General features: G+C 42.4%; 1 protein-coding gene across 1 annotated transcript; it reads left to right on the top strand.

Moving 5' to 3' along the window:
• The first annotated feature begins 21,602 nt into the window (after positions 1-21,602).
• LOC141172986 (B-cell receptor CD22-like) lies at positions 21,603-70,792 on the top strand. The gene is made up of 11 exons (XM_073657597.1): positions 21,603-21,676; positions 37,187-37,265; positions 37,341-37,697; positions 39,315-39,602; positions 44,425-44,688; positions 46,402-46,644; positions 49,798-49,894; positions 51,810-51,876; positions 53,482-53,561; positions 69,220-69,274; positions 70,079-70,792. Exons 2-11 carry the CDS (start codon positions 37,223-37,225, stop codon positions 70,202-70,204), a joined length of 1,620 nt encoding a protein of 539 aa, XP_073513698.1. The 5' UTR covers positions 21,603-21,676; positions 37,187-37,222; the 3' UTR covers positions 70,205-70,792.
• Positions 70,793-127,483: the final 56,691 nt, after the last annotated feature.

Raw genomic sequence — 127,483 nt, 5'->3', positions numbered from 1 at the left:
TCTTGGTAAACTTGGCGCCAGTTTCCCTGACCCTATGTGGTGCCTTCCTAGCGGGTGTAGCGAGGGGCTGCGCCACATAAAATGTCAGAGCCTCCGGTTTCTAGCTGAGGGTCGTTTCCTGCCTCCACTAGTTTCGGGGACCGGTCTCCCCCTTTGGCCTGACCCCCCCACGCAGGTGGATTCGGGCGTGCGGTGGCGACTCGCACGTCTGCACCCCTGGGATCCCTTCATTCCTCGTTCCTGGAGCCTTCTCCGCTCCTCTTCCTTCCTTCTCCCTCTTCCAGGCCTGGGCCTCTGTTACTAGGCCTCCGGAGCAGAGCTCATGCAGAGCCCCTGCTCCCTGCCACTTCTGCTCAGACTTCTCTGCACTGAACTAAGATGCTGCCCATCTTTTATACTCCCTTCTCAATGCACCCAGGAACCGCTTCCTCCCTGCTCCTGCACTACAGGGTTCCCCTTCCTCAGTGTTCCCTCCCCCCACTCCATCCAGGGACAGGGACTGTTTTGCCCATCTCAGAGGCATATTGGTCGCCCTGCCCCACGGCAATGTGGTGTAATGCATGCAGGTGTCGGGTCCTGATCCACACTTCATCCTTACCTGAGAGTGAGATATCACACCTCTGGGTGAGGTGCAATACCTCTGTAGCAACCGAGCCCTCAGGGTGCTACAGTTCCATTTATCTTCAGTCTAGGCGACGTATTGTGATACAGGGCCGTGATTTTGGCTATAAAAGGGTCCCCTAGACCCCTACCCCAAGCTTTTTAAGAGAATCATATATGGCGTGCCAGGAGACTCTATGGAATGCTTTCTCAGCATCCAACGAGAGTATCTAATTACAAATTTTTAACTGCATCTAGCCCAGGAAATACTTTGTGCCTAGTAGCAGTGTCTGCTAGTCAGCGGATTATCCCGGCTGTTAAGCAAGCTACACCACCTGTAGTTTGGACACTTAATTTTTTCAAAGGAAATGCTTCGGGACCATGGGATACTCAGTGAAGAGCATCAGGAGGCACCCCAAGACATAGGGGCTGGGACTGGCAGTAGGATGCCTTGCGGTGGACAGCCGAGCTCGATCCTTATAAAAGCTTTTTAACTGCAGCAGCTTTAGTGGACGCTACTGGAGCTGGAATTACGCGGCTGCTGGCATGAGACTTGCCCTCCATTAGATCCTTGTAAATGGATTTAAAGTGTATTCATTCAAATTAGAGAGACAATTTAAAATAAAAAGCTTAGAGCTGCCTCCACCACAGGGGGGCTCGCTCGACCCACCAGCGGACAGGCACCAGTATTGGAAGAGGGGGGCTGGCCGTCAGGGTTCACCACGGCTCTGGCACAAACCCGGCGACACGGAGGTGGCACGGGCAGGAGCGGACTGAACGTGTCGGCTTCTCACTTTTTGGATTTTAGAAGGGCATGACATGCCTATATTTGTGTCTGCCCCTCCTTTTACTCCTCCACCTCTTTTCTTTTCGCATGACTATATGTACTTGTCACTTTTCCATGTGTTAGTTGTGTCTTCTGAGCAGTTTGCCAGCTTTTGGACACCTTTGAAGGTGTTTTCTATGTGTTTCTATGTGTTTTTGTTTGCCTGCCATTGGTTTTAACGGTGTTCGAAGGTGTTCGACGAACAGTTCGATGAACAGTTCGGCGAACACACGGGTGTTCGACGAACCGAACCGAACTCGAACACTACGGGGGTGGCTCAACACTAATGCTGAGTGCGCATTCTAAAAGGCATAGGTGAATGTGACAGAAGATATGCATGGAATATTAATGTGATTAGCAGGGTTACTGAATGTAACAGGGAAAGAGTTAGTGTTATTATTACTGGAGGGTCCTGGATTAGGAGAAATATCACCTGCGACTAAGAGAAGGAATATACAGAGTGTTATGTTCTGCTACCAAAGCTAAGGAAAGAGAGGAGATCTGTCCCTACTATAAGACTCAGCTGAATCCCTACGATGTAACAGGGAACCTGATCCTGCGATCAGACCTGCTAAAGTCCTAATCTAGTCTGTACGGAGACCTATAGATTTGGGGAGGGAATCCCTACAAGTACTAAGGACTGGGAGGAATATGGGACACCTCCTAACAGAAATAGTAGCAGACAGACGAACAAACAAAATAGATAGAACCTAGAGGTCCGTAGACCAAGCAAACTAACAGAGTTAGATACAGAGCACAGGCTAGCTAGAAAGTAGATATACAATGAAGTCCAGCAAAGCCAGAAGGGCGGAGCAGGATTAAATAGGCCAACAAGGTCATGTGACCAGCAAAGGAAAAAAAACCTAACAGCAAGGTTCTAACAGTACCCCCCATTCTAAGAGGATCCTCCGGATCCCCTAGGACCAGGCTTATCAGGAAATCTCCTGTGAAACGCTCTGATAAGTCTGGACGCGGAAACATCATCTGACCTCACCCAAGAGTTATCCTCGGGTCCGAAACCTTTCCAGGCCACAAGATACTGCAAACTACCTCTATACCGTCTAGAGTCAAGGATGCGAGAAATTTCATATTCCCCGTCCTCCACCACCGGAGGAACAGAGGCAGAGGCGTCACCATCCGACACAACAGCTTTTTTTAACAGAGAGACATGAAAGACCGGATTAATTCTCCAGGAGGTAGGAACCGCCAACCTAACAGCAGATTGGTTGACAACCTGAAGCACCTTAAAGGGCCCTACAAACTTGGGACCCAATTTCTTAGAAGGAATCCTCAACCGCAGATTCCTAGAGGACAACCAAACCATGTCACCAACAGCGAACAAAACCTCCTGTCGTTTCCTATCAAAGTAGTCTTTAGATTTTCTGTTGGCCTCCTGAAGATTACCACGCACATCCGTCCAAACTCTTTCCAAATCACCGGAAAAATTCTCCTCCTCAGGCACGGCAGATCCCAACTTGGAGAACGACCCAAACGACGGATGTCTCCCAGAACAACAAAAAAAAGGCGAACAACCAGCAGAAGAAGATGTATGATTGTTCAGAGCAAATTCGGCAAGTGGCAGAAACTCAGACCACCCCTCTTGATTGTCTGCCACAAAACAACGCAAGAACTGCTCAACATCCTGGTTTTTCCTTTCTGTCTGGCCATTAGATTCAGGATGATATCCGGACGAAAACGACAAATGAATTCCCAACCTGTCACAAAAGGCACGCCAAAAACGAGCCACGAACTGAGGACCCCTATCAGAAACAATGTCAGTAGGAACGCCATGAAGTCTGACAATTTCCTTGACAAAGGCCTTAGCGAGAGTTTTAGCGCAGGGCAGTTTGACGAAGGGAACCAAGTGACACATCTTGCTAAAACGGTCCACGACCACCCAGATGACAGTAAAACCCTCAGAGGGGGGAAGGTCAGTTATAAAGTCCATAGCCAAATGTGTCCAAGGAGCACTGGGGACCTCCAAAGGACAAAGCAACCCCGCAGCAGGAGTATGTGAGGACTTAGATCTAGCACATATAGTACATTGGCGCACCCACTTAATGACTTCCTTCTGCCATCCAGGCCACCAAAAACTGCGACCCACCAGTCTCTTGGTCTCAGAGATTCCGGGATGACCTGCCAACCGAGATTCGTGACACTCAACAAACAAATCTCTCCTAAAGGTCCCAGGCACAAACAATCTCCCATGAGGAGTGTTAGATGGGGCATTCTCCTGAGCTTTAAGAATCTCATCTTCCAAAACGGAGTCTAAAGCAGCTATCACAACACCTTCTTGTAAAATGTTTTCCTCTTTCTCAGCACCGACTATGGGAGAAAAACTGCGAGACAAGGCATCCGCCTTAACATTCTTAGTACCAGGGATGTAAGTAACGGAGAAATTAAACCGCGAGAAAAACAGTGCCCACCTAGCCTGACGGGCATTCAGGCGCTTGGCAGCGTCAAGATATATCAGATTTTTATGATCCGTAAGAACCTGAACGGGAAATTCCGCACCTTCCAAGAAGTGGCGCCAGTGTTCAAATGCGAGTTTAATAGCCAATAATTCCCGATTACCAATATCGTAATTCAATTCAGTCTCCGAAAATTTTTTTGAAAAAAATGCACAGGGATGTAATCCATCCCCGTTATCCTGAGACAATACTGCGCCAACCCCCACAGAGGAAGCATCAACCTCAACCAAAAACGGCCTAGTAACATCAGGCTGCATAAGGATGGGAGCAGAGGTGAACCTCTCCTTGAGATACACAAAAGCTTCAATGGCCTCAGAAGACCACTGAACCGCATCAGCACCTTTCCTGGTGAGATCAGTCAGAGGTTTGACAATACTAGAAAAATTTTTTATGAATTTTCTATAGTAATTGGCGAAACCCAAAAACCTCTGTATTGATTTCAAACCAATAGGCCTAGGCCATTCCTGCACAGCCTGAACCTTAACCGGATCCATCTCAAAACCTTTGCTGGAGATAATGTAGCCCAAAAAACTAATTCTCTGTACAGCGAACTCACATTTCTCCAGCTTAGCAAAAAGCGAATTGTCCATTAATAACTGTAATACCTCACGCACGCTCCGCCAATGAGACTCCAGATCTGGCGAATAAATCAAAATGTCATCCAAATACACAACCACATTTTTACCGATCAAAGGTCTAAGGATGTCATTAATCAGATTCTGAAAAAATGCAGGAGCATTAGTAAGACCAAAAGGCATAACCAGATTCTCAAAATGACCCACAGGAGTGTTAAAAGCAGTCTTCCATTCATCACCCTCCTTCATGCGCAACAGATTGTATGCCCCCTTAAGGTCAATTTTAGAGAACCACTTGGCCCCCAATAACTGGTTAAACAGATCAGGAATCAATGGCAGTGGGTAAGGATTGCGTACCGTAATTTTGTTAATCTCACGAAAATCCAGACAAGGACGTAAACCGCCGTCCTTTTTTTTTACAAAAAAAAATCCAACCGCCACAGGAGACTTAGAGGGCCTAATGTGACCGGCGGCCAAACTTGTCTGTATGTATTCCTCCAAAGCCTTCCTCTCAGGAATAGTAAGGTTAAATAAACGACTTTTAGGAAGAGTCGCTCCAGGGACAAATTCAATAGAACAATCATAGTCTCTATGGGGAGGCAAAACCTGCGATTCCTTCTCAGAAAAAACTCTCCAAAAATCCTGAATAGGAACAGGCAATTCTCCCCTATCCAAAGCTGCAATACGCCCGTTACAACACTTGTCATAACATTTATGGCTCCAGGATTTAATTTCACTGGTAGACCAATCCAGTACAGGATTGTGAAATTTTAACCAGGGCAAACCCAATATTACTGGAGAAGGCAAGTTATTCAACACTACCAAATCCAATTTCTCATGGTGAACACCATTAATAGTGAGAGGAAATTCACTGACCTTGAGAGTAATATTCTTCAAAGGGGAACCATCCACAGAAACCACAGCAATGGGGGATGATAAAGGTTCAGGTTTTAAATTGAGTTTTTCCACGAATCCCCCATCAATAACATTCAGTGTAGACCCGCAATCAACAAACACCCGAAATTCCATTAATTTTTCCTGAGCAATCGTGGAAGCAGCTAAAAATATACCCTTGGAATTTAAACAGGCAATACGGGCGTGACTGACCATTTTTTTTTCTTTCTTCATACGAAGCTCACAGCCTTTAATCAAATGACCAGATTTCCCGCAATAGAAACACAAGCCTTCTGAAAAACGACGGTGTTTTTCTTGAGAGCGAGGTGCCACCGATCCAATCTCCATCGGTTCACCACTGTTAGTACACACATTATCATAACCAGAAACTGACATAGCAGAGGATTTGCTCTCATTAACCCTAGCACGCAGTCTTCTGTCCACCCGTATAGCTAATTGCATAGCCTGTTGCAAATCCTCAGGTGTAGGATAAGCAATTAGCAGGTCTTTAACCTTTTCACTGAGCCCAGCAAGAAATAGACTTTTCAGAGCAGAATCGTTCCACCCTGTTTGAGTAGACCAACGACGAAAATGTGTACAATATTTTTCCATATTACCTGATCCTTGTTTTAAACGTCTCAACTCAGTCTCAGCTGATGCCACACGGTCAGGATCATCATATAATAGTCCTAAAGCAGAAAAAAAACTATCCACTGATCTGAAGCATGTATCACTAGGTTGCAAAGAAAAGGCCCACTCCTGAGGCTCTTTGCGCAAAAGTGACATTATGAACCCTACGCGCTGGGATTCATCCCCAGAGGACTTGGGTCTCAAACGAAAATACAATAAGCAAGCATTTTTAAATGAAAAAAATTCTCGATGTTCACCAAAAAATAAATCCGGCAAACATACCTTAGGCTCCAAGAAATATGCTCCAGGACAGTTACTCACGTGCTGACGGAGCTCGGCCACTTCCAGAGAGAGTCCCTGCAGGTGTTTAGCCAAATCCTGAACCGACACCATGATGGAACAAAAAAAAAAATCTTTCCTTAGAGAATTTACAGGCTGGACTTACTGTTATGTTCTGCTACCAAAGCTAAGGAAAGAGAGGAGATCTGTCCCTACTATAAGACTCAGCTGAATCCCTACGATGTAACAGGGAACCTGATCCTGCGATCAGACCTGCTAAAGTCCTAATCTAGTCTGTACGGAGACCTATAGATTTGGGGAGGGAATCCCTACAAGTACTAAGGACTGGGAGGAATATGGGACACCTCCTAACAGAAATAGTAGCAGACAGACGAACAAACAAAATAGATAGAACCTAGAGGTCCGTAGACCAAGCAAACTAACAGAGTTAGATACAGAGCACAGGCTAGCTAGAAAGTAGATATACAATGAAGTCCAGCAAAGCCAGAAGGGCGGAGCAGGATTAAATAGGCCAACAAGGTCATGTGACCAGCAAAGGAAAAAAAACCTAACAGCAAGGTTCTAACACAGAGAGTGAGCAGATGGTTGAGTGATTTGTGAGAGCGCTTGGTGTGTTGTATGGTGGGAATGAATGGATCTGTGTGGTATGCATGGTACCCCGCATTCCTATCCTGGTATGTATGGTACCCCTCATCCCTATTCTGGTATGCATGGCACTACTCATCCCTATCCAGGTATGCATGGGTATGCATGGGCCCTTCATCCTCAATCCTGGTATACATGGTACCCCTCATCCCCAATCCTGGTATACATGGTACTCCTCATCCCTATCCTGGTATGTATGGTACCCCTCATCCCTATCCTGGTATGTATGGTACCCCTCATTCATATTCTACTATGTATGGTACCCCTCATCCTGGAATGCATGGCACCCAATCCATCATCCTGGCATGCATGGCACCCCATCCCTCAGCCTGGTATGCATGGTACCCCGCATTCCTATCCTGGTATGTATGGTACCCCTCATTCCTATTCTGGTATGCATGGAACCCCGCATTCCTACTTTGGTATGTATGGTACCCCTCATCCCAATTCTGGTATGCATGAAAACCCTCATCCCCAATCCCGGTATGCATGGCACCCCTCATCCCCAATCTCGGTATGCATGGCACCCCTCAACCCCAATCCCAGTATGCACGGCACCCCTCATCTCCAATCCCGGTATGCACGGCACCCCTCATCCCCAATCCCGGTATGCATGGCACCCCTCATCCCCAATCCCGGTATGCATGGCACCCCTCATCCCCAATCCTGGTATGCATGGCAACCCTCATCCCCAATCCTGATATGCACGGCACCCCTCATCCCCAATCCTGGTATGCATGGTACCCCTCATCCATCCCCAATCCTGGTATGCATGGCTCCGTCATCCCCAATCCTGGTATGCATGGCACTCCTCATCCCTATCCTGGTATGCATTGGCCCCTCATCCCCAATCCTGGTATACATGGTACCCCTCATCCCTATCCTGGTATGTATGGTACCCCTCATCCCTATCCTGGTATGTATGGTACCCTGCATTCCTATCCTGGTATGCATGGCACCCCTCATCCCCAATCCTGGTATGCATGGCAACCCTCATCCCCAATCCTGATATGCACGGCACCCCTCATCCCCAATCCTGGTATGCATAGTACCCCTCATCCATCCCCTATCCTGGTAAGCATGGCTCCGTCATCCCCAATCCTGGTATGCATGACACTCCTCATCCCTATCCTGGTATGCATTGGCCCCTCATCCCCAATCCGGGTATACATGGTACCCCTCATCCCTATCCTGGTATGTATGGTACCCCTCATCCCTATCCTGGTATGTATGGTACCCCTCATCCCTATTCTAGCATGTATGGTACCCCTCAGCCTGGAATGAATAGCACCCAATCCCCAATCCTGGTATGCATGGTGCTCCTCATCCCTATCCTGGTATGCATTGGCCCCTCATCCCCAATCCTGGTATACATGGTACCCCTCATCCCTATCCTGGTATGTATGGTACCCCTCATCCCTATTCTGGTATGCATGGCATTCCTCATCCCTATACTGGTATGCATGGTACCCCTCATCCCTATCCTGTTATGTATGGTAGCCCTCATCCCTATTCTAGTATGTATGGTACCCCTCAGCCTGGAATGCATGGCACTCAATCCCTCATCCTGGTATGCATGGCACCCCATCCCTCATCCTGGTTTGCATGGTACCCCGCATTCCTACCCTGGTATGTATGCTATCCCTCATCCCTTTTCTGGTATGCATGGCACACCTCAACCCTGTCCTGGTATGCATGGGCCCCTCATCCCCAATCCTGGTACACATGGTCCAAGCATCCCAAAATAATGGTATGTGTGGTACCCCTCATACCCCAATCCTGGTAAGCATGATCCCCTCACCCCACAATCCTGGTAAGCATGATCCCCTCACCCCACAATCCTGGTATGCATGGTACCCTCACCCCCCAATCCTGGTATGCATGATCCCCTCACCCCCCAATCCTGGTATGCATGATCCCCTCACCCCACAATCCTGGTATGCATGGTCCCCTCACTCCCCAATCGTGATATGCATGGTCCCCTCACTCCTCAATCCTGGTATGCATGGTCCCCTCCTCCCCAATCCTGGTATGCATGGTCCCCTCACCCCACAATCCTGATATGTGTAGTCCCCTCACCCCACAATCCTGGTATGTGTGGCCTCCTCATCCCTTTCATGCTGTACACACATACAAAAAAATAAACAGTTATGCTCACCTTTCTTGTCTGTGCTCCAGCGCTTCTGCATCCTGTTCTGCCGGAGGCCAGGGGAGAAGTGTGGCGCCGGAGCACCACGCTGTCCGGCGCCTTTTTGCTGAAGACACGCTGCAAATGTGTCTTCAGTAAAATGGCGCCAGATAGCGCTATGCGCATGCGCCGATCCGATGCCTCACTCCTGCCCCTGTCTCCAGCGAAGAGAGAGGCGCCACGGCAACGCTCCTCCCGGTCAGGTAAGTAAGTAAGTATGGCGTCGGAGATCGCGGCATGCGTTCAGTGTCTACACATACCGTGATCTCCGGCGCCATACACTCCTCTTACCTGTAACGTCTGGGTGCGGTCTTTTGTCTGTAGCCAGAATGCGCGTCACTTATGCGCAGTCTATAAAGGCTTCAGACAGAGACACGCTTAGCCGATTATATTATAGATTGGTTGACTGGGGAACATATTTCAGAAACTACAAAATTTGTTTTTGTGAAAGCTAAAAGTTTGGGACATATGATAGACACCAGCATTAAAAGAGATTACATCCTCAAATTGATAAAAAAAAAAAAAAAAATACCACAAACACCAATAATAGATATGACTGGATATTTTGAAATTCAACTTCACCAGGTTTGAGTAATTTTTCCCAAAAAATTCAGTTAGCAACAAATTGATTTGCTGGAAATTTGAATATTGCAAAGCTTCCGATTGCCTTAAAAAGACATGTGCAACACTCTGAGATATCTTTGGACTGTGCCCAACCATTTTCAAGCACTTTAAAACAAAGTCTTAGTTAAGTCAAAATGACCTCAACAAAGAAACAGATGGCAATGTGGCATTCCCAAATTTTACGTTTTTTTTATAAAGTAACAAACAGTCCAAAAATTATCCCTCTTAGTCATGTGTGATAGGGCAGACCATTCTTCACAGAAAAATGTGGAATATATGGCAGATCACTTGTCTCCATCATAGCAGGATAATGTTACCGCTGAAAGCGACTCTGGTTGTCAAAGGTAACATCATCCTGCTATGACGGAGACAAGTGTTTTTCTTTTATTTTACACTACCACGTCCATTTCCCTTGCCACTTTTTCTTTTACCATACATTTTTTACAACACAATACCCTTTTACAATATTTTCATCCGTTATTATTTATCATTTTACAAAAAGGACGTTAAAATAACTACAAGGTAGGCAAGTACATGTACAGAAAGCAGAATTTGATAGCACGCAGTAGTATAGGTGTGGCATGTACGGTTGTCAAATTGGACTTGTATAACAGGTATGGAAAAATAGACATGGTCAATTAAATGACTCCTTTTTTTTCTATTTTTTAACAAAGTTCAACCCACTTCCCCCCAAAAAATGTGATAAGAATTTGCAGGCAGGTACATGACCAAAAATTCCACACCAGCAACAAAGCACTGTATTGCTGTGACATGTGAACATGTAAAATTTGATTAGTAAACTATGTGCAAAAAAAAAACAAGCACTTTTTTAAGCAATCAGTCACAGTTAAATGTCTTGATTTTGGGAATTTTCTTCCCCTTCACAAAAAGGATTATACAAGAAAATGAAAAGCTCGGTACAATCTACAATGACTAGCAAGTAAATGGCCTCTGCCTGACAGCTAATTTCAGATTTTTCTGCTTGTTTCTATATGCATTCAGAATGAAGAATAAAAATGTGTGATTTCCATTCAAATCCAGCAGGACAGATGCAAATACATCCTATCCCTGATCAATCACAACGAATCTGGAACTGCAGCTGGCACCGCTCTTATCTCTCTCTCTCTTCTTATCAATTGAATCTCATTATTATTCCTAGACTACTACGCTCATTTTCTTCACTGTTGCGGATATACAACACATTACCATTAGTGTTGAGCGAGCACTAAAATGCTCGGATGCTCGAAGCTCGGGTCGAGCTCGCCGTGATACTCGGGTGCTCGACCCGAGCAACGAGCCCAATGTTAGTCTATGGGAGACTCGAGCATTTTTGCGGTGGCACCCCCGGCAGTCTTTTAAAAGACTAACAAGTGCCCAAAACGATAGTGACAGTGCTCAAATGACATGGGGACAGCATGGGGATCGCCCCAGGAAGCATTTCTGACCCCCAGGTCACTGCTGTCAACAACGTGGTCAGAGTAATTAAGCCACTTTTACGGGCTCAAAATAAAACGTTCAAAAACGAAAGTGAAACTTTTTTCCTGTGAAATATGTTAAGGAACATCCTTTCCAGGGAAAAGACTTGTGTATAAGTTAAAATAAATGACCAAAAACAAAAATACTCCTCCACACCTTCGGCTATGTTCACAAGTAGCATTTTTTATGCGTTTTTGCACTTTTGTATTGCTTTCAACTATGACAAATGCATTCACCGGGAAATGTCATTTTAACATTTTACAACCTTATCTGGCCATGTGCTGTGTGACACATGCATAAAGTGCTGAAAAGACATGGGAGCAGCATGGGTAAGACCCCTTGAAGCATCTCTGACTTCCAGGTCACTGTCTAAAAGTGTGCCCATCATAAGTGATCCTTGCCGCATCAGAAGAAGCAGACTTGCAACTATCCCCATGCAAGTTCTAGTCCCAGGGCAGTGTTCAATTGTACCTCCCCCATTCCTTGCAATACAAGCGCAAGTATTCAGCTTGCCACCCACCCACCCCCCAGGCTGCAATACCATACTGCTTGCTTGCTTGAACTTGAAATTGGGCCTTTTAGGCATGTGGAGGCAGAATCTGGCCACCAAGTCATGGCTGTGTTGGCGGCCTGGAATCCATACTCAGTCCCCAGCCGCCCGGCGGCCGGGTGTCCATACTCTGTCCCCAGCTGCCCCGCGGCCGGGTGTCCACACACGGTCCCCAGCCGCAAGGGGGCAGCCTGGTGTCCATAAACGGTCCCCAGCCGCCCCTATTTCTCCTTGGAACATCCCCCCACACACTTTTCTTAGCCCGGCCTGCTTTAGGCAGCATTGAATGAGCCCACCAGAGAACCAGACTCCTCCGGTAGGCCCTGACTTCTCCATCGGTGGAGTTGAAAGTGCCAAGGTGAGGAGCATGATGATGATGACAGAAGTTAGCATCTGCTATGTTTTCTTTTAATGCAAGTGTAAGTGTGCAGCCTGCCACCCACCCACCCCCAGACTGCAATTCCATACTGCTAGCTTGCACTTGAAATGGGGCCTTTTAGTTTGGAGGAGGCCGAAGCTGGCCACTACCTCATGGCTGCTTCGGCAGCGAGGTATCCATACTCAGTCCCCAGCTGCCCCTGTTTGTCCTGGTGTGCCTTATACATAAGATTAAGCGCGTATACGAAAACATTACCTGTGCCCTCCCCAGTGCATTTAGTGGGAAGGAGAGCCTATTCCGCTGTAGTGTGTGCATGCCAAACCCCTGTTCATGGTACATGCAAAGATGCCTCCCACCTTGCACCTGTCGTTGCAGACTTGCAACTATCCCCATTCAAGTCCTTGTCCCAGGGCAGTGTTCAATTGTACCTCTCCCATTCCTTGCAATGCAAGCGCAAGTATGCAGCCTGCCACCCACCCACCCCCAGGCTGCAATACCATACTGCTTGCTTGCTTGCACTTTAAATTGGGCCTTTTAGGCATGTGGAGGCGGAATCTGGCCACCATGCCATGGCTGTGTCGGCGGCCTGGTATCCATACTCAGTCCCCAGCCGCCTGGTGGCCGTGTGTCCCCGCTTGCTCCCCAGCCTCCAGGGGGTGGCCGGGTGTCCATACTCGGTCCCCAGCCACCCCTATTTGTCCCGGTAACCTTTCCCACACTTTTCTTAGCCAGGCCTGCTTTAGGGCAGCATTGGCCGAGCCCACCGGACTATCAGACTCCTCCGGTGGGCTCTGGCTTCTCCATCAGGAGAGTTGAGAGTGCCAAGGAGAGGAGCATGATGAGGATGATAGAAGTTAGCATCTGCTTTGTTTTGTTCTAATGTAGTAGCGGCTAGGCCTGAGGTGGTCAGCGTTTTGGCGCATATCCTACCTCCTCCGAGGATTACTGGATGTTTTCCTGCTACTATCCAAGTTCTATGACTCCCATTAAAACAAAGCTTCTGGTGATAAATGATGGATGAGGTAGTGGCAAAGGAGAAAGAGCAGGAGGAACAGGGACCATTCACATAAATATCAGGCCAGTCAACCAGATATGTCTTGTAGGATATGTTTCTGTTACAAAAGGAGCGGTTCAGCTACACAGTTATAGGGCATACAGTGAGTGCAATGCCTACCAAAATTTTGAGGCACTCCAATGCCCCTTGGAAATGACATGGAGGTCAGAGGGCGTTAACTAAACCTTTTTTTCCATTTATAGCAACTGGGTCTCCGGTGCACTGTTGGCCTAAGCAGTGAATGGAAGGCTTTCCAAAAATTATGAGGAACTGCAATGCCCCTTACAAGAGCCATGTGTGGCACCCCAGGGGTCTGGTCACAACAGTAATAGAGATATTACGTCGGAGAGCAAGTGGGAGCTTTCCTGGTCAGGATCCCTTAAACATGCAACATCCTCCTGCCCCAGTCCTGGGAGGGGAGAATTCTGCCCTTCTAAACTGGATCTGGGGCGGGGTTGAGTGAGTCAGAGAACAGAGAACAGTCAGAGTCAGAGTGAGAGCAAGGGAAAGTAACAGCAAGGAGCTCTGTAGGAGCTAGGAGCTAAAGACCAGGGGCTGGAAGCTGAGCAGAGCTCGCCCTGGCAGAAGACAATAGGAACCGGACACAGGAGTCCGAGGCTGTGAGGACTTACATATCCAGCAGCAGAAACCAGCCGGCAGGGGATTTCAGGTCCTCTGGCCATAGAAGCCCGGAGGCTCAGTCAAAAGCAAGGGACCAGCACCGACGTCATGGAGTGGAGGCTAACAGAAGGCCCCAAGTCACCAGCCATACGGGTGAGCACTACCCGGTACACTCAGGGACATGGGCTACTTCTACCCGCTTACAGCAAGGTAGCCAGGAAGAGTGCAGACAGACGCGGAGGCCTACCACTCCACCTGGCCAGGGGAACTCCTGCTTGCTCACAGACTGACCAGGCCTCTTATGCTAGCCAGTACTCCCGGGAGGGTCTACCTTATAATCATCAGTAAAGACCCTGAACTGCACTGCAAAGACTCTGAGTCGTTCCTGCTGCGCTCGTGGACCATCACCCCCATCATCCACACTCACTGCCCTGAGGCTATACTCCTCCCGTGGGGAGTTATCCCATTCTCTGCTGCGCACACAACACCAGCCTCAGCGGTCTGCCTCGCAGCGGTGGTACTCCCTGACCGCAATCCACGGGTGGCGCAGTCGGACAATTAACCTCAAAACCTAAGAAAGACTGCCACTGGTTTGACCAGCCTGAGCCACGGGACCGGGTCACCACCACGGAGACTACAGACCCCAGAGACCCGGCACCGGGTATCCCACACACGTGTACACATGGCCCAGGGGGCGCGTCACATGCAGAACAGCATATTACAAACATAAGTCCCATTATTGGGGAGTGGGTCTCCCATAGTATTTGCTTTTGCCTTGCAAGCAAAAGCTGCCAAAAATTAGGACGGAGCAACTTGCAATGCCGCTTACAAGAGCCATGCAGTAGAGCATATTACAAACATAAGTCCCATTATTGGGGAGTGGGTCTCCCATAGTATTTGCTTATGCCTTGCAAGCAAAAGCTGCAAAAAATTAGGACGGAGCAACTTGCAATGCCCCTTACAAGAGCCATGCAGTACAGCATATTACAAACATAAGTCCCATTATTGGGGAGTGGGTCTCCCATAGTATTTGCTTATGCCTTGCAAGCAAAAGCTGCCAAAAATTAGGACGGAGCAACTTGCAATGCCCCTTACAAGAGCCATGCAGTACAGCATATTACAAACATAAGTCCCATTATTGGGGAGTGGGTCTCCCATAGTATTTGCTTATGCTTTGCAAGCAAAAGCTGCCAAAAATTAGGACGGAGCAACTTGCAATGCCCCTTACAAGAGCCATGCAGTACAGCATATTACAAACATAAGTCCCATTATTGGGGAGTGGGTCTCCCATAGTATTTGCTTATGCTTTCCAAACAAAAGCTGCCAAAAATTAGGATGGAGCAACTTGCAATGCCCCTTACAAGAGCCATGCAGTACAGCATATTACAAACATAAGTCCCATTATTGGGGAGTGGTTGTCCCATAGTATTTGCTTATGCTTTCCAAGCAAAAGCTGCCAAAAATTAGGACGGAGCAACTTGCAATGCCCCTTACAAGAGCCATGCAGTACAGCATATTACAAACATAAGTCCCATTATTGGGGAGTGGGTGTTCCATAGTATTTGTTTATGCCTTGCAAGCAAAAGCTGCCAAAAATTAGGACGGAGCAACTTGCAATGCCCCTTACAAGAGCCAGGCAGTACAGCATATTACAAACATAAGTTCCATTATTGGGAAGTGGGTCTCCCATAGTATTTGCTTATGCCTTGCAAGCAAAAGCTGCCAAAAATTAGGACGGAGCAACTTGCAATGCCCCTTACAAGAGCCATGCAGTACAGCATATTACAAACATAAGTCCCATTATTGGGGAGTGGGTGTCCCATAGTATTTGCTTATGGTTTGCAAGCAAAAGCTGCCAAAAATAAGGACGGAGGAACTTGCAATGCTGGCACCCTGGTGGTATAGTGGTGGTGGAGGCTGAGGATAAAGAGAAAAAGATGAAACAGCCGAAACGAGGAAGCGTATACCCATGTGTGGGTGTGAAGCGGTGCATGTGAATACACATCCCGAAATAACACAGTGGATTTGACTTTATGTTACTCTGCTGTCATTTGGTGGTGATGAGAAGTCTGGCCCAATCCAGCCCTTGTTCATTTTGATAAGAGTCAGCTTGTCAGCATTGTCAGTTGACAGGCGAGTGCACTTATCAGTTATAATTCCCCCAGCGGCAAAAAAAACATGCTCCGATAACACGCTAGTGGCAGGGCTGGCCAGGACCTCCAAGGCGTACAGAGCGAGTTCATTCCAAGTGTCCAGCTTGGATACCCAATAATTAAAAGGCACAGAGGAATCACGGAGGACGCTGGTACGGTCAGCAAGGTACTCCCTCACCATCTTTTAAAACTTTCCACTCCTTGTGAGAGTACCCCGCGCCTCAGGGCCTGTAAGCTGGGCGGGTGTCAGAAAACTGTCCCAGAATGTTGACAGTGTTCCCCTGCCTCTGCTGGATTGGAGTTGCATCTCTCTCGCCTGTACGCATTGGTTGGGCAACGAACTGTGACCTCTGCTGCTAGCGTGTTCAGATGGGAATTTTTTTAAGAGTTCTGCAGCAAGGGCCTTCTGGTACTGCCCCATTTTTGTAGACTTCTCCACCTCAGGAATAAGAGAGTGAAAGTTCTCCTTGTAGCGGGGGTCTACAAGTGTCACCAACCAGTAATGACTGTCACCCAACATTTTGACAACTCGAGGGTCACGGTTAAGGCAGCATAACATAAAGTCAGCCATGCGTGCCACACTGGTAACGGGCAAGATTTCCATGTCCTCACCAAGATGAAGACTGACCATGCTCTCCTCCTCCTCCTCCTCTTCCTCCTCCCCCCTGTCCTCAGGCCACCCACGCTGAACCGATGGTATGACACTTGTACAGGTACTACCATCTACAATGCATGATAGCAGCTCCTGTTCTTCCTCCTCCTCCTCCTCCTCCTCTCCCTCATTGTCCCCCAATGCACGTTGGGATGAGATGAGGCTGGACTGTGTGTAATCGCCCGCTACGGCTTCTTGATCCATCTCATCATACTCTGGCTGCAATGCCTCCTCTTTAATTCTCTGCAGAGAGCATTGCAAAAGACAGACAAGTGGGATGCTGACGCTAATGATGGCGTCATCGCCACTCACCATCTTGGTGGACTCCTCAAAGTTTGTCAGGATGGTACATATGTCAGACATCCAGGTCCACTCCTGAGGTCTTATGTGTGGAGTCTGACCTGAATATTGACGGCGTTGTTGCAGCTGGTACTCCACAACTGCTCTCTTCTGCTCACAAATCCTTTGCAACATGTGGAGGGTAGAGTTCCAACGTGTGGGGACATCACACACCAGTCGGTGTGCCGGAAGCTGCAAACGCTGCTGCAACACAGCAAGGGCGGCGGAAGCTGTAGCCGACATGCGAAAATGAGCTGACAGGCGGCGTACTTTCACGAGCAGATCTGGCAACTCGGGGTACGATTTAAGAAACCGCTGAACCACGAGGTTAAACACATGAGCCAGGCATGGTACGTGTGTGATCTCACCTCGCCTCAGAGCTGCCACCAGGTTACGGCCATTGTCACACACGACCATGCCGGGATGTAGGTTCAGCGGTCTCAGCCACAGATCTGCCTGCTCTTTCACAGCTGTCCACAACTCACAAGCAGTGTGAGGTTTATCACCTAAGCTTATGAGTTTCAGCACAGCCTGTTGCCGCTTTGCGGAGGCAATACTGCAATGCTTCCAGCTTGTAACTGATGTGGTGATATCTGAGATGGAGGATGAACATGAGGAGGAGGAGGAGGATGCGCAGGAGCTGTACACTGTGGGGCGCAACTCTGACTGACATAGGGCCCGCAATCCTCGGTGTGGGGAGGATGTGTTCCGTCCCAAGGTCCGACTGGGTCCCGGCTTCCACTATGTTTACCCAGTATGCGGTCAGAGAGATGTACCATCCCTGGCCACAAGCACTTGTCCATGTGTCCGTTGTCAGGTGGACTCTCCCAGTAACTGCGTTTTTGAGGGCACGGCAGATGCTTTGGGACACGTGCTTGTGTAGTGCGGGGATGGCACACAGGGCAAAATAGTGTTGGCTGAAGACCGAGTACCGAGGGACGGCCACCGCCATAAGATTGCGGAAGGATTCCGTCTCCACCAGCCTTAAAGGCAGCATTTCCAAAGCAAGCAGACGTGAAATGTGCGAATTTAGGACTGTGGCCTGTGGGGCGTTAGCTGCGAATTTCCGCTTTCGTTCAAAGGTCTGGGATATGGACATTTGAACGCTGCGGTGGGACGTGGACGTGGACGTTGATGCTGTTTCTTGAGAAACTGCCATAACAAGTGAAGACTGAGAGGAGGGGGCATCTTTACATGCAATATGGACAGGGGATTGCCTTGCACACACAACAGGGGGTTCTATTGCACGCACAACAGTGGAAGAAGCAGTGGTGATACCCGCTGACACTGGTCGTGGACCCTGGGTTTCGCCCCACAAAGTCGGGTGCTTTGCTGCCATGTGCCTGATCATGCTGGTGGTGGTCAGGCTGGTAGTTTTGTCACCCCTGCTGATGCTGGCATGGGAGGTGGAACATATGGCCTTTTTGGGGTTATCAGCAGAGTCTTTAAAAAAATTCCAGACTCTGGAAGACCTACCGCTTGTACTGGCAACGTCCCTGGTGTTGGTGTTACCGGGAACGGTTGCCTGCCTTCTGTCTGCAGCCACCACACTGCTTCTTCCTGCCTGTTGGGGTACTCTGCCTCCCTCCCCCTCTGTGCTGCTGGCCTCACTCTGCATGTCCTCCTTCCACGTTGGGTCATTTACTAGATCATCCACCACCTCCTCCGCTTCCACTTGCGCACCACGATCCTCCTCCTCACTTCCTGGCAATTGTGTCTCGTCATCGTCCACCTCTTGTAACAGATTGCCAACGTCGACTTCCTGTGGCCGTGGCTGTTCAAATATTTGGTCATCGCAACATGGGATTTCCTCTTCCACCACTTCAAGCGTATCAGGCGAGGTGCCCAAATATGGAAATGGACCAGTGAACAGCTCTTCAGAGTGTCCAAGTGTGGGATCACTTGCTGTCTGACGACACTCGGCATGGTGGGAGGAAGGAGCTTCAGGGTGAGGAGGAGTATGTGGTCGAGACTCACGGCTACTAAGAGTTGACCGTGTGGAAGACAGACCGGAGGTGGTGGTGCCCAGGTAACAGGAAGTATTATCTGCTATCCAATTAATAACCTGTTCACCCTAATCAGTTCTCAATACTGGTGTTGTTCTGTGCTTCCCTAGTAATTCGGTCAAGAAATGGGAGCGAGAAGATGTGGCTGTTGGTTGTGGCACATTTTCACCTTGGCCACGGCCCCGTCCTCTGCACGAACCATCACCAGAACGTCCACTTCCATGTCCCTTGCCACGCGCCTTGCCCATTGTAAATGAAGTAAAATAGCTTACACTTGCACTATCAATGGAAAAAGAGTAATAAAGAGTAGATTAGAACCGTGGAAGAGGAAAACCACAGTTATTGTTTACTGGGGTATACCACACTTTTTTAAATAGAGATATTTGCGGCTCAACAGTGAGTGACACACTCAAACTGCTTTTTTTTAGATACCAAAGGCCCAAAACTGGATAGTACAGCGATTTTACCCATGGAACTGCGAAACCACACTGGGATGTCGGGCCTACACAAGACTATTTTCAACAGATATATTTTTGTGTCACAACAGTCAGGAGACACTACTGTTTTTCTTTACGGAAAAAACTACCAAAAGCTGAATAATAGAGATTTTTTACCGTGGGATGGCAAAACCACAGTTATTGTTTACTGGGGTATACCACACTTTTTTAAATAGAGATATTTGCGGCTGAACAGTAAGCGACAGACTCAAACAGTTTTTTTTTTAGATACAAATGGCCCATAATGGATAATACAGAGGTTTGAACCGTGGAAGTGCAAAACAACACTTCTGTTTCTCTAGCCTACACCAGACTATTTTCAACAGTTATATTTATGTCTGAAAAACCAGAGACACGCTTTTTTTTTGGGGGGGGGGACACAATAAGACGGGTATTTGTACAGTGTGAAGGAGGAAAAAAAAGGAGGATTTAGATGAAAAAAAAGGATTTTTCCTGGCCCCCGACACCTGGTGCTAAGTCCAGCAATTTCAGCAACAGGAGTACACAGGACTGTAATGCAGCGTTTGCTGGTATAACCACTGTGTCTCCTATACAGCCTGCCTGTCTGGTATCTGGGATGGATATTAGTCCTGAAAAGGATTGTTTGTTTGCTCTGGCAGCCTTTACAGACCCTACACTAACTATTTCGCAGTTTATATCTCTCCCTAAATCAGCAGCGCTGTCCCTACACTGTCTAATCCGGAGCGACTGTGTCCAAGATGGCGGCACCCGGTTTTAAATACTCGAGGTGACGCTGTGCGGCCAGCCAATCACTGTAATGCCCACAACCAACATGGCTGCAGCATTACAGTGACTGGCTGGCAATCCCTGCATGTTCATTTGCTCTGTAAAGAGCGCCAAACATGCAGGGCGGAGACCCGAGCTCCCACCCGAGTAACCCGGAAATGCTCGGTGCTCGCCGAACATCCCGAGTAGCGTGATGCTCGGGCGAGTATCGAGCAGTGTCGAGCATGTTCGCTCAACACTAATTACCATCTAAAGTATTTGTCCAATGTTTAATGATTTTCTCTCCCTATCTATATTACTGAACTAGGAGCTTTTACATCCTCTCACTATCCTAAATCATCCTCAAATGGATGCTGCATTCCCTGCCTTGCCTTTTATTCAGACTATCACAGTCCCTCCTGATTGGCTGCACTATACTTTGTGATGCAATAGCAGCAAGGAATTTTGTGGGAACCCACAAGGTTTTGTCCGCATTCTGTTACTGAAGATATCTTCAGCAATATATAAAGAGGCTGCAGGCATTCCATTTGGCAATTTGTATAAATCTAATTTCATTTTTTTAAAATTCAATGGGACCTGTGAATTTCTTAAAACTAAACTTAAGTTTCATTGACATCGAATCTATTCGCTAATCTCTACCAACAACCATTGTCATGTGACAAAGATAACATAAGATCAGATGATAATTTGTAATTCTGCCTTTCTTATTGTTTTTACTCTGCTACTTGATGAAATTTAACTATTTCACAAACCACACAGACAGCTATTCTGGTGTAGTTAGGAAGGTTATTGTGCAGGAATAGGCACTGCACAGAAGCATAAGGCAAATATCACTCTTAGATTTGGTTGATTAAAACATATGTAAGGCTAGTCAGGAGCTCATGGAAGAGGGAGGGAAGGGATCTGCAGCACTGAGGAGAAGCAGGGTGTAGATAGGGAACGTAGTTTTAGCAGTAAAAGATTATGACCGACCACTCAGCTATGTGAAGCTGGATGAAGATAGTAGCAGCTAGAGACGAAAAAAACACAAACATACAAGAAAGAATCATTATGTTAGGCGGGTTGTCCGGTCTTCTGGTAAAAGTCTGCAGTCACATAATAACTGCAAACTTTAGTAGAAAACAACCTCTTTAATTATAAGTAAGCATTTACTGTACTCTGTGAAAAATAATGCAACTCTCGCATTAACCATTTAAGTTATTCAAGTGGAGATCCAATCACTCTAACTTCACCCTCAAAAGTAAAATAAAGAAACAATGTCTAGTTCCCACCTTTCTTTGGTCACCTTGTCTGTGAAAGCACAATAGCTTCTGTGTTAACGAAAAATAAATAATGGAATGATTTGCAAAATAGGATATTGCAACTTTCAGGAAATAAAGTAAATAACTTCCTCAACTATCAGATGCAGGCGACTGGGTTGTGTCTCATTCTACTCACAGGACTTGGCATGTAAGTAATTGTTAATTAATTTTAGTTATGGGCTGATGAACTATATATTAACTGCCAGATCTATAGGAAAAGTTCATTGTGGTATTTGGTACATCTGGAATATTTGCTCTATGTAATTTCTGCCCTCTAATATAGTGTAATTCCCAGGGTTCATACACTATGTGCCCCTTGTTACATACAGTCTTTGAATGAGACATTGTTCTGAAATTGTCCATAAAGTCTGAGGGTGAATAATTTGTCTTAAATTGCAGCTAAATTAAAATTGTCATAAAATAGCGTTAACCTCTTCCTGACATGGCTATTTTTTCTTTTTTTTGCTTTTGTTTCTTCTTCAACAGCCATAACTTTCTCATTTTTTCATCCACCTACAGTATAACTCAAAAGTGAGTACACCCCTCACATTTTTGTAAATATTTTATTATTTCTTCTCATGGGCCAACACTGAAGATATGACACTTTGATACAATGTGAAGTAGTCAGTGTAAATTTGGTGTCCTCTAAATAACTCAAGACTAGTGTTGAGAGAGCATGCTCGACACTGCTCGGTACTCGCCCGAGCATCACGCTACTCGGGATGTTCGGCGAGCACCGAGCATTTCCGGGTTACTCGGGCGGGAGCTCGGTCTCCGCTATGCATGTTTGGCGCTCTTTACAGAGCCAATGAACATGCAGGGATTGGCAGCCAGTCACTGTAATGCCACAGCCATGTTGTTTGTGGGCATTACAGTGATTGGCTGGCCGCACAGCGTCACCTAGAGTATTTAAAATCGGGCGCCACCATCTTTGACACAGTCGCTCCGGATTAGACAGTGTAGGGACAGCGCTGCTGAGCTAGGGAGAGATTTTTCCTGCAAAATAGTTAGTGTAGGGTCTGTAAAGGCTGCAGGAACAAACAAACAGTCCTTCTCAGGACTAATATCCATCCCAGATATCAGGCAGGCAGGCAGGCTGTATAGGAGACGCAGTGGTTATGCCAGCAAACGCTGCATTACAGTCCTGTGTGCTCCTGTTTCTGAAATTGCCGGACTTGACTCCCGGTCTCGGGGGCCGGTAAAAATCCTTTTTTTTTCATCTAAATCCTCTTTTATTTTTCCTCCTTCACACTGTACAAATACCCGTTTTATTTACCTATTGGTGTCCCCCCCCCTAAAAAAAAAAAAGTGTGTCTCTGATTTTTCAGACACAAATATATCTGTTGAAAAGAGTCTGGTATAGGCCACAGAAACAGAAGTGTGGTTTTGCAGTTCCACGGGTCAAATCTCTGTAGTATCCAGTTTTGGGCCTTTGGTATCTAAAAAAAAACTGTTTGAGTGTGTCGCTCACTGTTCAGCCGTAAATCTATATATTTCAAAAAGTCTGGTATACACCAGTAAATTAAAACTGTGGTTTTGCTGTTCCACGGTAAAAAATCTCTATTATCCTGCTTTTCACAATAGTGTCTCCTGACTGTTTTGACACAAAAATATATCTGTTGAAAATAGTCTGGGGTAGGCCCGACAAATCCTGGTGTGGTTTTGCAGTTCCACGGGTCAAATCTCTGTAGTATCCAGTTTTGGGCCTTTGGCATCTAAAAAAATCAGTTTGAGTGTGCCGCTAACTGTTCAGCTGCAAATCTATATATTTAAAAAAGTCTGGTATACACCAGTAAATTAACACTGTCGTTTTGCTGTTCCACGGTAAAAAATCTCTATTATCCTGCTTTTCGCATTTTTTGCAGCAAAAAAAAAACAGTAGTGTCTCCTGACTGTTGTGACACAAAAATATATCTGTTGAAAATAGTCTGGTGTAGGCCCAGCAAATCCCAGAGTGGTTTTGCAGTTCCACGTGTCAAATCTCTGTTGTATCCAGCTTTGGGCCTTTTGGATCTAAAAAAAAACTGTTTGAGTGTGTCACTCACTGTTCAGCCACAAATCTATATATTTAAAAAAGTCTGGTATACACCAGTAAATTAAAACTGTGGTTTTGCTGTTCCACGGTAAAAAATCTCTATTATCCTGTTTTTCGCTTTTTTTACCTTAAAAAAAAACAGTAGCATCTACTGACTGTTGTGACACAAAAATATATCTGTTGTAAATAGTCTGGTGTAGGCCCAAAAAATCCCAGTGTGGTTTTGCAGTTCTACGGGTAAAATCTCTGTAGCATCCAGTTTTGGGCCTTTGGTATCTAAAAAAAAACAGTTTGAGTGTGTCGCTCACTGTTCAGCCGCAAATCTATATTTTTAAAAAAGTCTGGTATACACCAGTAAACAATAACTGTGATTTTGCCATTCCACGGTAAAAAATCTCTTTTATTCAGGTTTTGGTATTTTTTCAGTAAAGAAAAACATTAATATTTTCTCCCTGATTGTTCTGATTGTTTAAAAGAGTCGGGTGTAGGCCAGAGAAATAGAACTGTGGATTTCCTCTTCCACAGTTGTAATCTACTTTTTATTACCCTTTTTCCATTGATAGTGAGAGTGTAAGCTATTTTACATCCTTTACAATGGGCAAGGCGCGTGGCAAGGGACGTGGAACTGGACGTTCTGGTGATGGTGCGTGCAGAGGAGGGGGCCGTGGCCAAGGTGAAAATGTGCCACAACCAACAGCCACATCTTCTCGCTCCCATTTTTTGACCGAATTACTAGGGAAGCACAGAACAACACCAGTATTGTGAACAGATCAGTGTGAACAGGTTATTAATTGGATAACAGATAATACTTCCAGTTACCTGCGCACCACCACCTCCGGTCTGTCTTCCACACGGTCAAGTGTTAGTAGCCGTGAGTCTCAACCGCATACTCCTCCTCACCCTGATGCTCCTTCCTCCCAGCATGCCGAGTGTCGTCAGACAGCAATTGATCCCACACTTGGATACTCTGACGAGCTGTTCACTGGTCCATTTCCATATTTGTGCCCCTCGCCTGCTACGCTTGAAGTGGTGGAAGAGGAGATCCCATGTAGCGATGCCCAATTATGTGAACAGCCACGGCCACAGGAAGTCAAAGCTGGAAATTTGCCACAAGAGGTGGACGATGACGAGACACAATTGCCAGGAAGTGAGGAGGAGGATCGTGGTGCGCAAGTGGAAGAGGAGGAGGTGGTGGATGATCTGGTAACTGACCCAATGTGGCAGGAGGACATGCAGAGTGAGGCCAGTAGCACACAGGGGCAGGGCAGCAGAGTACCCCAACAGGCAGGAAGAAGCAGTGTGGTGGCCGCAGACAGAAGGCGGGCAACCGTTCACCGTAACACCAACAAGAGGGACGTTGCCACTACAAGCGGTAGGTCTTCCAGAGTCTGGAATTTTTTAAAGACTCTGCTGATAACCCCAAAAAAGCCATTTGTACCACCTGCCATGCCAACATCAGCAGGGGTGACAAAACTATCACCCTGACCACCACCAGCATGATCAGGCACATGGCAGGAAAGCACCCGACTTTGTGGGGCGAAATCCAGGGTCCACGACCAGTGTCAGCGGGTGTCACCACTGCTTCTTCCGCTCTTGTGCATGCAGTAGAACCCCCTGTTGTGTGTGCAAGGCAATCCCCTGTCCATATTGCATGTAAAGATGCCCTCTCCTCTCAGTCTTCACTTGTTATGGCAGTTTCTCAAGAAACAGCATCAACGTCCACGTCCACGTCCCACCGCAGCGTTCAATTGTCAATATCCCAGACCTTTGAATGAAAGCGGAAATTCGCAGCTAACGCCCCACAGGCCACAGTCCTAAATACGCACATTTCATGACTGCTTGCATTGGAAATTCTGCCTTTTAGGCTGGTGGAGACGGAATCCTTCCGCAACCTTATGGCGGTGGCTGTCCCTCGGTACTCGGTCCCCAGCCGACACTATTTTGCCCGATGTGCCATCCCCGCACTACACAAGCACGCGTCCCAAAACATCTGCCGTGCCCTCAACAACGCAGTTTTTGGTCCATCTGACAACGGACATGTGGACAAGTGCTTGTGGTCAGGGACGGTACATCTCCCTGACGGCACACTGGGTAAACATAGTGGAAGCCGGGACCCAGTCGCACCTTGGGATGGAGCACATCCTCCCCACACCGAGGATTGCGGGCCCTATGTCAGTCCGAGTTGCCCCCACAGTGTACAGCTCCTGCGCATCATCCTCCCCCTCCTCCTCATATTCAGCCTGCATCTCAGATATCACCACATCAGTTACAAGCTGGAAGCACTGCAGTACTGCCTCCGCCAAGCGGCAACAGGCTGTGCTGAAACTCATAAGCTTAGGTGATAAACCTCACACTGCTTGTGAGTTGTGGACAGCTGTGAAAGAGCAGGCAGATCTGTGGCTGAGATAACTGAACCTACATACAGGCATGGTTGTGTGTGACAATGGCCGTAACCTGGTGGCGGCTTTGAGGCGAGGCAAGATCACACATGTACCATGCCTGGCTCATGTGCTTAACCTCGTGGTTCAGCGGTTTCTTAAATCGTACCCCGAGTTGCCAGTTCTGCTCCTGAAAGTGCGCCGCCTGTCAGCTCATTTTTGCAAGTCGGCTACAGATTCCGCCACCCTTGATGTGTTGCAGCAGCGTTTGCAGCTTCCGGCACACCGACTGGTGTGTGATGTCCCCACACATTGGAACTCTACCCTCCACATGTTGCAAAGGATTTGTGAGCAGAAGAGAGCAGTTGTGGAGTACCAGCTGCAACAAGGCCGTCGATATTCAGGTCAGACTCCACACATAAGACCTCAGGACTGGACCTGGATGTCTGACATATGTACCATCCTGACAAAATTTGAGGAGGCCACCAAGATGGTGAGTGGCGATGACGCTATCATTAGTGCCAGCATCCCACTTTTCAGTCTTTTGCAATGCTCTCTGCAGAGAATTAAAGAGGCATTGCAGCCAGAGTATGATGAGATGGATCAAGAAGCTGTAGCGGGCGATTACACACAGCCCAGCCTCATCTCATCCCAACGTCCATTGGGGAACAATGAGGTAGAGGAGGAAGAACAGGAGCTGGTATCATGCACTGTAGACGGTAGTACCTGTACAAGTGTCATACCGCCGGTTCAGCGTGGGTGGCCTGGGGACAGGGGGGAGGAGGAGGAGGGCATGGTCAGTTGTCATCTTGGTGAGTACACGGAAATCTTGCCCGTTACCAGTCTGGCACGCATGACTGACTTTCTGTTACACTGCCTTAACCGTGACCCTTGCGTTGTCAAAATGTTGGGTGACAGTCATTACTGGTTGGTGACACTTGTAGACCCCCGCTACAAGGAGAACTTTCACCCTCTTATTCCTGAGGTGGAAAGGTCTATAAAAATGGGGCAGTACCAGAAGGCCCTTGCTGCAGAACTGTTAAAAAAATTCCCATCTGAACACGCTAGCGGCAGAGGTCACAGTTCGTTGACCAACCAAAGTGTACAAGCGAGAGAGAGGCAACTCCAATCTAGCAGAGGCAGGGGAACACTGTCAACATTCTGGGACAGTTTTCTCAGACCCTCCCTTTGGACAGACCCTGAGGCGCGGGGTACTCTCACAAGGAGTGGAAAGTTTCAAAAGATGGTGAGGGAGTACCTTGCCGACCGTACCAGCGTCCTCCGTGATTCCTCTCTGCCTTTTAATTATTGGGTATCTAAGCTGGACACTTGGAATGAACTCGCTCTGTATGCCTTGTAGGTCCTGGCCTGCCCTGCCACTAGAGTGTTATCGGAGTGTGTTTTTAGTACTGCTGGGGGAATTTTGACTGATAATCGCACTCGCCTGTCAACTGACAATGCTGACAAGCTGACCCTTATCAAAATGAATAAGGGCTGGATTGGGCCAGACTTCTCATCACCACCAAATGACAGCAGAATAACATAAAGTGAAATCCACTGTGTTATTTCGGGAGGTGTATTCCCATGCACCGCTTCACACCCACACATGGGTATACGCTTCCTCATTTCGGCTGTTTTTTGTTCTTCTCCTTATCCTCAGCCTCCACCACCACTATACCACCAGGGTGACCGTGGTCCGTGTTGCCATTATTGAATGTTACTACATCCTTATTTTTGTCAGCTTTTGCTTGGAAGGCATAAGCAAAGACTGTGGGAGACCCACTCCCCAATAATCGAATAATATTTTTAAGATGCTGTACTGCATGGCTCTTGTAAGGGGCATTAAAAGCATCTTGTTATACCACTCTGACCTCCATGTCTCTTTTGAGGGGCATTAAAACCGTCTTATTATACCACTCTGACCTCCACGTCTCTTGTAAGGGGCATTAAAACCGTCTTGCTATACCACTCTGACCTCCACGTCTCTTGTAAGGGGCATTAAAAGCATCTTGTTATACCACTCTGTCCTCCATGTCTCTTCTGAGGGGCATTAAAACTGTCTTGTTATACCACTCTGACCTCCACATCTCTTGTAAGGGGCATTAAAACCATCAAGTTATACCACTCTGACTTCCACGTCTCTTGTAAGGGGCATTAAAAGCATCTTGTTATACCACTCTGACCTATAGAATATGTGGTACTGCATGTCTCTTGTAAGGGGCATTGCAAGTTGCTCCTTCCTAATTTTTGTCAGCTTTTGCTTGGAAAGCATCAGCAAATGCTATGGGAGACCCACTCCCCAATAATGGGAATAATGTTTTTAAGATGCTGTACTGTATGGCTCTTGTAAGGGGCATTAAAAGCGTCTTGTTAAGCTACTGCGACCTCCACCAATTTTCCGAGGGGCATTAAAAGTGTCTAGTTAAGCTACTGTGACCTCCACCACTATTCCGAGGGGCATTAAAAGCATCTTGTTAAGCTTCTGGGACCTCCACGTCTCTTCAAAGGGGCATTAAAAGCGACTTCTTAAGCCACTTTGAACTCCACAGCTCTTCCAAGGGGCATTGAAATGTTGTTTTTAATTACCTCCAACCTCCACGACTCTTCCAACGGGCATTGCATTTCCTCCTAATTTTAGTCAGCTTTTGCTTTTCAAAGCAAAGGCGAAAACTAAGGGAGACCCACTCCCCAATAATGGGTAGAAGGTTTTTAGTATGCTTTAATCCACGCCTGTTTCAAGGGGCATTGCAGTTCCTCATAATTTTTGGAAAGCCTTCCAATCACTGCTTAGGCCAACAGTGCACTGGAGACCCAGTTGCTATAAATGGAAAAAAAGGTTTAGTTAAGGCCCTCTGACCTCCATGTCACTTCCAAGGGGCATTGGAGTGCCTCAAAATTTTTGGTAGGCAGTGCACTCACTGTATGCCCTTTAACTGTGTAGCCGAACAGCTCCTTTTGTTACAGAAACATATCCTACAAGACATATGTGGTTGACTGGCCTGATATTGATGTGAATGGTCCCTGTTCCTCCTGCTCTTTCTCTTTGCCACTACCTCATCCATCATTTATCACCTGAAGCTTTGTTTTAATGGGAGTCATAGAACTTGGATAGTAGCAGGAAAATATCCAGCAATCCTCGGAGGAGGTAGGATATGTGCCAAAATGCTGACCACCTCAGGCCTAGCCGCTACTATATACATGCACTTGCATTCCAACATAACAAAGCAGATGCTAACTTCTATCATCCTCATCATGCTCCTCACCGTGGCACTCTCAACTCCCCTGATTGAGAAGCCAGGGCCCACCGGAGCAGTCGGGTTCTCTGGTGGGCTTGTCCAATGCTGCCCTAAAGCAGGCCAGTCTAAGAAAAGTGTCTGGGGAATGGGGATGTTCCGCTGAGAAATCGGGGCGGCTTGGGACCGTTTATGGACACCCGGCCGACCCCAGGTGGCTGGGGACCATGTGTGGACACCGAGGGGCAGCTGGGGACCGAGTGTGGATACCCAGCCGCCCCCTGGTGGCTGGGGACCAAGCGTGGACACCCGGCCGCCGGGCAGCTGGGGTCTGAATATGGATACCTCGCTGCCCAAGCAGCCATGAGGTAGTGGCCAGCTTCTGCCTCCACATGCCTAAAAGGCAAAATATCAAGTGCAAGCAAGCTAGCAGTATGGTATTGCAGCCTGGGGGTGGGTGGGTGGTTGGCTGCATATTTGCACTTGCATTGCAAGGAATGGAGGTACAATTGAACAGTGCCCTGGGACAAGAACTTGCACAGGGATAGTTGCAAGTCTGCATCTTCTGAAGCGGCAAGGATGACTTCTGATGGGCACACTTTTAGGCAGTGACCTGGGAGTCAGAGATGCTTCCAGGGGTCTTCCCCATGCTGTCCCCATGTCTTTTCAGCACTATATGCATGTGTCACACAGCACATGGCCAGATAAGGTTGTAAAATGTTAAAATGACATTTCCCGGTGAATGCATTTGTCACGGTTGAAAGCAATACAAAAGTGCAAAAACGCATAAAAAATGCTACTTGTGAACATAGCCCAAGGTGTGGAGGAGTATTTTTGTTTTTGGTTATTTATTTTACCTTATACACAAGTCTTTACCCTGGAAAAGAAATTCCTTAACATATTTCACAGGAAAAAAGTTTCACTTTCGTTTTTGAACGTTTTATTATGAGCCTGTAAAAGTGGCTTAATACCTCTGAACACGTTGTTGACAACAGTGAACTGGGGGTCAGAAATGCTTCCTGGGGCGATCCCCATGCTGTCCCCATGTCATTTGAGCTCTGTCACTATCGTTTTGGGCACTTTTTAGGCTTTCTACAGACTGCCGGGGGTGCCGGCGCAAAAATGCTCGGGTCTCCCATAGACTAACATTGGGCTCGTTGCTCAGGGCAAGCACCCGAATATCACGGCGAGCTCGGGCCGAGCTTCAAGCACCCGAGCATTTTAGTGCTCGCTCAACACTACTCAAGACACAGCCGTTAATGTCTAAACCGTTGGGAGCAAAAATGAGTACACCCTTAAGTCAAAATGGCCAAATTGGGCACAATTAGCCATTTTTCCTCCCCTGTGTCAAGTGACTCATTAGCGTTACAAGGACTCAGGTATGAATGGGGAGCAGGTGTGATAAATTTGGTGTTATCGCTCTCACACAATCTCATACTAGTCACTGGAAGTTCAACATGGCACATCATAGCAAAGAACTCTCTGAGGATCTGAAAAAAAGAATTGTTGCTCTACATGAAGATGGGCTTGGCTATAAGAAGATCACCAACATTCACAGAACGGTGGCCAAGACCATACAGAGGTTTAAAGAGACAGGTTCCAATCAGAACTGGCCTCATCATGGTAGACCAAAGAAGTTCAGTGCATGTCTTTTCAAAATAGATATATGAGTGCTGCCAGCAATGCTACAGGGGTGGGGTCAGTCTGTCAGTGATCCGACCATATGCCGCACACTGCATCAAATCGGTCTGCATGGCTGTCATCCCAGAAGTATGCCTCTTCAAAGATGATGCACAAGAAAGCTTGCAAACACTGTGCTGAAGACAAGAAGACTAAGGACATGGATTACTGGAACCATGTCCTATGATCTGATGAGACCAAGATAAACTTATTTGGTTCAGATGGTGAACAAAGTAGTGTCATAGGGTGTTCATTAATTATACAATTAATTACAGATCCGCCAGGAGTAAATCAATCAGGATCTAAACTATCCCTTAATGTCCCTTCTTTCTCTCCCTTCCTGTTAGCAGAGGTTGACACCCTAATTTGTACCGCGTTGTGTCCCCGCTCAACGTCGGTGTCCCGAGGGAGAGCAAGAAGGGACTTTAACTCCTTAATGACCGGAGTATTTTCTGTTTTTGCATTTTAGTTTTTTGTTCCCCTTCTTTCCGGAGCCAGAACTTTTTTATTTTTTGTTCAATATGGCCATGTGAGGGCTTATTTTTTGCGGGACGATTTGGACTTTTAAACGACTTCACTGTTTTTATCATATTGTGTACTGGAAAATGGGAGAACAATTCCAAGTGCGGTGAAATTGCAAAAGAAATACAATTCCACATTTGTTGCATTTTTTTTTTACCACATTCACTGAACGCTAAAACTGACCTGCCATCATTATTCTCCAGGTCATTATGACTTTGTAGACACCAAACATGTATAGGTTCTTTTTTTATTTAAGTCGTGAAAAAAAATTCCAAAGTTTGCTAAAAAAAAAAAGGCGCCCGTAGTGTCTCCATTTTTCAGGATCAGGGGCTGGGTGAGAGCTTATTTTTTGTGCGCCGGGCTGACATTTTTATTGATGCCATTTTGGGATAAATCTGATGTTTTGATCGCCCGTTATTGCATTTTATTGCAGTGTTGCAGCGACCAAAAAAAACGTAATTCAGGCGTTTGGAATTTTTTTATCGTTACGCCGTTTACCGATCGGATTAAATCTTTTTCTTATATTGATAGATCCGGCGATTCTGAACGCGGTGATACCAAATATGTGTATGTGGGGTTTATTTTTTACTATTTTATTTTGAATGGGGCAAAAGGGGGGTGATTTAAACTTTTATATTTTTCACCGATGGGCGGGGCCTAGGACGCGCTCCCCGGAAGTGCGAGTTAAATGCCGCTGTCAGAGATTGACAGCGGCATTTAACTGGTTAACAGCAGCGGGTGGATCGAGCTTCCACCCGCGGCTGTTGCGAGCACATGTCAGCTGTATAAAGCAGCTGACATGTGCCTGGTTCAGTGCCGGCTCAGCACCGGAGCCCGTGCTGAACAGGGGGTGCCGACAAGGTGCATAATATTACATACCATGTTAGAAAGGGGTTAAAAGACAGTTTATATCCTGATTGATTTACTCCTGGTTGATCTGTAATTAATTGTATAATGAATACCCTATGAAACTACTTTGCTTGTTATAAGTTTTGTGGTACTTTTAGTCCTGTACGTTTTGAGAACTATCTAATAAAAGGTATATTTTAGGGGTCTATTTTTTATGGTTGTTAAATTTATCTAGGCTCCGTTGATCTATTCATGCTCTGGTTTTGAAAAATTGGTTCAGATGGTGACAAGTGTGTGTTGCGGCAACCGGGTGAGGAGTACAAAGACAAATGTCTTGCCTACAGTCAGGCATGGTGGTGGGAGTGTCATGGTTTGGGTCTGCATGAGTGCTGCCAGCTGTGGAGAGCTACAGTTCATTGAGGGAACCATGAATGCCAACATGTACTGTAAGATACTGAAGCAGAGCATGATCTTCTCTTTTCAGTAACTGGGCGGTAGTGCAGTATTCCAACATGATAACGACCCCAAACACCTCCATGACAACCACTGCCTTGCTAAAGAAACAGAGAGTAAAGGTGCTGGACGGGCCAGGAATGTTCCAGACCTAAACCATATTGAGCATCTGTGGGCATCCTCAAATGGAAGGTGGAGAAGCGCAAAGTTTCTATCATTCACCAGCTCATTGATGTCATCATGAAGGAGTGCAAGAAGATTCCAGTGGCCACCTGTGAAGCTTTAGTGTACTCCATGCTCAATAGATTTAAGGCAATGCTTGAAAATAATGGTGGCCACACACATATTGGCACTTTGGGCACAATTTGGGCATTTTTACTTAGGAGTGTACTCACTTTTGTTGCCATCAGTTTTGGCATTAATGGCTATGTGTTGAGTTATTTAGAGGGCACACTAAATTTACACTGTTATACAAGCTGCACACTGACTACTGTACATTGTATGTAAGTGTCAAATCTTCAGTGTTGTCCCATGAAAAGCTATCATAAAATATTTAAAAAAAAATGTGAGGGTTGTACTCAATTTTGTAATATCCTGTGACCTTATGAGGGCTTGTTCTTCGTGTCACAAGTAGTACTTTTAAATTACACCATTCATTTTGTCATGGGATGAACTTGAAAGTGGTTAAACAAGTTCCAAGTTTGTTGAAATTGAAAAAAAATTAAAAAAGGGCAATTTCAACATTGTTTTGTTTTTTTATTTACGATTTTCATTTTAGAGTAAAACTGACTTTGCAATATGATTCTCCAGCACAGTATGATTACGCAGACACCAAATATCTATAGATTTTTTTAAATAAAAATTATTTAGGTTGCGAAAATAAATAGATTTTTTTTTAAAAATTTATCTTATGTCAGCATTTTCCGAGACCCATAAAGTTTTCAATTTTCGGGATATGGTGCTTTGTGAAGGCTTATATTTTGTGCCCTGAGATTAAATTTTTACTGATATTATCTTGGGGTAGATAAGATGTTTTGATCGCCTCATATTGCATTGAATTGCAATGTTGTGAAAGCCAATTCTTGCGTTTTGATTTTTTTTCTCATTACCCTGTTTATCGATCAGATTAATTTATTTTATATTTTGATAGATCAGACTTTTATGAATGCAGTGATACCAAATATCTGTGTGTTTTTTAATTGATTTATTTTTAATGGGGTAAATTTTGGGGTGGTAATTTCATAAAATAGGATATGTTATAATATATCCAATTTGTAAGAATTTATATTAGGATTGCATCATGATGTGCATCGATTGCATAATAATTTTTTGGAAGATACTAGTTGAAAGAAAACAGTAAATACAATAATTCACTAGTGACTACAAGATCTATCATATCACAATCTATCAATAGCAAAATGATGCATTAAAAAATATATATAGTGAAATAGGGGCTAAGGTATTGCATCAATGCAACTGGAGTTTGAATGAGTAAACTTACTAAAACTTTATTTTTGTAAATAATAAGCATAATTTGTAACTTAAAGGATACCCTTTACTGATCTTTTAAAATTGTGAGAAATTCTTCCAATTGTTGGTGCTCTACTGAATCTGGAGTAATTTTTCATTTATTTATGTGTCGCTCCATTCCAAAGTTATGCCCCCTTATAAATAAAGATACAAATTTTCCCTTACATCAACTGCTGAAATTCTCTGTTGATGTTCAATTTTTTTTCTCTGACACTGGCCAATCATATTTTTCTTCTCTGACACTGGCCAATCAAAACATGGCCGCACCCACAAAGTTGTTTTGTGGTACATGCCCAGTTTTTGAAGGGAAAATTCACACTTTTCTTATTGAGGAACAAAGAGGTGCAAAAGAAAAGGAAAAACTGTTCCAGAATCAGTGGAGCAACAGTGATATGAGGAGGTGCAAAGTTTCAATAAAAAAATTACAGTGAGAAGTAACCTTTATGACTTCAGTTAGTCAGGCATGAACGACTGCTGCGTAGAGTTATGGAAGAGTTGTAAAACTGAGTTGATTTGACTGCTAAGAAAGGTCGCCTGTTGACTTTAAAGCTGATTTGCTGTATAGTATCCCAACTAAATTATTACTCCATTCTGCATATTTTATCCATTTTGCCGACTCAAAGTTGGAGGTGGAGTGAAACTTGGGTTCTCCAATTAAGAAGATAAAGTTTTAGCTATTGAGATAATCTGGGAAATTAGGTTATCTCACTTCAGGCAAAAATAATTTCAGGGTGGCTAAAAAAATATCAATTGAATCATCAACAAAATATGTTGATCAATTGCTTTTCAGAAGAAGTTTATGATCCACCTTCAATAGTATTGAAGGTTTGAACTCCTCAACCAGATAGATATATTTCACAGTGTCAGTGAGGAAATCACGGCACTAACAACTCTTAAACTAAGCCACATTGAGTTTGTATTGAGGAGATAGTGTCTATTTCCATCTAGTAACTTAAAACAGCTATCCCGAAGTTCTTCTCAACTGACAAAACAGTGCCTTAGGTTTCCCATACAAATGAGACAACTGTTTAGTTGACAGCTATCTCAACAAAATTTTGAACGTATAATGGGACAGCATGCTGTCCATGTGCATCATAGACTCCATACAGAGAGCACACAGACCCATTATATCTAGTCTGCCAATGTACACGACTAAATATCTACAAGGAACGATGGTGTTGATGGAAAAATTTGCTACATGTACTGTTCTGGTCTATTTTATGGACCAGAAAAATATATACAAGCTCTAGAACTCATCGACAAATTAGACATGCACACATGAAGCAGGTGACGTCAACAATTTGTAGATGCGACTGACCCATTTTTCAATGCAGTCATCTTAACTTGTCTGTAAAGTAATCAGGCACGCCATATTAGGAGCCTCATAAAAATATATAACTCCCTTAAGATATCATATGTTTTGCTGACAGAAGAGTTGGTGGCTTTTTTATTCTCTTGATCGAAGGAGATATCAGTGTACAGTATTTCCTGAGATGAGAAGATCGTATATCTTCATCTGGCTTTTGGGAAACTACAAAAAACTCTACTGCAACCTATACTGCTCGAGCTCCTCCATATGATCCTTGGTGTCTTAATGCTAATGCTTGCTGAAGCTCTGGACACCTTCACGGTAGGCGTGAACTTTTGCTGATTTTGCAAGAAGCAAAATTACCAAAAAATCTGTATTTTGGAGTATATCAATTTTTGTTAAATTTCAGTCGATTTCAATTCAACTTAAATAAAAGTGCCCATCTCTAGCTGTCACTATGGAACATATGCTGTATATTATCTTTTCTAAGAGGTCCATAAGCAAGGGCATAGACCCAAATGATTATTCATGAGGAATCATTTGTATTTGTATTGTGATATATGGGTTATAATAACCCCAAAGAATATATTTAATAAAGCATATTTAGGTAATCAAAGATGAAAAAATCCATCAGAAAATAATCAAAGTGGTATAGAATTTTTCAAAATTTGTGGCTTCTGGAATCTGAATTTTTGGCTGTTCACTTCTGGAAAATCAAGCAAAATGGTGCGTGAAAGGTTCTGAAAAAAATAAAAAATTGCAATGACCTACCCAGTTGCACGGACATTCTTTGTTTCAATCTGGTCTTCAAGCATGTGCTCTGGTCTCTTCTGCTGCTTTCAGCATCTTTGGGCCTCTCCATTCTTCTCTAAGCCTCATGACATCACTATGTTGAGCTGTACCGTCATGTTTAACTACTAGGGATGAACGGACCCATGGAAGTTTGTGTTTTGGTACCCGACCCAAACTTTATTCCAAAGTTCATTTTGGGTACCAGAATTGTACCCGACCTTGAGCAAGAACCCCGTTGAAAACAATGGTGACCCGGACTTTTGCGCTCAAAAATCTCTCTCCCCCTGTCTCCCCGAAGCTCCGAACATTGTAACAGACTTTCAGGAGAAGTTTGTGTTCAGGGATTAGCACCGGACACTAACTTTCTGGTACAAACCCCGAAGTTTTAAGTTCCGGTTCGCTCATCTCTACTCACAAGTCAATGTTATAAAGTCACATGAGGCCTTGTCAGTGACTAGGTCTCCAAATGTCACAATGTCCACAATGTCATGCTGTCACATCATGACATTGTCTGGAGCCCAGTTATGATGTTTTTAGGCCTAGTGAAGTGAGGATGGGCCAAAGATCCTGGGATGTGGAATATTGAACTGTAGAGGACATCTGAAGACTGCACCAGAGAAGAGAGAAGCTGCACAGCAGAAGAGCTGAGAGTCTTGCGAGGTGAGCATATTTTTTTTCCCTCTGTTTAATGGCCTGGAGAGATCTCATAATGGAGCATACTTGATTTCCAGCAAATTAATTCAATGAATTTCCAGCCAAATCCGAGCACATCTGATGAATTGAATTTTACTAGAATTCCTCATCACTAGTCAATACATACAAATAGAACATTTTAATGACAGTAACACATTGTTGTATCTGTTTTACATCTTCTAAGTGTCTATGACCGGTTTCTAGAAAAATCGAATCCAAAATGGATCCTATGAAGCAGATTTACCTTCTCCTCATCTGTCAAGGTAAATATTCTCAAGAATAATCCGATATAATGAGATTCTGTGACTCTGGCCTCAAGTTCTACTCATTGTTTCCAGGCTTCTATCTGGGTTCTGTATGTCAGCGGTGGACATTCCCTGAGAGAATTACTGCTCTCATTGGATCCTGTCTGGAGATTCCTTGTACATATCATCCTGCCGGGAGATCAGGAGCGTCCAGCCCTGTATGGTACTTATATGATTCATGGAGATATCCAGAGATCCTAAACACCAAGGATTCATCTTCAGTAAAGGAGGAATATAAAGATCGGACCTCAATGGTACCTGGAAATGACAGCTGCACCCTGCGGATAGATCCCGTGAAGAGAGAAGGCAAATATTATCCAGGGATCACAGAAGATAAAAAAATAAATTCATTTAAACTACATTCAAAAACTATTAATGTTGATCTCACAGGTAAATATAAAAAGAACTAAAACCTGGAACCACAGGAAAACCTTTCACATATATTGAATCATTATATCTATTTATTCCTGTGATACTACTGTATGTAGCATACATCTAAGTATTTAGATGGAAGTGTATAAATATGCCAATATTAGGTTAGGCTACAAATGAAAGAACATATACAATCGCAGCCAGGTAACTAGGGCAGAATTCCATAAAAGGAGCAGAGTAAGAACAATGGGCTGCACCAATGTTGTCAGGGGGTTATGGCTTCCTTCAAACACCAGTGTCTTTGGTACATGTGATGACAGCTTTCATATGTACTGGAGACACTTACACCCACACACCCATTATAATCTATGGGGCTGCACACATGTACATGTGTTTACATGGACCCACACGTAGACATGTCCATTTTTTCTGGTATCACAGATTTCAATGCATCCCGCATATGTGCACACAAATGAAATAACTGTGACATCCAGGTGCCATCCAAGTGACATGTACCGCAATAGAATGCATTATAGAAATTACAGATGTTTAGGCATTAAAGATGTGCAAAGATAGATGATAGACAAATAGATAGATATGGGGCAGATAGCTAGCTATATAGATATCTGTGAGATATATAATTAGTGATTTGCATGTGTAATATACTGTACAAGCTAATAAATAAATACATTTAGAATATGACATGGGGTCCCCTCTATTTTTGATAACCAGCCTAGGTAAAGCAGACAGCTGCGGGCTTATATTATCAGGGTAGGAAGGTCCAGGGATACTGGCCCCTTCCCAGCCTAAAAATACCATCCCACAGTCACCCCAGAATTGGCTCATTCAATAGAGGCGTCAATTCTGGAGCTTTGTTTGGCTCTTCCCGATTGCCCTAGTGCATTGGCAATCAGTGTAATGGTAGTTGGGGATTATGTCAGCTGTGATTTGTCAAAAATCACAGCTGGCATCAAGCCCTGGGGTTAGTAATGGAGAGGTGTCTAACAGACACCCTGATTACTAACCCAGTAATCAAAAAAAACCTTTATTTGAATATAGACTCCCCCACACTATCCACCAAGGTATTGGAAAAAAAAAATCCCACACAGGTTCATTGTAATCCACCGACTTTGATGTAGTCCAGAAATGAAAACTTGAAAAACATAAAAAGAAAGAAATAAACTCAAGACTCTGTCCCTCGTTCACCAATTTATTAGCAAAAGTGTTCCTACTCAGGTTTCATGCAGTCCATAGACCCCCCCCCACGAATATGGGTTCAGCATCTCTGAATATCAGTAAAGTTCCTGCTATTCACAGGCACAGGATACTGAGGACAATGCTAGAATAGCCGCTATACATACATTAATTACTTTGTAACATTTTGATCCAAATTGGGCAAGATTGGGTAGCACAAAACACCTCTCCATATGTTTCAACACTTCCTATGTTTTATCAGGAGAATCAGAATGGATGGCCATGCTATGCCCTGACCATAAGAGAACTCCAAGGACCTCAGCATTGTACATGCTCTTTTGGCTAGGGAACGTTACTGAAAATTCTTAATTGAGTTTTGAAAATAATCTCTGTTGATGGATTAGAATGAGTAATGATGTTTGACAAAACAAAATTTCACAGATAGAGCAAATATTCAGCTTCATAAGTTGACACTCATGACTGAAGGAGAAGCCACCATCATACAATGTACAGTAGTACATACGTGCCGATCCAGTCCTCCTTTTCTAAAATGGAACAAACCCGGTCAAGCTCAAAATCAGTCCGTGGAAATTTCTGAAGGATCCTGGAGAGAAGAATCAAACCTTACTTATATTCCTTCATATGTGGATGATGGAACTCCTGTACGGTGCACGGCTACATATCTTAATAGACTAAGAACTGAGAGATCAGGAATGCTGACCATCAACTGTACGTATTATAAGTGACAAGGTAACATAAATTCTACACTCTACATTCACTTCGATGGTTCGAATCCAAACACTGGGACTCTCAGTGAATCTGAAAACAGGGTTTTGGATCCTGAGACCCAGGCTCTGCCTTGCTCAATCTTGAATGGTGTGGAGATACACATGCTCATCTTCCCTTCTATATATTCGACCCCAAGGCTGTAGGTCTGGTGGGCGGAGAAACAAAAAACAGGCGCAGATCTAAGTGTAGATGTATATATATATATAGAAACAGAAGAAAAATGAACTGCTCACCTTTAGCAGATCTTGTACCAAGGCTTATCGACCAATTCTGGTCTAATGTGGATAGCTGGTCCACTGTTATGCAGCTTCTATCTGAATTAAACGGATCTCCCAGCTGGAGTCCCTAAGAATAAGGTTCAGAGTATGTATCCAGCCAATTGAGCGCTCCCAGGGTCACAAGGAATGATTATCCAAAAAAAGGATTTACTTCGTCAGAAGATTTATTCAAGTTAATAAATAGATAAAACAACGCGTTTCGGCTATTAAAATTAAAGATATATAGCCTTCCTCAGGTCTAATGTAAGAGAGTCAATAGTGGTGGTTATATAGTCACTATAAAAACCAACCTAGTGAAATAATTATCCTAATCACATGTAAATTGGTTTGAGTTGGAACGCCCAAATCCCATTCTATAGAGACTCAGCTTTCTCAGAGTTAGGATTTTCCAACTTTTTCCTCTGATTGTAGAATAAACAAATTATATATAAATTGTAGAACAGCTAAACTTGTCATAATAAAATTTTGGTAACAAAGATATTATACTTTCTCCTTCTCTTTCTTTCCTTTCTTTTTCTATCCCTTTAAGAGGAGAAAATAAGTGCATTGGTAGAAGAATCTATACCATGAACTTGGATTTAAGAAGATTTTCATTCAATAGGTATATCAATAAAATTCAGATAAGGGGAGTTTAATTCACATGGATATATGCTAAAGGTAGTGAAACGGAGAGAAAGAGAAAAAAAAAAACGCATAAAAACGCATCAAAAAACGCAAGAAAAAAAAAAAGGAGAGAGGTTATTATTATACATATTGAATTAAACATTAATTGTGGAGATATCTCCGTGAACTCTATATATTCTCCAATTTATCATTGAGGCCATCAGGATACAAACAACGTAGTCTATATATCCAGAAGGCCTCCTTCTTGTTAAGTTGTTGGATCCTGTCTGGAATATCAGCCGGGATCTGCTCCACCGGTGTAAGTCTCACTTTAAATTTTTTGTTATGGGTAGTAAGAAGATGTCTGGAGAGGCTGTGTGTTAATAAGCCATTTTTGGCATTGTATCTGTGGGCATTGAGTCGGGATCTCACCATTTATGTGGTGCTACCCACGTACTGGAGACCGCAATCACATGTAATAACATAGATTACATAGTCACTAGTACAGGTCAGGTGATCCTTGATATTAAAAGTCTCTCCTGTGCTATTCGATGTAATGGAATGGGACCCATGAGTAATTATATGACAGCACTGACAATTTTTCTGAGAGCACCTATAAGTGCCATTCTGTGTGAGTCTATTTGTACTAATCAAGGGACAAATGTTTTTAGATTGAGAGAACACTGGATGGCCTCCTGGTTTCCGTTTTTTTAAACGACTAGGTGCGAGGAGGTTTCTTAGAGTTTTTCCTCTCCTAAATGTAATGCCAGTTATTTTTGGCAATATATCTCATAGGAGAGGATCTTGTTTCAAGATATGCCAATGCTTTTGCAAAATATTCCTAATCAATTGGTTCCCCTTATTATAAGAGGTGATAAAATAATGATTTCATTTATTCATATTCCTAGTGTCACTATCCCTGGATTCCTTATGGGGCAATTCATCCCCATTCCCCAAACAATCAGTTTGGGTTTTAGTCAAATTTATACGGTATGCCTCATCGATAATTTGCTTGGGGTACTTTTTCTCTTTAAATCTCTTCTTGAGTATATCCGATTGTCGGATGTAATCCGAATCCATAGTATTATTTTTTCTGATTCGATGAAATTGACTAAAAGGGATGTTATTTTTCCATTTGATGTAATGGGCACTTTGATAATCCAAGTAGCCATTCACATCAACAGATTTGAAATGGGTTTTCGTTATTATTTTTTTTTCTTCATGTGAAATTTCTAAATCAAGAAAAACAGCTATTTTTGGTTTGATTCTAGAAGAAAAAGTAATACCCCAGGTGTTCTCATTCAATTCATTGACTAGAGACTGAGCATCCTCTCTACTGCCCCTCCATATCACAAATAGATCATCTATATAGGGCTTGTACAGTACTATATTGTTGCTATATTTAGGGGAGCATGAGGGCTATTCGAGTCCCAGTCGCCCCTATGCTCACCTAAATATAGCAACAATATAGTACTGTACAAGCGCTATATAGATGATCTATTCGTGATATGGAGGGGCAGTAGAGAGGATGCTCAGTCTCTAGTCAAAGAATTGAATGAGAACACCTGGGGTATTACTTTTTCTTCTAGTATCGAACCAAAAATAGCTGTTTTTCTTGATTTTGAAATTTCACATGAAGAAAAAAAAATAATAACGAAAAACCATTTCAAATCTGTTGATGTGAATGGCTACTTGGATTATCAAAGTGCCCATTACATCAAATGGAAAAATAACATCCCTTTTAGTCAATTTCATCGAATCAGAAAAAATAATACTAAGGATTCGGATTACATCCGACAATCGGATATACTCAAGAAGAGATTTAAAGAGAAAAAGTACCCCAAGCAAATTATCGATGAGGCATACCATATAAATTCGACTAAAACCCAAACTGATTGTTTGGGGAATGGGGATGAATTGCCCCATAAGGAATCCAGGGATAGTGACACTAGGAATATGAATAAATGGAATCATAATTTTATCACCTCTTATAATAAGGGGAACCAATTGATTAGGAATATTTTGCAAAAGCATTGGCATATCTTGAAACAAGATCCTCTCCTACGAGATATATTGCCAAAAATACCTGGCATTACATTTAGGAGAGGAAAGACTCTAATTAACCTCCTCGCACCTAGTCGTTTAAAAAAACGGAAACCAGGAGGCCAACCAGTGTTCTCTCAATCTAAAAACATTTGTCCCTTGATTAGTACAAATAGACTCACACAGAATGGCACTTATAGGTGCTCTCAGAAAAAGTGTCAGTGCTGTCATATGTCAGTGATGTCCATTACATCGAATAGCACAGGAGAGACTTTTAATAACAAGGATCACCTGACCTGTACTAGTGACTATGTAATCTATGTTATTACATGTGATTGCGGTCTCCAGTACGTGGGTAGGACCACACAAATGGTGAGATCCCGACTCAGTGCCCACAGATACAATGCCAAAAATGGCTTATTAACACACAGCCTCTCCAGACATCTTCTTACTACCCATAACAAAAAATTTAAAGTGAGACTTACACCGGTGGAGCAGATCCCGGCTGATATTCCTGACAGGATCCAACAACTTAACAAGAAGGAGGCCTTCTGGATATATAGACTACGTTGTTTGTATCCTGATGGCCTCAATGATAAATTGGAGAATATATAGAGTTCACGGAGATATCTCCACAATTAATGTTTCATTCACTATGTATAATAATAACCTCTCTCCTTTTTTTTCTTGCGTTTTTTGATGCGTTTCTATGCGTTTTTTTTTTTTTCTTTCTCTCCGTTTCACTACCTTTAGCATATATCCATGTGAATTAAACTCCCCTTATCTGAATTTTATTGATATACCTATTGAATGAAAATCTTCTTAAATCCAGGTTCATGGTATAGATTCTTCTACCAATGCACTTATTTTCTCCTCTTAAAGGGATAGAAAAAGAAAGGAAAGAAAGAGAAGGAGAAAGTATAATATCTTCATTACCAAAATTTTATTATGACAAGTTAAGCTGTTCTACAATTTATATATAATTTGTTTATTCTACAATCAGAGGAAAAAGTTGGAAAATCCTAACTCTGAGAAAGCTGAGTCTCTATAGAATGGGATTTGGGCGTTCCAACTCAAACCAATTTACATGTGATTAGGATAATTATTTCACTAGGTAGGTTTTTATAGTGACTATATGACCACCACTATTGACTCTCTTACATTAGACCTGAGGAAGGCTATATATCTTTAATTTTAATAGCCGAAACGCGTTGTTTTATTTATAAGTTTAATCTATTTATTAACTTGAATAAATCTTCTGAAGAAGTAAATCCTTTTTTTGGATAATCATTCCTTGTGACCCTGGGAGCGCTCAATTTGCTGGATACATACTCTGAACCAACTTCCCTTCTAATTATTTCTATGGGATGGCTCAAGAAGGCCTAGAACACCATTCACATATTTTCCAGAAGTCCAATTGGAGGTATTTTACATTTAGCCCAAGTTGAACGTTGAGGGTGTCCAGAGTGGAACCCTCACAGATCTTATATTGAAAACCTATCCTTAGCATAAGAAACCAATATATACAAGTCCTAAGCAACCTACTAATTCTCCTTTTTTAATACTTTTTATTTCAGTCATGTTGGACCATATTCTCCAGACATACCTTGTAATGGAGCTTGGGCATCATTGAACACTAGTGTCTTACACATATGACCTGTGACCTTAATAAAGCCTACATGTCCAGCATACACTACATTTCTCAAAACTCTTTGTTTGCATATTTAATGTTGGTGTGCAATGACATTTATTACCCAACAATTAATCATTTTGCAAAGCACTAATGTTTGCAATCATTTGTAAGATCAATAAACCATAATGATGTTTTCCATCCACAGATGCCCCAAAAAATGTGACTGTCATTGTCATTTTGAATGATGAATTAATAGAAGGAAGCGATGTGACTTTACAATGTAGAAGCTACTCCAAGCTTGATGTAAATGAGTATGATTGGTACAAAGGAAAAAACAAAACCAAATTACCAGACAGAGAATGGGAGATCACAGTGAGGAATGTGACCCGGGACATGGAGCCATACTCCTGTGCTGCAATAAATGATGTAGGAAGAGGAGAATCTGCCCCGACAGAGATACCTGTACTATGTAAGTATGCAACCTGAAATAATGATTGATCCATGTATATTTTAAAAATTTGCTAATTAAGAGAGATCAGTGGATAAATTTGAGTGGAATTGAACCATGCTCGAATTTTACAAAAATTAGCATTTTTTAAAATCTGCTTCAGCTCAGATTCAGCAAAATAGGAACTTCTCAATGCCATTTTTCTAAACCATAAGAGGCCATCAAAATGTAAAAAAAAAAATATATGAAAATATTAAAAATTGAGAGTCCTCAGTGGCTGATACCAAATAATGGCTAACTGAAAAGATGGTAACAAATAGCAAGCTTTCGAGACTACTCATGTCTCTTCATCAGACATAGGCTTACTATTACCATCTTTTCAGTTAACCACATATGTAATTATTCTCCAGGTGGTATGAGCTCCCAGAGCACAGTAGGTAGGATGCGAAGATATATTAAATAGCCAACTTTTATTAGCATACAACGCGCTTAGACTCTGTATGAGCCTTCTTCAGGTATTACTTAACTTAAAGAAGGCTCCAATAGAGTCAAAACGAGTTGTATGCTAATAAAATTTGGTTATTTAGTATATCTTTGCATTCTACCTACTGTGTTCTGTGAGCGCATACCGCCTGGAGAATAATTACATATGTGGTTTCCTATTGAAACACCTCGAGTGCTTTCACAAGTGTCCAGGATTGTGCTGCAAACCGTGAACAGGAGCAACCTACAACTAACCCACCCAGTGGAATTACAGACACGTTTATAATGACATCAAAAAGGTGAGTGCAATCAGCACTTATTTAATATATATTTGAATCCTGTTACTGCACTTAGATTCTGCGCTCTCTCCCCTCTCTCCATTTTTCTTAATTTATATTCATCTTTTCAGTTAGCTATTAAAAGGCATCAACACTGAGGACTCTCAAATTTTAATATTTTTCTATCTACTGGCTAACATGTTACAAAGATATATATTTTTTCTGTACCAAATTTTTTTGGAAAAAAACTTATATTTACCTTATTGTTCATCTGTCCAGTCCTTCCACTACTCACCATCACCCGTCCAGTCATCTCCATATCTTATATTCACTGCCACTCACCCTGAAATCCTTGGGCATCTCTTAGCGAGCTAGGACTTTTGTATATAATAGTGTTAAATCTTGGCACATGTCGTGACATCATGATGCCGTGACGTTTCACAAGCTTGCCCAAAATCCATCATTCAACACATGTACATGTACTCATTCAGCACATATATGGATGGCCTATCTTTCTATAGGTCCTCAATATCAGATTGATGTGAGTGTGACACTCCCCCACTGATCAGCTGTTCCCGGTGCCGTAAAACTACACAGCTTTGTCAACCTCATTTTGGCGGATACTGCACAATCGCCCATATTAATTTGAATGTGTGTGGATCTGCAGTACCTGGCCACAGCCACTATACAGCTGACAGAGTTGTGTAGCTCTACTACACAACTGATCATATCTATCTGCCGATGGGACAGAGAAAAGCTGATTGTCAGGGGTGCCATGTATTGTACGCGCACTGTTTTGATATTAAAGACCCATCTATAAAAAGTATCCCTAAATGGGGAGAGTTACCTAATGTTTAACCTAATATTTCACATGGGTTTAATTTTATACCTTCTTTTGGATCATTGATGGTGTCACAGATTCTGTGTGCTACCTATCGTCATTATGGATATTTGAGTTTCTCAACTTCTGTAGATCCAGCAACTGAGGTCCACATCATCATAAAGAATGAAGGTGAATTTACTGAATTGATCTGTGACTTCCAAAGCAGCCGACCTGTTGTAACTCACTATACCTGGATGAAGGAAGGATCTATACTACAGAGAGAGACAGGGAAGACTCTGACCTTATACAACAAAGAAGAAAGCCCCGGGCAATATTCATGTATTGCTCACAACAGTGCCGGAAATTCATCCTCTGCAGTGATCCTCAACAATGGTAAGGATTCTGAAACCAGAAATTGCTTAAAATTAATTTCCGCACATGTTTCATCAATTCTATTTATTTCATATAGACAGATATTGTTAGAACTCTCCTGTTAGTTATTTTTCTATTTTGTTGGTCACATGACTATCTGCCTATATATCCAGCTCCGCCCTTTTGGCCTTGCTGGACTTCAGTGTTACATTTACTCTTAAGCTAGCCAGGTGCCTTTTACCTTACTCTGTAGTTTGCTTGGTCTTTTGACCACCAGTACATTTTGTTTGTTTGTCTTTTCTCTGCTACAATTTCGGCTAGGAGGTGTCCAACTATATCCCAGTCCTTAGTTCTTGAAGAGACCCCTCCCTTATATCTATAGGTCTGCGTTCAGACTAGCCGAGGACTTAGGTGGGTCTGTTCACAAGGAACAGGTCCCCGGCTGCATCGTAGGGAATCAGCTTAGTCCTATTGTAGGGACAGTTTTCCTATCTTTCCTTAGTGCTTGTAGCAGTTCATAACAGTTAAAGCATGCTTGTCATTTCATGTGCCTTTTCAGAATAAGTTTCATATACAGTATGCGTGCATATTTTTTACATCATGCAACTTGTAACTTGCATTTTTCACCATGTTTCCTCTCTTTAGGTTCTGTTTTTAATTTTTAGTTGTCTCTGATCTAGTAAAAGGAGACTAAATACTATGATGACTCCCATATACTGCATACAAAGTCATGAGGATAGACTATCTATATGTAGCAGATGTTCAGAGGAAGCAGTAGACATTATGCTGCATTACTGAGCAGTGTAAGTGTGAATCCAACTCTAGGATGAAGTAACACAGTTACTGGAAAGCTGCAGTAATATCTGCGTCTATATATGCCTCTCTCTGACTCAAATCCTTGTCCTCCCCTTTCCATAATCTCTAATAAAGAACAGCAATTTGATCCCTCACTGAGCTGGCTGACCACCTTCTTTTTGCGGCGACACGGTGGCTCAGTGGTTAGCACGGCAGCCTTGCAGCGCTGGGTTCAAATCCCAACAAGGACGACATCTGCAAGGAGCTTGTATGTTTTCCCCGTGTTTGTTTTTCCTCCCACACTCCAAAGACACACAGATAGGGACTGTAGATTGTGAGCCCCAATGGGGACAGTGACGATAAATTGTCTGAATTGTAAAGCGCTGCAGAATATGTTGGCGCTATATAAATAAAAATACTATTATTATTATTATTATTATTACCAAGATGGATTTTAACAGTTTTTTTAAAGTGAATGTTCAGTTCATGATGGACCTGTTTCCTTTTTGCAAAAACCAAACAATCAGAATATTGCTAATTTACAAGATGGAGAATATTAGAAAAAGAAAATAGCATTTGTAATGTTGAGCAGTTCTTAGCAAGGCACTGGTAATTAAAATGAAATATACTGGTTGATGGAACATGTTAAATACCAGGGAAAAAGCTAAGCAACAGTTACATTTCTGCTACACTTCTTATTGTTAGAAAAAAAAGTATTAGGAATATGGAAGATGTAATATGACAAACAGTTTTTCTCTTATTCTCTGGATTGCTTATCTATTTTGATCATAAAAGCATAAAATCCATCCCTCCATGACAAGGTGTACCCAATCAGGATGGTCCTGTCCTATCTGTAGTATTAAAACCTTACCTTGTGTCAGTCGACCTCAATGTAGATAAGGGTAGAGCAGGATACAGGCCTGACTGTTCAGATACCTGCCCATGGGAAGCTATATAGATGAAATACCTAGTTCAAAAGGGGGAGCCTTGCCCCTGTTTGTATGGAGCACAAGAAATTACGGCAAAACCAAATAAATGAGCTGGAGCAGAAGTTGATATACATGTAATGTGTAGAAGCACATTCACACTGTGGCCATTTGTGGCCTCCAAAGATTACAGTTAGCAGCATGAACCAGAAGCTATGGTGCAGTGGAATGGGTCTTAATGGACAGCACATGAATTATTAAGGACCAAAACAGTATGCAAGACAACAAACAGACAATTGGACAAATAAACACTAAATGAAGCAAAGTAAGGTGTGTGGTTACACTTGGGGTCAGTAGATTTATGATAAGTCTGGTAACTTGATTTCAGAGATTGTGGATAAACATGGTAATAGTAGATATTTGTGCAAACAGGATCTTGCAGCAGGCATATGGTTAACTGTAAAGTACCAGTGATGAACTGGCAAACTTAATTACTAGAATGAAAAATGCATTTAAATAGCAGAAATTTATTGGTAACTTGCTTGCAGAGATGCAGTGCACAGTAGAAGAAACATATTGGTAAATTGTAACTTTCTCACAGAGGTGTTATCTTGATAGCAGGGACTAAGGTGGGAGAAAAACTAATAAGTTGATAAGCTGGAAACTTGTTTGAAGAATGGTAGGTTTGGACAAAACCTATATAGCTAGAATTAGCTTGGAAATACATTAAATGCTGGTGATAGAATAGAAGTCTGGAGTAGCAGAGGAGATAATTAGACACTTGGCTGAAGCTGAGTCAAGTGGAAAAATAAGCAAACTCCTAACAAACTTTTAGAGGCAAAGTACAATGGTTACTAAATATTCAGGCAACTGCCATCTACCTGAGCTGACTTGAAAAGCTTAGGATGAATTGTTTGGTAGGTTATTAGAATAACACATTATGGACTGGTACAGAGGGTGAAGGTGGTAGCATAAGAAAGTGAGGCCAGTGTTGGAGCTGGTAAAGGTGATTAACAGTTGATATCAGTAAGTAAACTAAAATATTTAACGTTTAAATACATTTAGAAGGGCCTGTAATTATATGATATTAAAGAGATTGTTAACTTTTTTTCAATAGCATCAAAGTTTTGAAAAATGTAAACAAATCTATACTTACCTCTTGAATAAGCGCCACTCCATTGCTCCGAGCCCTGTATTCCCCTTGAGTTTACTAATAAACAATGCAACATGACCTTCACATTTTTGTCCAAGTTGAAGAACAGTGCTTCTTCTATTCAGATGATCATTCATACAACGTTATTTCTACCAGTGGGTGCACAGGGCTGAGAGTAGAGCTAGTTTGGGAGGCAAGTATAGATTATTTTATTTTACTTTAAGTATCACCCTTGGTCCATTGATAAGCAGTTGATGTTTCCCTTCTTAGACCCACTTTATGTTTTCTTCTTTCATACAGGTGAAACATCAAATTCCCTTCTACCTCTGATTTTGGGGTCAGTTGCAGCAGGTTTCCTTCTTCTTTTTTTAATTCTGATAATCTATTTTTGCCTAAGGTGAGAAAAATAAATATTAAGAGCATAATTATCACTGTGTAAATCCGTAATCAATGAATGTTTGTTCGCCTTGTTGCTTTCTACCAGGGAATGCCTAGAAATTTTCATAAACACCCTCTTTAATGCAAAATTTGCACAAACTTCACTTCTTTTTGTGGTATGGCTTGCAGAGCAATCACAAAAATAAATGATTAGATGATAAATCTGGTAGAGAGTTTTATTTCCCCCTTTTAACACTATAAAGACTAAAACTTTTATTTTTGTTAAAAGTTTTTCATCTTTCAATATGCAATTTAAACACTATATTCTTTATATTTTGTAAATTGTTTACGAAAAGGAAAATTTCAACTTCTAAAGTTTTCAGTGTTTTACTGCTTTTGCCTTATTCTGACATGGTTTATTCGGTACCATTTTGGGTTAAACATGATTTTTTTGGTTCTTTCATTTTCATTTATTTATATTTTTTAAGTGTTCAACATGCTGTATAGATGATATTAAACTTTATTCTGTGTTTAATTTTATTTGTGAAACTTTTTGGAGGATACACAATATTTTTTAACTACTTCCAAACCACCCATAGATGATTAATGGCTAAGTGGTCCACATTTTACTCTGCATTGACATTGAAAAATGTCACTACAGAGCAGCTGCTCAAGATGATGCAACTGTGAGTGCATAGAACCAGCTGTCAGACACAGCCACACTCCCAATTAAAAAGGTACAGATTTATAATGATTTCCATTAAATATTACCATCTGTGTCTTGAACTATATACGTAGTGCTAAACAAGTGCTTTGCATACAACATTTATGAAGTGCTGTCAGCTCATCCTCTTTGGACCCAGCTGTTATGTGATTGCTGTGTGCATGGAGGAAGCAAGAGCTGTTGGGTTTTAGGAGACTCAGTCAGCTCTGCTATGCAGTCAGGAAGCTGAATTTCTCTGTAACTGGGTCTAATATTACAGCCCCGGTTACAGGTTAAACCAGGGAAAATAATAAGTATTTAAAAGTTTAAATGCCCCCCAAAGGTCATTTATGATGTTATGAAAAACAAATAAATACATATATAAATAAATTAAATAAATAAAAATCAGGAAAAACATAAATGAAAAGAAAGCTTCAATCAATCAAAATTGCTGCTACTTGTCCTATCACATTAAAAAAAATTGGTATTGAAAGAGGAACAAAATTTAGTATGTATTTCAGTGGTCATTTGTGGTAATTTAAAAAATGTTAAAAACAGTTACATATTTAATTTATTTTCTCACTGATATTAACAGATGTTGCCAAAAAAAAAGAAAAGAAGAGAGTATGAACATAACATAGAAATCATGCACCATGTATCATGAAATAAACATGCAAGAATATCCGAATCAGAAAAAATGTTAGTTTTTCAACTGCATGTATGAAAAAAATGTTCATGTCCATGGGTTAAATTACCTGATCTTGAAATGGTTAAAGGGAATATCAGGGACTTTGTAAAAAAAAAAATGTGTATGAGCACTAACAGGCAGGTTGTTGCTACCTACCTGCCTGTTGTGCCTAACATCGTCCTTTGCCACTAGAAGCGGTTTCAGACCACTTTTGCCGGTGACCCAGCGGCCTCTGCTGATCTCACGTTGACAGAGCAGATGGGAAAAAAGCCAATCAGTTGAATATTGCGATAGATACCTGTATTGTTGTAAAAAAAAATTGACATTTTGAGCCATTTCAATGCACTAGTTTTAGGCACCTTGAAAGATTTATAAATGGATATTGTGTATAAAATGATTATTTTAGAATGAAGGGCAGGAAAATTTCTTGTTAATTAAACATACATTTTAAAGTTTTTACTTTTTTACTGATTGCTTTCTATGTTTGCTGGACATATAAAATCTCCTGATTCTAAATTTTAAATATTATTATTATTTGAATAGAACAAAAAAAAAGCCTTATGCTCCAACCTCCCCAATTAATGAGACATCCACCAGGATTTCCTTTAAGGTGAGTGTTTTTGACTGGTCAATGATTACTTACCTATATTACTTTTACTCCATATGTCACTGTCAATAAAAGAAGCTCACCTCCCATTGAAATGTTTATCCTCTTATTATATTGCAGTCTCCATATTATATAGCATTGTGTACTTACAGTAGTATGTAAATGTTTGGTCACCCCTGGTCAAACTTATTGTTATTGTGAACAGTAAAGCAAGTTTATGATTAAATGATCTCTAAAAGGGCTAACATTAAAGATTACACATTTCCTTTGTATTTTAAGCAATAAATATATATATTTTTCTTCTTTTACATTTTAAAAATTACAAAAGGGAAAATGTGCTGATGCAAAAGTTTGCGTGGTTAGTACCTAGTAGCGCCCCCTTTTGGAAGTATCACAGCTTGTAAACACTTTTTATAGCCAGACAAGAGTCTTTCTATTCTTGTTTGAGGGATTTTCATCCATTCTTCCTTGGAGAATTCCTCCAGTTCTGTGAGATTCCTGGGTTATCTTGCATGCACTGATATTTTGAGATCTAGCCACAGATTTTCAATGATTTTCAGATCAGGGGACTGTGAGGGCCATTGCAATAGCTTCAGATTGTGCCTTTTGAGGTCATCTATTGTGGATTTTGATGTGTTTAGGATCATTATCCATTTGTAGAAGCCATCCTTTTTTCAACTTCAGCTTTTTACAGATGGTATTATGTTTGCATCAAAATTTTGTTGAAATCTCCTTGAATCCATTCTTCCCTCTACCAGTGAAATGTTCCCTGTGCTATTGGCTGCAACACAACCTCAAAGCTTGATTTATCCTCCACCATGCTTAATGGTTGGCGAAATGTTCTTTTCCTGAAATTCTGTGCCCTTTTTTCTCCACATATTCCTTTGATCATTGTGGCCAAAGAGTTTTATTTTAACCTCATCAGTCCACAGGTCTGGGTGGGCACACAGCCAACGGGCATCAGCACAGAAGATAAGAGAGGCACACGGGACATGGACAGCCAAGAGACAGGAGATCACAGGCAGGTAGGTGGAATGTGGCAGACCCTAGGAAGGCAGAGGACATCAGGAAACCACAGGAAGGCAGAGTGCAGGTACCCGCAGGCAGGTAAAGGATCTCAGGAAGCTGCAGGCAGGTGTTGGAAGATATCAGGAAACTGTATGTAGGCAGGTGAAGTGTAGGAAACCACAGGCAGGCGGAGGACATCCAGAACCAACACGGGCTCCCTGCAAATCCCGAAGTGAAAGAGAAGGGATTGGAGTATTGGGAGCTCCTGAAATTTAGGGTCTTTCACCAAAAGTTGCACAGCAGAGTTCACCAAACCAGGGAGAGGGAAGGAAAGCGTGGATCTAGGACGGGTGCATAACAGCATGGACATACAGCAGAGAAAAGAGAACAAGTAACTGGGTAGAAAGGCAAAATGAGCAATTGTAAGTACACAGTGCTGTATAATATGTTGATTGCAATACACAATACATTAAGAGGATAAAAACTTTAATCGGAGTGGTTCTTTAATTGTCTATAAGCTTTAAGTTAAGTATTCAATATCCTTCATTTCCAACATTTTTTCAAACATTAATCCTCTAATGTTACAATGCTTTCTCTTAGAACATTATGGCTGGTGACGATAATGATTATGGAAATATCCAGAGTAATCACAATGCTCATTTATCTTCAGTGAGATCACAGTGAGTTAATCCAAACCTTCCTAATATTGGACCAATAAAAATACTAAATATATAAAGAAAGGCTCATGCCGAAACGCGCTTGGGGGTGACTTGCACAGCATGGGAGTCCTGGAAGTGGTCGATAGACATAGGTATTGTACACAGGGCTCACAATAGTAACAGAGATATACAGTTATCTGCACATGTTATCTACACATGTTATCTACACATGCATGTTAACTCTGAGCCTCATTAGCTGGTGGACCACTTTCCAAATTTCTGAATTATATATATTACTTAATAATAATAATGATCGTCATTTTATGGCTGCTTAACCCCCACTCTAAATATATAAAGGTTATGTTGGTGTGCTGCCAATAACATTATCGAGAATGCAGTAATTAAAATAAGAATCTTATATTTAGGATGAAAAACACAAACCGGACCGGAGCCTTCATCAGGTGTTGTGTACAGGAGCTGAAAATTAGTTTGTGATTTTGATCTTAAATAAAAGATATTATTTTAATTACTGCATCCTCACTAATGTCATTGGCACCAACATAACTTTTAGATATTTTTTATCTTTACCAGTTCCCTTTTTGGTGCACCATGGATACTATCTGGTGCTGTGCCTCTCTGCCTACACTCCAAGTGCTACAACTAGTGATGAGCGAGCATGCTCGTTACTCCAGATTTGTGAGCATGCTCGGGTGTTTTCTGAGTATCTTCAGCGTGCTTGGGTGCTATGTTTGAGTAACTCATTTGCATGATTTGCAACTGTTTGACAGCTTTATTACATGTGAGGAAAGCTTGTTTCTTAGGCATTCCTCATATGTATTAAAGCTGTCAAATCATGGACACGCAGTGACTAAAACATAACACCCGAGCATGGTGAAGATGCTCGGTGAGCACCCAAGCATGCTCGCTGAAAAGGTTAACAGAACATACTCGCTTATCACTAGCTTCAACCCCGCACCACTGGAAGTAACAAGCCATTTTAGAGCCACCATTCCCACCTAATTTAAACAAAAATACAAGATCCACGGTATATTTTTGCAGATCTGATCCACCTTCATTCGTGCTCGTTTGTTTGGTATTTCAGTCAAAAGAAATCTATCGGTACCTGTGTTCTTATTATCTGTATCAGTCCCACCAGATGGGTCATCACATATCATACATTGCAGACAGTGACATAACTAGAGTCCCTTGGGCGCTGGTGCAAAATTTAGACCTGAGTCACCTGCATGTTAGTCAGGTATATTGGCCCTTGTAATCTTCTATATCCTAAGGATATGCATTAGTGATGAGCGAGCATGCTCGCCACTGCTCAGTGCTCATCCAAGCATCTCAGTACTCGTGATGCTCAGAGTTCGCCGAGTACTTTCGAGATGCTCGGGCGGGAGCTCGGTACCCCGTCTTGCATGTTTGGCGCTATTTAGAGCACCAATCATGCAGGGATTGTCTGCCACTCACTGTAATGTCACAGCCATGGTGGTTGTGGCATTACAGTGATTGCCCAAATCGATGGGAACAGTGCTCACAGTAAAACATGAAAAGCCAGCAATTCAGCAGCGGCATACACCGGTACCCGACAATTTAGAACAGAAAGAATAGAGCATCACACATAGATTAGATAGATAGAAACATGTCAGTCACATATATACTAAGTACAGTGACAGTGTTGGTTACTGTACTTGTTATGTAGTGTTAAAATAAAGGATTTATTAGAAAAAAAAATAATAGTGTGTTTGTCTCTTTAAAAAAGCTGGCCGGCAATTCAACAGCGGCATACACCGCTACCCAACAATTTAGAACAGAAAGAATAGATCATCACACATAGATTAGATAGATAGAAACATGTCAGTCACATAAGTACAGTGACAATGTTGGTTACTGTACTTGTCATTTAGTGTTAAAATGAAGGATTTATTTAAAAAAAAATTGGCGTGGGGTTCCCCGTAATTTTAGTCTCTAGCGGAGGTTAAGCAGAAGTCTGGGGCAGATGTTTGAAGGCTGGGAAGGGGGTAATACCCACGGAGCTTCCCAGGCTACTAATATCAGCCCCCAGCAGAATACCTAGCCTTTACTAGCTGTTAAAATGGGGGGCCCAAAAAAATGATGCGGAGTCCCCCCTATTTTAATATTTAGCGAAGGCTAGGCAGACAGCTGGGGGGCTGATAATAATAGCCCAGGAAGGGGGACATGCATATTGGCCCCCTCCCAGGCTAGAAACACCAGCCCTCAGCTGCCCCAGAAATGGCGCATCCATAGGATGTGCCAATTCTGGCACTTAGCCTCTCTCTTCCCACTGCCCTGTAGTGGTAGCAGTGGGGTAATAGGGCTGGGGTTGATGTCAGCTTATAATGCCAGCTGACATTAAGCCCAGGTTAGTAATGGAGAGGCGTCTATAAGACACCAACATTACTAACCCCATAGTGAAAGTGAAATGTAACATAAAGACACCCACACCCAGAATAAAATCCTTTAATTGAAATAAAGACGCAATACTTTAATGTTCTAAACTAAACCATACTTACCGTCACGCCCATACCAGCTGAAGCCAATGATCTCCTGCAATAAAAGTGAAATAATAAACCAACCTCATCCTTACCTTTCCATGGTTCCCAGGACAGCTTCAGCTCTGCTACATTGACATGACAGGCTGGACCGCAGCAGAACGCTGCCATCCAGCTTGCCATGCCACAGACACTGAGAAGCTCCTCAGGGAAGCTCCTCAGTGTCTCGCTGTGACGGCATCCAGATGAGCCGAGTTCATGTCCAATAAACTCAGCTCACCTCATGCACGTCACTGACAGCGTGGGAGAATTCTCCTGCACTTGCGGTGACGTCATTTGCCGGCACGGCACGCACAGGAGAATTCTCCCATGCTGTCAGTGACGTGCATGAGGTGAGCTGAGTCAGTGACAGGGTGGGAGAATTCTCTGACGCTATCAGTGACGTGCATGAGTTGAGCTGAGTTCATTGGACATGAACTCGGCTCATCTGGCTGCCGTCACAGCCAGACACTAAGGAGCTTCCCTGAGGAGCTTCTCAGTCACTGCGGCATGGCAAGCTGGATGGCAGCTTTCTGCTACGATCCAGCCGGTCATGTCAAGGATGAGGTTGGTTTATTATTTTACTTATATTGCAGAAGACATTGGCTTTAGCTGGAATGGGTGTGACGGTAAGTAGGGTTTAATTTAGAACATTTAGAATATTAATTTAGAACATTAAAGTATTGTGTCTTTATTTCAATTAAAGGACTTTATTCTGGGTGTTTTTGTTTTACATTTTACTTACACTATGGAGTTAGTAATGGGGGTGTCTTATAGACGCTTCTCCGTTACTAACCTGGGCTTGATGTCAGCTGGCATTATAAGCTGACATCAACAGCAGCCCTATTACCCCACTGCCACGACTACAGGGCAGTGGGAAGAGCAAGGCTAAGTGTCAGAATTGGCGCATCCTATGGATGCGCCATTTCTGGGGCAGCTGAGGGCTGGTGTTTCTAGCCTGGGATGGGGGCCAATATTCATGGCACCCTTCCTGGGCTATTAATATCAGCCCCCAACTGTCTGCCTAGCCTTTGCTAGCTATTAAAATAGGGAGGAGCCCACGTCATTTTTTTTTGGGTCCCCCATTTTAAAAGCTAGTAAAGGCTAGATATTCAGCTGGGGGCTGATATTAGTAGCCTGGGAAGCTCCGTGGGTATTACCCTCTTCCCAGGCTTCAAACATCTGCCCCAGCTTCCTGCTTAACCTCCACTAGAGACTAAAATTACGGGGAACCCCACGCCAATTTTTTTTAAATAAATCCTTTATTTTAACACTAAACGACAAGTACAGGAACCAACACTGTCATTGTACTTATTATATATGTGACTGACATGTTTCTATCTATCTAATCTATGTGTGATGCTCTATTCTTTCTGTTCTAAATTGTCAGGCACCGATGTATGCTGCTGTTGAATTGCCGGCCGGCTTTTTTAAAGAGACAAACACACTTTTTTTTTTTTTTTTTAATAAATCATTTATTTTAACACTAAATGACAAGTACAGGAACCAACACCGTCACTGTACTTCATATATATGTGACTGACATGTTTCTATCTATCTAATCTATGTGTGATGCTCTATTCTTTCTGTTCTATATTGTCGGGTACCGGTGTATGCCGCTGCTGAATTGCCGGCCGGCTTTTTTAAAGAGACGGGTGAATGAAAATCGGAGGGCACTAGTGTGTTCCAAGTGCCCTGCTATGTTTTTCATGCACCCTCCTATATACCCTGCCTGCCTGTCTGCCTATATATACTGCCTGACTGACGTTTAATTGAGCACTGTTCCCATCGATTTGGGCAATTTTTGACCTTCTGCAGACCGCCGGGGGGACCGCCAGAAAAATGCTCGAGTTTCCCATAGACTTACATTGGGCTCGTTGCTCGGGTCGAGCACACGAGTATTCCACTGTGCTCGACCAGAGCTTCGAGCACCCGAGCATTTTAGTGCTCGCTCATTACTAGAGATGAGCGTTGTTCTACTCGAACTGTTCGCCAATCTCAAATTCGAGCTGTTTTGGGCGGTGTTCGAGCCGGTCGGCGAACATGAACAATTTGAGAAAAATTCGGCTGTTCGAGGTTATGTTCGATAACTGTTCGTGCACCAAAATCATAACTGGATTTTTTCTCAGTAATGATGAAAATGAATGTTAATACGCAGTTTGAGTGTACAGCGGGGCGGGGGGGGGGGGGCAGGGAATGGATCTCTGCAGGAACAATGAAGATCTCCATTTTTTTTTCTCTTTCCCGCATTTGCAGTGGGGAGGTGCAATCTGTCAGCCTATCAGCAGCGCACACACGGAGCGAAGTGCTTTTTTTCACACAAGCAAGGGCATGTGTGATTGGCAGTGTATGTCACATGTCCTTGCCCTGTAAGACCAAGCCATTTTCCCCGTCGCCACCATTTTCTCACTGCTGCAGCTGCGTGTTAGACGGCACCGCTGTTGCTGTGTGCGCTATACCTTGTTAATTTCAAGCCAATTTTCGCACAAATCTACAGATAGCTTGGGAGTAGGGAATAGTTGTGATTGCAGTCCTTTTAAGGACTAGGTTACAGCATTTCCTACGACTTTTATCAAGCAGGTCTGTGCTCTTAATTAGATAGATTGTGGGAGTAAAGACTAATTGTAATTGGAGTCCTTTTCAGGACTAGGTTACATCAGTTCCTATCAGTTTTTGCCAGGCAGGTCTGTGCCAGTGCTGTGCAAGTTTTTTTCACAGCATTTGGCTGAATCTAGCAAAGCTAATCCTTTTTGGCCTATTGCAGAGTGTGTTAGTCAGTGGAGTAGCCTATCTGTGTTGCAAGATATACCACCTGTGTATAGAATACCATTTTTTTTACTGCACCTAGTGAAGTAAAATCTTTTGGGCATAGCATCATTCCATCTATACTGACCTCCATCAGGTTGCAAACTGAATATAATTTTTTTCTGCATCTAGCTCTGAAAAAATATTTGGGCTTCTAGCAGTGAGTGGGACTTGGTCTATTAGTCCATCTATACTGACCTCCATCAGGTTGCAAATTAAAAATAATTTTTTTCTTCATTTATCTCTGAAAAAATATTTGGGCTTCTAGCAGCGTGTGGGACTTGTTCTATTAGTCCATCTATACTGACCTCCATCAGGTTGCAAATTAAAAATAATTTTTTTCTGCATCTAGCTCTGAAAAAATATTTGGGCTTCTAGCAGTGTGTGGGACTTGGTCTATTAGTCCATCTATACTGACCTCCATCAGGTTGCAAATTAAAAATATTTTTTTTCTGCATCTAGCTCTGAAAAAATATTTGGGCTTCTAGCAGTGTGTGGGACTTGGTCTATTAGTCCATCTATACTGACCTCCATCAGGTTGCAAATTGAATAAAAAAATTTTCTGCATCTAGCTCTGAAAAAATATTTGGGCTTCTAGCGGTGTGTGGGACTTGGTCTATTAGTCCATCTATACTGACCTCCATCAGGTTGCAAATTAAAAATAATTTTTTTCTGCATCTAGCTCTGAAAAAATATTTGGGCTTCTAGCAGTGTGTGGGACTTGGTCTATTAGTCCATCTACCATCTATACTGACCTCCATCAGGTTGCAAATTAAAAATAATTTTTTTCTGCATCTAGCTCTGATAAAATATTTGGGCTTCTAGCAGTGTGTGGGACTTGGTCTATTAGTCCATCTATACTGACCTCCATCAGGTTGCAAATTGAATAAAAAAAATTTCTGCATCTAGCTCTGAAAAAATATTTGGGCTTCTAGCAGTGTGTGGGACTTGGTCTATTAGTCCATCTATACTGACCTCCATCAGGTTGCAAATTAAAAATAATTTTTTTCTGCATCTAACCCAGCCAATAGTTTTGGCCTAATACCACAATTTGGCCACTCAGCTCTGCTCGGTTACCATCCATTGTTTTTTTGTGCAAACAACTCCAGAGTTGTGAATTAGTTAACCACCAAAATGAGTGGAAAAAGGCCTGCTGCTGGTGGAAAGGGGAATAGGCGTGATGGGAAGGGGAAAAAAGGTTGTGTCCGTGGGGTAGGTGCATCTTCCAGCCAAACTAAAATGTCTACTTCTTTTAGCGGACAATGTGATAACATCCCTTTCTTACGGCCACGCCAATCGCTACAAATTCCAGATGAGGCACAAAAACAGCAGGTGCTTCAACGGATATCAAGTGCTCCTTTAAGTGGGCTCTCCTCCACATCAACTTCAACATCACAAATACTCCAGTCCTCAAAGGTGTCACCCAAATCGCACTTGCTTCCTCACAGCTCCCAAATCTCCAGCTGCCCGTCTGAGTATGAGGTAGAACAGATGGTTGAGTCTGCAGAGCTGTTTACTCATACTATAGCCTGGGAATCACAGGTCGACTCCAGCGCTTCTGTGAATCCAGACGAGGAAATGATCTGCACTGATGCCCAGAATCTTTATGAGTCGGATCCAGGACCAGACGCAGAAGGTTCTGACCATAATGTAGACCCTCATTCCCAAACTGTAACTCCTGTTGGTGGAGACAATGAGGAAGACGATGATAAGACTCAAATACCTGATTGGAGCGACAACTTTAGTTTTTTGTCAGGGCAGGAACAGGTTGGCTCTGAGGACGACGGGTGTGATAACGCACAGGGTGATGATGATGAGGTCGGAGATCCCACTTACTGTCAACCCACAGTCAGCCAAGAGATGAGGTCAGCAGAGGAGGTGGAGGAAGATGCTAGTGACGACGAGGTCAGGTTGCGCCTTCCTGGACAGAGACGTAGTACTGGAAGCACGTCAACAACTGCATCCTCAAACACAACTCTGCCTCTCACCACAAGTCGTGGTGGCTCTTCAGGTTGCATGGGTGCTAAGCCTTGCATAGCCTGGGCATTTTTTCAGATCGATAAAGATGACCCAACTCGTGTTATCTGTAACATTTGTCAGCAAAAGCTAAGTAGAGGCCAAAAAATACATAGTTTGAGTACTTCATGCATGAACCGGCACATGGACATGAAGCATAAGTTGCAGTGGGAAGCTCAGTGTGCTATAATGCGGCCTAGCCGGCCGGGCCGACCACCGTCTGCCATATCTTGTGCATCCGCGGCCTCTTCATCCTCTGTGACTGGGGGGACAGCAGTCACACCTGTTTTGGGGCGCAGACCTGCCACCTCTTTACCCGCAACAGCCAGCGTGATTGGCAGGTCATCATTTTCTTTGGAGGTGGTAACACCAGCTGGTCTTGAGCGCTGTCCGACATCGATAGCACCACCTTTGGATCAAGGCAACCTAACATGTCCGCCTGCATCTTCCTCACAGACCGGCAGTTTGCCGGGGACATCCTTATCAACCCCGTCTAAGCACAATAGCCAGCCCTCGGTCCCTCAGATGTGGACAAGTAAAAGACCATTTCCTCCTAGCCATGAGAAAGCTAAGAGGTTGAATTTCACCATCTGCAAGCTCTTGGCTACAGAAATGCTGCCTTTCCGCCTGGTGGACACAGAGGATTTTCGAGACCTTATGTCCGTCGCAGTGCCCCAGTACCAGATGCCCAGTCGGCACTACTTCTCAAAGAAAGGTGTGCCTGCGCTCCACCAGCATGTCGCACACAACATCACCGCTTCTTTGAGAAACTCTGTGTGTGACAGGGTGCATTTCACCACAGACACTTGGACGAGTAGGCATGGACAGGGGCGTTACATGTCGCTGACTGGGCACTGGGTAACTATGGTGACAGCAGGACAAGGGGCTGCTGTCCAAGTCTTGCCGTCCCCACGAGTTGTGCGTCAATCCTCTTTATGTCAAAGTTCCTCCACTGCTTCTGCCTCCTCAACCTCCTCTCGGTCTTCCACCTGCACCCAAAGCCTGTCTGGTCATGCCACAAGCTTTCTAACTGCGCAGAAGGGATCCTGCACACCTCCTTACTATGCTGGCAGTAGGGCTCAACGTCATCAGGCGGTTTTTACATTGAAATGTCTGGGAAATGTGAGTCACACAGCTGAGGAGTTGTGGTCAGCTCTGGAGAACCAATTTCATGAATGGTTGTCTCCACTGGACCTGAAATCAGGGAAGGCCGTGTGCGACAATGCTGCAAACCTGGGTGCGGCCCTTCGCCGGGGCAATGTCACACACGTGCCTTGTATGGCTCACGTGTTGAACATGGTTGTCCAGCAATTTTTGCCCACTATTCCAGACTAGATGGCCTTCTGCAGAGGGCACGGTCGCTGTGTGCTCACTTCCGCCGTTCGCATCCCGCAGCTCAGCGACTTACATCTCTACAGAAGTCGTTGGGCCTGCCACTTCACCGGCTAAAATGCGATGTGCCTACCCGGTGGAATTCAACTCTGCACATGTTGCAGCGACTGTGGCAGCACCGACAAGCCCTGGTACAATACGTTCTGACGTATAGCCTGGGCCAACGAGATTCAGAGGTGGGGCAAATCACGCTGGAGGAGTGGTCTCAGATCAGGGACCTATGCACCCTTCTGCACAGTTTTGAAATGGCGACGAAGATGTTTAGTGCTGACGATGCCATTATCAGCATGACTATTCTGGTGATTTACATGCTGGAGCACATGTTAAACAGAATTCGGAGTCAGGTGGTGGCACAAGAGGAGGTGGAGGAAGTAGAGGAGGAGGAGTTGTATGCGGAAGGGCTAACATCTGCAAGGTCCAGACGGTCGGCAGCACCAAGGCGGCAGGCATGTGAGGGTGTGGGAGATGATTTTACCAGGGCGCATGGTAGCAGCCAAACTAGTGAGGAAGGTGCAGGAGCCCAGGAAGAAGTGGAGGACGAACTGATGGAAGACTCATCAGATGAGGGAGACCTTGATCACATTTCTGTTGTGCGAGGTTGGGGGGAGAGGACAGAGGAAGGAAGCATGATTGTTACCTCGCCACCAACACAACAGGGACTTGGTGCTCCTGGATGCGCAACACACATGAGTGCCTTCTTGCTGCACTACCTGCAACATGACCCTCGAATTGTGAGAATTAGAAATAATCCTGACTACTCGGTTGCCACACTGTTAGATCCCCGGTACAAAAGTAAATTTGCAGAAATTATTCCTGCCATAGAAAGGGATGCACGCATGCAGGAGTATCAGCAGAGACTGTTGCAGAATCTTACATGTGCTTTTCCACAAAATACCAGTGGTGCACGTAGTGAATCTCACAGTTCCAACTTGCCAACCGTGGGACCGTCAAGTGTTCAGCACTCAAACCGTAACAGAACCACAGTATCTGCTGGTAACATCAATTTTGCGGAATCATTTCACCACTTTTTTAGCCCATCCTTTGCAAGGCCACAGGAGACAAGAAGTCTGACACATAGTCAACGCCTAGAGACGATGGTACAGGAGTATCTCCAAGTAAACATTGAAGCCACGACTGTGTCACTGGACCCTTGCTCTTTTTGGGCTTCCAATCTGGATAAATGGCCGGAGCTAGCCACTTACGCCTTGGAGATCTTGTCATGCCCCGCAGCCAGCGTTCTGTCTGAACGTGTGTTCAGCGCTGCTGGTGGTGTGCTGACAGATAAGCGCACGCGGCTCTCCACTGATAATGTAGACAGACTCACGTTCATAAAGATGAACAAATCATGGATCCGAAACGACTTTTCTACCCTTGTGTCATCCTGGGGAGAGTAAAAGCTTGATGATTGGTTAAAATCACCCTACCAACCGTTTTAAGCTTTCAAATTACTAATCATGTTTATCTGTATCTTGACTGGAAAATAATTTGGGCTTTGTAGCAGTGTGCAGCACTGATCCTATTAGGCCATCTATAATAAGCTTCACCAGATTTAAAATTAAAAATATTTTTTAGCTGCATCTAGCCCGGAAAATAATTTTGGGGCTCCGAGATGCGCAAGACACATAAGTGCCTTCTTGCTGCACTACCTGCAGCATGACCCTCATATTGTCAGAATTCGAAGTAATCATGACTACTGGGTTGCCACACTTTTAGATCCCCCAAACTTTTCGATCAACCTTTTCATTTTAATAAAGACCAAAAAAATGGTCATTTTTGAAATTATAAGCATTAGCAGGTTGTTAGAAACTGAAATCAAACAGTTTTCAACTCAAAACTTTATTCTAGGTGATGTTACATTTTCACATAGGACCCCTTGTTCGAAAGGAGCTTCTGAACTCTCTCGTCCATTGAATTTGTCAGGTTTTGGATGGTTTCTGCTTCAATTGTTTTGCATGAGGACAGAATACCCTCCCAGAGCTGTTGCTTAGATGTGAACTGCCTCCCGCCATCATAGACACTCCTTTTAATGATGCTCCAAAGGTTCTGAATGGGGTAGAGGTCAGGGGAGCATGGGGGTCACACCATAAGTTTGTCCCCTTTTATGCCCATATCAGCCAGAGATGCAGATGTTTTATGTGCAGCATGAGATGGTGCATTATCATGCAGAAAAATGATCTTGCTGTGAAATACACGCTTCTTCTTCTTGAACCATGGCAGGAAGTGCTGTTTGAGAAAATCCACATACATTATGGAGTTCATCTTTAGCGCCTTCAGGGATCCTAAAGGGGCCGACAATCTCTCTCCCCATGATTCCAGCCCAAAACATTACTCCACCTCCTCCTTGTTGGCGCTGTAGCCGTGTTTGCGTGGGGTGTCCATCAACCAGCCATCCTCCACTCCATTCATCTGGACCATCGAGCGCTGCATGGCACTCATCCGTGAACAAAACAGTTTTGAAATCAGTCTTCATGTAATGTTTGGCCCACTGGAGCCTTTTCGCTTGTGTGAAGTGGATAGAGGAGGTCGACAGGATGGCGTATGCACAGCTGCAAACCTCTGAAGGACCCTGCATCTTGTTGTTCGGGGGACGTTGGAGGCACAAGCAGCTTCAAAAACTTGTCTGCTGCTATGACAAGGCTTTTTTGCCGCTGCTCTTTCAACCTGACGTAATTGCCTGTAGGAAAGAGTCCTCAATTTGCCCTTATCAGCACGCACACGTGTGTACTGTGAATCAGCTACATACTTCTTGATTGCCAAGACACTTCATCCTGATCATCGCACAATGTTGATTGTAGTCATGCCTTGACCTAAACACTCCACAATTTGTTGCTTCTCAGCAGCCGACACATCCTTTTTCTTTCCCATTTTGGCAGAAAATGTAGGCTGCTTAATAATGTGAGAGAGCCTTCTTAAGTAGTCTTGCCTTTCATTGGACACACCTGCCAAACTAATTAGCACAGGTGTCTGCAATTGCTTACAGTGATATAAAGAGCCCTGACACACATCACCATCAATGAGTTTAACTGACAAACAAACAAATTCTTCGCTTATCACTCCTAAACACTTTTTGCATAATAATTTGGAACGCGGTGTACATGTGCTTTTCCACAAAACACCAGTGGTTCACGTAGTGAATCTTACAGTTCTAACGTGCCAACCGTGGTCTGTATGGAATTGTTCAATAAAGGGCCCAAAATTAAGATAACATAGATGGGAGAGGTCTCTATGAATAGGAATTCCTAAGTATTTGATACCCTGTGAGGGCCAGGCAAAGGGAAAGTTGGACTGGATGGAATCCTATATGGATTTAGGGAGGGAGACATCGAGGGCCTCAGACTTCGCTGCATTGATTTTAAAATTTTACCATGTAACAAAGTGATCTATTTCAGCCATAACAGCAGGGATGGATATATGTGATTGAGTGATATATACTAGGACATCATCAGCAAATAGAGAGCACTTGTACTCGGTGCCTCCCACCTCAATCCACCTAATATTGGGTTTATGGCGAATTGATGAGAGCAGGTGCTCCGTCACTAGGATGTATAAGAGAGGGGACAGAGGACATCCCTGCCTTGTCCCATTGATGATTGTGAAAGGTGATGAAAATGTTCTGATGCACCCCCTGGGCCTTGGGACACCCGGAGCCGGACCCTTTTTGGTGGATGCTGGTGGTTGTAGTCTTCGTGGCGGCGATCCGGTTCCGTGGCTCAGGGCGGTCAAACCAGTGGCGGAACTATTTATGTGGTTTTGATGTTTAAATGTCCGACTACGCCACCCGTGGATTGCGGTCAGAGTGAACCGCCGCTACAGGGCAGACCGCTAAGGCTGGTGTTGTGGGTGCAGCAGAGCGTAGCATAACTCCCCACGGGAGGAGTATAGCCTCAGGGCAGTGTATGCGGAGGATGGGGGTGATGGTGCAGGGCAGCAGCAGTAACGACACGGAGTCAGTGATGCAGTTCAGGGCCTTTACTCACAGTTCTTATTATCCAGACCACGTCTGCAGGTAACGGCTGCCCACGTCGTACTGTGCTCACCAGGTGAGGGGCTCAGACAACTCCCAGATAACTTTGGAGCGCTTCACAGGACCCCCTTTGTGTGTCCTTTGTCTGGCCTTTCTTACCAACACTTCTGTCCGGCTGCCTCAGGCCTCCTCTTGGTAAACTTGGCGCCAGTTTCCCTGATCCTATGTGGTGCCTTCCTAGCGGGTGGAGCAAGGGGCTGCACCACATAAAATGTCAGAGCCTCCGGTTTCTAGCTGAGGGTCGTTTCCTGCCTCCACTAGTTCGGGGACCGGTCTCCCCCTTTGGCCTGACCCCTCCACGCAGGTGGATTCGGGCGTGCGGTGGAGACTCGCCCGTCCGCACCCCTGGGATCCCTTCATTCCTCGTTCCTGGAGCCTTCTCCGCTCCTCTTCCTTCCTTCTCCCTCTTGCAGGCCTGGGCCTCTGTTACTAGGCCCGCCTCCGGAGCAGAGCTCATGCAGAGCCCCTGCTCCCTGCCACTTCTGCTCAGACTTCTCTGCACTGAACTAAGATGGTACCCACCTTTTATACTCCCTTCTCAATGCACCCAGGAACTGCTTCCTCCCTGCTCCTGCACTGCAGGGTTCCCCTTCCTCAGTGTTCCCTCCCTCCACTCCAGCCAGGGACAGGGACTGTCGTGCCCATCTCAGGGGCATATTGGTCGCCCTGCCCCATGGCAATGTGGTGTAATGCATGCAGGTGTCGGGTCCTGATCCACACTCCATCCTTATCTGAGAGTGAGATATCACACCTCTGGGTGAGGTGCAATACGTCTGTAGCAACCGAGCCCTCGGTGCTACAGTTCCATTTATCTTCAGCCTAGGTGACGTATTGTGATACAGGGCCGTGATTTTGGCTATAAAAGGGTCCCCTAGACCCCTACCCCAAGCTTTTTAAGAGAATCATATATGGCGTGCCAGGAGACTCTATGGAATGCTTTCTCAGCATCCAACGAGAGTATCTACTTACAAATTTTTAACTGCATCTAGCCCAGGAAATACTTTGTGCCTAGTAGCAGTGTCTGCTAGTCAGCGGATTATCCCGGCTGTTAAGCAAGCTACACCACATGTAGTTTGGACACTTAATTTTTTCAAAGGAAATGCTTCGGGACCACGGGATACTCAGTGAAGAGCATCAGGAGGCACCCCAAGGCATAGGGGCTGGGACTGGCACTAGGATGCCTTGCGGTGGACAGCCGAGCTCGATCCTTATAAAAGCTTTTTAACTGCAGCAGCTTTAGTGGACGCTACTGGAGCTGGAATTACGCGGCTGCTGGCATGAGACTTGCCCTCCAATAGATCCTTGTAAATGGATTTAAAGTGTATTCATTCAAATTAGAGGGACAATTTAAATTAAAAAGCTTAGAGCTGCCTCCACCACAGGGGGGCTCTCTCGACCCACCAGCGGACAGGCACCAGTATTGGGAGAGGGGGGCTGGCCGTCAGGGTTCACCGCGGCTCTGGCACAAACCCGGCGACACGGAGGTGGCACGGGCAGGAGCGGACTGGCCGTCTCGGCTTCTCACTTTTTGGATTTTAGAAGGGCATGACATGCCTATATCTGTGTCTCCCCCTCCTTTTACTCCTCCACCTCTTTTCTTTTCGCATGACTATATGTACTTGTCACTTTTCCATGTGTTAGTTGTGTCTTCTGAGCAGTTTGTCAGCTTTTGGACACCTTTGAAGGTGTTTTCTATGTGTTTCTATGTGTTTTTGTTTGCCTGCCATTGGTTTTAACGGTGTTCGAAGGTGTTCGACGAACAGTCCGACGAACAGTTCGGCGAACACACGGGTGTTCGACGAACCGAACCGAACTCGAACACTACGGGGGTGGCTCAACACTACTCATTACTAATGTGCATGTTTGCACGGAAACTCAGACATAGCAGACTGCGTTGGGGTGTATGTCTCCAGTAGGAGTAAACGCCTGAAAATGATGCATGACAGAGCGACATTCACTCTGTCTACACCATTATAGTCTATGGCCCTGTCAACACATACGCCTGAATCCCGTTGTTTGGGGGGGTTCGGATGTAAGCCCCGAAGGGACCAAGCAATGTGTGCCAAAACAGAATGTTAATGTCAATGAAGCTATGAGAGGGCTTATGTTTGTGAGCCAAGCTGTTGTTTTCATTTATATCATTTTGGAATACGTGAAATGATGTTTTGATCATTTTTTACTACATTTTTTGTGCGTTTATGCTGAGAAACAGCTATTCTATCATTGTTGTTATTTTTTTCTTTTTGGCCATTAAAACGGAGTTTAAATAAATTTAGATTTTGATAGTACAGACATTTATGGACAAGACAATACCAAATATGTTTGTTGTTTTTTTTTACTTTTGAGCTACAAAATAAGGGGTTATTCAATCTTTTTATAGTTATTTTTAATGCATATTTTTCTACTGTTAGTTTCTTTATAGAAGTCTTGAACCTGAGTTCATTTGATTGCATGTTCTATATATTGCAATATCAGCGTACTGCAGTATATAGTTACATCGAAGTTCTCTTACAAAGTTTAGTTAAAGGCCAAAATAGTATAGCAGATCCTTAGCCATCATGGTAACCAATGGATACTCGGCAACACTATCACTGGGGAGGTTGATGGGAGCAGCTGCACAAGTGCACCGGCCATTGGAGTGCTGCTCTCAGAAATTGACAGCAGCAATTAAATGGTTAATCACAGTGATCAGGGCAAACTCCAGTTTCTGTTGTTACAGGAAGGTGCCAGCTGTGCAGCTCCAGAGCTTACTTGCTTACTTACTTCAGGGTGCTCAAAGGGATTCAAATACAGAAAGCAACTTATTTATTATCTTCTCAAACTTTTCCATGCCAAGACACACGGGTTCAAATTAAGAGAAAATTATATTCTTTTTATTATATTTTAGGCCTTCAGTTAATGTGAACTTTGAAGAAAACCATGCGATTTATAGCAACAGTGATGTAAGTAACTCTAAGAAAGTTGAATTTCACTTAAAACAGCTCCCCAAGCTACTTTTCTGTATGTTTCAGAATGATGCCACTTTGATTGTTATCTTTTTTGAGCCTCTAAACCCCGAATTTTGGTCAAATGTTCCACCAGAATCCGAAATCTACATCTAAATGTCACCTATGTTTTCATGAAGTGAAATAATTAGATATTATATATATCATCAAACTAATTTAATGAGCTTGTTCAACTCAAGAAGGAAACCAAAATTCGCTTAGAACTTTATTTCTGCTTTTTTTTACTTACTTGTAGATCTAGATGCAACTTTTTGACACTTGTTGATGATACAGAAGGTTTAATATTTTTTTCTATATTATGTATTTTTAAAGTATTAACTTGTCTCATAAGTCTTCTATTTTTTTTAATATTTTCTTAAGGTTTTATATTCGATCTCATATCTTTCTATCTCATATCCAATATTTTTGAGAAAACTCTGAGATATGGGTAGTACACTCGGAAAGACATAATAGCTAATAAATATCATAACATGTTTGTGACAAGGAGGATGCTGATGGGAGTTTCCAGTGGGATCTACATTTGTTTGTAAATGGTATAAGAAACCTGTTTACGAGGGAATAAACAGAATTGTTTATGCAATTAAAGGTGTGCCTTTCTTTTTTCGGAACGTTGTTAATTGTGAGGGCCTATTTCCACAATTTGGCCTAATTGGTGACTCCGTAATTTGACTTTGGATTGGAAACAAAAGAGCTGCAACATTGACATCTAATGTTTCAAACAATTATATCATTATTTTTCAGGTTATGCAGCCAACAAACGAAGTTGAGTATTCTGTTATCTCCCATGGACAGTACAATCGAACTCGACAAACCACTTCCAGAGCCAGACAGGAAGAAATTGTGGAATACGCAACATTGAAACACTAGAGATTTTTCTTTTCTTTGGAAAACAAACACATCCATTGGCCAGAGTGGTTATAAAAAGTTTATTTCTCCTTGAAGACACACCCATGCATTAAAGAGGTTTTCCCACAAATAAAAGTTCTTTTTAATCAATAGATCTTGGAATAATAATAACTTCCACAATTGGATGTGTTTAAATAAAATGTTCCTGTGCTGAGATAATCTTATAAATGTGCCCCTGCTGTGTACTGTGTAATGGCTGTGTCTGACCTTACTGAGACTTGGACATGACTTAAGATAAAAGCCAAATCAGAATCTCAACTTGCAGACACAGTGTTTATTCTAATTCATATGGCAAAGCTCATTAAAGAGTCAATATTGACTCTTAGGATTGCTGCTTCCAATAGGTGGCGCTAGAGCTCAAGTTCTCTTCCTTTCTGAAGAGATGATTTGCATGTTCAATAACAACTATGCAATTCTTCTTTTCACCTGTGATGGTGCTGCAGGGAAAGTTAACCCAAATGACAGCTGAACCCTGGGGTCTTAGCAGGATGATCAGTATATTTTCAATGGACTCATCAACTTGAAAGAGGTGTTTACTGCTAAATTCTTCAATTGTCATTATCATATTTGATGAGCTCACCATCTAAATAGATATATATATTTTTTTGTATAAGCTTAAAATATATATCATATTTTAACAAAATTTTACATTTAGTGACATACATTGGTGGTTACAAGTAAAATAAATACTTCAAATAAAAATGAAGCTGTTTATCTGTATGAGTCCTGTCTATTTCTTCATTGTGCTGTACCATGAATGAATGGAGAACATAGGAGGTACATTTATTCCTCAGTTATTAATTCATATCACCACAAGAGACCTACGAAAAGTAATGTCAAAATAAAAATGTTCTCTTTATTAAGATTCAGTGTTTAGTCAACAAAAAAAATTAATGAATCAAAAATATTTGTCTTCTCAGGATTTAGAATTAGAGTACTTATATTCTTTGTACATAGGAGCAGTATTATAGTAGTTATATTCTTGTACATAGGGGGCAGTATTATAGTAGTTGTATTCTTGTACATAGGAGCAGTATTATAGTAGTTATATTCTTGTACATAGGGGGCAGTATTATAGTAGTTATATTATTGTACATAGAAGGCAGTATTATAGTAGTTATATTCTTGTACATATGAGCAGTATTATAGTAGCTATATTCTTGTAAATAGCGGCAGTATTATAGTAGTTAAATTCTTGTACATAGGGGCAGTATAATAGTAGTTAAATTCTTGTACATAGGAGTAGTACTATAGTAGTTATATTCTTGTACATAGGAGCAGTATTATAGTAGTTATATTCTTGTACACAGGAGGCAGTATTATAGTAGTTATATTCCTGTACATAGAAGGCAGTATTATAGCAGCTATATTCTTGTACATAGGAGCAGTATTATAGTAGTTATATTCTTGTACATAGGAGCAGTATTATAGTAGCTATATTCTTGTAAATAGGGGCAGTATTATAGTAGTTAAATTCTTGTCCATAGGGGCAGTATAATAGTGGTTAAATTCTTGTACATAGGAGCAGTACTATAGTAGTTATATTCTTGTACATAGAAGCATTATTATAGTAGTTATAATCTTGTACATAGGAGTAGTATTAAAGTAGTTATATTCTTGTATATAGGAGCAGTATTATAGTAGTTATATACTTGTAAATAGGAGCAGTATTATAGTAGTTATATTCTTGTACATAGGAGCAGTATTATAGTAGTTATATTCTTGTACATAGGGGGCAGTATTAAAGTAGTTACATTCTTGTACATAGGGGGCAGTATTATAGTAGTTATATTCTTGTATATAGGAGCAGTACTATAGTAGTTATATTCTTGTACATAGAAGCAGTATTATAGTAGTTATAATCTTGTACATAGGAGTAGTATTAAAGTAGTTATATTCTTGTATATAGGAGCAGTATTATAGTAGTTATATACTTGTACATAGGAGCAGTATTATAGTAGTTATATTCTTGTACATAGGAGCAGTATTATAGTAGTTATATTCTTGTACATAGGGGGCAGTATTAAAGTAGTTACATTCTTGTACATAGGGGGCAGTATTATAGTAGTTATATTCTTGTACATAGGAGCAGTATTATAGTATTTATATTCTTGTACATAGGAGATGTATTCTAGTAGTCATATTCCTGTACATAGGGGGCAGTTTTATAGTAGTTATATTCATGTACATAGGAGCAGTATTATAGTAGTTATATTCCAGTACATAGGAGCAGTATTATAGTAATCATATTCTTGTACATAGGAGCAGTATTATAGTAGTTATATTCTTGTACATAGGAGCAGTATTATAGTAGTTATATTCTTGTACATAGGAGCAGTATTATAGTAGTTATATTCCAGTACATAGGAGCAGTATTATGCTAGATATATTATTGTACATAGGAGCAGTATTATAGTAGTTATATTCCTGTACATAGGAGCAGTATTTTAGCAGTTATATTCTTGTACATAAGAGCAGTATTATGGTAGTTAAATTCTTGTCCATAGGGGCAGTATAATAGTAGTTAAATTCTTGTACATAGGAGCAGTACTATAGTAGTTATATTCTTGTACATAGAAGCATTATTATAGTAGTTATAATCTTGTACATAGGAGTAGTATTAAAGTAGTTATATTCTTGTATATAGGAGCAGTATTATAGTAGTTATATACTTGTACATAGGACCAGTATTATAGTAGTTATATTCTTGTACATAGGAGCAGTATTATAGTAGTTATATTCTTGTACATAGGGGGCAGTATTAAAGTAGTTACATTCTTGTACATAGGGGGCAGTATTATAGTAGTTATATTCTTGTACATAGGAGCAGTACTATAGTAGTTATATTCTTGTACATAGAAGCAGTATTATAGTAGTTATAATCTTGTACATAGGAGTAGTATTAAAGTAGTTATATTCTTGTATATAGGAGCAGTATTATAGTAGTTATATACTTGTACATAGGAGCAGTATTATAGTAGTTATATTCTTGTACATAGGAGCAGTATTATAGTAGTTATATTCTTGTACATAGGGGGCAGTATTAAAGTAGTTACATTCTTGTACATAGGGGGCAGTATTATAGTAGTTATATTCTTGTACATAGGAGCAGTATTATAGTAGTTATATTCTTGTACACAGGAGGCAGTATTATAGTAGTTATATTCCTGTACATAGAAGGCAGTATTATAGCAGCTATATTCTTGTACATAGGAGCAGTATTATAGTAGTTATATTCTTGTACATAGGAGCAGTATTATAGTAGCTATATTCTTGTAAATAGGGTCAGTATTATAGTAGTTAAATTCTTGTCCATAGGGGCAGTATAATAGTGGTTAAATTCTTGTACATAGGAGCAGTACTATAGTAGTTATATTCTTGTACATAGAAGCATTATTATAGTAGTTATAATCTTGTACATAGGAGTAGTATTAAAGTAGTTATATTCTTGTATATAGGAGCAGTATTATAGTAGTTATATACTTGTAAATAGGAGCAGTATTATAGTAGTTATATTCTTGTACATAGGAGCAGTATTATAGTAGTTATATTCTTGTACATAGGGGGCAGTATTAAAGTAGTTACATTCTTGTACATAGGGGGCAGTATTATAGTAGTTATATTCTTGTATATAGGAGCAGTACTATAGTAGTTATATTCTTGTACATAGAAGCAGTATTATAGTAGTTATAATCTTGTACATAGGAGTAGTATTAAAGTAGTTATATTCTTGTATATAGGAGCAGTATTATAGTAGTTATATACTTGTACATAGGAGCAGTATTATAGTAGTTATATTCTTGTACATAGGAGCAGTATTATAGTAGTTATATTCTTGTACATAGGGGGCAGTATTAAAGTAGTTACATTCTTGTACATAGGGGGCAGTATTATAGTAGTTATATTCTTGTACATAGGAGCAGTATTATAGTATTTATATTCTTGTACATAGGAGATGTATTCTAGTAGTCATATTCCTGTACATAGGGGGCAGTTTTATAGTAGTTATATTCATGTACATAGGAGCAGTATTATAGTAGTTATATTCCAGTACATAGGAGCAGTATTATAGTAATCATATTCTTGTACATAGGAGCAGTATTATAGTAGTTATATTCTTGTACATAGGAGCAGTATTATAGTAGTTATATTCTTGTACATAGGAGCAGTATTATAGTAGTTATATTCCAGTACATAGGAGCAGTATTATGCTAGATATATTATTGTACATAGGAGCAGTATTATAGTAGTTATATTCCTGTACATAGGAGCAGTATTTTAGCAGTTATATTCTTGTACATAAGAGCAGTATTATGGTAGTTAAATTCTTGTCCATAGGGGCAGTATAATAGTAGTTAAATTCTTGTACATAGGAGCAGTACTATAGTAGTTATATTCTTGTACATAGAAGCATTATTATAGTAGTTATAATCTTGTACATAGGAGTAGTATTAAAGTAGTTATATTCTTGTATATAGGAGCAGTATTATAGTAGTTATATACTTGTACATAGGACCAGTATTATAGTAGTTATATTCTTGTACATAGGAGCAGTATTATAGTAGTTATATTCTTGTACATAGGGGGCAGTATTAAAGTAGTTACATTCTTGTACATAGGGGGCAGTATTATAGTAGTTATATTCTTGTACATAGGAGCAGTATTATAGTATTTATATTCTTGTACATAGGAGATGTATTCTAGTAGTTATATTCCTGTACATAGGGGGCAGTTTTATAGTAGTTATATTCATGTACATAGGAGCAGTATTATAGTAGTTATATTCCAGTACATAGGAGCAGTATTATAGTAATCATATTCTTGTACATAGGAGCAGTATTATAGTAGTTATATTCTTGTACATAGGAGCAGTATTATAGTAGTTATATTCTTGTACATAGGAGCAGTATTATAGTAGTTATATTCCAGTACATAGGAGCAGTATTATGCTAGATATATTATTGTACATAGGAGCAGTATTATAGTAGTTATATTCCTGTACATAGGAGCAGTATTATAGCAGTTATATTCTTGTACATAAGAGCAGTATTATGGTAGTTAAATTCTTGTACACAGGGCGCAGTATTATAGTATTTTCTTGTACATAGGAGCAGTATTGTAGTAGTTATATTCTTGTACATAGGAAGCAGTATTATAGTAGTTATATTCTTGTACATAGGAGCAGTATGATAGTAGTTATATTCTTGTACATAGGAGCAGTATTATAGTAGTTATATTAATGGACATAGAGGAAATATTATAGTAGTTATATTCTTGTACATAAAGAACAATGGTATGGTAGTTATATTCTTGTATGTAAAGAACAATAGTATGGTAGTTATATTCTTGTACATATGGGCAGTATTATAGTAGTTATTTTCTTGTACATAGGAGCAGTATTATAGTAGTTATATTCTTGTACATAAGGGCAGTATTATACTAGTTTTATTCTTGTACATAGGGGCATTATTATAGTAGTTATATTCTTGTACATAGGGGCAGTGTTATAGTAATTATATTCTTGTACATAGGGAGCAGTATTATAGTAGTTGTATTCTTGCACATAGCAACAGTTTTATATTAGTTATATTCTTGTACATAGGGGGCAGTATTATAGTAGTTATATTCCTGTACATAAGGAGCAGTATTTTAGTAGTTATATTCTTGTACATAGGAGCAATATTATAGCAGTTATATTCTTGTATATAGGAGCAGTATTATAGTAGTTATAATTTGTACATAGGAGCACTATTATAGTACCTACAGTATTTTCTTGTACAAAGCAGCAGTATTATAGAAGTCATATTCTTGTACATAGGGGGAAGTATTATAGTAGTTATATTGATGTACATATGGGCAGTATTATAGTAGTTATATTCTTGTACATAGAGGCAGTAATATAGAACTTATATTTTTATTCGTAGGAGCAGTATTATAGTAGTTATATTCGTCTACATAGGTAAAGTATTATAGTAGTTATATTCATGTACATAGGAGCAGTATTATATTAGTTATATTCTTGTACATAGGGGGCAGTTATATAGTAGTTATATTCTCGTACATAAGAACAGTATTATAGTAGTTATATTCTTGTACATAGGGGCACTATTATAGTAGTTATATTCTTGTACATAGGAACAGTATTATAGTAGTTACATTCTTGTCCATAGGAGCAGTATTATAGTAGTTATATTCTTACACATAGGGACAATATTATAGTAGTTTTATTCTTGAACATAGAGGGAAGTATTTTAGTATTATATTCTTGTACATAGGAGCATTATTATAGTAGTTACATTCCTGAACATAGAGGCATTATTACAGCACTTATATTCTTGACATAGGAGCACTATTATAGTAGCTATATTCTTGTACATAGGAGCAGTATTATAGTAGTATATTCTTGCACATAGGGGCAGTATGCTAGTAGCTATATTCTTGTAACTAGGGGCAGTATACTAGTGGTTATATTCTTGTACATACGGGGCAATATTATAGTAGTTATATACTTGTACATAGGGTGCAGTATTATAGTATTTATATTCTTGTACATAGGAGCAGTATCATAGTAGTTAAATTCCTGTACATAGGAACAGTATTATAGTAGTTATATTCTTTTTCATAAGGAGCAGTATTATTTTAGTTATACTCTTGTACCTAGGGGCAGTATTATAGTAGTTATATGACTGTGCATAGGGGTAGAATTATAGTAGTTATATACTTGTACATAAGAGAAGTATTATAGTAGTTATATGCTTGTACATAGGGGCAGTATTACACTACACTGTGTTCCAAATTATTATGCAAAAAGTGTTTAGGAGTAATAAGGTAAGAATTTTTTTGTTTGTCAGTTAAACTCATTGATGGTGATGTGAGTCAGGGCTCTTTATATCACTGTAAGCAATTGCAGACACCTGTGCTAGATAGTTTGGCAGGTGTGTCCAATGAAAGGCAAGACTACTTAAGAAGGTTGTCCCACATTATTAAGCAGTAGTGTTGAGCCACCCCCGTAGTGTTCGAGTTCGGTTCGGTTCGTCGAACACCCTTGTGTTCGCCGAACTGTTCGTCGAACTGTTAGTCGAACACCTTCGAACACCGTTAAAACCAATGGCAGGCAAACAAAAACACATAGAAACACATAGAAAACACCTTCAAAGGTGTCCAAAAGCTGACAAACTGCTCAGAAGACATAACTAACACATGGAAAAGTGACAAGTACATATAGTCATGCGAAAAGAAAAGAGGTGGAGAAGTAAAAGGAGGGGGAGACACAGATATAGGCATGTCATGCCCTTCTAAAATCCAAAAAGTGAGAAGCCGACACGGTCAGTCCGTTCCTGCCCGTGGCACCTCCGTGTCGCCGGGTTTGTGCCAGAGCCGCGGTGGACCCTGACGGCCAGCCCCCCTCTCCCAATACTGGTGCCTGTCCGCTGGTGGGTCGAGCGAGCCCCCAGTGGTGGAGGCAGGTCTAAGCTTTTTTAATTTAAATTGTCTCTCTAATTTGAATGAATACACTTTAAATCCTTTTACAAGGATCTATTGGAGGGAAAGTCTCATGCCAGCAGCCGCGTAATTCCAGCTCCAGTAGCGTCCACTAAAGCTGCTGCAGTTAAAAAGCTTTTATAAGGATCGAGCTCGGCTGTCCACCACAAGGTGTCCTACCGCCAGTCCCAGCCCCTATGCCTTGGGGTGCCTCCTGATGCTCTTCATTGAGCATCCCGGGGTCCGAAGCATTTCCTTTGAAAAAATTAAGTGTCCAAACTACAGGTGGTGTAGCTTGCTTAACAGCTGGGATAGTCCGCTGACTAGCAGACACTGCTACTAGACACAAAGTATTTCCTGGGCTAGATGCAGTTAAAAATTTGTAATTAGATACTCTCGTTGGATGCTGAGAAAGCATTCCATAGAGTCTCCTGGCACGCCATATATTATTCTCTAAAAAAGCTTCGGGTAGGGGTCTTGGGGACCCTTTTATAGCCAAAATCACGGCCCTGTATCGCAATACGTCACCTAGGCTGAAGATAAATGGAACTCTAGCACCCCGAGGGCTTGGTTGCTACAGAGGTATTGCACCTCACCCAGAGGTGTGATATCTCACTCTCAGGTAAGGATGGAGTGTGGATCAGGATCCCCGACACCTGCATGCATTACACCACATTGCCGTGGGGCAGGGCGACCAATATGCCTCTGAGATGGGCACGACAGTCCCTGTCCCTGGCTGGAGTGGGGGGAGGGAACACTGAGGAAGGGGAACCCTGCAGTGCAGGAGCAGGGAGGAAGCAGTTCCTGGGTGCATTGAGAAGGAAGTATAAAAGGTGGGCACCATCTTAGTTCAGTGCAGAGAAGTCTGAGCAGAAGTGACAAGGAGCAGGGGCTCTGCATGAGCTCTGCTCCGGAGGCGGGCCTAGTAACAGAGGCCCAGGCCTGGAAGAGGGAGAAGGAAGGAAGAGGAGTGGAGAAGGCTCCAGGAAAGAGGAACGAAGGGATCCCAGGGGTGCGGACGGGCGAGTCGCCACCGCACGCCCGAATCCACCTGCGTGGAGGGGTCAGGCCAAAGGGGGAGACCGATCCCCGAAACTAGCGGAGGCGGGAAACGACCCTCAGCTAGAAACCGGAGGCTGTGACATTTTATGTGGCTCAGCCCCTCGCTACACCCGCTAGGAAGGCACCACATAGGGTCAGGGAAACTGGCGCCAAGTTTACCAAGAGGAGGCCTGAGGCAGCCGGACAGAAGCGTTGGTAAGAAAGGCCAGACAAAGGACACACAAAGGGGGTCCTTTGAAGCGCTCCAAAGTTATCTGGGAGTTGTCTGAGCCCCTCACCTGGTAAGCACAGTACGACGTGGGCAGCCATTACCTGCAGAAGTGGTCTGGATAATAAGAACTGTGAGTAAAGGCCCTGGACTGCATCACTGACTCTGTGTCGTTACTGCTGCTGCCCTGCACCATCACCCCCATCCTCTGCATACACTGCCCTGAGGCTATACTCCTCCCGTGGGGAGTTATGCTACGCTCTGCTGCACCCACAACACCAGCCTCAGCGGTATGCCCTGCAGCGGCGGTTCACTCTGACCGCAGTCCATGGGTGGTGCAGTCGGACATTTAAACATCAAAACCACATAAATAGTTCCGCCACTGGTTTGACCACCCTGAGCCACGGAACCGGGTCACCGCCACGGAGACTACAACCACCAGCATCCACCAAAAAGGGTCCGGCTCCGGGTGTCCCAAGGCCCATGGGGCGCGTCAGAACATTTTCATCACCTTTCATAATCACCAATGGGACAAGGCAGGGATGTCCTCTGTCCCCTCTCTTATACATCCTAGTGACGGAGCACCTGCTCTCATCAATTCGCCATAACCCCAATATTAGGTGGATTGAGGTGGGAGGAACCGAGTACAAGTGCTCTCTATTTGCTGATGATGTCATAGTATATATCACTCAATCACATATATCCATCCCTGCTGTTATGGCTGAAATAGATCACTTTGTTACATGGTCAAATTTTAAAATCAATGCAGCGAAGTCTGAGGCCCTCGATGTCTCCCTCCCAAAATCCATACAGGATTCCATCCAGTCCAACTTTCCCTTTGCCTGGCCCTCACAGGGTGCAAATACTTAGGAATTCCTATTCATAGAGACCTCTCCTGTCTATGTTATCTTAATTTTGGGCCCTTTATTGAACAACTCCATACAGACCACGGTTGGCAAGTTAGAACTGTAAGATTCACTACGTGAACCACTGGTGTTTTGTGGAAAACCACATGTACACTGTGTTCCAAATTATTATGAAAAAAGTGTTGAGGAGTGATAAGGGAAGAATTTGTTTGTTTGTCAGTTAAACTCATTGATGGTGATGTGTGTCGTGGCTCTTTATATCACTGTAAGCAATTGCACACACCTGTGCTAATTAGTTTGGCAGGGGTGTTCAATGAAAGGCAAGACTACTTAAGAAGGCTGACCCACATTATTAAGCAGCCTACATTTTCTGCCAAAATGGGAAAGAAAAAGGATGTGTCGGCTGCTGAGAAGCAACAAATTGTGGAGTGTTTAGGTCAAGGCATGACTACAATCAACATTGTGCGATGATCAGGATGAAGTGTCTTGGCAATCAAGAAGTATGTAGCTGATTCACAGTACACACGTGTGCGTGCTGATAAGGGCAAATTGAGGACTCTTTCCTACAGGCAATTAAGTCAGGTTAAAAGAGCAGCGGCAAAAAAGCCTTGTCATAGCAGCAGACAAGTTTTTGAAGCTGCTGGTGACTCCAACGTCCCCCGAACAACAAGATGCAGGGTCCTTCAGAGGTTTGCAGCTGTGCGTATGCCATCCTGTCGACCTCCTCTATCCACTTCACACAAGCAGAAACGGCTCCAGTGGGCCAAACATTACATGAAGACATATTTCAAAACTGTTTTGTTCACGGATGAGTGCCGTGCATCGCTCGATGGTCCAGATGGATGGAGTGGAGGATGGCTGGTTGATGGACACCCCACGCAAACACGGCTACAGCGCCAACAAGGAGGAGGTGGAGTAATGTTTTGGGCTGGAATCATGGGGAGAGAGATTGTCGGCCCCTTTAGGATCCCTGAAGGGGTAAAGATGAACTCCATAATGTATGTGGAGTTTCTCAAACAGCACTTCCTGCCATGGTTCAAGAAGGAGAACCGTGTATTTCACAGCAAGATCATTTTTATGCATGATAATGCACCGTCTCATGCTGCACATAACACATCTGCATCTCTGGCTGATATGGGCATAAAAGGGGACAAACTTATGCTGTGACCCCCATGCTCCCCTGACCTCTACCCCATTCAGAACCTCTGGAGCATCATCAAAAGGAGTGTCTATGATGGCGGGAGGCAGTTCACATCTAAGCAACAGCTCTGGGAGGGTATTCTGTCCTCATGCAAAACAATTGATGCAGAAACCATATAATACCTGACAAACTCAATGGACGAGAGAGTTCAGAAGCTCCTTTCGAACAAGGGGTCCTATGTGCAAACGTAACATCACCTGCAATAAAGTTTTGAGTTGAAAACTGTTTGATTTCAGTTTCTAATAACCTGCTAATGCTTATAATTTCAAAAATGACCATTTTTTTGGTCTTTATTAAAATGAAAAGGTTGATCGAAGAGTGTGGGTGATCTAAGAGTGTGGCAACCCAGTAGTCAGGATTACTTCGAATTCTGACAATCTGAGGGTCATGTTGCAGGTAGTGCAGCAAGAAGGCACTTATGTGTCTTGCGCATCTTGGAGCCCCAAAATTATTTTCCGGGCTAGATGCAGCTAAAAATTATTATTAATTTTAAATCTGGTGGAGCTTAGTATAGATGGCCTATTAGAATCAGTGCTGCACACTGCTACAAAGCCCAAATTATTTTCCAGCCAAGATACAGATAAACATGATTAGTAATTTGAAAGCTTAAAGCGGTTGGTGAGGTGATTTTAACCAATCATCAAGCTTTTACTCTCCCCAGGATGACACAGGGGTAGAAAAGTCGTTTCGGATCCATGATTTGTTCATCTTTATGCATAAGCCCAAAAAGAGCAAGGGTCCAGAGACACAGTCATGGCTTCAATGTTTATTCGGAGATACTCCTGTACCATCGTCTCTAGGCGTTGACTATGTGTCAGACTTCTTGTCTCCTGTGGCCTTGCAAAGGATGGGCTAAAAAAGTGGTGAAATGATTCCGCAAAATTGATGCTACCAGCAGATACTGTGTTTCTGTTACGGTTTGAGTGCTGAACACTCAACGGTCCCACAGTTGGCCAGTTGTAACTGTGAGATTCACTACGTGCACCACTGGTGTTTTGTGGAAAAGCACATGTAAGATTCTGCAACAGTCTCTACTGATACTCCTTCATGCGTGCATCCCTTTCTATGGCAGGAATAATTTCTGCAAATTTACTTTTAAACCGTGGATCTAACAGTGTGGCAACCCAGTAGTCAGGATTATTTCTAATTCTCACAATTCGAGGGTCATGTTGCAGGTAGTGCAGCAAGAAGGCACTCATGTGTCTTGCGCATCCAGGAGCACCAAGTCCCTGTTGCATTGGTGGCGAGGTAACAATCATGCTTCCTTCCTCTGTCCTCTCCCCCCAACCTCGCACAACAGAAATTTGATCAAGGTCTCCCTCATCTGATGAGTCTTCCATCAGTTCGTCCTCCACTTCTTCCTGGGCTCCAGCACCTTCCTCACTAGTTTGGCTGCTACCATGCACCCTGGTAAAACCATCTCCCCCACCCTCACATGCCTGCTGCCTTGGTGCTGCCGACCGTCTGGACCTTGCAGATGTTAGCCCTTCCGCATACAACTCCTCCTCCTCTACTTCCTCCACCTCCTCTTGTGCCACCACCTGACTCCGAATTCTGTTTAACATGTGCTCCAGCATGTAAATCACCGGAATAGTCATGCTGATAATGCCATCGTCAGCACTAAACCTCTTCGTCGCCATTTCAAAACTGTGCAGAAGGGTGCATAGGTCCCTGATCTGAGACCACTCATCCAGCGTGATTTTCCCCACCTCTGGATCTCGTTTGCTCAGGCAATACGTCAGAACATTTTGCACCAGGGCTTGTCGGTGCTGCCACAGTCACTGCAACATGTGCAGAGTTGAATTCCACCGAGTAGGCACATCGCATTTTAGCCGGTGAAGTGGCAGGCCCAATGACTTCTGTAGAGATGTATGTCGCTGAGCTGCGGGATGCGAATGGCGGAAGTGAGCACACAACGACTGTGCCCTCTGCAGAAGGCCATCTAGTCCGGGATAGTGGGCTAAAAATTGCTGGACAACCAGGTTCAACACGTGAGCCATACAAGGCACGTGTGTGACATTGCCCCGGCGAAGGGCCGCACCCAGGTTTGCAGCATTGTCGCACACGGCCTTCCCTGGTTTCAGGTCCAGTGGAGACAACCAATCATGGGTCTCCAGAGCTGACCATAACTCCTCAGTTGTGTGACTCACATTTCCCAGACATTTCAAAGTAAAAACCGCCTGATGACGTTGAGCCCTGCTGCCAGCATAGTAAGGAGGTGTGCAGGATCCCTTCTGCGCAGTTAGAAAGCTTGTGGCATGACCAGACAGGCTTTGGGTGCAGGTGGAGGACCGAGAGGAGGTTGAGGAGGCAGAAGCAGTGGAGGAACTTTGAGATAAAGAGGATTGACGCACAACTCGTGGGGACGGCAAGACTTGGACAGCAGCCCCTTGTCCTGCTGTCACCATAGTTACCCAGTGCCCAGTCAGCGACATGTAACACCCCTGTCCATGCCTACTCGTCCAAGTGTCTGTGGTAAAATGCACCCTGTCACACACAGAGTTTCTCAAAGAAGCGGTGATGTTTTGTGCGACATGCTGGTGGAGCGCAGGCACACCTTTCTTTGAGAAGTAGTGCCGACTGGGCATCTGGTACTGGGGCACTGCGACGGACATAAGGTCTCGAAAATCTTCTGTGTCCACCAGGCGGAAAGGCAGCATTTCTGTAGCCAAGAGCTTGCAGATGGTGAAATTCAACCTCTTAGCTTTCTCATGGCTAGGAGGAAATGGTCTTTTACTTGTCCACATCTGAGGGACCGAGGGCTGGCTATTGTGCGTAGAAGGGGTTGATAAGGGTGTCCCCGGCAAACTGCCGGTCTGTGAGAAAGATGCAGGCGGACATGTTAGGTTGCCTTGATCCAAAGGTGGTGCTATCGATGTCGGACAGCGCTCAACACCAGCTGGTGTTACCACCTCCAAAGAAAATGATGACCTGCCAATCACGCTGGCAGTTGCGGGTAAAGAGGTGGCAGGTCTGCGTCCCAAAACAAGTGTGACTGCTGACCCCCAGTCACAGAGGATGAAGAGGCCGCGGATGCACAAGATATGGCAGACGGTGGTTGGCCCAGCCGGCTAGGCCGCATTGTAGCACAGTGAGCTTCCCACTGCAACTTATGCTTCATGTCCATGTGCCGGTTCATGCATGAAGTACTCATACTATGTATTTTTTGGCCTCTACTTGGCTTTTGCTGACAAATGTTACAGATAACACGAGTTGGGTCATCTTTATCGATCTGAAAAAATGCCCAGGCTATGCAAGGCTTAGCACCCATGCGACCTGAAGAGCCACCACGACTTGTGGTGAGAGGCAGAGTTGTGTTTGAGGATGCAGTTGTTGACGTGCTTCCAGTACTACGTCTCTGTCCAGGAAGGCGCAACCTGACCTCATCGTCTCTAGCATTCTCCTCCACCTCCTCTGCTGCCCTCATCTCTTGGCTGACTGTGGGTTGACAGTAAGTGGGATCTCCAACTTCATCATCATCACCCTGTGCGTTATCACACCCGTCGTCCTCAGAGCCAACCTGTTCCTGCCCTGACAAAAAACTAAAGTTGTCGCTCCAATCAGGTATTTGAGTCTCATCATCGTCTTCCTCATTGTCTCCACCAACATGAGTTACAGTTTGGGAATGAGGGTCTACATTATGGCCAGAACCTTCAGCGTCTGGTCCTGGATCCGACTCATAAAGATTCTGGGCATCAGTGCAGATCATTTCCTCGTCTGGATTCACAGAAGCGCTGGAGCTGACCTCTGATTCCCAGGCTATAGTATGAGTAAACAGCTCTGCAGACTCAACCATTTGTTCTACCTCATACTCAGACGGGCAGCTGGAGATTTGGGAGCTGTGAGGAAGCAAGTGCGATTGGGGTGACACCTTTGAGGACTGGAGTATTTGTGATGTTGAAGTTGATGTGGAGGAGAGCCCACTTAAAGGAGCACTTGATATCCGTTGAAGCACCTGCTGTTTTTGTGCCTCATCTGGAATTTGAAGCGATTGGCGTGGCAGTAAGAAAGGGATCTTATCACAGTGTCCGCTAAAAGAAGTAGACATTTTAGTTTGGCTGGAAGATGGTCTTTCTTCTGCAGATGTTATTGTTGCTTTAACACCTACCCCACGGACACAACCTTTTTTCCGCTTCCCAACACGCCTATTCCCCTTTCCACCAGCAGCAGGCCTTTTTCCACTCATTTTGGTGGTTAACTAATTCACAACTCTGGAGTTGTTTGCACAAAAAAACAATGGATGGGAACCGAGCAGAGCTGAGAGGCCAAACTGTGGTATTAGGCCAAAACTATTGGCTGGGTTAGATGCAGAAAAAAATTATATTCAATTTGCAACCTGATGGAGGTAAGTATAGATGGACTAATAGAACAAGTCGCACACACTGCTAGAAGCCCAAATATTTTTTCAGAGCTAGATGCACAAAAAATTATTTTTAATTTGCAACCTGATGGAGGTCAGTATAGATGGACTAATAGACCAAGTCCCACACACTGCTAGAAGCCCAAATAATTTTTCAGGGCTAGATGCAGAAAAAAATTATATTCAATTTGCAACCTGATGGAGGTCAGTATAGATGGACTAATAGAACAAGTCCCACACACTGCTAGAAGCCCAAATATTTTTTCAGAGCTAGATGCAGAAAAAAATTATATTCTATTTGCAAACTGATGGAGTTCAGTATAGATGGACTAATAGACCAAGTCCCACACACTGCTAGAAGCCCAAATATTTTTTCAGGGCTAGATGCAGAAAAAAATTATATTCAATTTGCAACCTGATGGAGGTCAGTATAGATGAACTAATAGAACAAGTCGCACACACTGCTAGAAGCCCAAATATTTTTTCAGAGCTAGATGCAGAAAAAAAATATTTTTATTTTGCAACCTGATGGAGGTCAGTATAGATGCACTAATAGACCAAGTCCCACACACTGCTAGAAGCCGAAATATTTTTTCAGGGCTAGATGCAGAAAAAAATTATATTCAATTTGCAACCTGATGGAGGTCAGTATAGATGGACTAATAGAACAAGTCACACACACTGCTAGAAGCCCAAATATTTTTTCAGAGCTAGATGCAGAAAAAAATTATATTGAATTTGCAACCTGATGGAGGTCAGTATAGATGGACTAATAGACCAAGTCCCACACACTGCTAGAAGCCCAAATATTTTTTCAGAGCTAGATGCAGAAAAAAAATATTTTTAATTTGCAACCTGATGGAGGTCAGTATAGATGGACTAATAGACCAATTCCCACACACTGCTAGAAGCCCAAATATTTTTTCAGAGCTTGATGCAGAAAAAAGTTATATTCAATTTGCAACCTGATGGAGGTCAGTATAGATGGACTAATAGAACAAGTCCCACACACTGCTAGAAGCCCAAATATTTTTTCAGAGCTAGATGCAGAAAATTTTTTTTTTCAGTTTGCAACCTGATGGAGGTCAGTATAGATGGACTAATAGACCAAGTCCCACACACTGCTAGAAGCCCAAATATTTTTTCAGAGCTAGATGCAGAAAAAAATTATATTCAATTTGCAACCTGATGGAGGTCAGTATAGATGGACTAATAGACCAAGTCCCACACACTGCTAGAAGCCCAAATATTTTTTCAGAGCCAGATGCAGAAATAAACTATATTCAATTTGCAACCTGATGGAGGTCAGTATAGATGGACTAATAGACCAAGTCCCAAACACTGCTAGAAGCCCAAATATTTTTTCAGAGCTAGATGCAGAAAAAAATTATATTCAATTTGCAACCTGATGGAGGTCAGTATAGATGGACTAATAGAACAAGTCCCACACACTGCTAGAAGCCCAAATATTTTTTCAGAGCTAGATGCAGATAAAAATTATTTTTAATTTTCAACCTGATGGAGGTCAGTATAGATGGACTAATAGACCAAGTCCCACACACTGCTAGAAGCCCAAATATTTTTTCAGAGCTAGATGCAGATAAAAATTATTTTTAATTTGCAACCTGATGGAGGTCAGTATAGATGGACTAATAGAACAAGTCCCACACACTGTTAGAAGCCCAAATATTTTTTCAGAGCTAGATGCAGAAAAAAAATATATTCAATTTGCAACCTTATGGAGGTCAGTATAGATGGACTAATAGAATGATGCTATGCCCAAAAGGTTTTACTTCACTAGGTACAGTAAAAAAATTGGTATTCTATACACAGGTGGTGTATCTTGCAACACAGATAGGCTACTCCACTGACTAACACACTCTGCAATAGGCCAAAAAGGATTTGCTTTGCTAGATTTAGCCAAATGCTGTGAAAAAAACTTGCACAGCACTGGCACAGACCTGCCTGGCAAAAGCTGATAGGAACTGATGTAACTTAGTCCTGAAAAGGACTGCAATTACAATTAGTCTTTACTCCTAACCTATCTATTTAAGAGCACAGACCTGCCTGATAAAAGTCATTGGACATGCTGTAACCTAGTCATTAAAAGGACTGCAATCACAACTCTTCCCTACTCCAAAGCTATCTGTAGATTTGTGCAAAAATTGGCTTTAAATTAACAAGGTATAGCGCACACAGCAACAGCGGTGCCGTCTAACACGCAGCTGCAGCAGTGAGAAAATGGTGGCGACGGGGAAAATGGCTGGGTCTTATAGGGCAAGGACATGTGACATACACTGCCAATGACACATGCCCTTGCTTGTGTGAAAAAAAGCAGTTCACTCCGTGTGTGCTCTGCTGATAGGCTGACAGATTGCACCTCCCCACTATAAATGCGGGAAAGAGAAAAAAAATGGAGATCTTCATTATTCTTGCAGAGATCCATCCCCTGCCCCTCCCCCCACCCCGCTGAACACTCAAACTGCCTATTAACATTAATTTTCAGCATTACTGAGAAAAAATCCAGTTATGATTTTGGTGCACGAACAGTTATCGAACATAACCTCAAACAGCCGAATTTTTTTCAAATTGTTCGTGTTCGCCGAACGGCTCGAACACCGTCCAAAACAGCCCGAATTTGAGATTGGCGAACAGTTCGAGTCGAACAACGCTCATCTCTATTAAGCAGCCTACATTTTCTGCCAAAATGGGAAAGAAAAAGGATGTGTCGGCTGCTGAGAAGCAACAAATTGTGGAGTGTTTAGGTCAAGGCATGACTACAATCAGCATTGCCAAGACACTTCATCCTGATCATCGCACTATCAAGAAGTATGTAGCTGATTCACAGTACACACGTGTGCGTGCTGATAAGAGCAAATTGAGGACTCTTTCCTACAGGCAATTAAGTCAGGTTAAAAGAGCAGCGGCAAAAAAGCCTTGTCATAGCAGCAGACAAGTTTTTGAAGCTGCTGGTGACTCCAACGTCCCCCGAACAACAAGATGCAGGGTCCTTCAGAGGTTTGCAGCTGTGCGTACGCCATCCTGTCAACCTCCTCTATCCACTTCACACAAGCAGAAACGGCTCCAGTGGGCCAAACATTACATGAAGACAGATTTCAAAACTGTTTTGTTCACGGATGAGTGCCGTGCATCGCTCGATGGTCCAGATGGATGGAGTGGAGGATGGCTGGTTGATGGACACCCCACGCAAACACGGCTACAACGCCAACAAGGAGGAGGTGGAGTAATGTTTTGGGCTGGAATCATGGGGAGAGAGATTGTCGGCCCCTTTAGGATCCCTGAAGGGGTAAAGATGAACTCCATAATGTATGTTGAGTTTCTCAAACAGCACTTCCTGCCATGGTTCAAGAAGAAGAACCTTGCATTCTGCAGAAAGATCATTTTCATGCATGATAATGCACCGTCTCATGCTGCACATAACACATCTGCATCTCTGGCTGATATGGGCATAAAAGGGGACAAACTTATGCTGTGACCCCCATGCTCCCCTGACCTCTACCCCATTCAGAACCTCTGGAGCATCATCAAAAGGAGTGTCTATGATGGCGGGAGGCAGTTCACATCTAAGCAACAGCTCTGGGAGGGTATTCTGTCCTCATGCAAAACAATTGATGCAGAAACCATATAATACCTGACAAACTCAATGGACGAGAGAGTTTAGAAGCGCCTTTCGAACAAGGGGTCCTATGTGCAAACGTAGCATCACCTGCAATAAAGTTTTGAGTTGAAAACTGTTTGATTTCAGTTTCTAATAACCTGCTAATGCTTATAATTTCAAAAATGACCATTTTTTTGGTCTTTATTAAAATGAAAAGGTTGATCGAAGAGTGTGGGTGATCTAAGAGTGTGGCAACCCAGTAGTCAGGATTACTTCGAATTCTGACAATCTGAGGGTCATGTTGCAGGTAGTGCAGCAAGAAGGCACTTATGTGTCTTGCGCATCTTGTAGCACCAAAATTATTTTCCGGGCTAGATGCAGCTAAAAATTATTATTAATTTTAAATCTGGTGGAGCTTAGTATAGATGGCCTATTAGAATCAGTGCTGCACACTGCTACAAAGCCCAAATTATTTTCCAGCCAAGATACAGATAAACATGATTAGTAATTTGAAAGCTTAAAGCGGTTGGTGAGGTGATTTTAACCAATCATCAAGCTTTTACTCTCCCCAGGATGACACAGGGGTAGAAAAGTCGTTTCGGATCCATGATTTGTTCATCTTTATGAACGTGAGTCTGTCTACATTATCAGTGGAGAGCCGCATGCGCTTATCTGTCAGCACACCACCAGCAGCGCTGAACACACGTTCAGACAGAACGCTGGCTGGGGGGCATGACAAGATCTCCAAGGCGTAAGTGGCTAGCTCCGGCCATTTATCCAAATTGGAAGCCCAAAAAGAGCAAGGGTCCAGAGACACAGTCATGGCTTCAATGTTTATTCGGAGATACTCCTGTACCATCGTCTCTAGGCGTTGACTATGTGTCAGACTTCTTGTCTCCTGTGGCCTTGCAAAGGATGGGCTAAAAAAGTGGTGAAATGATTCCGCAAAATTGATGTTACCAGCAGATACTGTGTTTCTGTTACGGTTTGAGTGCTGAACACTCAACGGTCCCACAGTTGGCCAGTTGGAACTGTGAGATTCACTACGTGCACCACTGGTGTTTTGTGGAAAAGCACATGTAAGATTCTGCAACAGTCTCTGCTGATACTCCTGCATGCGTGCATCCCTTTCTATGGCAGGAATAATTTCTGCAAATTTACTTTTAAACCGGGGATCTAACAGTGTGGCAACCCAGTAGTCAGGATTATTTCTAATTCTCACAATTCGAGGGTCATGTTGCAGGTAGTGCAGCAAGAAGGCACTCATGTGTCTTGCGCATCCAGGAGCACCAAGTCCCTGTTGCATTGGTGGCGAGGTAACAATCATGCTTCCTTCCTCTGTCCTCTCCCCCCAACCTCGCACAACAGAAATGTGATCAAGGTCTCCCTCATCTGATGAGTCTTCCATCAGTTCGTCCTCCACTTCTTCCTGGGCTCCAGCACCTTCCTCACTAGTTTGGCTGCTACCATGCACCCTGGTAAAACCATCTCCCCCACCCTCACATGCCTGCTGCCTTGGTGCTGCCGACCGTCTGGACCTTGCAGATGTTAGCCCTTCCGCATACAACTCCTCCTCCTCTACTTCCTCCACCTCCTCTTGTGCCACCACCTGACTCCGAATTCTGTTTAACATGTGCTCCAGCATGTAAATCACCGGAATAGTAATGCTGATAATGGCATCGTCAGCACTAAACATCTTCGTCGCCATTTCAAAACTGTGCAGAAGGGTGCATAGGTCCCTGATCTGAGACCACTCATCCAGCGTGGTTTTCCCCACCTCTGGATCTCGTTTGCTCAGGCAATACGTCAGAACATTTTGCACCAGGGCTTGTCGGTGCTGCCACAGTCACTGCAACATGTGCAGAGTTGAATTCCACCGGGTAGGCACATCGCATTTTAGCCGGTGAAGTGGCAGGCCCAATGACTTCTGTAGAGATGTATGTCGCTGAGCTGCGGGATGCGAATGGCGGAAGTGAGCACACAACGACTGTGCCCTCTGCAGAAGGCCATCTAGTCCGGGATAGTGGGCTAAAAATTGCTGGACAACCAGGTTCAACACGTGAGCCATACAAGGCACGTGTGTGACATTGCCCCGGCGAAGGGCCGCACCCAGGTTTGCAGCATTGTCGCACACGGCCTTCCCTGGTTTCAGGTCCAGTGGAGACAACCAATCATGGGTCTCCAGAGCTGACCATAACTCCTCAGTTGTGTGACTCACATTTCCCAGACATTTCAAAGTAAAAACCGCCTGATGACGTTGAGCCCTGCTGCCAGCATAGTAAGGAGGTGTGCAGGATCCCTTCTGCGAAGTTAGAAAGCTTGTGGCATGACCAGACAGGCTTTGGGTGCAGGTGGAGGACCGAGAGGAGGTTGAGGAGGCAGAAGCAGTGGAGGAACTTTGAGATAAAGAGGATTGACGCACAACTCGTGGGGACGGCAAGACTTGGACAGCAGCCCCTTGTCCTGCTGTCACCATAGTTACCCAGTGCCCAGTCAGCGACATGTAACACCCCTGTCCATGCCTACTCGTCCAAGTGTCTGTGGTAAAATGCACCCTGTCACACACAGAGTTTCTCAAAGAAGCGGTGATGTTGTGTGCGACATGCTGGTGGAGCGCAGGCACACCTTTCTTTGAGAAGTAGTGCCGACTGGGCATCTGGTACTGGGGCACTGCGACGGACATAAGGTCTCGAAAATCTTCTGTGTCTACCAGGCGGAAAGGCAGCATTTCTGTAGCCAAGAGCTTGCAGATGGTGAAATTCAACTTCTTAGCTTTCTCATGGCTAGGAGGAAATGGACTTTTACTTGTCCACATCTGAGGGACCGAGGGCTGGCTATTGTGCTTAGAAGGGGTTGATAAGGGTGTCCCCGGCAAACTGCCGGTCTGTGAGAGAGATGCAGGCGGACATGTTAGGTTGCCTTGATCCAAAGGTGGTGCTATCGATGTCGAACAGCGCTCAACACCAGCTGGTGTTACCACCTCCAAAGAAAATGATGACCTGCCAATCACGCTGGCAGTTGCGGGTAAAGAGGTGGCAGGTCTGCGTCCCAAAACAGGTGTGACTGCTGACCCCCAGTCACAGAGGATGAAGAGGCCGCGGATGCACAAGATATGGCAGACGGTGGTTGGCCCGGCCGGCTAGGCCACATTGTAGCACAGTGAGCTTCCCACTGCAACTTATGCTTCATGTCCATGTGCCGGTTCATGCATGAAGTACTCATACTATGTATTTTTTGGCCTCTACTTGGCTTTTGCTGACAAATGTTACAGATAACACGAGTTGGGTCATCTTTATCGATCTGAAAAAATGCCCAGGCTATGCAAGGCTTAGCACCCATGCGACCTGAAGAGCCACCACGACTTGTGGTGAGAGGCAGAGTTGTGTTTGAGGATGCAGTTGTTGACGTGCTTCCAGTACTACGTCTCTGTCCAGGAAGGCGCAACCTGACCTCATCGTCTCTAGCATTCTCCTCCACCTCCTCTGCTGCCCTCATCTCTTGGCTGACTGTGGGTTGACAGTAAGTGGGATCTCCAACTTCATCATCATCACCCTGTGCGTTATCACACCCGTCGTCCTCAGAGCCAACCTGTTCCTGCCCTGACAAAAAACTAAAGTTGTCGCTCCAATCAGGTATTTGAGTCTCATCATCGTCTTCCTCATTGTCTCCACCAACATGAGTTACAGTTTGGGAATGAGGGTCTACATTATGGCCAGAACCTTCAGCGTCTGGTCCTGGATCCGACTCATAAAGATTCTGGGCATCAGTGCAGATCATTTCCTCGTCTGGATTCACAGAAGCGCTGGAGCTGACCTCTGATTCCCAGGCTATAGTATGAGTAAACAGCTCTGCAGACTCAACCATTTGTTCTACCTCATACTCAGATGGGCAGCTGGAGATTTGGGAGCTGTGAGGAAGCAAGTGCGATTGGGGTGACACCTTTGAGGACTGGAGTATTTGTGATGTTGAAGTTGATGTGGAGGAGAGCCCACTTAAAGGAGCACTTGATATCCGTTGAAGCACCTGCTGTTTTTGTGCCTCATCTGGAATTTGTAGCGATTGGCGTGGCAGTAAGAAAGGGATCTTATCACATTGTCCGCTAAAAGAAGTAGACATTTTAGTTTGGCTGGAAGATGGTCTTTCTTCTGCAGATGTTACTGTTGCTTAAACACCTACCCCACGGACACAACCTTTTTTCCGCTTCCCAACACGCCTATTCCCCTTTCCACCAGCAGCAGGCCTTTTTCCACTCATTTTGGTGGTTAACTAATTCACAACTCTGGAGTTGTTTGCACAAAAAAACAATGGATGGGAACCGAGCAGAGCTGAGAGGCCAAACTGTGGTATTAGGCCAAAACTATTGGCTGGGTTAGATGCAGAAAAAAATTATATTCAATTTGCAACCTGATGGAGGTCAGTATAGATGGACTAATAAAGCAAGTCCCACACACTGCTAGAAGCCCAAATATTTTTTCAGAGCTAGATGCAGAAAAAAAATATATTCAATTTGCAACCTGATGGAGGTCAGTATAGATGGACTAATAGAACAAGTCGCACACACTGCTAGAAGCCCAAATATTTTTTCAGAGCTAGATGCAGAAAAAAATTATATTCTATTTGCTAACTGATGGAGTTCAGTATAGATGGACTAATAGACCAAGTCCCACACACTGCTAGAAGCCCAAATATTTTTTCAGAGCTAGATGCAGAAAAAAATCATATTGAATTTGCAACCTGATGGAGGTCAGTATAGATGGACTAATAGACCAAGTCCCACACACTGCAAGAAGCCCAAATATTTTTTCCGAGCTAGATGCAGAAAAAAATTATATTCAATTTGCAACCTGATGGAGGTCAGTATAGATGAACTAATAGAACAAGTCGCACACACTGCTAGAAGCCCAAATATTTTTTCAGAGCTAGATGCAGAAAAAAATTATTTTTATTTTGCAACCTGATGGAGGTCAGTATAGATGCACTAATAGACCAAGTCCCACACACTGCTAGAAGCCGAAATATTTTTTCAGGGCTAGATGCAGAAAAAAATTATATTCAATTTGCAACCTGATGGAGGTCAGTATAGATGGACTAATAGAACAAGTCGCACACAGTGCTAGAAGCCCAAATATTTTTTCAGAGCTAGATGCAGAAAAAAAATATATTGAATTTGCAACCTGATGGAGGTCAGTATAGATGGACTAATAGACCAAGTCCCACACACTGCTAGAAGCCCAAATATTTTTTCAGAGCTAGATGCAGAAAAAAATTATTTTTAATTTGCAACCTGATGGAGGTCAGTATAGATGGACTAATAGAACAAGTCCCACACACTGCTAGAAGCCCAAATAGTTTTTCAGAGCTAGATGCAGATAAAAATTATTTTTAATTTTCAACCTGATGGAGGTCAGTATAGATGGACTAATAGACCAAGTCCCACACACTGCTAGAAGCCCAAATATTTTTTCAGAGCTAGATGCAGATAAAAATTATTTTTAATTTGCAACCTGATGGAGGTCAGTATAGATGGACTAATAGAACAAGTCCCACACACTGTTAGAAGCCCAAATATTTTTTCAGAGCTAGATGCAGAAAAAAAATATATTCAATTTGCAACCTTATGGAGGTCAGTATAGATGGACTAATAGAATGATGCTATGCCCAAAAGGTTTTACTTCACTAGGTGCAGTAAAAAAATTGGTATTCTATACACAGGTGGTGTATCTTGCAACACAGATAGGCTACTCCACTGACTAACACACTCTGCAATAGGCCAAAAAGGATTTGCTTTGCTAGATTTAGCCAAATGCTGTGAAAAAAACTTGCACAGCACTGGCACAGACCTGCCTGGCAAAAGCTGATAGGAACTGATGTAACTTAGTCCTGAAAAGGACTGCAATTACAATTAGTCTTTACTCCTAACCTATCTATTTAAGAGCACAGACCTGCCTGATAGAAGTCATAGGAAATGCTGTAACCTAGTCATTAAAAGGACTGCAATCACAACTCTTCCCTACTCCCAAGCTATCTGTAGATTTGTGCAAAAATTGGCTTTAAATTAACAAGGTATAGTGCACACAGCAACAGCGGTGCCGTCTAACACGCAGCTGCAGCAGTGAGAAAATGGTGGCGACGGGGAAAATGGCTGGGTCTTATAGGGCAAGGACATGTGACATACACTGCCAATGACACATGCCCTTGCTTGTGTGAAAAAAAGCAGTTCACTCCGTGTGTGCTCTGCTGATAGGCTGACAGATTGCACCTCCCCACTATAAATGCGGGAAAGAGAAAAAAAATGGAGATCTTCATTATTCTTGCAGAGATCCATCCCCTGCCCCTCCCCCCACCCCGCTGAACACTCAAACTGCCTATTAACATTAATTTTCAGCATTACTGAGAAAAAATCCAGTTATGATTTTGGTGCACGAACAGTTATCGAACATAACCTCAAACAGCCGAATTTTTTTCAAATTGTTCGTGTTCGCCGAATGGCTCGAACACCGCCCAAAACAGCTCGAATTTGAGATTGGCGAACAGTTCGAGTCGAACAACGCTCATCTCTATTAAGCAGCCTACATTTTCTGCCAAAATGGGAAAGAAAAAGGATGTGTCGGCTGCTGAGAAGCAACAAATTGTGGAGTGTTTAGGTCAAGGCATGACTACAATCAGCATTGCCAAGACACTTCATCCTGATCATCGCACTATCAAGAAGTATGTAGCTGATTCACAGTACATACGTGTGCGTGCTGATTAGGGAAAATTGAGGACTCTTTCCTACAGGCAATTACGTCAGGTTAAAAGAGCAGCGGCAAAAAAGCCTTGTCATAGCAGCAGACAAGTTTTGAAGCTGCTGGTGCCTCCAACGTCCTCCGAACAACAAGATGCAGGGTCCTTCAGAGGTTTACAGCTGTGCGTAAGCCATCCTGTCGACCTCCTCTATCCACTGCACACAAGCAGAAACGGCTCCAGTGGGCCAAACAATACATGAAGACTGACTTCTAAACTGTTTTGTTCACCGATGAGTGCCGTGCAACGCTCGATGGTCCAGATGGATGGAGTGGAGGATGGCTGGTTGATGGACACCCCATGCAAACACGGCTACGGCACCAACAAGGAGGAGGTGGAGTAATGTTTTGGGCTGGAATCATGGGGAGAGAGATTGTCGGCCCCTTTAGGATCCCTGAAGGGGTAAAGATGAACTCCATAATGTATGTTGAGTTTCTCAAACAGCACTTCCTGCCATGGTTCAAGAAGAAGAACCATGCATCCTGCAGAAAGATCATTTTCATGCATGATAATGCACCGTCTCATGCTGCACATAACACATCTGCATCTCTGGCTGCTATGGGCATAAAAGGGGACAAACTTATGGTGTGGCCCCCATGCTCCCCTGACCTCAACCCCATTGAGAACCTCTGGAGCATCATCAAAAGGAGTGTCTATGATGGCGGGAGGCAGTTCACATCTAAGCAACAGTTCTGGGAGGGTATTCTGTCCTCATGCAAAACAATTGAAGCAGAAACCATCCAAAACCTGACAAATTCAATGGACGAGAGAGTTCAGAAGCTCCTTTCGAACAAGGGGTCCTATGTGCAAATGTAACATCACCTAGAATAAAGTTTTGAGTTGAAAACTGTTTGATTTCAGTTTGTAATAACCTGCTAATGCTTATAATTTCAAAAATGACCATTTTTTTGTTCTTTATTAAAATGAAAAGGTTGAAAACTCTGCAGTGCATAATAATTTGGAACATTTTGAGTGCAGTTTGAGTGTTTTATTTTTTTAAAAATATACTGTTATCATAGGCAGTTTGTACAAAAACCTTTCAATTGTACTCTAATAGTTATTTGACTGGAAAATTACAATGACTACAATTCATATAGGTAATTTGGGAAAATCTGAGTAATATTATTTGCATAATAATTTGGAACACAGTGTAGTTATATTATTGTACATGGGGGCTGTATTATAGTAGTTATATTCTAGGTGGCAGTATCATAGTAGTTATATTCCTGCACATAGAGGCATTATGATATCAGTTGTATTCTTGTACATAGGAGCACTATTATAGTAGTTATATTCTTTTAAATAGGAGTAGTAATATAATAGTTATTTTCTTGCGAATAGGGGGAAGTATTATAGTAGATATATTCATGCACATAGGGGCAATATTAGAGTAGTTATAGTATTGTACATAGGGGGCAGTATTATAGTATTTATATTCTAGTACATAGAGGACAGTATTATAGTATTATATTCTTGTACATAGGAGCAGTATAATAGTAGTTTTATTCTTGTTAATAGGGGTTAGTTTTAAAGTATTTATATTCATGTACATAGGGGCAGTATTACAGTAGTTATATTCTTGTACATAGGGGCAGTATTATAGCAGTTATATTCTTGTACCCAGGAGCAGTATTATAGTAGTTATATTCTTCTACATAGGAGCAGTGTTATAGTAGTTATATTCTTCTACATAGGAGCAGTATTACAGTAGTTATATTCTTGCACAAAGGGGGCAGTATTATAGTAGTTAGATGCTTGTACATAGGGGGCAGTATTATAGTAGTTATATTCTTGTACATTGGGGCAATATTATAGTAGCTACAGTTAGTTCCATATATATTTGGACAGAGACAGCATTTTTCTAATTTTGATTCTAGACATTACCACAATGAATTTTAAACAAAACTTTTCAGATGCAGTAGAAGTTCAGACTTTCAGCTTTCATTTGAGGGTATCCACATTAAAATTGGATGAAGGGTTTAGGAGTTTCAGCTCCTTAACATGTGCCACCCTGTTTTTAAAGGGACCAAAAGTAATTGGACAGATTAAATAATTGTAAATAAAATGTTCATTTCTAGTACTTGGTTGAAAACCCTTTGTTGGCAATGACTGCCTGAAGTCTTGAACTCATGGACATGACCAGACGCTGTGTTTCCTCCTCTTTGATGCTCTGCCAGGCCTTCACTGCGGTGGTTTTCAGTTGCTGTTTGTTTGTGGGCCTTTCTGTCTGAAGTTTAGTCTTTAACAAGTGAAATGCATGCTCAATTGGGTTGAGATCAGGTGACTGACTTGGCCATTCAAGAATATTCCACTTCTTTTCTTCAATAAACGCCTGGGTTGCTTTGGCTTTATGTTTTCGGTCATTGTCTATCTGTAGTATGAAACGACCAATCAGTTTGGCTGCATTTGGCTGGATCTGAGCACACAGTATGGCTCTGAATACATCAGAATTCATTCGGCTGCTTCTGTCCTGTGTCACATTATCAATAAACACTAGTGACCCAGTGCCACTGGCAGCCATGCATGCCCAAGCCATCACAATGCCTCCGCCGTGTTTCACAGATGATGTGGTATGCTTTGGATCATTAGCTGTACCACGCCTTCGCCATACTTTTCTCTTTCCATCATTCTGGTTGAGGTTGATCTTGGTTTAATCTGTCCAAAGAATGTTCTTCCAGAACTGTGCTGGCTTTTTTAGATGTTTATCAGGCTTTTTTAGATGTTTTTTTTATCAAAGTCCAGTCTATCCTTTTTATTCCTGATGCTTATGAGTGGCTTGCACCGTGCACTGAACCCTCTGTATTTACTTTCATGCAGTCTTCTTTTTATGGTAGATTTGGATATTGATATGCCTACCTCCTGGAGAGTGTTGTTCACTTGGTTGGCTGCTGTGAAGGGGTTTCTCTTCACCATGGAGATTATTCTGCGATCATCCACCACTGTTGTCTTCTGTGGGTGCCCAGGTCTTTTTGCATTGATGAGTTCACCAGTGCTTTCTTTCTTTCTCAGGATGTACCAAACTGTAGATTTTGCCACTCCTAATATTGTAGCAATTTCTCGGATGAGTTTTTTCTCTTTTTACAGCTTAATGATGGCTTGTTTCACCTGCATGGAGAGCTACTTTGACTGCATGCTTACAGCAAAACCTTCCAAATGCAAGCACCACACCTCAAATCAACTCCAGGCCTGTTATCTGCTTAATTGAGAATGACATAGCAAAGGGATTGCCCACACCTGTACATGAAATAGCCTTGGAGACAATTGTCCAATTACTTTTGGTCCCTTTAAAAACAGGGTGGCACATGTTAAGGAGCTGAAACTCCTAAACCCTTCATCCAATTTTAATGTGAATACCCTCAAATGAAAGCTCAAAGTCTGAACTTCAACTGCATCTGAATTGCTTTGTTTAAAATTCATTGTGGTAATGTCTACAACCAAAATTAGAAAAATTTTGCCTCTGTCCAAATATATATGGACCTAACTGTACATACTTCTACATAGGAGCAGTATTAGAGTAGTTATATTTATGTACATAGGGGCAGCATTATAGTAGTTATATTCTGGTACATAGGGTGCAGTATTATAGTAGTTATATTCCTGTACATAGGAAGTGTATTATAGTAGCTATATTCTACTACTTCGGACCAGTATTATAGTAGTTATATTTTAGTACACAGGGGGTAGTATTATAGTAGTTATATTCTTGTACATAGGGGCAGTATTATAGTAGTTATATTCTTGTACATAGAGGAGCAGTATTATAGTAGTTATATTTTAGTACACAGGGAGCAGTATTATGGTATTTATATTCTTGTACATAGGGGCAGTATTAAAGTATTATATTCATATACATTGGAGCAGCATTATAGTAGCTATATTCCTGCACATAGAATCATTATTATAGCATTTATATTCTTGCACATAGGAGCACTATTATAGTAGTTATATTCTTGTACATAGGGGGCAGTATTATAGTAGTTATATTTATGTACAAAGGGGGCAATATTATAGTAGTTACATACTTGTACATAGGGGGCAGTATTATAGTAGTTATATTCTTGCACATGGGAGCAGTATTATAGTAGTTATATTCTTGCACATAGGGGCAGTATTATAGAAGTTTTATTCTTCTACATAGAGGGCAGTATTATAGTATTATATTTTTGTACATAGGAGTATAATTATAGTAGTTACATTCCTGAACATAGAGGCATTATTATAGCAATTATATTCTTGTACATAAGAGCACTATTATAGTAGTTATTTTCTTGTACATAGGAGCAGAATTATAGTAGTTACATTCCTGAACATAGAGGCATTATTATAGCAATTATATTCTTGTACATAGGAGCACTATTATAGTAGTTATTTTCTTGTACATAGGAGCAGAATTATAGTAGTATTTTCTTGCACATAGGGGCAGAATTCTAGTAGCTATATTCTTGTAAATAGGGGCAGTATAATAACAGTTATATTCTTGAAATTATGATCAGTATTATGGTAGTTATATTCTTGTACATAGGGAGCAGTAATATTTTAGTTAGACTTTTGTTCCTAGGGGCAGTATTATAGTAGTTATATTCTTGTACATAGGGGTTGTATCATAATTTTTATATACTTGTACATAAGAGAAGTATTATAGTAGCTATATTCTTGTACATAGGGGGCAGTATTATAACAGTTATATTATTGTACATAGGGGCAGTATTATAGTAGTTATATACTTGTACATACGTGGCATTATTATAGTAGTCATATTCCTGCACATAGAGGCTTTATGATAGCAGTTATACTCTTGTACATTGGAGCACTATTATAGTAGTTACATTTCTGAGCATAGAGGCATTATTATAGCAGTGATATTCTTGTACATAGGAGCACTATTATAGTAGTTATAATCTTGTACAAAAGAGCAGTATTATAGTAGTTATATTCCTAAAAATAGGAATCGTATTATAGTAGTTATTTTCTTGTACATGGGAGCAGCATTATAGTTGTTATAGTCTTGTACATAGGGGCATTAATATAGTAGTTATACTCTTGTACTTAGGAGCAGTATTATAGTAGTTCTATTCTTGTACATAGGAGCAGTATTATAGTAGTTTTATTCTTGCACATAGGAGCACTATTATAGTAGAAATATTCATGTGCTTAGGGTCAGTATTACAGTAGTTATATTCTTGTACATAGGAGCAGTTTTATAGTAGTTATATTCTTGTACCTGGAGGTAGTATTATAGTAGCTATATTCTTGTTCATAGGAGCAGTATTTAAGTAGTTATATTCTTATACATAGGTGAAAGTATTATAGTATTTATATACCTGCACATAGAAGCAGTATTATAGTAGTTATATTCTTGGACAAAGAAGCAGTATTATAGTAGTTAAAGTTCTTGTACATAGGAGCACTATAATTTTAGATTTATTCCTGTTCATAGTGTCAGTATTATGGTAGTTATATTTTTGTACATAGGAGCAGTATTTAAGTAGGTATATTCTTGTACATAGGAGCAGTATTATAGTATTTATTTTCTTGTGCATAGAGGCTGTATTATAGCAGTTATATTGTACATAGGATAAGTATTTTGGAAGTTATTTCCTTGTACATAGGAGAAGTACTACATTAGTTATATACTTTTACATAGGAGGCAGTATTATAGTAGTTATATTAATGTAAAGAGGGGCAGTATTATAGTAGTTATATTCTTGTTATAGGGGCAGTATTATAGTAGTTATATTCTTGTAAATAGGAGCAGTTTTATAGTAGTTATATTCTTGTACATGGGAGCAGTATTATAGTAGTTATATACATGTACATAGTAGCAGTATTATAGTAGTTACATTCTTGTAGTTAGTAGCAGTATTATAGTAGTTCTATTCTTGTATATAGGAGCAGTAATATACTAGATATATTCTTTTACATAGGGTCAGTATTATAGTAGTTATATTCTTGTACATAGGAGCAGTATTATGGTAGTTATATTCTTGTACATTGGATTGGTATTTTGGTAATTATATTCTTGTATTTAGGAACAGTATTATAGTAGTTATATTCTTGCACATAGAGAGCAGTATTATAGTATTATATTCTTGTACATAGGAGAAGTATTATCGTTGTTATATTCCTGCACATAGAGGCATTATTATAGCAGCTGTATTTTTGAACATAGGAGCAATATTATAGTAGTTATATTCTTGTACATAGCAGCAGTATTATATTAATCATATTCTTGTACAAAGGGGAAGTATTATAGTAGTTATATTGATGTACATAGGGGCAGTATTATAATACTTATATTCTTGTTCATAGGAGCAGTATTATAGTAGTTATATTCTTGTACATAGTTACAATATTATAGTAGTTATATTCTTATACATAGGAGCAGTATTATAGTAGTTATATTCTTGTACATAGGAGTAGTATTATAATACTTATATTCTTGTACATAGGAGGCAGTATTATAGTATTTATATTCTTGTACATATGGGCAGTAATATAGTAGTAATATTCTTGTACACAGTAACAGTATTATAGTAGTTTTATTCTTCTACATAGGAGCAGTATTATAATAGTTATATTTATGTACATTGGGGGCAGTATTATAGTAGTAATATTCTTGTACATAGGGGGCACTATTATAGTAGTTTTATTCTTGCACATAGGAGCAGTATTATTGTAGTTATATTCTTGAACATAGGGTCATTTTTATAGTAGTTTTATTCTTGAACATAGAGGGCAGTATTATAGTATTATATTCTTGTACATAGAAGCAGTTTTACAGTAGTTACATTCCTGAACATAGAGGCATTATTATAGCACTTATATTCTTGTACATAGGAGCAGTATTATAGTAGTATATTCATTCACATAGGGGCAGTATTCTAGTAGCTATATTCTTGTAAATAGGGGCAGTATAATAGTGGTTATATTCTTGTAAATATGAGCTGTATTAAAGTAGTCATATTCTTTTACATAGGGGCAGTATTATAGTACTTATATTCTTGTACATAGGGGCAGTATCATAGTAGTTAAATTCTTGTATATAGGAGCAGTATTATAGTAGTTATATTCTTATACATAAGGAGCAGTATTATTTTAGTTATACTCTTGTACCTAGGGGCAGTATTATAGTAGTTATATGACTGTACATAGGGGCGGTATTATAGTAGTTATATACTTGTACATAAGAGAAGTATTATAGTAGTCATATTCTTGTACATAGTGGGCTCTATTATGCTAGTTATATTATTGTACATAGGGGCAGTATTATAGCAGTTATATTTTTGTACATAGGTCGCAGTATTATAGTAGTTATATTCCTGCACATTGAGGCATTATGATAGTGGTTAGATTCTTGTACATTGGAGCACTATTATAGTAGTTATATTCTTGTACATAGGAGCAGTAATATAATAGTTATTTTCTTGTGAATAGGGGGAAGTATTATAGTAGTTATATTCATGAACATAGGGGCAATATTTGAGTAGTTATATTATTGTACATAGGGGACAGTATTATAGTATTTATATTCTAGTACATAGAGGACAGTATTATAGTATTATTTTCTTGTACATAGCAGCACTATAATAGTAGTTATATTCTTGGAAATAGGGGTAAGTATTAAAGTATTTATATTCATGTACGTAGGGGTACTAATACAGTAGTTATTTTCTTGTACATAGGAGCAGTATTATAGTAGTTATATTCTTGTTAATAGAGGGAAGTATTATAGCAGTTATATTCATGTACATAGGGGCAGTATTATAGTAGTTATATTCTTGTACCCAGAAGCAGTGTTATAGTAGTTATATTCTTGTACATGGGAACAGTATTGTAGTAGTTATGTTCTTCTACACAGGAGCAGTATTACAGTAGTTATATTCTTGCACATAGGGGGCAGTATTACAGTAGTTAGATTCTTGTACAAAGGGGGCAGTATTATAGTCGTTATATTCTTGTACACTGGGGCACTATTATAGTAGTTATATTCTTCTTCATAGGAGCAGTATTACAGTAGTTATATTTATGTACATAGGGGGCAGTTTTATAGTAGTTATATTCTTGTACATAGGAACTGTATTATAGTAGCTACATTCTACTACATAGGACCAGTATTATAGTAGTTATATTTATGTACACAGGGGGCAGTATTTTAGTAGTTATATTCTTGCACATAGGGGGCAGTATTATAGTAGTTATATTCTTGTACATAGAGGGCAGTAATATAGTATTATATTCTTGTACATAGAAGCAGTATTATAGTAGTTATATTTATGTACATAGGGGGCATATTATAGTAGTTATTTACTTGTACATAGGGGGCAGTATTATAGTAGCTATAATCTTGCACAAAAGAGCAGTATTATAGTTGTTTTATTCTTCTACATAAAGGGCAGTATTATAGTATTATATTCTTCTACATAGGAGTATTATCATAGTAGTTACATTCCTGAATATAGAGGCATAATTATAGCAATTATATTCTTGTACATAGGAGCAGTATTATAGCAGTTATTTTCTTGTACATAGGAGCAGTATTCCAGTAGCTATATTCTTGTAAATAGGGGCAGTTTAATAATGGTTATATTCTTGTAATTAGGAGCAGAATTATAGTAGTTATACTATTGTAAATAGGGGCAGTATTATGGTACTTATATTCTTGTACATAGGAGCAGTATCATAGTAGTTAAATTCATGCATTTAGGAGCAGTATTATAGTAGTTAGATTCTTGAACATAGGATGCAGTAATATTTTAGTTATACTCTTGTATAGAGATGAGCATTGTTCTACTCGAACTGTTCGCCAATCTCAAATTCGAGCTGTTTTGGGCGGTGTTCGAGCAGTTCGGCGAACACGAACAATTTGAGAGAAATTCGGCTGTTCGAGGTTATGTTCGATAACTGTTCGTGCACCAAAATCATAACTGGATTTTCTCTCAGTAATGATGAAAATTAATGTTAATACGCAGTTTGAGTGTACAGCGGGGTGGGGGGAGGGGCAGGGGATGGATCTCTGCAGGAACAATGAAGATCTCCATTTTTTTTTTCTCTTTCCCGCATTTACAGTGGGGAGGTGCAATCTGTCAGCCTATCAGCAGCGCACACACGGAGCGAAGTGCTTTTTTTCACACAAGCAAGGGCATGTGTCATTGGCAGTGTATGTCACATGTCCTTGCCCTATAAGACCAAGCCATTTTCCCCGTCGCCACCATTTTCTCACTGCTGCAGCTGCGTGTTAGACGGCACCGCTGTTGCTGTGTGCGCTATACCTTGTTAATTTCAAGCCAATTTTCGCACAAATCTACAGATAGCTTGGGAGTAGGGAATAGTTGTGATTGCAGTCCTTTTAAGGACTAGGTTACAGCATTTCCTATGACTTTTATCAGGCAGGTCTGTGCTCTTAAATAGATAGGTTGTGGGAGTAAAGACTAATTGTAATTGGAGTCCTTTTCAGGACTAGGTTACATCAGTTCCTATCAGTTTTTGCCAGGCAGGTCTGTGCCAGTGCTGTGCAAGTTTTTTTCACAGCATTTGGCAGAATCTAGCAAAGCTAATCCTTTTAGGCCTATTGCAGAGTGTGTTAGTCAGTGGAGTAGCCTATTTGTGTTGCAAGATATACCACCTGTGTATAGAATACCAATTTTTTTACTGCACCTAGTGAAGGAAAATCTTTTTGGCATAGCATCATTCTATTAGTCCATCTATACTGACCTCCATCAGGTTGCAAATTGAATATAATTTTTTTCTGCATCTAGCTCTGAAAAAATATTGGGCTTCTAGCTGTGTGTGGGACGTGTTCTATTAATCCATCTATACAGACCTCCATCAGGTTGCAAACTGAATATATTTTTTTCTGCATCTACCTCTGAAAAAATATTGCGCTTCTAGCTGTGTGTGGGACTTGTTGTATTAGTCCATCTATACTGACCTCCATCAGGTTGCAAATTAAAAATAATTTTTATCTGCATCTACAGTACCTCTGAAAAAATATTTGGGCTTCTAGCTGTGTGTGGGACTTGTTCTATTAGTCCATCTATACTGACCTCCATCAGGTTGCAAATTGAATATAATTTTTATCTGCATCTAGCTCTGAAAAAATATTTGGCCTTCTAGCAGTGTGTGGGACTTTCTCTATTAGTCCATCTATACTGACCTCCATCAGGTTGCAAATTAAAAACAATTTTTATCTGCATCTACCTCTGAAAAAATATTTGGGCTTCTAGCTGTGTGTGGGACTTGTTCTATTAATCCATCTATACAGACCTCCATCAGGTTGCAAACTGAATATATTTTTTTCTGCATCTACCTCTGAAAAAATATGTGGCCTTCTAGCAGTGTGTGGGACTTTCTCTATTAGTCCATCTATACTGACCTCCATCAGGTTGAAAATTCAAAATAATTTTTTGTCTGCATCTAGCTCTGAAAAAATATTGGGCTTCTAGCTGTGTGTGGGACTTGTTGTATTAGTCCATTTATACTGACCTCCATCAGGTTGCAAACTGAATATATTTTTTTCTGCATCTACCTCTGAAAAAATATTGGGCTTCTAGCTGTGTGTGGGACTTGTTCTATTAATCCATCTATACAGACCTCCATCAGGTTGCAAACTGAATATATTTTTTTCTGCATCTACCTCTGAAAAAATATTGGGCTTCTAGCTGTGTGTGGGACTTGTTCTATTAATCCATCTATACAGACCTCCATCAGGTTGCAAACTGAATATATTTTTTTCTGCATCTACCTCTGAAAAAATATTGGGCTTCTAGCTGTGTGTGGGACTTGTTGTATTAGTCCATCTATACTGACCTCCATCAGGTTGCAAACTGAATATATTTTTTTCTGCATCTACCTCTGAAAAAATATTGGGCCTTCTAGCAGTGTGTGGGACTTTCTCTATTAGTCCATCTATACTGACCTCCATCAGGTTGCAAATTCAAAATAATTTTTTGTCTGCATCTAGCTCTGAAAAAATATTGGGCTTCTAGCTGTGTGTGGGACTTGTTGTATTAGTCCATCTATACTGACCTCCATCAGGTTGCAAATTAAAAATAATTTTTATCTGCATCTACAGTACCTCTGAAAAAATATTTGGGCTTCTAGCTGTGTGTGGGACTTGTTCTATTAGTCCATCTATACTGACCTCCATCAGGTTGCAAATTGAATATAATTTTTATCTGCATCTAGCTCTGAAAATATATTTGGCCTTCTAGCAGTGTGTGGGACTTTCTCTATTAGTCCATCTATACTGACCTCCATCAGGTTGCAAATTGAATATAATTTTTATCTGCATCTAGCTCTGAAAAAATATTTGGCCTTCTAGCAGTGTGTGGGACTTTCTCTATTAGTCCATCTATACTGACCTCCATCAGGTTGCAAATTAAAAATAATTTTTATCTGCATCTACCTCTGAAAAAATATTTGGGCTTCTAGCAGTGTGTGGGACTCATTGTATTAGGCCATCTATACCAAGCTCCACCAGCTTTGAAATTAATAATAATTTTTAGCTGCATCTAGCCCTGAAAATAATTTTTCCCAATGGTGGTAGCAATAGAAATATGGGGCGCGCGCCTGGCTAACAAAAATATACGCTTCATAATACAAAACACCAGCCTAGCGCACTGCATTAATAAGATGGCATCATCGTCTCTCCCAGTGCTAGGCCTACTACGCAGGCTAGTATTCCTGTGCCTAAAAACACAATGTATGGGTCCGCGCTAGCCACTATGCTGAGGGGTATAAAGCTGCTGCTAACGCTTTATAACAATTCAATTGGCAGATTTTCACAGAGCTCTTCCACAACGCCCAACCATCGGGCAACAGTTGCCCACCCTCCCTATGGGATCTAGTGGCGAATAGTTGATGCCATTAATCAGAGCGTCAGTTGCCCCGTCAACGTGGCAAGCATACGGTAAGGCATGGGAAGAGTGGACACGACTAGTAGCAGGCAGACGGGTTGACCAATGTGAACAAGCCAGATCACAAGTCACCATAGAATTTCTCCACCAGCTAATGATGAGGGGCATATCAGGGGCGTCAGCGCAGCGGTGTCTGACCGGAGTAGCATTTCACTTCCAACTACTGAATTGGGGAGATGTGACAAAGATTCATCATCAGACAATCCATAAAAGGGTGGAAAAGGGGTCAGCCAAGTCAGGAATGTAGACGTCCCGTCCCGTGTCACTAAAACTGATTTCTCACATCTTATCCCTAACACCATTAACATGACACTCACAATTTGAAGCAACACTAATGTCTACTGCATTTGTGATCGCCTTCTTCGGGGCGCTATGTATAAGCGAATTAGTCCCTCAATCCAAAATTACCACCAGTGGACGCTTATTACACCAGGAAGTAGTCATAGCCAATAATGCAATACGTGTACGCATACACCAATCGAAAACGGTTCCAGCGGGCAGGGGTACTTGGGTACTTCTACAACCCATAAACGGTACACTGAGTCGGGTAACAATAGTAAAAACATATCTAACCATCAGATCACAAAGTAATTTCTTCGTATCACACATTGATGGAACGCCATTATCAAGATACCTGTTCCAAGCTATATTTAATAAATGCATAACATCGGCAGGGAACCACCCCAAAGATTACGGGACACACTCATTCCGCATAAGTGCGGCCACGGAAGCAGCAAGAGCAGGACTGTCAGAAACGGAAGTTCAGAGGATAGGGAGATGGCGATCCACGTGTTTGGCGAGATACATAAGACCGGACTTGTTATCCTAACGTGGTTTGTTTCTTTTACAGGTGACGCTAAGCCAACAGTGTGAGTGATAGGCCACTCGTATATATATTGGGCACAAAAAAGGGCGAAAGTCCGCCCAGGCGGGAGGAAATTAGAGTTTCATAACACATATTTCAACTGGAGAGGTATTAGAGGCCTGCTATGGCCACAGGTACTAATGGAGGTAATCAAGGTAGGGAGAGAGGCAAGAGGTCCGATCATCTTAGTTATACAGGCCGGGGGAAACAACCTAGGTCATCACAAGAGCGCATAACTAATGGCAATAATGAAACTAGACACTGAGCGCTTCAGAGAATTTTTCACAAAATTAGCTATAGTATGGTCAGAGATTGTGCCGATAGCGGTATGGCAAGGTGCGCGAGACATCACGGCCATCGAATGGACAAGGCGGGTAATAAATATTCGGATGGCAAAATTTAGAAGAGACAGAGGCGGTGTAGTGATACGACACCGACAACTGGAAGGAGATAAAGCAGGCCTCATACGGCCCGACGGTGTTCACTTAATAGATATTGGACTGGACATATTCCTGTCAGGACTCCAGGACGGAGTGGAACAAGCGTTAAGAGTGATGGGTGGGGGTCAGAGTCCTGCATACGAGTACGCTGGATCCTCCGTGGCCTGGAAATAGAAAGGACATGTTGGAGAGTTACACTTGTTGGCCAACTTGCCGGAGTGGGGACCCAGGGCATGCTGCAACAAGCTGAATTATTTTAGAAATAAAATGCCTTTCTAATGGAATGAGTATAAAGAGTTAATAAAGCTGTGACCGATCCTCACCCATCCAGTTGTAAGAGTTACATTATTGGGTTGTCCATGAAAGGGGGGCGGTAGGGGGGCTGAGCATCTGGGTTTGGTTGGGGGTCCCCACAGTCTGCCTAGGCTAGATTAATTTAAAAATTCTTATTAGATACACAGGCGGTGCAGCTTGCTTCGCAGCTGGGCTAGTACGCCGAAAGTATTGCCTAGGCTAGATGCAGTTAAAAATTCTACGCTGACTAGCAGACACTGAAGATTTGGAGCAGACCTCTGAGTAAACAGCTCTTCAGACTCAACCATCTGTGTTACCCCAAGCCATAGTGTATGTAGTTTCTTACAGTTAAAAGGGGGGGGTGCGACCTAACCCACCTGGAATTGACGATGCCAACGTCACATAAGACACAGCAAGGGGACTCCCAAAATTGTGGCACAGACACCACTTAACCCTAGAACGCATACCTGTAGCCTTGCAGTCCCGCCCAGTTAATTGTTTTCTATTTTCTGCAAGATTGCTTTAGTTAGAATTTTGAAACTCTAGGTATTCTTCATGTATATAGTTGTTTGTCATTTGAGTTTGAGTTATTCCATGTTATTTGCACACGGGCCTAAAGGGCCCCAGGTATGTGAAAGTGTAGATTTTTATGGTCATGCGTTCTAGGGTTAACTGGCATCAATTGCCCCACTGTTGCTTAAAATGGTTGGTGAGGTGATTTTACCAAATCCCCAAGCTTTTAGTCTCCCAAGGATGACACAGGGGTAGAAATGTCCTTGCGAATCCATGATTTGATCATCTTTATGAACGTGAGTCTGTCTACATTCTCAGTGGACAGCCGCGTGCGCTTATCTGTCAGCACACCACCAGCAGCGGTGAACACACGTTCAGAGAGAACGCTGGCTGCATGGCATGACAAGATCTCCAAGGCGTGAGTGGCGAGCTCCGGCGATTTTTCAAGATTGGAATACCAAAATGAGCAAGGGTCCAGTGACACAGTCATGGCTTCGAGGTTCACTTGGAGATTCTCCTGTACCATCCTCTCTAGGCATTGACTATGTGTCAGACTTCTTGTCTCCTGTGGCCTTGCAAAGGATGGTCTAAAAAAGTGGTGAAACGATTCCACAAAATTGCTGTTACCAGCAGATACTGTGTTACTGTTACTGTTTGAGTGATGAAGACTCGACAGTCCCACCGTTGGCAAGTTAGAACTGTGAGATTCACTACGTGCACCACTGGTGTTTTGTGGAAAAGCACATGTAAGATTCTGCAACAGATACTCCTGCATTCGTCAATACCTTTTTATGGCAGGAATTATTTCGGCAAATATACTTTTGTACCGGGGATCTAAGAGTGTGGCAACGCAGTAGTCGGGATTACTTCGAATTCTGACAATCCGGGGGTCATGTTGCAGGTAGTGCAGCAAGAAGGCACTCATGTGTCTTGCGCATCCAGAAGGACCAAGTCCGTGTTGGTAGCGAGGTAAGAATCATGCTTCCTTCCTCTGCCCTCTCCCTCCAACTTCGCACAACAGAAATGTGATCAAGGTCTCCCTCATCTGATGAGTCTTCCGTGCCCATTGCCAGTTAGTCCTCCACTTCTTCCTCGGCTCCTGCACCTTCCTCAACAGTTTCGCTGCTACCATGCGCCCTGGTTAATCCCTCTCCCCCACCCTCCCATGCCTGCCGCCTTGGTGCTGCCAACCGTCTGGACCTTGGAGATGTTATCCCTTCCGCATACAACTCCTCCTCTACTTCCTCCACCTCCTCTTGTCCCACCACCTGACTCCAAATTCTGTTTAACATGTGCTCCAGCATGTAAATCACCGTAATAGTCATGCTGATAATGGCATCGTCAGCACTAAACATCTTCGTCGCCATTTCAAGACTGTGCAGAAGGGTGCATAGGTCCCTGATCTGAGACCACTCCTCCAGCGTGATTTGCCCCACCTCTGGATCTCGTTGGCCCAGGCTATACGTCAGAACGTATTGCACCAGGGCTTGTCGGTGCTGCCACAGTCGCTGCAACATGTGCAGAGTTGAATTCCACCGTGTCGGCACATCGCATTTCAGCCGGTGAACTGGAAGGCCCAACGACTTCTGTAGAGATGTAAGTCGTTGAACTGCGGGATGCGAACGGTGGAAGTGAGCACACAGCGACCGTGCACTCTGCAGAAGGCCATCTAGTCCGGGATAGTGGGCTAAAAATTGCTGGACAACCAGGTTCAACACGTGAGCCATACAAGGCACGTGTGTGACATAGCCCCGGCGAAGTGCAGCACCCAGGTTTGCAGCATTGTCGCACATGGCCTTCCCTGGTTGCAGGTCCAGTGGAGACAACCTTTCATGAAACTGGGTCTCCAGAGCTAACCAAAACTCCTCAGCTGTGTGACTCACATTTCCCAGACATTTCAAAGTAAACACTGATGCGTTGAGCCCTGCTGCCAGCATAGTAAGGAGGTGTGCAGGATTCCTTCTGCGCAGTTAGAAAGCAGGTGGCATTACCAGACAGGCTTTGGGTGCAGGTGGAGGACCGAGAGGAGGTTGAGGAGGCAGAAGCAGTGGAGGAAGTTCGAGATAAAGAGGATTAACACACAACTCGTGGGGACGGTAAGACTTGGACAGCAGCCCCTTGTCCTGCTGTCACCATAGTTACCCAGTGCCCAGTCAGCGACATGTAACGCCCCTGTCCATGCCTTCTCGTCCAAGTGTCTGTGGTGAAGTGCACCCTGTCACACACAGAGTTTCTCAAAGAAGCGGTGATGTTGTGTGCGACATGCTAGTGGAGCGCAGGCACACCTTTCTTTGAGAAGTAGTGCCGACTGGGCATCTGGTACTGGGGCACTGTGACGGACATAAGGTCTTGAAAATCCTCTGTGTCCTCCAGGTGGAAAGGCAGCATTTCTGTAGCCAACAGCTTGCAGATGGTGAATTTCAACCTCTTAGCTTTCTCATGGCTAGGAGGAAATGGTCTTTTACTTTTCCACATCTGAGGGACCGAGGGCTGGCTGTTGTGCTTAGACGGTGTTGAGTAGGGTGTCCCCGGCAACTGCCGGTCTGTGAGGAAGATGCAGGCGGACATGTTAGGTTGCCTTGATCCAAAGGTGGTGCTCTCGATGTCGGAGAGCGCTCAACACTAGCAGGTGTTTCCACTTCCCAATGAACTGACGACCTGCCAATCACACTGGCTGTTGCGGGTAAAGAGGTGGCAGGTCTGCGTCCAAAAACATGTGTGACTGCTGTCCCCCCAGTCACAGAGGATGAAGAGGCTGCGGAGGCACAAGATGGGGCAGACGGTGGTTGGCCCAGCCGGCTAGGCCGCATTGTAGCACAGTGAGCTTCCCACTGCAACTTATGCTTCATATCCATGTGACGGTACATGCATGAAGTACTCAAACTATGTATTTTTTGGCCTCTACTTAGCTTTTGCTGACAAATATTACAGATAACACGAGTTGGGTCATCCTTATCGATCTGAATAAATGCCCAGGCTATGCAAGGCTTAGAGCCCATGTGACCTGAAGAGCCACTACGACTTGTGGTCAGAGGCAGAGTTGTGGTTGAGGATGCAGTTGTTGACGTGCTTCCAGTACTCCGTCTCTGTTCAGGAAGGCGCAACCTAACCTCGTCGTCAATAGCATCTGTGATGCCCCGCTGCGCTTGGTATTACAGATCCTACAAGAGTGCATTGATGGAATCCTCCACAAGAGGCCCCCATAAACATTCACACATCTCCACCTTCCACCTCAGACCAGCAGAGGGAGCCCGTTAGGGATATAAATAGGGAAGGTGGAGCTAGGCAGTTCAGTTCCTCTGAAGAGTTCCTGCAGTAGAGAAGCCTAAGAGAGGTCAGTCTGCAGTGGAGCTCAGTCTAGTCTAGAGAACGCAGTTAATAGTTCAGCAGTGGAGCACGAGGCTCCTGCTTGCTAGATTCAGGGAGCCCAGATAGAGCTTAAGGTGTGCCGGTGCCGTAAGATCAGTGAAGCGCGGCAAGCTGCCGTTAGTGTGTATAGCCTAGTGAGGGCCCGAGTAGGCCGAAGGCGAGTGGCGAGTTAGTACATAAGGGGCAGAGGAGCTTAACCAGCTCACCCAGAAGCATTTACCGGACACAGGATCCGAGCTTACCGGTATCTCTATGACCCAGTAGGCATAACCGGAATCCCAGGAGAATTACAAGTCCCAGGATCGCTAAGGTGCTGATATGTAACAGAGCCAGGAGACGCTTAGGCCCCGCATACTGGGAGCGTGAACTCCAAGAGAAGGCCCTACCACAAGGTCAGCCAGCGCAGGACAGAGACAAAGTTAGGCCTAGCTCCAGGCAGGTCAGAAACTTACTACGCAGAGGCAAGAAACAGGAGGCCCTACACCCGCTCATTGGGGAGGATCCTGATATGCACCCTTCACCCTACAGTGCTCCGGGATGTGCCTGAATTTCCACCAGTAAAAGGTACTGAAGTGACTACCGTGTCCGTTCCCGTTCTTGCTCTGACCCAGCTGGGTCTCGCCTGTCCTGCATTCCCCCTGGATACGCTGCCCTGAGACCTAGCTCCACCTATGGGGAGCTATACTATCGAGCTGCCTTATCACCGGCCTCAGTGGACTGCTGCAGCGCTGGTGCTTGTCACCAGATACCACAGGTGGCGTCATGAACTCTTATAAAATTAACAATTATCCACCCTTTTAAAGAGAGACCCCAGGGTACGGGCCAGGGAGCCGACCACCGCGACATCCCCAAGGCCAGGCAAATGCCCGGGTACCGAGTCATCCCCATCCCCAGGGCTAGTCACATCCTCCTCCACCTCCTCTGCTGACCTCATCGACTGTCTGACTGTGGGTTGACAGTAAGTGGGATCTCCAACCTCGTCATCATCACCCTGTGTGTTATCACACCCGTCGCCCTCAGAGCCAACCTCTTCCTGCCCTGACCGAAAAGTCAAGTTGTCGCTCCAATCAGGTATTTGAGTCTCATCATCGTCTTCATCGTTGTCTCCACCAACAGGAGTTACAGTTTGGGAACAAGGGTCTACATTATGCTCAGAACCTTCTTCATCTGGTCCTGGATCCAACTTATAAAGATTCTGGGCATCGGATCAGATCATTTCCTCATCTGGATTAACAGAAGCTCTGGAGCAGACCTCCGTTTCCCAGGCTATAGTATGAGTAAACAGCTGGGCAGACTCAGCCATCTGTGTTACCCCATACTCAGACGGGCAGCTGGAGACTTGGGAGCTGTGAGGAAGCAAGTGCGATTGGGGTGACACCTCTGAGGACTGGAGTATTTGTGATGTTGAAATTGAGGTGATGGAGAGCCAACTTGAAGGAGCACTTGATATCCGTTGAAGCACCTGCTGTTTTTGTGCCTCATCTAGAATTTGTAGCGATGGGCGTGTCCGTAAGAATGGGATCGTATCACATTGTCCACGAAAAGAAGTCGACATCTTAGTTTGGCTGGAAGATGGTCTTTCTTCTGCAGATGTTACTCCCCCCCCCACCGTGGGGGGCCTCGACCAACCGGCGGACAGGCACCAGTATTGGGATAGGGGGGCTGGCCGTCAGGGTCCACCGCGGCTCTAGCACAAACCCGGCGACACAGAGGTGGCACAGGCAGGAACGGACTGGCCGTGTCGGCTTCTCACTTTTTGGATTTTAGAAGGGCATGACATGCCTATATCTGTGTCTCCCCCTCCTTTTACTCCTCCACCTCTTTTCTTTTCGCATGACTATATGTACTTGTCACTTTTCCATGTGTTAGTTGTGTCTTCTGAGCAGTTTGTCAGCTTTTGGACACCTTTAAAGGTGTTTTCTATGTGTTTCTATGTGTTTTTGTTTGCCTGCCATTGGTTTTAACGGTGTTCGAAGGTGTTCGACGAACAGTTCGACGAACAGTTCGGCGAACACACGGGTGTTCGACGAACCGAACCGAACTCGAACACTACGGGGGTGGCTCAACACTACTCTTGTACCTAGGGGCAATATTATAGTAGTTATGTGACTGTACATAGGGGTAGTATTATAGTAGTTATATACTTATCAATAAGAGAAGTATTATAGTAGCTATATTCTTGTACATAGGGGGCAGTATTATAATAGTTATATTATTGTACATTAGGGTAGTATTATAGTAGTTTCATTCTTGTACATAGGTGGCAGTATTATAGTAGTCATATTCCTGCACATAGAGGCTTTATGATAGCAGTTGTATTCTTGTAAATTGGAGCACTATTATAGTAGTTACATTCCTGAGCATAGAGGAATTATTATAGCAGTGATATTCTTATACATAGGAGCATTATTATAGTAGTTATAATCTTGTACATAAGAGCAGTATTATAGTTATATATTCTTGCACAAAGTGGCCGTATAATGGTGGTTATATTCTTGTAATTAGGAGAAGTATTACAGTAGGTATATTCTTGTACATAGGGGCAGTATTATAGTACTTATATTCTTGTACATGGTAGCTGTATCATAGTAGTTAATTTCATGTAAATAGGAGCAGTATTATAGTAGTTATATTCTTGTACATAGGGAGCAGTATTATTTTAGTTATACTCTTGTACCTAGGGGCAGTATTATTGTAGTCATATGACTGTACATAGGTGGCAGTATTATAGTAGTCATATTCCTGCACAGAGAGGAATTATGATAGCAGTTATATTCTTGTACATTGAAGCTCTATTATAGTGGTTATATTCTTGTACATAAGAGCAGTAATAAAGTAGTTATATTCTTGCACATAGGAGCAGTATTATAGTAGTTATATTGTTGTACATAGGAGCAGTATTATGGCAGTTATATTCTTGTACATAGGGAGCAGTATTATAGCAGTTATATTCTTGAACATAGGGGGCAGTATTATAGTAGTTATATTCTTTTACATAGGGGGAATTATTATAGTAGTTATATTCTAGTACATAGAGGACAGTATTATAGTATTATACTCTTGTAAATAGGAGCAGCATTATAGCAGTTATATTCTTGTCAATAGGTGTAAGTATTATAGTAGTTATATTCATGTACATAGGGGAAGTATTATAGTAGTTATATTCTTGTACATAGCAGCAGTATTATAGTAGCTATATTCTTGTTAATAGGGGGAAGTATTATAGTAGTTATATTCATGTATATAGGGGTAGTATTATAGTTGTTATATTCTTGTACATAGGGGCAGTAATATAGTAGTTATATTCTTGCACCCAGAAGCAGTATTATAGTAGTTATATTCTTGTACATAGCAACAGTATTATAGTAGTTATATTCTTGCACAAAGGGGTCAGTATTATAGTAGTTATATTCCTGTACATAGGGGCAGTATTATATGAGTTATATTCTTCTACATAGGGGAAGTTTTAAAGTATTTATATTCTTGTACATAAGAGCAGTATTATAGTAGTTATATTATTGAACATAGGAACTGTATTATAGTAGCTATATGTCAGGAAAATGACACCCACTCTTGGGTCAGACCTTGCAGCTCTCTGGCGCCCCCTTATCCTGCTGGTCAAACACGGTATTGACCGAGGATAAGCACGGGTGCAGCTGCTCTAGTTTATGTCGACTATTGCGGCACGTGATGTGACAGGACGTATATCTACCACCAGTTCCTTCCAGGAACGTATATATACCTCTGACCAGCCACCCTCAAACCACAATATCACATAAATACTGGTATACTGCCACCACCGATCGCTTAACAGGTGGATCGGGTACCTGGTAGGTAACGTGAAATAGCGGGTGAGGAACGTGTTTGCTCGACATAGGACAAGAAGACGAAACTGGTAAATAATTATGATTTACTCCCAAAGGGGGGCAGTGTTTACAAAATATATACAAGTTGTTATAAAGGAGACAATTTACATGTATGCATAAAACAGTTATTAAAATAAAAGGGATAAGTAATAGCAAAACCTGTGCCACGTGGTGATGGTCTCAGATTCTGTGGGGGGGACGGCTCCCCGGAAATTAGATTTGATTCCTCCATGCAGCGTGTAGTGCATGCGTCGACGTCCCTGGTTGGAATGACTTGAAAAATGGCCGATCTGGTTTTTAGCAAGCAGCCAAAACTCTGGGAGACACCCATTATTTACCTCACAAGGGGGCTCGGTTTTGCGAGCCCACCCAGCTGCAGAAGACCTAAAAAATCCTTCAGATTTCATATCTTGGTGTGGGGGGGTCCCACATCCAAGAGGGAGACATCATCTTGACCGTCACCAATATTCATGAGGATAGATATCAAATATGAAATTGCTATGACGCTCAGAAGCTCAGAATTCATTATCTCAGTTCCCGGTCATTCCTCAGTTATGCAAGTTATACTATTGTAATGGGAAAAAGGTGAGCATTCCAAAAAAGTGGTCCCGATGTTTCTGTCAGACCTGTGCGTTATTAAATTCTACATTAACTGTACAAGCTTTTTAACAATGGGAATTTTGGAGGGAATAATCTAGTTTGAGCTAGAAGCTGCGCTACGCTGAGGGTTTATGACGCTAATAAAAATTCTTAGGGTGGGGGCCAGCACTGCAGTTCTATGTCTTCTTACAAACGGATAGGGGGTGGGGGTTTTCTTTTTTAAAACATCTCTCATTTTTAAAATCTCAGGCAGAAATACCTTTTGCCTGACACTATATTCTTCTACAAAGGAGCAGTATTATAGAAGTTATATTTAAGTACAAAGAGGCAGTATTATAGCACTTATATTCTTGTACATAAGAGCAGTATTATAGTAGTTATTTTCTTGTACATAGGAACTGTATTATAGTAGCAATATTCTTCTACATAGGAGCAGTATAATAGTTATATTCATGTTCATAGGGGGCAGTAATATAGTAGTTATATACTTGTTAATATGGGGAAGTATTATAGTAGTTATATTCATGTACATAGGGGCATTATTATAGTAGTTATATTCTTGTACATAGAGGCTGTATTATAATAGTTATATTCTTGTACAGTGAAGCAGTATTAGAGTAGTTATATTCCTGTACATAGGGGGTAGTATTATAGTAGTTATATTCTAGTACATAGAGGACAGTATTATAGTATTATATTCTTGTACATAGAAGCAGTATTATAGTAGTTATATTCTTGTTAATAGGGGGAAGCATTAGAGTAGTTATATTCTTGTACATAGGAACAGTATTATAGTAGCTATATTCTTCTACATAACAGCAGTATTATAGTAGTTATATTTATGTACATAGTGGGCAGTATTATAGTAGTTATATTCTTGTACATAGGGGACAGTATTATAATAGTTATATTCTTGCACAAAGGGGGCAGTATTATAGTAGTTATATTCTTGCACATAGGTGGCAGTATTATAGTTGTTATATTCTTGTACATAGGAGCACAATTATGGTAGTTATAGTCTTGAACATAGGAGCAGTATTATAGTAGTATATTGTTGCACATAGGGGCAGTATTCTAGTAGTTATATTGTTGTAAATAGGGGCAGTATAATAGTGGTTATATTCTTGTACATAGGAGCCTTTTATAGTAGTTATATTCTTGTACATAGGGACCGTATTATAGTATTTATATTCCTGTACATAGGGAGCAGTATTTTTTTACTTATACTCTTGTATATAGGGGCAGTATTATAGTAGTTATATTATTGTACATAATGGCAGTATTATTGTATACAGTGCTGGCCAAAAGTATTTGCACCCCTGCAATTCTGTCAGATAATACTCAGTTTCTTCCTGAAAATGATTGCAATCACAAATTCTTTGATATTATTCTCTTCATTTAATTTGTCTTCAATGAAAAAAACACAAAAAGAAATATCCTAAACCCAAATTGGATATAATTCCACACCAAACCTAAAACAGGGGGTGGACAAAAGTATTGGCACCATTTGAAAAATCATGTGATGCTTCTCTAATTCGTGTAATTAACAGCACCTGTAACTTATCTGTGTCACCTAACAGGTGTTGGCAATAACTAAATCACACTTGCAGAAAGTTAACATGGATTGAAGTTGACTCAACCTCTGTCCTGTGTCCTTGTGTGTACCATATTGAGCATGGAGAAAAGAAAGAAGACCAAAGAACTGTCTGAGGACTTGAGAAACCAAATTGTGAGGAAGCATGAGCAATTTCAAGGCTACAAGTCCATCTCCAAAGACCTGAATGTTCCTGTGTCTTCCGTGCGCAGTTTCATCAAGAAGTTTAAAGCCCATGGCACTGTGGCTAACCTCCCTAGATGTGGACGGAAGAGAAAAATTGACGAGAGATTTCAATGCAAGATTGTGCGGATGGTGGATAAAGAACATCGACTAACATCCAAACAAGTTCAAGCTGCACTGCAGTCCGAGGGTGCAACAGTGTCAACCCGTACTATCCATCAAAGTCTGAATGAAAAGGGACTGTATGGTAGGATACCCAGAAAGACCCCACTTCTTACCTCGAGACATAAAAAAGCCAGGCTAAAGTTTGCCAAAACTTACCTGCGAAAGCCTAAAACGTTTTGGAAGAATGTTCCCTGGTCAGATGAGACAAAAGTAGAGCTTTTTGGGAAAAAGCATCAACATAGAGTGTACAGGAAAAAAAAAGAGGCATTCAAAGAAAAGAACACGGTCCCTACAGTCAAACATGGCGGTGGTTCCCTGATGTTTTGGGGTTGCTTTGCTGCCTCTGGCACTGGACTGCTTGACCGTGTGCATAGCATTATGAAGTCTGAAGACTACCAACAAATTTTGCAGCATAATGTAAGGCCCAGTGTGAGAAAGCTGGGTCTCCCTCAGAGGTCATGGGTCTTCCAGCAGGACAATGACCCAAAACACACTTCCAAAAGCACTATAAAATGGTTTGAGAGAAAGCACTGGAGACTTCTAAGGTGGCCAGCAATGAGTCCAGACCTAAATCCCAAAGAACACCTGTGGAGAGATCTCAAAATGGCAGTTTGGAGAAGACACCCTTCAAATATCAGGGACCTGGAGCAGTTTGCCAAAGAAGAATGGTCTACAATTCCAGCAGAGCATTGTAAGAAACTCATTGATGGCTACCGGAAGCGGTTGTTCGCAGTTATTTTGGCTAAAGGTTGTGCTAACAAGTATTAGGCTGAGGGTGCCAATACTTTTGTCCGGCCCTTTTTTGGAGCTTTGTGTGAAATGATCAATGATTTGATTTTTGCTTCATTCTCTTTTGTGTTTTTTCCTTGCAAGCAAATTAAATGAAGAGAATAATACCAAAGAATTTGTGATTGCAATCATTTTCAGGAAGAAAATGAGTATTATCTGACAGAATTGCAGGGGTGCCAATACTTTTGGCAAGCACTGAATATTATCTTGCACATAGGGGCAGTTTTATATTAGTTATACTCTTGTATATAAGCGTAGTATTATAGTGGTTATATACTTGAATATAAGATAAGTATTATAGTAGTTATATTTTTGTACATAGGGGGCAGTATTATCGTAGTTATATCATTGTAAATAGGGGCAGTATTAAAGTAGTTATATTCTTGTACATAGGTGCAGAAATATAGTATTTATATTCCTGCACATAGAGTAATTATTATAGCAGTTATATTCTTGTACATAGGAGCATTATTATAGTAGTTATATTCTTGTACATAGTAGCAGTATTAGTAGTTAGTAGTAGTATTAGTAGTTAGTAGTTAGTAGTAGTATTAGTATTAGAAGTAGTTATTTTCTTTTGAAAAGGGGGAAGTATTATAGTAGTTATATTCATGTACATAGGGACAGTATTATAGTAGTTATGTTCTTGTTCATAGAGGCAGTATTATAATAGTTATATTCTTGAACATTGGAGCATTATTATAGTAGTTATATTCTTGTACATAGGGGGCAGTATTATAGTAGTTATATTATAGTACATAGGAACAGTATTATAGTAATCATATTCTTCTACATAGGAGCAGTAATATAGTAGTTATATTCTTGCTCATAGGGGCAGCATTATAGTAGTTATATTATCGTACATAGTGGCAGTATTATAGCAGTTATATTCTTGTACATAAGAGCGGTGTTATAGTAGATATATTCTTGTACATACGGGGCACTATTATAGTAGTTATATTCTAGTACATAGGTGCAGTATTACAGTAGCTATATTCTTCTACATAGGAGCAGTATTATAGTAGTTATATTTATGTACATAGGGGGCAGTATTATAGGAGTTATATTCTTGTACATAGTGGGCAGTATTATAGTAGTTATATTCTTGCACGTAGGGGCAGTATTATAGTAATTATATTCTTGCACATAGGGGCAGTATTATATTATTTTTATTCTTATACATATAGGGCAGTATGATAGTGTTATATTCTTGTACATAGGAGCAGTATTATAGTAGTTATATTCCTGCACATAGAGGAATTATTATAGCAGATATATTCTTGTACATAGGCGCACTATTGTAGCAGTTATATTCTTGTACATAAGAGCAGAATTATAGTACTCATATTCTGGTCCATAGAGGGCAGTGTTATACTAGTTATATTCTTGTACAAAGGGGCAGTATTATAGTAGTTATATTCTTGTACATAGGGGACAGTATTATAGTAGTTATATTATTGTACATAGGAGCAGTATTATAGTAGTTATATTTTTGTATCCAGGAGCAGTATTATATTACTAATATTCTTGTACAAAGGAGCAGTATTATAGTAGTTATATTCTTGTACATAGGGAGCAGTATTAATGTAGTTATGCTCCTGTACATAGGGGCAGTATTATAGTAGTTTTATTGTTGCACATAGGGGGCAGAATTATAGTACTTATATTCTTATATATAGCTGGCATTATTATTGTAGTTTTATTCTTGTACAAAGGAGCAGTATTATAGTAGTTATATTATTGTACATAGAGGACAGTATTATAGTATTCTACTCTTGTACATAGGAGCAGTATTATAGTAGTTATATTTATGTCCATAGGTAGAAGCATTATAGGAGTTATATTCTTGTACATAGGAGGCAGTATTAAAGTAGTTAAATTCTTGCACATTGGGGTAGTATTATAGTAGTTATATTCTTGCACATAGGGGCAGTATTAAAGTAGTTTTATTCTTCTACATAGAGGGCAGTATTATAGTATTATATTCTTGTACATAGGAGCAGTATTATAGTAGTTATATTCCTGCACATAGAGACATTATTATAGCAGTTATATTATTGTACATAAGAGCACTATTATAGTAGTTATATTCTTGTACATAGGAGCAGTGTTATAGTAGTTATATTCTTGTACATAGGGGGGCAGTATTATACTAGTTATATTCTTGTACATAGGGGCAGTATTATAATAGTTATATTCTTGTACATAGAGGACAGTATTATAGTAGTTATATTGTTTTACATTGGAGCAGTATTATAGTAGTTATATTTTTGTATCTAAGAGCAGTATTATAGTACTTATATTCTTGTACATAGGGAGCAGTATTAATGTAGTTATGCTCCTGTACATAGGGGCAGTATTATAGTAGTTTTATTGTTGCACATAGGGGGTAGAATTATAGTAAATATATTCTTATATATAGTGGGCATTATTATTGTAGTTTTACTCTTGTACAAAGAAGCTGTATTATAGTAGTTATATTATTTTACATAGAGGCAGTATTATAGTAGTTTTATTCTTGTACATAGGAGCAGTATTATAGTAGTTAAATTATTGTACATAGAGGTAGTATCATAGTAGTTATATTCTTGTACATAAAGAACAATAGTATATTAGTTATAATCTTGTACATAAAGAACAATAGTATGGTAGTTATATTCTTGTACATATGGGGCAGTATTATAGTAGTTATATTCTTGTACATAGGGGCAATTTTTATTAGTAAAAAACAAACAGTACATATTACAATACAATCCGATCAAAAAACAAAAGCAAAACCATAATCATTCAACAGAAACAAAAACAATAAAAATTTAATAACATAAAAATATTACAGTAGAATTAGCTCAAGTCCATTGCTCTCGAAATAGGGCGAGAGGAAAAAAAAAAAATGAAACGATTAACGAACAAAAATTGATTTGTTATTGTATATCAACAATAATCCATGTGTACATTCCTCCATAATGTTTTGTTTTTACCATTTTTCCTGATCTCTAGACATTTTATACACCTCAATTCAGACAGGATCAGGCTCACGGCTGCGGTGTGATGGAAGGGTTCACTGCTGATGGAGACGCGGGTTCTTGTATGCCAGTGATAGAATTTTATGACTGTTATTATCAGATACATGGTCCCCCGGTCAATGTTACTTACAGTAGATGGGACACCATAGATGATATCTGGGTATTTTAGGGTCAGCAATCTTGGGACTTTTAACTTACAAGATATTTACTCCCATATTTTCCTCCCGCCCCAGCACTCCGTTATAAAATGTGCCATTGTCTCTTCTTGCTGACAGCCCAGGGGACACATTAGATCTGACACACTAAGGTACTTAAGGTTACCCCGAACATATAGTCTTCCATGTAGCGACAGCCAGGCGATGTCAAAAAACTTAGCTGGGAGTCTCGCTGCATTGAGAAACCTCAGACTTTCCAGCAAGGTGGTAGTTGTGCAGTCTCTCAGTGCAGGCTGCACACAAAAGAAAGTCCGGCATATCCTGACTAGAGATGAGCGTTGTTCTCCTCGAACTGTTCGCCAATCTCAAATTCGAGCTGTTTTGGGCGGTGTTCGAGCCGATCGGCGAACACGAACAATTTGAGAAAAATTCGGCTGTTCGAGGCTATGTTCGATAACTGTTCGTGCACCAAAATCATAACTGGATTTTTTCTCAGTAATGATGAAAATTAATGTTAATACGCAGTTTGAGTGTACAGCGGGGCGGGGGGAGGGGCAGGGGATGGATCTCTGCAGGAACAATGAAGATCTCCATTTTTTTTTCTCTTTCCCGCATTTGCAGTAGGGAGGTGCAATCTGTCAGCCTATCAGCAGCGCACACACGGAGCGAAGTGCTTTTTTTCACACAAGCAAGGGCATGTGTCATTGGCAGTGTATGTCACATGTCCTTGCCCTATAAGACCAAGCCATTTTCCCCGTCGCCACCATTTTCTCACTGCTGCAGCTGCGTGTTAGACGGCACCGCTGTTGCTGTGTGCGCTATACCTTGTTAATTTCAAGCCAATTTTCGCACAAATATACAGATAGCTTGGGAGTAGGGAATAGTTGTGATTTCAGTCCTTTTAAGGACTAGGTTACAGCATTTCCTACGACTTTTATCAGGCAGGTCTGTGCTCTTAAATAGATAGATTGTGGGAGTAAAGACTAATTGTAATTGGAGTCCTTTTCAGGACTAGGTTACATCAGTTCCTATCAGTTTTTGCCAGGCAGGTCTGTGCCAGTGCTGTGCAAGTTTTTTTCACAGCATTTGGCTGAATCTAGCAAAGCTAATCCTTTTTGGCCTATTGCAGAGTGTGTTAGTCAGTGGAGTAGCCTATCTGTGTTGCAAGATATACCACCTGTGTATAGAATACCAATTTTTTTACTGCACCTAGTGAAGTAAAATCTTTTGGGCATAGCATCATTCTATTAGTCCATCTATACTGACCTCCATCAGGTTGCAAACTGAATATAATTTTTTTCTGCATCTAGCTCTGAAAAAATATTTGGGCTTCTAGCAGTGTGTGGGACTTGGTCTATTAGTCCATCTATACTGACCTCCATCAGGTTGCAAATTAAAAATAATTTTTTTCTGCATCTAGCTCTGAAAAAATATTTGGGCTTCTAGCAGTGTGTGGGACTTGGTCTATTAGTCCATCTATACTGACCTCCATCAGGTTGCAAATTAAAAATAATTTTTTTCTGCATCTAGCTCTGAAAAAATATTTGGGCTTCTAGCAGTGTGTGGGACTTGGTCTATTAGTCCATCTATACTGACCTCCATCAGGTTGCAAATTGAATAAAAAAAATTTCTGCATCTAGCTCTGAAAAAATATTTGGGCTTCTAGCGGTGTGTGGGACTTGGTCTATTAGTCCATCTATACTGACCTCCATCAGGTTGCAAATTAAAAATAATTTTTTTCTGCATCTAACCCAGCCAATAGTTTTGGCCTAATACCACAGTTTGGCCACTCAGCTCTGCTCGGTTACCATCCATTGTTTTTTTGTGCAAACAACTCCAGAGTTGTGAATTAGTTAACCACCAAAATGAGTGGAAAAAGGCCTGCTGCTGGTGGAAAGGGGAATAGGCGTGTTGGGAAGGGGAAAAAAGGTTGTGTCCGTGGGGTAGGTGCAGAAGAAAGACCATCTTCCAGCCAAACTAAAATGTCTACTTCTTTTAGCGGACAATGTGATAAGATCCCTTTCTTACGGCCACGCCAATCGCTACAAATTCCAGATGAGGCACAAAAACAGCAGGTGCTTCAATGGATATCAAGTGCTCCTTTAAGTGGGCTCTCCTCCACATCAACTTCAACATCACAAATACTCCAGTCCTCATAGGTGTCACCCAAATCGCACTTGCTTCCTCACAGCTCCCAAATCTCCAGCTGCCCGTCTGAGTATGAGGTAGAACAGATGGTTGAGTCTGCAGAGCTGTTTACTCATACTATAGCCTGGGAATCAGAGGTCGACTCCAGCGCTTCTGTGAATCCAGACGAGGAAATGATCTGCACTGATGCCCAGAATCTTTATGAGTCGGATCCAGGACCAGACGCAGAAGGTTCTGACCATAATGTAGACCCTCATTCCCAAACTGTAACTCCTGTTGGTGGAGACAATGAGGAAGACGATGATAAGACTCAAATACCTGATTGGAGCGACAACTTTAGTTTTTTGTCAGGGCAGGAACAGGTTGGCTCTGAGGACGACGGGTGTGATAACGCACAGGGTGATGATGATGAGGTCGGAGATCCCACTTACTGTCAACCCACAGTCAGCCAAGAGATGAGGTCAGCAGAGGAGGTGGAGGAAGATGCTAGTGACGACGAGGTCAGGTTGCGCCTTCCTGGACAGAGACGTAGTACTGGAAGCACGTCAACAACTGCATCCTCAAACACAACTCTGCCTCTCACCACAAGTCGTGGTGGCTCTTCAGGTCGCATGGGTGCTAAGCCTTGCATAGCCTGGGCATTTTTTCAGATCGATAAAGATGACCCAACTCGTGTTATCTGTAACATTTGTCAGCAAAAGCTAAGTAGAGGCCAAAAAATACATAGTTTGAGTACTTCATGCATGAACCGGCACATGGACATGAAGCATAAGTTGCAGTGGGAAGCTCAGTGTGCTACAATGCGGTCTAGCCGGCCGGGCCAACCACCGTCTGCCATATCTTGTGCATCCGCGGCCTCTTCATCCTCTGTGACTGGGGGGACAGCAGTCACACCTGTTTTGGGGCGCAGACCTGCCACCTCTTTACCCGCAACAGCCAGCGTGATTGGCAGGTCATCATTTTCTTTGGAGGTGGTAACACCAGCTGGTCTTGAGCGCTGTCCGACATCGATAGCACCACCTTTGGATCAAGGCAACCTAACATGTCCGCCTGCATCTTCCTCACAGACCGTCAGTTTGCCGGGGACACCCTTATCAACCCCGTCTAAGCACAATAGCCAGCCCTCGGTCCCTCAGATGTGGACAAGTAAAAGACCATTTCCTCCTAGCCATGAGAAAGCTAAGAGGTTGAATTTCACCATCTGCAAGCTCTTGGCTACAGAAATGCTGCCTTTCCGCCTGGTGGACACAGAGGATTTTCGAGACCTTATGTCCGTCGCAGTGCCCCAGTACCAGATGCCCAGTCGGCACTACTTCTCAAAGAAAGGTGTGCCTGCGCTCCACCAGCATGTCGCACACAACATCACCGCTTCTTTGAGAAACTCTGTGTGTGACAGGGTGCATTTCACGACAGACACTTGGATGAGTAGGCATGGACAGGGGCGTTACATGTCGCTGACTGGGCACTGGGTAACTATGGTGACAGCAGGACAAGGGGCTGCTGTCCAAGTCTTGCCGTCCCCACGAGTTGTGCGTCAATCCTCTTTATGTCATTTTTCCTCCACTGCTTCTGCCTCCTCAACCTCCTCTCGGTCTTCCACCTGCACCCAAAGCCTGTCTGGTCATGCCACAAGCTTTCTAACTGCGCAGAAGGGATCCTGCACACCTCCTTACTATGCTGGCAGTAGGACTCAACGTCATCAGGCGGTTTTTACATTGAAATGTCTGGGAAATGTGAGTC

This window comes from Phyllobates terribilis, unplaced genomic scaffold (genome assembly GCF_046119375.1).
Source record: "Phyllobates terribilis strain yellow unplaced genomic scaffold, ASM4611937v1 Scaffold_12__6_contigs__length_324123572, whole genome shotgun sequence".
In the NCBI taxonomy this organism is placed as follows: Eukaryota; Metazoa; Chordata; class Amphibia; order Anura; family Dendrobatidae; genus Phyllobates; species Phyllobates terribilis.
This window is presented reverse-complemented; position numbering and strand designations above follow the sequence as displayed.

Coding starts and splice junctions, on each gene's coding strand:
- LOC141172986 (XM_073657597.1), top strand. CDS start 37,223: ATGGATCCTATGAAGCAGATTTACCTTCTCCTCATCTGTCAAG. Junction 44,689..46,401: donor GACAGAGATACCTGTACTAT/GTAAGTATGCAA, acceptor CAACTTCTGTAG/ATCCAGCAACTGAGGTCCAC. Junction 69,275..70,078: donor CGATTTATAGCAACAGTGAT/GTAAGTAACTCT, acceptor ATTATTTTTCAG/GTTATGCAGCCAACAAACGA.